Genomic DNA, 144,179 nt, shown 5'->3' on the forward strand with positions numbered 1-144,179 from the left:
AAGTCGGGATGGAAGGGGAAGACCTTCCCCTTCCACCCCCGACCCCCCCCACCCCCCCCGTGACGTCAGCGCGCGAGCGTGCGCTGATTTGTCACAGGGGCCTCCCTAGTCGCGCTGGAAGCTCTGCTTCCAGCGCGATTGAAAAAGAAATGCAAAAGCATTTCTTTTTCAATCACTTGGGAGGCCCGGAGGGGCTTCAAAGGGAAGGAAAAGTATTTCCTTCCCTTTGAAGTCCCTCCGAGGGTTTCAAAAGCCGGATTGCTTGCAATCCGGCTTTTGAAACCCCACTAGACACCAGGGATTTTTTTTATTTTTATTGAAACACACAAAAGGGAGCGACCCCTTGGGCAAGGGTCGCTCCCAGGGGGGGCATTTTTTTGAGAAGGCCTTTTCTGCCCCCCCTGGGGGCAGATCGGCCTTATTAGGCCGATCTGCCCCCAGGAGGGGCAGAAACCTCTAGGCACCAGGGACCATTTTTATTTTTTTTTTATTTTTTATGTTTCATTTCTTTTTTTTGTTGGTGGGGAGCGACCCCTTAGGCAAGGGTCGCTCCCCTTGGGGGAAAATTATATTTTGGCCATTTCTGCCCCCCTTGGGGGCAGATTGGCCTATTTTGATGAGGCCAATCTGCCCCCAAGGGGGGTAGAAACCACTAGACACCAGGGAATTTTTTCTTTGCGTGAATTTCACGCAAAGGGAGCGACCCCTTAGGCAAGGGTCGCTCCCTGGGGGGGAGGGCAATTTATTTTAGGCCATTTCTGCACCCCCTGGGGGCAGATCGGCCTATTATTAGGCCAATCTGCCCCCGGGGGGGCAGAAACCTCTAGGCGCCAGGGCAAATTTTTTTTTTGTGTTTTTTTTTGTTGTTGTTTCTTTTTTTAGAGATGGGGAGCGACCCATCAGGCAAGGGTCGCTCCCCTGGGGGGCAAATTGTATTTAGGCCATTTCTGCCCCCCTGGGGGCAGATTGGCCGATTTTAGGTCAATCTGCCCCCAAGGGGGCAGAAACCACTAGGCACCGGGGATTTGTTTTTTGGCGCCAATGTCACGCAGGGGGAGCGACCCCGTAGGCAAGGGTCGCTCCCGGGGGGGGGGTCCGGGGGGGGACAAATTTATTTTAGGCCATTTCTGCCCCCCCTGGGGGCAGATCGGCCTATTACTAGGCCGAACTGCCCCCAGGCGGGGGCAGAACCCTCAGGGCACCAGGGCAAATTTTTTTGTTGTGTTTTTTTTTTTTTTCGAGATGGGGAGCGACCCATCAAGCAAGGGTCGCTCCCCTGGGGGGCAAATTGTATTGAGGCCATTTCTGCCCCCCTTGGGTGCAGATTGGCAGATTTTAGGTCAATCTGCCCCCAAGGGGGCAGAAACCACTAGGCACCGGGGATTTGTTTTTTGGCGCCAATGTCACGCAGGGGGAGCGACCCCGTAGGCAAGGGTCGCTCCCGGGGGGGGGGACAAATTTATTTTAGGCCATTTCTGCCCCCCCTGGGGGCAGATCGGCCTATTCCTAGGCCGAACTGCCCCCAGGGGGGGGGCAGAACCCTCAGGGCACCAGGGCAAATTTTTTTGTTGTGTTCTTTTTTTTTTTTTTTTTTTTTTCGAGATGGGGAGCGACCCATCATGCAAGGGTCGCTCCCCTGGGGGGCAAATTGTATTTAGGCCATTTCTGCCCCCCTTCGGGGCAGATTGGCCGATTTTAGGTCAATCAGCCCCCAAGGGGGCAGAAACCACTAGGCACCGGGGATTTGTTTTTTGGCGCCAATGTCACGCAGGGGGAGCGACCCCGTAGGCAAGGGTCGCTCCCGGGGGGGGTGGGGGCTGGGGGGGGCAAATTTATTTTAGGCCATTTCTGCCCCCCCTGGGGGCAGATCGGCCTATTATTAGGCCGAACTGCCCCCAGGGGGGGCAGAACCCTCTAGGCACCAGGGAATTTTTTTTTGTAGTGTTGTTTTTTTTTTGTTTGTTTGTTTTTTTCGAGATGGGGAGCGAACCATCAGGCAAGGGTCGCTCCCCTGGGGGGCAAATTGTATTTAGGCCATTTCTGCCCCCCTTGGGGGCAGATTGGCCGATTTTAGGTCAATCTGCCCCCAAGGGGGCAGAAACCACTAGGCACCGGGGATTTGTTTTTTGGCGCCAATGTCACGCAGGGGGAGCGACCCCGTAGGCAAGGGTCGCTCCCGGGGGGGGTGGGGGCTGGGGGGGGGAATTTATTTTAGGCCATTTCTGCCCCCCCTGGGGGCAGATCGGCCTATTATTAGGCCGAACTGCCCCCAGGGGGGGGGGCAGAACCCTCAGGGCACCAGGGCAAATTTTTTTGTTGTGTTTTTTTTTTGTTTGTTTGTTTTTTTCGAGATGGGGAGCGACCTATCAGGCAAGGGTCGCTCCCCTGGGGGGCAAATTGTATTTAGGCCATTTCTGCCCCCCTTGGGGGCAGATTGGCCGATTTTAGGTCAATCAGCCCCCAAGGGGGCAGAAACCACTAGGCACCGGGGATTTGTTTTTTGGCGCCAATGTCACGCAGGGGGAGCGACCCCGTAGGCAAGGGTCGCTCCCAGGGGGGGTGGGGGCTGGGGGGGGGCAAATTTATTTTAGGCCATTTCTGCCCCCCCTGGGGGCAGATCAGCCTATTATTAGGCCGAACTGCCCCCAGGGGGGGCAGAACCCTCTAGGCACCAGGGAATTTTTTTTTGTAGTGTTGTTTTTTTTTGTTTGTTTGTTTTTTTCGAGATGGGGAGCGACCCATCAGGCAAGGGTCGCTCCCCTGGGGGGCAAATTGTATTTAGGCCATTTCTGCCCCCCTTGGGGGCAGATTGGCCGATTTTAGGTCAATCTGCCCCCAAGGGGGCAGAAACCACTAGGCACCTGGGATTTGTTTTTTGGCGCCAATGTCACGCAGGGGGAGCGACCCCTTAGGCAAGGGTCGCTCCCGGGGGGGGTGGGGGCTGGGGGGGGGAAATTTATTTTAGGGCATTTCTGCCCCCCCCTCCCTGGGCCGGCTGAGCTAGAGGCCAAACTCCACAGGTAGGCACTTTGCAAAAAACACCTCTGTTTTCTGTGAAAAAATATGTTCTGTCCACGTTGTGTTTTGGGCCATTTCCTTTCGTGGGCGCTAGGCCTACCCACAGAAGTGAGGTACCATTTTTATTGAGAGACTTAGGGGAACGCTGGGTGGAAGGAAATTTGTGGCTCCTCTCAGATTCCAGAACTTTCTGCCACAGAAATGTGAGGAACATTTGTTTTTTTAGCCACATTTTGAGGTTTGCAAAGGATTCTGGGTAACAGAACCTGGTCCGAGCCCCACAAGTCACCCCATCTTGGATTCCCCTAGGTCTCTAGTTTTCAGAAATGCACAGGTTTGTAGGTTTCCCTAGGTGCCGGGTGAGCTACAGGCCAAAATCCACAGGTAGGCACTGTTTTCTTTCAAAAAATGGGATGTGTCCACGTTGCGTTTTGGGGCGTTTCCTGTTGCGGGCGCTAGGCCTACCCACGCAAGTGAGGTATCATTTTTATCGCGAGACTTGGGGGAACGCTGGGTGGAAGGAAATTTGTAGCTCCTCTCAGATTCCAGAACTTTCTGCCACAAAAATGTGAGGAGCTTGTGTTTTTTTATCTAAATTTTGAGGTTTGCAAAGGATTCTGGGTAACAGAACCTGGTCCGAGCCCCGCAAGTCACCCCTCCTTGGATTCCCCTAGGTCTCTAGTTTTCAGAAATGCACAGGTTTGGTAGGTTTCCCTAGGTGCCGGCTGAGCTAGAGGCCAAAATCTACAGGTAGGCACTTCGCAAAAAACACCTCTGTTTTCTCCCAAAATGTAGGATGTGTCCACGTTGCGCTTTGGGGTGTTTCCTGTCGCCGGCGCTAGGCCTACCCACGCAAGTGAGGTATCATTTTTATCGGGAGACTTGGGGGAACGCTGGGTGGAAGGAAATTTGTAGCTCGTCTCAGATTCCAGAACTTTCTGCCACAAAAATGTGAGGAGTATGTGTTTTTTTAGCCAAATTTTGAGGTTTGCAAAGGATTCTGGGTAACAGAACCTGGTCCGAGCCCCGCAAGTCACCCCTCCTTGGATTCCCCTAGGTCTCTAGTTTTCAGAAATGCACAGGTTTGGTAGGTTTCCCTAGGTGCCGGCTGAGCTAGAGGCCAAAATCTACAGGTAGGCACTTCGCAAAAAACACCTCTGTTTTCTCCCAAAATTTAGGATGTGTCCACGTTGCGCTTTGGGGTGTTTCCTGTCGCCGGTGCTAGGCCTACCCACGCAAGTGAGGTGTCATTTTTATCGGGAGACTTGGGGGAACGCTGGGTGGAAGGAAATTTGTAGCTCGTCTCAGATTCCAGAACTTTCTGCCACAAAAATGTGAGGAGTATGTGTTTTTTTAGCCAAATTTTGAGGTTTGCAAAGGATTCTGGGTAACAGAACCTGGTCCGAGCCCCGCAAGTCACCCCTCCTTGAATTCCCCTATGTGTCTACTTTTCAGAAATGCACAGGTTTGGTAGGTTTCCCTAGGTGCCGGCTGAGCTAGAGGCCAAAGTCTACAGGTAGGCACTTCGCAAAAAACACCTCTGTTTTTTTCCAAAATTTAGGATGTGTCCACGTTGCGCTTTGGGGTGTTTCCTGTCGCCGGCGCTAGGCCTACCCACGCAAGTGAGGTATCATTTTTATCGGGAGACTTGGGGGAACGCTGGGTGGAAGGAAATTTGTAGCTCCTCTCAGATTCCAGAACTTTCTGCCACAGAAATGTGAGGGACATGTGTTTTTTTAGCCAAATTTTGAGGTTTGCAAAGGATTCTGGGTAACAGAACCTGGTCCGAGCCCCGCAAGTCACCCCTCCTTGGATTCCCCTAGGTCTCTAGTTTTCAGAAATGCACAGGTTTGGTAGGCTTCCCTAGGTGCCGGCTGAGCTAGAGGCCAAAATCTACAGGTAGGCACTTCGCAAAAAACACCTCTGTTTTTTTCCAAAATTTAGGATGTGTCCACGTTACGCTTTGGGGTGTTTCCTGTCGCCGGCGCTAGGCCTACCCACGCAAGTGAGGTATCATTTTTATCGGGAGACTTGGGGGAACGCTGGGTGGAAGGAAATTTGTAGCTCCTCTCAGATTCCAGAACTTTCTGCCACAGAAATGTGAGGAACATGTGTTTTTTTAGCCAAATTTTGAGGTTTGCAAAGGATTCTGGGTAACAGAACCTGGTCCGAGCCCCACAAGTCACCCCTCCTTGGATTCCCCTAGGTCTCTAGTTTTCAGAAATGCACAGGTTTGGTAGGTTTCCCTAGGTGCCGGCTGAGCTAGAGGCCAAAATCTACGGGTAGGCACTTTGCAAAAAACACCTCTGTTTTTTCCCAAAATTTAGGATGTGTCCACGTTGCGCTTTGGGGTATTTCCTGTCGCCGGCGCTAGGCCTACCCACGCAAGTGAGGTATCATTTTTATTGGGAGACTTGGGGGAACGCTGGGTGGAAGGAAATTTGTAGCTCCTCTCAGATTCCAGAACTTTCTGCCACAGAAATGTGAGGAACATGTGTTTTTTTAGCCAAATTTTGAGATTTGCAAAGGATTCTGGGTAACAGAATCTGGTCCGATCCCCGCAAGTCACCCCTCCTTGGATTCCCCTAGGTCTCTAGTTTTCAGAAATGCACAGGTGTGGTAGGTTTCCCTAGGTGCCGGCTGAGCTAGAGGCCAAAATCTACAGGTAGGCACTTCGCAAAAAACATCTCTGTTTTTTTCCAAAATTTAGGATGTGTCCACGTTGCGCTTTGGGGTGTTTCCTGTCGCCGGCGCTAGGCCTACCCACGCAAGTAAGGTATCATTTTTATCGGGACACTTGGGGGAACGCTGGGTGGAAGGAAATTTGTAGGTCCTCTCAGATTCCAGAACTTTCTGCCACAGAAATGTGAGGGACATGTGTTTTTTTAGCCAAATTTTGAGATTTGCAAAGGATTCTGGGTAACAGAACCTGGTCCGAGCCCCGCAAGTCACCCCTCCTTGGATTCCCCTAGGTCTCTAGTTTTCAGAAATGCACAGGTGTGGTAGGTTTCCCTAGGTGCCGGCTGAGCTAGAGGCCAAAATCTACAGGTAGGCACTTCGCAAAAAACACCTCTGTTTTTTTCCAAAATTTAGGATGTGTCCACGTTGCGCTTTGGGGTGTTTCCTGTCGCCGGCGCTAGGCCTACCCACGCAAGTGAGGTATCATTTCTATCGGGAGACTTGGGGGAACGCTGGGTGGAAGGAAATTTGTAGCTCCTCTCAGATTCCAGAACTTTCTGCCACAGAAATGTGAGGGACATGTGTTTTTTTAGCCAAATTTTGAGGTTTGCAAAGGATTCTGGGTGACAGAACCTGGTCCGAGCCCCGCAAGTCACCCCTCCTTGGATTCCCCTAGGTCTCTAGTTTTCAGAAATGCACAGGTTTGGTAGGTTTCCCTAGGTGCCGGCTGAGCTAGAGGCCAAAATCTACAGGTAGGCACTTCGCAAAAAACACCTCTGTTTTCTCCCAAAATTTTGGATGTGTCCACGTTGCGCTTTGGGGTGTTTCCTGTCGCGGGCGCTAGGCCTACCCACACAAGTGAGGTATCATTTTTATCGGTAGACTTGGGGGAACATAGATTAGCAAAACAAGTGCTATTGCCCCTTGTCTTTCTCTACATTTTTTCCTTCCAAATATAGGAGAGTGTGTAAAAAAGACATCTATTTGAGAAATTCCCTATAATTCACATGCTTGTATGGTCACCCCGGAATTCAGAGATGTGCAAATAACCACTGCTCCTCAGCACCTTATCTTGTGCCCTTTTTGGAAATGCAAAGGTTTTCTTGATAGCAATTTTTTACTCTTTATATTTCAGCAAATGAATTGCTGTATACCCGGTATAGAATGAAAACGCACTGCAGGGTGCAGCTCATTTATTGGCTCTGGGTTCCTTGGGTTCTTGATGAACCTACAAGCCCTATATATCCCCGCAACCAGAGGAGTCCAGCAGACGTAACAGTATATTGCTTTCCATAATCTGACATTGCAGGGAAAAGTTACAGAGTAAAACGTAGAGAAAAATTGATGTTTTTTTCACCTCAATTTCAATATTTTTCTTTTTCAGCTGTTATTTACTGTAGGAAACCCTTGTAGGATCTACACAAATGACCCCTTGCTGAATTCAGAATTTTGTCTACTTTTCAGAAATGGTTAGGTTTCTGGGATCCAGCATTGGTTTCATGCCCATTCCTGTCACTGACTGGAAGGAGGCTGAAAGCACAAAAAATTGCAAAAATGGGGTATGCCCCAGTAAAATGCCAAAATTGTGTTGAAAAATTGGGTTTTCTGATTCAAGTCTGCCTGTTCCTGAAAGCTAGGAATCTGCTGAGTTTAGCACTGCAAACCCTTTGTTGATGCCATTTTCAGGGGGAAATCCACAAGCCTTCTTCTGCAGCCACTTTTTCCAATTTTTTTGAAAAAAACGAAATTTTCAATGTATTTTGGCCAATTTCTTGGCCTCCTTCAAGGGAACCCACAAAGTCTGGGTACCTCTAGAATCCCTAGGATGTTGGAAAAAAAGGACGCAAATTTGGCTTGGTTAGCTTATGTGGACAAAAAGTTATGAGGGCCTAAGCGCGAACTGCCCCAAATAAGCAAAAAAAGGCCTGGCACAGGAGGGGGAAAAGGCCTGGCAGCGAAGGGGTTAAAAAAATAAAACTAAACTCACAAAATCCTCAAGTCCAGACTCAAGACTCAGGAGTAGAAGGTTATGTTACTCCATTTTGCATAGATCTTGTAAGCAACACCCGGAAAGCCAGATTCATAAAGGTTATGTTACACTTTTAATGTTAGTTTACTGACTCTTGTAGTGTAAGTCTATGACTACTAACTTTTTCATCAGTAACTTTACAAGTAGTAAGTTTGAAAATAATAAGTAATCCCTATCACTTTAAAAGGAGTTACTACTACCAGTAAGTTACTACTCATTAAGTTACTACTCCTAATCGTAAAGTTCTGGTAGTTCAGTTAGCCTGCAAGAATGAACTTACAACAAAAGTGTAACTTTACCTTTGTGAATCAGGCCAGGTAGTGCACACTAGCACTACCTATCATGGGGCAGATAGCTTTCTGACTCTGCGCTATTATGATGTTATCCCTTTTATGCCTTTAATGATAAGGGGGAATGGGTGGGGCAATTGTTCAGGTAAGAAGATACCACAGTGAGTTGGTGTCCCTTTACACCACATCCGACCCACCAACTGTATGATCCATTTATAGTGTAACTTTGTAAGTTACCCCTCAATATATCACACAACCTGGGGGAAGAGTATTAGGGGTTTAATGCATGGACAGGAACGGTATACATGCCCACATTTTATAGCACACAAGTGGGAGATTTTTTAAAAAATAGTCAAAAGAATATATTTTCGTCACTAAGTTATATTGGAACAGAGTTAATCTGCCTGAATCAGATCTATTGGTATACATGGAGACAGCTAATCAGAATTTTATTTTTGGCACTTTAATAACATAGCAATGACAAAAATAGAGTTCTAAACACTATTTTTGTTTGTGCTAAGTAAAACCACTGAAAATAAAATGTTCAGGGTGTCCCATCGTCTAACTGCTCCTCTAAAAATTAAGGACCTGGGGCCAGATGTATCATCACGGCCCTTTGCGATTCGGTAATTGCGATTTTTAAGAAATCGCTATTACCGACTCGCAAAGTGCCATGTATCACATTTGCAATTCGGTAATAGCGATTTCTTAAAAATCGCAATTGCTATTACCGAATCGCAAATTGCGATACCGGCCCCATTCGCGAATTTTTTGCATTTCCAAAATTGCGATTTCTGAACCAGAAATCGCAATTTTGGAAATGCAAATCCCCAGGGTGCTGGGGGCCTAAGGCCCCCTCTGCTGCACCCCAAAATCATTTTTTGCAACATGTAAGGTACACACATGCCAAAAGGGCATGTGTGCTTTACATGTTCAATTTAAAAATGCAGTTTAACTGCATTTTTACATTTTGCACCAGGTTACCACCTGGTTGAATATCATGGTATTTTGCATGTGCAAAATGCCATTCTGCGAAAAATCGCAATTTGAGATTTTTTGCAGCATGGCCTTGCGACCTGGATTTTGCGAATCGCAATTTGTGACTCGCAAAATCCAGGTCGCAACGCGAGAAAGCGCTATTTTAGCGATTTCTACTTTGTGGTCTGCGAATGCCTTTCATGCATTGCATACCACTATTTTGCACTCGCAAAAGGCCGAATTTACCGATTCGCACCGTTTGCAAGTGCAAAATATTTTCATACATCTGGCCCCTAGTGTTAACCTTTGATGTCAGAGGTAATTCTTGGAGGGAAAAATTGGAGCATGTGTGTCAGGTATAAACATTTTATTTTTGCCATTTTTAAAAAACTCCAAATTGGGTTTTTGCATACAGGAATCAGGAGTTGAGAAACCAGCCTTGAAATCGGTAGCCTCTGCCCTGAATTGGGAGAGTTGGCATGTATGGAACAGGGATTTGGGGAAAGGTGTGATGGAAACAACCACAACCTTCATCAAGTTGATGAGCAGCACATCATCATCAAATCTGTTCTGGGAGGAAATTAAGGAATGATTAATTTTAGTTCATAAGAGCACTGCAAACAATTCTTTATCCCCAGAGTCCCAAGTTGTCTAATTATTCTGTCACAGAGGTTTGAAAAATACTAATAAGGGAGGATCCACACAGTTCTACAAATTGTGATTGTTAAGAAAATATGATACTGTATTTAGATGCCAAAATAAAGGGTGCATCTGCATTTTTCTTCTCAGAAAGTTTGTCTGTGGTGCAGGACTGCGCCGGTCCGGTAATTAAGCAGGGGTCTTATGGTGCTTTCATGCAGAAGAATAGAAGGCCTGTGGACTGCAAAAAAGTAAATGTTGTTTAAATATTGTAGAGTCAAGGAGAAGGTAAGCTTCATGGTGGATGAGGGCCAAGAGGCCAGAGCAACAACATAGGCTGGTGCAGTCATGTTCAATTAACTGAGAAGTGAGAACAGTTTTATGCCAATCCCAGAAAAGTAGCTTCATGTAGCTGGCTGATCAATTGCACAATTGTCAACTGTCATAACATCCGAGTGTGTCCATCATGTTACATGTCTACAGTTACAGCCCCACCAAACCACAGCCACCTAATTAAATGAATTTGCCATTTGAACCAACACACTACTAAGCATTTCCCATATCTACCCACCTCTCTCTAGTCCAAAGGACCTCTTATAACTTGTTTCCTATTGAAATAGAGAGGCATTGTTCAAATCTTCCTTCTACTGGCTGTTGGGGTAGTCCTTTTACTGTCTCCGAGTTCGAAAAGAGATTGAGATAGACCTGTAGTCCTGATGATGAACAAGAAGAGCACATTTGTTGTGTAGTTTTGTTAACTGAAGTGACAGGTCTGGTTTATGTAGAGCCTGGAAAAAAGAATTACAGGAAGGAGTGGATCATGTAAGTAATTCTAGCGAAGTGTGAAAAGGGCAATCATTCAGGCAGAATGACCCGATGGGCCGTATAAATTGCAAATCAAGTTTATAAATTAGTTAAATCACACCACATGAATCATCATAACTCACTCAGCATAGCACCCATTTATGTGCAAGTTAGTTACCTATACTAACAAGCATAGTGATGCACATTTGACAAGAGGCTGCTCCTTCTGACTGTGACAACTGTACTGAACACACTTTAGAAGACACACTAGCTATGGGACAAGCCAGAAACTTTATTGCCAGCCTGCTGAGCTACGCCCATTGTTGTATCTTCGCATACCAATAGACCAATAGGTTTTGTTCCAGGTAGAACTCTTTGGGTCATCCAGATAGTTGTGGACCATGTTCACTGCCACTTGCTCAACCTTTGTTGCATTTACCTCTGCACTTGACTTGAGCCCTGCCACTTTAAAATAAGCCATTGCAGATGTTTGGTCTGATTCTTCTGTTGCTGGTATTGCTACTGGTGTTGTCGGTATTCGCTGCTTTGAGAAAATAGCACTGCCCTCTCTATAGGATGAAGGCTATATGCCAGAAATTTTGCCCGGTCCTCTCACTTCCAGCAGTTCACCTTCTGGGTTGCTGGCTTGGTCAACAATCCAAGTCTTGTATTGTGAAACGTCTGCTTCTGAAAAAAAAAGCAAATTGCCAGTATTTTTTTGTATGGGGGATCACGTATTGTGGGACAAATGTACTCTTTGGAGGAGACAATCACTTTTTGCAACCTTGTATTACAGCCAAGGGAAGGATTAAGCTCTGAACCAACTCCTATGCTTCTTCATTCACACTGGTAAGCCTTTGCAACACATTTTAACTGGTCTTGTAGCAGATGCAACAACAAGATTGATTGGCTCATCTCACTGACCTTCTTGCTGACTTCCTATCTGAAAGCTTCAAAAGGAAGTAGCATTTGTGTCACACATTTGGCTGCATCTAATTTGTCCATCTCCTTGGTCATGCTTTTCCAGTTGTATCCCCTCTTCTTTGAAGGACATAGTCAATGATTGATCTGTATTGCTTAAACAGATGCTGCAACATGTAGTAGGTAGGGTTTCAATGTGTTGGCACCTCCTGTATGAGGACTTTAACTGGTTATCTATTAGCATGCTGAATGACTCTCAACTGCTTCCAGGCTTCAAAAGAATGCAATGGGTGAAGATTCTTCTATAGGTGGCCGTTATGCTGCTGACCATGTCTTCTTTTTTTTAGAAAGTCCTGCACAATCAGGTTGATGCAATGTGCCAAACACAGGGCCCTAAAGTATATCTACCTTCTGCCATGACCTTGAGTATATTACTGCCATTGTCAGTGACAACAAATCCAATTCTGAAACCTCTTGGTTGAAGTGATTCAAACACCCTTTTGTCAAAGTCTTTCAAGATGTTTGCAGCTGTGTAGGATTTCTCCATGGCTAACATCACTACTGCAGCATGCCACCAAATGCCCTTAAAAAACTTTTCAGTGCCAAGACCTGCATATATCTGTTGCCTAACCCCCACAAGAAAGATCCAGTGTACAGTGATACACATGTAATCAGTTGCTTGACAGCTGGTCCACATATCTGTTGTCAGGTAGATAGTCTGAATAGCACTCTGTTGCATATCTTGACCAACCAAACACTACACATAATGGAGTACTGAAACAGCAACTCTAGCAAAATGGGTCAGGCTGGGAACCCTCCATTTCAAGCAGATGGTTGCCACAAATTCTAAAAATCCCACTCCTTCCACAAAAGAAAAAGGGCGGAGGTTTAGTGCTAACATTTTAGCCAGCTTCCCGTGTACAAACGTGCCACTGGGTGGTTGCGCTCAAAGGGCCCCTCCTGCCTAAACATGTCCATAATAGGGGCTTTGATTTTATTTCTTTTGTGATGCCACTGATGCAGGTGACGTCCAGAGAGAACCAGGAGGTAGTAGACTTAGGGGGTTATTCCAACTTTGACGGGCGGCGGAGGCCGCCCGCCAAAGTTCCCCCAACAGAATACCGCTACGCGGTCAGAAGACCGCCGCGGTTATTCTGTGTTTCCCGCTGGGCTGGCGGGCGACCGCCAGAAGGCCGCCCGCCAGCCCAGCGGGAAACCCCTTCCCACGAGGAAGCCGGCTCCGAATGGAGCCGGCGGAGTGGGAAGGGTGCGACGGGTGCAGTAGCACCGTCGCGAATTTCAGTGTCTGCTAAGCAGACACTGAAATTCAAAGTGGGGCCCTCTTACGGGGGCCCCTGCAGTGCCCATGCCATTGGCAGTGCCCATGCCATTGGCATGCCCATGCCATTGGCATGCCATTGGCATGGGCACTGCAGGGGCCCCCAGGGGCCCCACGACACCCCTCACCGCCATCCTGTTCCTGGCGGTCGAAACCGCCAGGAACAGGATGGCGGTGAGGGGGTCGGAATCCACATGGCGGCGCAGCAAGCTGCGCCGCCATGGAGGATTCAGCAGGGCAGCGGAAAACCGGCGGGACACCGCCGGTTTTCCTGTTCTGACCGCGGCCATACCGCCGCGGTCAGAATGCCCTGCGGAGCACCGCCAGCCTGTTGGCAGTGCTCCCGCCGGTCAGAATCACCCCCTTAATGTGCGTCTTGAAGAAATGACTGTATGCAACTGAGTCTTGTGTCATTTAGCTGTTGCTAATGGGGGTAATGCTGGCACACTGCAGGGGACAGGGCTGCTTTCTGCACAGCTGTCATCCTCTTCTTCCTCACCTCCTGATTCTATCACTGTGATTGAAGCTACTTCCCCTCTCTCCTCACCATCACTATCAGCAGCTACCTTTTGAAGGTACTCCTTCCACAGGATCACTTGATGTTTTCTCATATGGAAAATTTGGCCACCTGTACCATAGTGTGAATCTGGTTTTCCTTGATGAATACTCTTGTGGCAAATGGAGGATTTGCAATGTTGTCCTCCTGCTTGCTAATCATAAGGATTTTTTTTAGTGTGCCAATGCCTGAATTACTGGAGGTAGGTGGGTGTGTCATTTGCCTCTCTCCAGAGCATGCTTTGACTGAGGAAGTGGGGGATAGAGATCTTAGCAAATATGTAAGCTGGTGGAGTTCGTGGAAACAGTGCCACATCCCTCTGAGCAGGTTGAATAGGGGGGATCATCTTGGTTTCCTCTGGACCATCCTCTGTACTGACAATCATTGACTTGTCCTCATCACTGTCAATTTACATAGTTCTAAGGCTTTCAGGAATTTTCCTTTTCCCTTGTCTCTTGTGGCAGGTTTCAGGCTCGGCTGGGGTTCAATCCATGTCCAGATCATCAGAAGGGGGGCTGGAGAAGATGGTGGAGTAAACTTTCTTTTTTTTGTTGAAGATCATGAAACCAATGGTTCAAGAGCTGCAGCTTGCTCAGTAGGAAGCTGAATCTCCTGTCCTGCTCCTACATCAGGAAGAACTATTGCTGGCTGCGATGGACGGTGTGGCAGGCACAACACATTTCCTGAAAAGTGGAGAAGAGTACTCCAGTGGTGACATTCTCTTTCTTCTCCTCCTCATTGCCCATTTTCTTGGCAGAAACATTTTTCTTTAGGGCCATCTTCGAGCTGCAGTTGGCAATCAGCTGCACAAGTGGAAGCAGAGCAGGACTCAGGTGGCGGCCTTCTGTTGGGCAGTACTGTGGGTGATGTCTTTTGTGCTCCTAAGAGCAAACAAGCAAGAAAAACATTTCTCAAAATGTGGCATCTGTGCTGTTTGAATTATTCATACAGACAATATAAATTATTGTGGTTATCCAAAATAAGTAACAGTATTGCTCCATCCCAAAGCAAACCATAACATAATATTTCAATAACAACATATAGATTTAAGAGTGTACTTTATATGCTTGTAAAGCCTATGAGACACTTGTACCAGGCAAGAGGTACAAGGGAAAATTGAATAATCCTTAAATATTGAATGCTGGTGTGAACCTGTGGCCTGAGAGCCCTATGACAGGCAGGGAGTGATGGAAAAAATGAAATAATTTTTAAAATAAATGCTGGTGTTTGCCTATGGTAGGCCGGGATGCAGGAGAAAATGGAATAATCCATAAAAGGTTATTGCTGGTGGGTGCCTATTGCCTAAAAGACCTATGGCAGGCAGGGGGTACAGGGAAAAATGAAACAATCATTAAAAAATAATGTTGTTGTGCACCTCTGACCTAAGAGACCTAAGGCAGGTAGCCGTTGCAGGGAAAAATCAAATACTGTAAAAAAATGTAATTGCTGGTGTCTCACTAAGGACTATGAGAAATCCTTTGGAAGGCAAGGAGGTACCAGGGAAAATGGAAAAAATGCATATATGATATATAAACATTGTACATACGTACTACAATCATCCTCAAGTACATTAACTAATATAAAGGAAAAAGAAATTGAAAATGAACAAAAACATCAAACAAAAGGAATAGCCCTCTTCTATTAATGTCCATAGAAAATGCTTTAAAAAGTAGAAAAAAAACTGATTTAACAAACTGACTGGCAACACAAAATGGTAGCCAACTACATGTTCAAACAAAAAACAAACAAGAAGGTATTGGCAAGAAAGAACACATGGTGGCTTATGGCAAAAACACACTGGCTAGCTGCACAAAATGGCTGCTGGCCCCTTGTTCAAAGAACAACAAGCAAGAAGGCATGTGCAAAAAAGAACACATGCAGGCCTGTAGTAAAATCACACTGGCTGGCTACAGAAAATGGCTGCTGGCCGCATGTTCCAAGGTTAAGCAAGAAAGTAAGTACAACAAAGAACACATGCAGGCCTATGGCATACACACTCTGGATGACCACACAAAATGGTCATTGGCCACATGTTCAAACAACAGCAAGCAAGAAGGCCCGGACAACAAAGAACACTGCAACCTTTTCCCCTTATAAAAACTAAATAATTGAATGCAAAAAAGGCACCCACCACAACCACATTCAAATTTAGAAATTGAATAAAAGGTACAAATATATTCTGGCACATGACCTCTATCAAACAATACCATTACCCAAAGTTTTTTTTAACATACTTGTGATGTTACAAAACCAAAGTCCTTAAAATCCTATGGCATACGCAGCAGGAATTGCAGACAAAGAGAGTGATCCTTTCACATCAAACTCCAAGTGAAATGTGACCGAGAGAGGAACAAAGCACCGGAAGGAGTCTTCTGGACAGGAAAAGGAAGTTGGAGTCTCTGTGGCACGGCCTTCCTGTTAAAAAAAATAAAATACAAAAAATGTTTTTCTCACTAAACAATCTGTTTGAGCAAAATATTTACTCATAAAGGTATTTTTTAAATGAATTTAACTGCTTCTTAAGTAGCATTTCTACTAGAGAAGCAGCCACAACTGCTTGCGACCGCCAGTGTTATAAAATGACAGTGGAAGGCTCGGTGGTGACTGGAAATCATGCCAGAGGCTAGCAAATCACACTTGCACTCGTAAGCACAAGTTGACCCATTAATGGACTGCTCCCGACAACCAAGATTACAAAACAGCACCAGAAGACACCATAGCAACTGGAAATTGCACCAGGGGCTGGCAAATGTTGCTTGCGCTCAAGTGCATCTTGTAGACCTTCACATTGTTCCTATGAACATCGCAAGGCTCCAATGGCAGAATAACTCCCCACACGCCGGAATTCATCAGGAACTCTGCATTATTGCGTAATGTGACAATATTAAATGCTACCAATTCAGTGAGCTGAATTATAATTCCACAGGCGGAATTATAATACTACCCGGGCCTAATCTACATAGCTAACAGTGGTCCACCAAATTTAGACCCTCATTACAACTTTGGTGGTCTTTTTTGAAGACCGCTGAAGCCGCTGCACCCAGCAAACCTACTGAATGCCAGATTACGAGGCCTGAAAGGACCCCCGCCTGTTTACGGGCAGAAATCCGATTCTGTCGGCCTGGCTGACGGAGTTGAAAAGTTGGTTCCTCCACCAGCGCCGCCAAGCCGACATGACTCCACCTGAGTCCTGTAGAGTGGTACGGTGTTGGCAGTGGAAAACACCAGGACCCATCCCCTCCCGGATGACCACCTTGCCCTGACAGGTAGGTGGACTGACTGAAAGGAGGAGTGTGTGTGTGTGTGTATGTCGTGGAGGGTGTGCGGGTGTGTATGAATGTAGAGGGGTTGCGTGAATGTCAGGGTGAGAGTGTGTGGGGGTGTTTGTATGTATGCATGTGGCCTGGTGGGGGGTGTATGCAAGTGTGTGAATAGGAGGGGGTTGTGTGTATGTGTGTGGTGTGTGCATGTATGTGTATGTGTAGCGGTATGGGTGTGCATGAGTGCGTGTGTGTATGTATGTGTGCGTAGAGGGTGCGTATCTCTGCATGTATGCAAGAGGGGAGGGGGTTGTGTCGGGGTGCAAGTGACTAGGTGTGTGTATTGTGATGCATGCGAGTTGAGGGTTCATGTGTGCAAGTCTGCAAGTGAGTGGGGCTGTCTGTATGGATGTGTGCGGTTGCGTGGGGGTGTTCGTTTGGAAGTGTGCAGTTGGGAGGAGTGTTTGGAAGTGTGTGAACCAGTGGGGGGTGTCTGCATGAGTGTGGACCTGTAGGGGTGCGTGTGCCAGCAACAGGAATGGGGATTCCTGTTGCCAAGTGCATTACCACCAGGCTTTTCATGCGGGCGACAGCCGCGAAAAGCCTAGCAGTATACTACCTCGTAATGTGGCCGGCGGCCTGAGGCCTGCTGTCGGGTGCATTGGTGCAACAGCACTGGCGGTCAAGGCAGCGGTCAACTCGTAATGCGGCGATCCTTACAGCCGGGTCCACAGCGGTTAGACCACCATCGCAAGGCTGGCGGTCTCCTGACTGCCAGCCTTGTAGTGAGGCCCTTAGTCTGGATATACCAATATAACAAACATTATCATTTGCCCCTTGGGTGCCCGAAATGTAACGGTTACGTCCTCGGCACCGGTGCAGAGGACGCAACCGTTATCTCCTGCACCCGGCCCTTGGGGGAAGCACTAGTGCTTCCCTGAGGGCCACATGGGCAGGGGTGGAAGGGAAATTGCTTTCCCTTCCACCCCTGCCCTCCCACCCCTATCTAATGACGTCAGCGCGCAATCGTGCACTGACCTCATTAGAGGCCGCTGTTGCGATGGAAGCCATTTGCTTCTAGCGCAACATGGAAAACACAGGTAATTTTCTCCTGCGCCCGGAGGTAATTGTTAGTGAAAGGGTCATCGGGAAAAAGGAAAGGCCTTTCCTTTCCCTCAATGTCTCTTTCAGCATTCCTGCTGCCGAATCGCACCGCGATCAGGCAGCAGGAATGCCCACTACTCACCAGGGATTTAATTTTTGTCACTTTCATGTTGCGGGGAGCAGGGGAGGGGGTCATATTGTTTATCGTGGTTTCTGCCCATCTTGGGGGCAGATCGGCCTATTGTTTTTAGGCCGATCTGCCCCCAAGGGGGACAGAAGCCACATGAATGCCAGGGATTGCTTTAGTGTGTTTTTTTGTGTGGGGGTGGCCCCTTGGACAAGGGTGGCCCCCCCAAAGGGGGAATGGCACTGTTGGGCAGTTGTGCCCCACTCGGGGGAAGATCAGCCTATTGGTTTTAGGCCCATCTGCCCCCAAGGGGGGCAGAAACCACTTAGCACCAGGGATCTTGTGTGTATGTTTTGTGTGTGGGAGGCGGCCCCTTGGGCAAGGGTTGACCCCCCCAAAGGAAAAAATATATTTTACACCATTTCTGCCCCCCTTGGGGGCAGATCACCCTATTTTTTTTAAGGCAGATCTGCCCCTAAAGGGGGCAGAAGCCAAAAGAACACTACATGAATGCCAGGGGTTGTTTATGTTTCTTTTTTTATGTGTGGGGGGCAGCCCCTTGGGCAAAGGTCGCTCCCAAAGAGGGGCCAATATTATTTACACCATTTCTGCCCCCTTGGGGGCTGATCGGCCTATTATTTGTAAGCCGATCTGCCCCAAAGGGGGGCGGAAGCCAATAAGGAACCTGGGGCCAGATGTAGGAAACTGTTTGCGACTCGCAAACGGCAAAATTTGCCGTTTGCGGGTCGCAAAACGCAGTTTCCTATGCAGAAATGCATTTTGCAAGTCAGAACCGACTCGCAAAATGCATTTCCGACTCACAAATAGGAAGGGGTGTTCCCTTCCTATTTGCGACTCGCAGTGGGATGCAATACCATTTGCGACCGCGTACGCGGTCGCAAATGGCATCGCAGTTACCATCCACTTCAAGTGGATGGTAACCCACTCGCAAATTGGAAGGGGTCCCCATGGGACCCCTTCCAGTTTGTGACTGGACCCACAAATATTTTTTCAGGGCAGGGAGTGGTCCAAGGGACCACTCCCTGCCCCGAAAAAATACCGAAACTAAAGGTTTCGTTTTTTTTTTTAAGTGCAGCTCGTTTTCCTTTAAGGAAAACGGGCTACACTTAAAAAAAAAAAAAATGCTTTATTGAAAGCAGTCACGAACATGGAGGTCTGCTGACGACAGCAGGCCTCCATGTTTGCGAGTGCCTATACTCGCTATGGGGCCGCAATTTGCGACCCACCTCATGAATATTGATGAGGTGGGTCATTGCGACCCCATAGCGAGTTGCAGTCGGTGTCTGAGACACCGTACTGCATACCAATTTGCGACTTGCAAATTGCGAGTCGCAGGGACTCGCAATTTGCAAGTCGCAAATTTGCATTTTGCTACAGATTTCTATTTTTTTTGTGTGGGGGCGGCACCTTGGGCAAGGGTCTCCCCCCCAAAGAGGGCACACTACTGTTGGCCATTTCTGCCCCCTTTTTGTAGGTCCATCTGTTCCTAAGGGGGGCAGAAACCACTTAGCACGAGGGATCTTGTGTGTGTGTGATTTGTGTGGGGGGGCGGCCCTTGAGCAAAGGGGCACAGTACTGATGGCCATCAGCCTAACTTTATTAGGCCCATCTGCACAAGGGGGGCAGAGACCACTAGACACCAAGGGAAATTTCTAAATGTTTGGTGGAGGGGTGTTTGTTAACTAGTAAAGTATCCGCATTTGTGATTATAACAGTTTATTTCTCCTTTTTGCTCTAATTCAAAGCTTTTTCTTCTTCTGCTGTGACTCCTTGCGGTTTTGGCAGTTGTTCACCTGCAGTTTGCGTAGTTGCATGTTTTTGGTAAGAAAAAACAATTTACCTTAAAGGAATATTGTTGCCATGCATGAATGACATTTTTGTAAGTGGTGTACTAAAGCAGGATTGTGTGTGAAATTGTCCTTTCAATTGTGCACAATGATATTTCTTTTGTCTTATGTCTAATTTTCTATTCTTTTTTTCTTTTTAGTGGGATATCATTGGTGTTTGTGGTGTCTGTGTAGAGTAGTTGCTGATGAGTCTAGCTTTTTCAGGCAAGTGAGTAGTTTAGTTTTTGTGTACATAACTCTTTGTGATGAAGCCACACTTTGTTTATTACTTATTTTAGACAGTGCTGGTTGTTGTTGCCAATCCATTTGTTGTTAGAAAGGATCATGGCTAGCCACGAGGTGACCATTCAGCAGGTTGTAGGTGTGCTTTCTGATCATGATTATGAGACTGACTCTGCATCTGAGGTAGAGGAGGAAGTGAGAAATTCTGGCTGTGAATTTTCTGTCCAAGAGGAATCTTCTGATGAGTAAGCCACTCTCAGTGCAGATGAAGGGCCTGTTTTAGAGACGGACACAGATGTGCCAATATTGCAGCAGCCTGGGACTGAAAGGTTTCCCACCTGAACTCTGGGTTGTCCCAAACATGGAGTAGCCAGAGTTGCATGCCTTTACTGGTCTCCCAGGGTATAGAGTGAATACGGAGAACCTTTTGCCTGTCAATTTCTTTGAGTTGTTTATGGACGATGTATCTTTGGAAGAGATTGTTGAGCAAACTAATTTGTATGGGGAGCAGTATTTGAGGGACAACGCTGCCAGACTTAGGCCACAGTCTAGAGCTACCCAGTGGATTCCCACAAATCTGTAAGAGATGAAAAAGTTCTTGGGTTTGACCTTTTTGATGGGGTTGATAAGGAAGCCATCACTTGCTTTTTATTGGTCTACTAGTCCCTTGATACCAACTGCTATATTTCCTGCAACCATGACTCGTAATTAGTATTTGCTTCTTCTGATGCTGCATTTTGTTGACAATGCTTTAGCCTTGCACAAGATCACCCTGATTATGACCGTCTTTTTAAGATTAGGCCTATCCTTGATCACTTTGTAGATCGGTTTTCAGAGGTCTATGTTCCAGGGAAAAAATATATGCGGACGAGTCTTTGGTCCCATTCAAGGGTCGGTTGGTTTTTAGGCAGTACATTGCTAGCAAGAGGGCACAGTATGGAATTAAAATGTACATGCTGTCTGAAAGTAGTACAGGATATGTTTATAATTTCCTGGTCCACACTGGTTGGATTCCAGTATTGACCTCCCTGGTTGTCTGCCCACTTTTGGAGTTAGTGAGAAAATTGTGTGGGAACTTGGGAGACGACTGTTTAACAAAGGTCACCATTTGTATGTAGATAACTTCTACACTGGAGTGCAGTTGTTCAAGGAATTGTTCACAGTGGACACTGTTACTTCTGGCACAATCCGTTCTAACCGGAAAGGCTATCCAAGGGAGCTTGTCTGTAAAAAACTTGAGAAGGGACAGGGCAGTGCCTTGCAGAATGATGAGCTGCTAGCTCTGAAATTTGGAGACAGGAGGGAAGTCTACATGCTAACTACCATCCATGATGAGAGTACTTCACCTGTGGCTGTTTGGGGTCAGGTGGCTGAAGTGCGCAAACCTGTGTGCATTTTAAACCACAATAAGCACATGGGTGGTGTTGATAGTGTAGATCAGAAGTTGGAACCTTATACTGCTGTTCGTAGTTCTTACATTTGGTATAAAAAGTTGGCAATCCATTTGTTTAATTTAGCAACTTTTAATGAGTCAAGGATGAAATTTGTTAAATGTCAGGAGTCAGCGATAGAGAGCCTTGTTGTGGTGGAACATGCAAGAGTTCCTAGAGTAGCAGTGGTAGAGGATGTGGCTAGATTGAAAGATCGCCACTTTCCTGATCAGATTCCTCCTACTCCCAAAAAAAGACTTTCCCACCAAGAAATGTAGTGTCTGTACCCGAAGAGGTAGCTGGAGGGAGACACGTATGAACTGCCCGGATTATCCTTTAAAGCATGGGCTGTGTGTGGCTGGCTGTTTCAGGAGTTATCACACCCAAAAGAATTTTTGGGGACTAATGTGAGCAAAAACTGCCTGTTTCATATTTTCATATGCACAGTTTCATGATTGACAGTACTGTCATGTATTTAGTTAGAGCTTTTGTGTTTATAGTTTTGTACTTATTTATAATTAGTTAGTGGTTTCTTTGTTGTTCAAAAAAAAAGTGATGGCGGTGTGCATGGAGACTGGGTAAGAAAATGTGGGGGGATCCACGCAAGCCACACCTCCCTGGACTCCTCGGGGTGTCTAGTTTTAAAAAATGTCTGGGTTTGGTAGGTTTCCCTAGATGACCACCCCATCTGACGTGTGACCAAAAACGCACGTGCCCCACCCCCTGCAAAAACAGGTAGTTTTGTAATAGATCATTTTGATGTGTTGTGTTTTGGGGCATTTCCTGATGAGGGAACTGGGTCTACCCACACAAGTGAGGTACCATTTTTATCGGGAGACCTGAGGCAACACAGGGTACTAGGAAGTGTGTGGCTCCCCTCAGATTCCAGAACTTTCCATCACTGAAATGTGAGAAAAAGTGTGTTTTTTTCTCTAAATTTTGAGGTTTGCAAAGGATTCTGGGTAATAGAACCTGGTGGGAGCCCCACAAGTCACCCCATTCTGGATTCCCCTAGGTGCCTACTTTCCATAAATGTACAGGTGAGCTAGATTTCCCTAGGTGCCAACTGAGCTAGAAGCCAAAATCCACAACTAGGCACTTTGCATGTGTCCGCGTTGTGTTTTGGCGCATTTCCTGTTGTGGGCACTAGGTCTACCCACATAAGTGAGATACCATTTGTATCGGGAGATGTCGGGGAATGCTGGGTAGAAGGAAGTTTGTGGCTCCCCTCAGATTCCAGGACTTTGCAGCACAGAAATGTTAGGAAAATGTGTTTTTTGCCATATTTTGAGGTTTGCAAAGGATTCTGGGTAATAGGACCTGGTGAGAGCCCCACAAGTCCCCCCATCCTGGATTCCCCTAGGTGTCTAGTTTTAAAAAATGTGCAGATGTGGTAGGTTTTCCTAGGTGCCGGCTGAGCTAGAAGCCAAAATCTACAGCTAGACACTTTCCAAAAAACACATCAGATTTCACTGTAAAAATGTGATGTGTCCATGTTGTGTTTCCTGTCATGGGCATTAGGCCTACCCACGTAAGTGAGGTATCATTTTTATTGGAAGACTTGGGGGAACACAGAATAGTAGACAAAGTATTATTGCCCCTTGTTTTTCTCTCAATTTTGTCCTTCCAAGAGTAAGACAGTGTGTAAAAAAGACGACTATTTGAGGAATGCTCTGTAATTCACATGGTAGTATGGGAACCCTGGAATTCAGAGATGTGCAAATAACCACTGCCTCTCAACACCTTATCCTGTGCCCATTTTGGAAATACAAAGGTTTCCTTGATATCTATGTTTCACTCTTTATATTTCACTAAATGAATTGCTGTATATCTGGTATACAATGAAAACCCATTGCAGGGTGCAGCTCCTTTATTGTCTCTGGGTACCTAGGGTTCTTGATGAACCTACATGCCCTATATATCCTCACAACCAGAAGACTCCAGTAGAAGTAATGGGATATTGCTTTTCATAATTGTTTAACTCTCTGGGATGCAGTATTGGTTTTACACTCATTTCTGTCACCAACTGGAAGGAGGCTAAAAGCAAAAAAATAGTAAAAATCGGATATGTGCTAGTAAAATGACAAAATTGCGTTGAAAAATGTGGTTTTATGATTCAAGTCTGCCTGTTCCTGAAAGCTGGGTAGATGGTGATTGTAGCACAGCAAACCCTTTGTTGATGCCATTTTCAGGGAGAGGACACCATGCTTTCTTCTGCAGCACTTTTTCTTTCAGTTTTTTGCACAAAAAAAAGGTTTTAGCTGTATTTTGGCAATTTCTTGGTCTCCTACAGGGGAACCTACAAACTCTGGGTACCTCTAGAATCCCTAGGATGTTGGGAAAAAAAGGACACAAATTTGGCACGGGTAGCTAATGTGAACAAACAGTAATCGGGGCCTTTGCGCAACCTGCCCCAAATAGCCAAAAAAACGCCTGGCACCTGAGGGGGGAAAGGCCTGACAGCAAATGGGTTAATCCAAGTGCACCAGACCAGGTATTGGCTGTGGAGAGTATTAACATGAAGTACATTTTGGGCAGTGCAAAACATGTTTCATATGCAAATTGAGGACTATTAAGGGCTATGTACACGGAACTATTTTGAAGGATGAGGTGGGCTAGACCAAACGCAAGTTTAGGAGGGTACCTGTGATTATCAGAGAGCAAGTCCAGGACAATAGTTTCATCAAATGATGCAGGAATGGGTGATCAAACCCAATAATGGTTCTTAAGGGCATTCTGCAGTCGTCATTACTAAGAAATCAAACAGGATCCTCAGATTTGTGTGAACCTCCAGTGCTTAAACCAAAGGATCATCATGATCTGCTTTCCCCTCCCAAACATTAATGAAATGGTCTTACTGCTCAAGGATGGTAAGTACTTCTCAAAGTTACATTTGAGGAGTGTTTACCCTAGATTAAATTGTACCATGAGTCAAAAGTATTGATGGCATTCATTGATTCTTAGGTGTTTCAGTTCACAAGTTTCTTTTTAGCTGGGCCTCAGTGGCCAGTATACTCCTGTACACAGTGATATTTGTAGCAACAGGGTTCATTTGAATATCTGTTTAAACACTGGTAGTGTTAGGTACGGTACATCTAGATTAGTCTATGTGTGATCCCCGTATGGGGGGATCACAGACAGTAATGGGACGCTGTGAGCATCATACCGCAGAGGCTGGAGTCAAAAGCTCCTGCTCACTTCCATCCTCTGGGCCTCAACCGGGCATTCCTCCATCTGCGTGAGAAGATGCTGGTTTGGGTACAGAGCGAGGTTTAATAGAGATGGTGAGAGTGCTGTGTACTAACATGTGCACGTTGGTGACATCATCGGTTTGAGAGGTATTGTTACAAGCTCAAAGTGTACTGAGATGTGTAGTTCCTCATTAACCTGAGTGTTTGGGAAACGGATACAAAATAAAGCAATTCGGTACCCAGCATGAGAAATGCCCAAAAAGCTTACCTTAAACAGAAATGTTGAGGTACTGAAGACTGTCCATGTTAAAATGAATATGGTTTGCACTCTTCTATTGCCAATAGACAAAAAAGTCATGAGTACTGAAAAATAATCCCAGATACACTATCTCAGGCTTTTTAAAGAAATGTACTAAAATGTTTAAAAGCGACGGTATATCTAGGTCGGTTTAAAAGTTATGGATTTGAATATGCCACATTTCAAAGGAAGAAATTTTAAGGGCTGAGAGGAGTAATGAAGTCACCATCAAAGGACTGTGAGGGTTGAGATCCTCACTACCCTGTCCAGTGCATGGGTGGGAGGAAGCTGGCTTTGTCCAAGATACAGTGGAGCATTCAGTAGTTTAATCAATGAATCTGGGACAGCAAGATCCATGGCATTTCATTCTTCAAACCAAATTAATTCATGTGTAGTCTGTGTATCCAGTACTGTTCTCTCAGGGAAAGGAAGTTTGATTTGACCTTGGCAAGGTTGTGAACTGGAGCTTATCAATTATAGTCCACCGCAACTTGTCATCTGGGTGTCCCTTAGCACTAAATTATTTCATCAGTTTAGTAGTGGGGAACTTGTATCTTACAGTCATTGTATGTTAAATATACCAGTACAGGTCTATCTAGTTGTTATACCTCCATAGCGTAATTTGCATGATCTAGTAATCAGATAAATAAGCCCTTCACTGTTACAATTGTGAATGTCTGAATTTCCCAGGGTTTGTTGATGTTCAAGTCAATATGGGTCCGGCGTTCTGTCAGGTTGCAAATGACACATGACCCATATAGTTAGTGTCCTAAGACTCTAGGTAAGCCTAACAGAGGTGTTTGGACCCCAGATCTCATTCATCTCAGTCTAATGTGTGACAAAATGTCCCTGAGGGTCTTGCTACTTTTAAAAGCAAACCGCAGTTTTGGTAGGGTTAATCTATCAGAATTTAAAGTATTCCTATGCCTAGATATCCATTTTTTTCAAGTAGTCTGAGAAACTGGAATAGGTTCTAAACATACCACCCTATCTGTTGGTTCTTTACGATGTGATTCGTGAAGAGAATGGTGATTATTTTCCTTGAGTAGTTTCATTGCCTGTTTGATCAGTGGTGTGGAGTAAGCACTTTGTCATAGATTATCAGTCATGATAGCTGCATGATTTGAGAAGGTCGTGATAGCTGAGCAGTTCCTGCAGAGGCTTTGGAACTGCCTCACAGGCAGATTGTCCTTAAAAGTCACTGAATGGTAGTTATAATATTGCAATAAGGAGTTCTTATCAATAGGTTTTCTGTAGACTTCAGTTGCAAGCCTCCCTTTAGATGGGTAAATAAGAACATCCAGGAAGGGAAAGATGGTTTTACTGTTCTTGCTCGTAAACATATCATACAGGTTTAGATCACTGAGCCAGATCAGGAATATGTGAATTATGTCTTTATCTGTTTTTATTAATATATGTCTGATATCAATACAATGTTTCAAAAGTATAATGTGTCGGTGAATTGGTATAGTTTCAGGAAAAATGTTTCTGGCCTGAAAATTAGCCAGGCTTGGGCCAAAAGTACACACCATCGAAGTTTCCTTGATCTGGAGATATAGGTGGTCATTACAACCTCGGCGGTCTTTTTCCAAGACCGCCGAGGGACGGCCGTGCGGAAGACTGTCAGTGGTGGCGGTTTGCCGCTCGGCCTATTATGACCGTTGGCAGCTCTCCGTCCTTTTATGGATGGAGAGCCGCCAACAGCCATACTGGCGGGAGGCGGGGAAGTGGAGGTTGCTCCACCTCCACTGCCACGCCAACAGAACACCGCCCAGCGAATCACGTCCTGTGATTCACTGTGGCGGTGTTCTGTTGGCTGTGTGGTGTCGGCGGAGCTGCCCCCATGGCTCCCGTCCCCTTCCGGAGGATCGATGGAACAGGTAAGTCGATAGTCCGTTAGGGGAGGGGGTGGGGGGGTTGTGTGTTGTGTGGGTGCATGAGGATGTGTGTCTGTGTATGTAGAGGGGTGTGTGAGTGCGTGTATGCTTGCAGGGGTGTTGCGTGTTTTGGGAATGAGTGTGTGTATATCTGTGGGTATGTCTGTATGGATGTGTGCATGTATGTTTGTATGTGGGTGTGCGTGTCTGACTGTGTGTGTGGATGTAGGGATGTATGTCAGCGTTTGTGCGTGTAAGTGTGTAGGTGGTGCCTGCGTGCATGTCGTGTGGGTATGGGTGATGTGATGTTGGGGGTCGGGGTGGGGAGGGGGGCCCTGCCACCTTTGGGGGGTGGCAGGGGTGGTGGGGGGTGTGGGGAGGGAGTCAGGGTGGGGGAGACCCCTATCAGTGCCAGGGAAGGAATTCCCTGGCACTGATAGTGCTTACCGCCATGGATTTCATGGTGGTTTAAACCGCAGGAAATCCACGGCGGTAAGCTGGGTCAAAATACCGCCAGCGGTATAGTGACGGCCGCCGGGCTGGAGACCCAGGTCTCCCGCCCGGCTGTCGTCTCCGCCCTGGCGTGCAGAACGGAGAACCGGCGGATGACCATGGCGGTAACCGCCATGGTCATAAAACAAAACAAAAGACCGCCAGCCTATTGGCGGTCTTACTACCGCTTCTCCGCCTTCCGCCAGGGTCATAATGACCCCCATAGTTTGTCCTCTAAGTTAAAAAAGAGTAGCACATTGTATGATAAAGCCAATTTTAGTCATTTTTTTTGGGAAGCAGAAGGTAAAATAAAGGAATTGTATGGTCTGTAAAGCACCTGGTTGTGGGACACAGGTCTATGGAGATTCAATTGTTTTCATCCTGCTGGGAAATATATGACACACAAGCCCAGTGAGTGTGGAATTTGCAAAGGAGACTGAGTAAAAGTGAAACCTGGTAGATTGAGGGTTGGATTCTCAAAGGTTGAAGGCCCATATCAAATGAATTCAGAAACTGAGCCTTGGGTTAAAATGGAAAATGGTCAAAGAGGTAAAACAGAAAAGTTACATCGTACCAGAGAGAGGAAGCATGCACAGAAATAAAGGAAGGAGAAGAGTGCAGTGGTATGATGTTGGTGGATGTGTGTGAGTTGGTAATTTCTCATAGGCAGACTGGTGTAGGTGTAAGTGAAACAGTGCAGGGACGTGGCAAAGGAGGTGATCTACCTCTTTTTCAAGTAGAAGACCTTGAGGGATGCAACTTCATGTGAGACCTCTGAGGAATCGTGAACTAGGCATGTAACGTTGAGGTTAAATGATTATATATGAGGATGACTCTTTTTTAGCAATAATTATTCTGTTCTGGCCTCACATGCGGGCAGGTGTATGCTGCTGAGATGTTTTATATTTTTATGGTATCTTCATTCACCCTCTGTGGCTGGTTAATTGGATGCAGCAAAATGTCCTTTTTTTCTTTTTCGTTCTTCTATTCTCCCAATTTGGTCATCCGTGCATGCTTTATTTTTTCAATTAATGGTTATTTTGGTTATTTTTTGGAGTAAAAGGGAGTATTTTTATGTTAAAGCAGTGTGGAATGTATTTACATTCCAAGCTTTGTGTGCCTGCTCTGTGGGAATGTTCCAGTTGTCAGTTAGGTTTGCTGGCTGGCTACTGGAGGACACAAAGAGAAAGCTAAGGCAGCTTGGGATGTTTGTACATTCAAATATGGGTACGCTTTCTCTGTGGGAATGGTAAAATTGTCAGTTAGATCTCCTATGTTGCTACCAGAGAACACCATTTGTTTTTTTCCTGAATAAACACCCTGCTTCCTCACTTCCATTCTCAGCATTTCTATTCACAATAATATGATTCATGTTCTTTTGAGACATGTTTTAAATTTTTTCCTAAATGGGGAATTTGTGTGTATAAATGTAGTCTTTCCCTTGTGCTATTTCTTCAAATTCAGTCGGGTGATGTCCTGGGCCCTGGTATGCTGTTGTCTATCAGCTGTAAATGGTTTCTCAGCCATGTTTGCTTGGGTGTGATGATCTTACAGGATTATGCAGCTACACTTGATGACAAAGCAGGTCAGCAGGTCAGCAAGGTGTACTAATATAGTTCAGTCGGTGATGGGGTATGTGTTTGGGCATGTGATCAAACTTCTTCAAACTTCGATGAAACAAGGCAAAGCATGTTTCATGCATTGCAGGGGTGCCAAAAGTGGTGTGTGTGTGTGAGTTTTTAGTTGGTTCAGTACTGACCAGCTCTTCAGCAGCTATTTCACTCGAACAGTGATACACCAATTCATGCTACTGTTCTGTGTCCTCTTCCACCATCCATTCAGAAACACATGCCACCTACATTCCTAAAAGACAGCTGGGTTCATCCCAGAACTGTGTTTTCTTTTTAGGTTGAAGCTGCTGTCCTTAACAGGAATGGCTGCTAAAAGTCTAGTGCCGGCTTATATGCAAAATGGTGCAAAATCAGATGTGTTAATTTGAACAGCATGTTGAGATATAAGGCCAAAATAACATGAAGGAGCACACATGAGTTGGATGGATAACTAGTGCTACTAACTCAGGGCCAAATTAATGACTAACAATTACATGAAAAGGGGTCTTTTTGAGGTGTTGTTAGGTTGGTGACAGCTATTGTAGTAAAAGTTAGCAAAGGGTACAATCTGTCTCTAATAACCATATGACTGAATAAGTCTCTACCCTTCTGCCAGAAATTCACAGCATGATAGCATCACTTTTATCTGCGTGTTCATAAACACCCCTCCTTCGCTATAACAGCTTATGTCTACCAGAAGAACAAAATTAACTTTTTGGTTACCTCGGGGTTGACATTCTCTTGGTTGTCTACTTATATTGCAGGTGGACCCTATACCATCTTTTTGCAATTAGCCAGTATCATCAATTACACCACTGCCAAAAAGGACTGCTCAATACTTCATCATCTACCCCCATGTTAATGCCTTTGAAAGGCTTCTCTTAGCAAATCTCCCTTTCTCAATATTGACATTCCGAATTTCTAACCTATGTCTGCTACTGGTTGACCACATAGCGTTTGTTGCTGCACCAGGCAAAAACTAAGATCTGTTATGAACTTCCAAGGGTCCGAGAACCATTCCATATCCTTGCTTCTGACTCCATTCTTCTTACCCCACTGACTGCAATTCCAACATTCATCACCTCCAACAGAAAGAGCACTCTTGATGAATGTCCCTTCACTTCTGCAAGATGCATATCATGCAGATACCAGCCCTACTTACACTACAGCCCTTTGGGTACTCTGATAATCACTACATTCTTTGGTCAATTGGCCAATGTAATTTTCTTCCTAATCCTCAGACACACCCAGTCTCCCTTGTGGCACCTGTCTGATAAAGAAATGTACTTATCAGTCGATGCCGTATGACAAGTTAGCTTCTGCACTAACACCTTATTACCTTCCTGGCACCCAGTAAGCATTGCTTTCTTGATATACGATTCGTCCATCAGCTTTTGGCTTGCCTCAAAGCTTTTCTTTAGCCGCCTCATGGAGTGACTCTGAAGTTCCTTTCCACCCTTCTGTGACTGAAGAAACTGTGCCACACTCTAGGCATCCATGCTCAATAAAACTAAACCAAACTCTTTTCTGTTGACACCCTCTGTAGGCAAATGAGAGATATCGCAGGAGAAGAACCCATTTCCTCCTTTGGTTGTCTTGCAGTATTTACATCATTATCTTAAGGGTCTTGGTAAATCCTTCCTCCAACCCACTGGAATGCAGGTGGTATGCCTTGAAGAAGTGGTAGATCATACTGACTTACTTCCTCATTTTCTGTACACTAGGGGAACAAATAGCCTCTTGTCCACTCCTAACTCGGGATTCACAAGCTCACTAAAGTGTTTCCTCCAAGCCAGTACAATGCCTTTCAACCATTATCTTGCTGACCTATCCCTGGGCTTCCTTCCATAGACGCACAAGTGTAGGGCACTCACCTTTTGCCTGAGTGTTTCCTCCTGCGTAAGTCATCCAGCACCCAACAAACATTGAAGCTCTGGCAATGAAACAGACTTCAGCACTTGATCTGCTGCCTGGGAAGGTGATTGCATGATAAAAGCTTGCATTGGTCAAGTAGTTTTATATTTGATTATATTGATTACATTTGGTAATACTTGAAAGCATTAATTGATGCAATAGATTTGAAACTGTACACATTTATCATTCCCCATCTGGCGTTGGTCTGTTTGAGTAGCCTTTACACTCCGCTTTCATCCTTGATGGGCCAGTCCACTTCAGCCATTCTCTTCACAATGTTTCCAATCTCATGGGCACATCCAGCTAAAAATAAGTGTTCTTCAGTGCCAGGACAGCTGGGCCAGCTGTTGTTTTTTCCATTTATTCCTTTTTATATGTCCCATTCAATTTCTTTCCTTCTTATTTTTATGTTCTTAGTTTTTTAGAGAAAACTGGAGCTTCGCAGACAGTGCTACCAGGCCACTTGCTTGCTGATTCTTTAATTTGCTGTGAACTGCATCCCACATAACCACTCAAGCTAAAAGAGGCGGCCAACTTGGAATACTATTGTACTTAGCGTATCATTGTTTAACTATTGCAAGATGGCCAGCACATTGCTTTTAAATGTGACAGCCATTTTGGAACTTTAAAACAACAGTACACTATGTACAATACCAGTGCAAAGCAGCCACTAGCTGCTTTGCTTAGTTTTAGTTTTTATCGCAGGCATGTGCCTACTGTATTTAGAACATGTGTTTTTCTTTTTATTTACCTGGCATATGCTTGTTGAATATTGTAGTTTATTCATGGAAGAGTAAGTGGATGGAAGCATTAGTGGCTGGATAAATTGATACATGTGTGCAATCATGAATGAATTAGTAAGTGCCTAAAGTCACCAATAACTGAAGAAGTACTATCATGTATAACCAGACCTGTTGGCGTTGCCAATGCTTGCTTTATTTTGTTAATTGGGATTTAAATGGAAACTACAACAATAGTAGTCTAACAATGAAGCTGATGCAACAATCTCCTAACAAGAGATAACTGCTTTACAAGACCACAATACAAAGCTTTGAGTGTGGTAATCACAACGCACAGAAAATACTTTTTACGCTAAACTATTGTTCAATTCGACATACATCTATGGTCCATTTATCTTACACAACAGAGACTGTTCATTATAATTACTTTAATCAGGGCACATCATTCATAATGATGTGTCCAAAGCAAGGGTTTTCATTCTTTGGAAATTGAATTTATCCATAATGGAGCCTTAATTTATCTAAGTTAAACAAGACCAAAACAACAAAAATCCAATGTACACAAGAAAATATATCAATTTTTAAAGATAAAAGACTCTTAACCCATAGGAATCAATGGATGCGTTGTTTGAACATGAAGTACCTGGTATGCATCACAGATATAGCAGCAGGTGAGGTGATGCATCAGAAAAGCAAGCGATGTGTTGATTCCTTACTTGTGAGTGAGGTTGTGTGTCAACTCTTTCCCTACTGGGTGAGTGATGCGTTGATTCTTTCCCCTTCAGGAGAACGATGTGTTGATTCCTGAACACACAGCCTCAGGTCCTTGCTGCAATGCTGAAGAGTTGATGCCCAGGGTCAACGCATTGAAAATTCCGACACGCTGTGCAAAGGGTGTGCATTGAGAGCAGGCGCTGCGTCAATTCTCAATCAGCAAAGCAGGTACTGTGTTGAATTTGCAGCTGTGGGACCGGTGACGCATCAATTTTTACTTATGCGCACACAGCATTGGGTGGATTGTTCCTCGCAGGTTACCAACTTTCACCTCTAAGGGCCCAGGGACTGGATTTGGCACCACTTACAAAGTCAGGACTCTCAATAGAAGAGCTCAGGCACTGGCAGATGAAGTTGTTGATGTCCCTGACACTTCACAACAGGAGGCACGCTCAGTTCAAGCCCTTGGAGAAACTTCACAAGCAGGATACACAGCAAAGTCCAGTATTTGTCCTCTCCAAAGTAAAAGCAGCAACTACAGGTCAGCCCAGCAAAGCACACACAGCAAAGAGGTAGTACTCCTCTTCAGAACTCTTCAGCTTTTCTCCTTGGAAGAGCTTCCTCTTGATCCAGAAGTGTTCTAAAGTTGTGGGGTCAACAGTCTAATACTTATACTCATTTCTGCCCTTGAAATGGGCAAACCTCAAAGGAAAGTCTTTGCAGTGCACAAGACCCTGCCTCTCCATGTCCAGGCCCCTGACACACTCCAGGGGGTTGGAGACTGCTTTGTGTAAGGAGAGGCACAGCCCTATTCAGGTGCAAGTGTCAGCTCCTCCCTACACTCTAGCCCAGGAAGATCCATCAGGATGTGCAGGACACACTTCAGCTCCCTTTGTGTGACGTCTAGAGTGAATTCACAGCCCAACTGTCAGTCTGACCCAGATGTGTATTCAGCAGCAAGGCAAAGGCACAGAATGGTTAAGCAAGAAAATGCCCATTTTCTAAACGTGGTATTTTCAAACACACAATTTAAAAACCACCTTCACTAAAATATGTATTTTTTAATTCTGAATTCAAAGACCCCAAACTCCACATCTCTTTCTGTTCCCAAAAGGAAACTGTACTTAAAAGATATTTTACGGCAATCCCTATGTTATCCTATGGGAGAGATAGGCCTTGCAATAGTGAAAAACAAATTTAGCAATATTTCACTATCAGGACGTGTAAAACACACCAGTACATGTACTACCTTTTAAATAGACTGTATCCTGCCCATGGGGCTGCCGTGGGCTTGGCCTTGGTGGTGACTTACATGTAGTAAAAATTAAGGTTTGGGTCTGGAAAGTGGTTACATTTGCCAGGTCGACATGGCAGTTTAAAACTGCTCACACAGAGACTGCAATGGCAGGTCTTAGACATGTTTACAAGGCTACTCATGTGGGTGGCACAATCAGTGCTGCAGGCCCACTAGTAGCATTTGATTGACATCGTGCACTATACTAGGGGCTTACTAGTCAATCAAATATGCCAGTCATGGATAACCAATCATAATCACAATTTACAGCAGGAGCAAAGGCACTTTAGCACTGACCAGCAGTGATAAAGTGAACAGAGTACCAAAACCAGCAAAAACTAAATCCAGCACGCAGTCAAAAATACAGGAGGCAGAGGCAAAAAGACAGGGGAAACCACGCAAAGGATGCCAGGTCTATCACATGCTAAAAACCTCCAAGTGCAAGCTAATATCTCTCATTAATACAAATATGAAAATATTCACAAAACATGTTTTCATTTTTTTCAATGCCTCATTCAACTCCTGTCCTGTAACAGGAGCAATGGACACCCCAACCTGTGCCTTCTTAGAGTCTGCACTCATCTGCTCACTACACTTCTCTGGTCCTTGCAAATTTGGGATGTGGTCTCCTCAAACAGACTTTCAGCCAGTACAATCATTGTCCACGAGATATCCAGCTCATTGCTTCTCTTTCCTCCCTATATCAAACATAGCTAACTTGCCATAAATATCCACCTCAAATCAGGAAATTGGTTATTCTATGTCATTCCCACTGGCTACTATGCCTGTGCCATTGAGAATGTCCTCAGGTTTGCAATACTTCTTCATAACAATAGTCTGGTAAGCAACTGTATTTCTCAGGGCACAAACCTTTCCCCCATCAATACTTGTTTCCAACACAAATCCCAAGGTATTTTGATAGATGTGCATTTAAAGCAAATGGGACCCTTCCCCAAATATCCATTTCCAGTAGGTTCTTTGGTCTCCTCTCCAATAATCAATACACTCACTCTAATTGGGGCACAGAATATTTAACCTTGCAATGCTCCTTCCTGTAGCACCTACAGCATGTAATCCCTTTATCCTTTGAAGAACCTTTCTGTCCTCCCTTATCCTTCTGTTACTGACTTGAAACCCAATTCCATGTTTGGCTGTGTCCTCCTTTCAACACTCCAGGATTTCCCTGGCCCTTACCCCCTAATCTGGCACCAGTCTAATGAGTGGCCCACTCCCTGAACAAGGTTAGAGCTATGCTGTTCCATCCCTCTATCAAACCTGTTAGCTAACCACTTATTAGCCAACTCAGAACGTTCTGCTGGGAACTTTTCTGTCAGGACACAGAGGTATTGTTTAAATGGGATAGAGGACTCCTCCTTGAGTTGCTCTGCCACCATCAACGAGTTGGGCATGAAGATTCTTGGTCTCTGTTCGTCTCACCCACTCACTCCAGTCAGGCAACTTGCTGTGACTTGAAGTTTCAAACAGAACACCATCCACTATCTTGCTTTCCTTGAATCTCTGAAGGTATTAAACTGGCTTCAGACCACGCCATCTGAGTAAAGCTTCCTGCATCTGTCGTACTTTATTTGATCAGCTGCATGCATTTCTTCAAGACCGCTGTTCCTTCTGTTGGCAAATGACTCATTACAGTGACTGGTCTGAATATGTTATTCAAAGCCTGTGCTCTACAAGCAATCCCAGAATTCACAAACCATCATAAAATATGTTTTACTGTGTTTCACATACATGTGATCAAGTTATTTTGGGACCTTGGCAGGTACTCCTGCAGAGTTGGTGGGGGAGTTAGTTTTCTGAGATTTATCTGCCTCTGCTGCCTCCCTGGGCTTCTCCTGCTCTAAGGTTATCTTCTGTCTCTCTAATCCTCTCTCTTATTTCATGCCTTTCACTTTATTTATGTTGCCTTTCCTTTTCCTTTTTTTGCCCTGTCCTTTTGCTTTCCATCTCCTCTCATTCCCTTTGTTTCACTTATCTGGCCCCTTCCTTGTGTTATTCTGGAGGCATAAGCTTAAATCCCACTGCTGCCCCCTATTGTCAGATTCTGTTTAGGGGGCACCAGTACAGACTAGCAGGGATAACAGTGCAGACAAGGGCTACTGGGCTTCAACCATGATGGCTGAGATCATTTGCAACTGCTGGTGTTTGGGGTCCATCATACTATTGTTCTATAAACTGGGCAAAGTATACCTTTCTGCCCTGATCCTCCAGATAGTAAGGATGAGCAGTCAAAGGCTTCTCAGGGAGTTAGTGTGGGAATCAAGCGCTATGAACTCAGCAGTCTACCAACAGACCTAATAATGTACTGTCCAGCCCAGTATATATCTTTTAGCTAAAATAAAATGCTTTAATCATGCAGTAAATTAAATGGTACAGATCTCCATTAGTCTTCCTGGTTACAGAGTAGTATTCCTGTTTGCACTCTTCAATGAGCACTACACTCTTTTGGTATCCCCTGCCGCCACCATCAGAGGTTCCTAGCATTTACAATGCCCCCGTATAGCATGAATCTAGGTAAGTATTAGGTACATTTTCATTTCACTCAAAACTACCCCATGTTAAGATGTGCACAACAGTTTCTTTTGTTTTCACCTGTTCAGGTTCAACCTCTAGAGTTCTTCAGCCTACTAATCTTGTGTTCCTCTAACAGTGAGGACTCCATGATTATCTGCTTTATTGTCAATGTAGCTCTAGTGGTGCAGGACTGGCGCATTCAGTGGTCCCAATCCTGCAGTGAATGAGGTGATGACCTCTCTTGGAACTTGACGATGGGAAGGCTCAGCATTGCGGGCTCACATGGAGTCACTCATCTTTGGCAGTAGTGGCCGCCTAGGCCAGGCGCAGACTGCCATTTGGATGGGCATGTGCGGCTTCTGTGCTTGTCATTCGCATATGGGTGTATTCAGCAGTTGTTTTCTCTGAGCCAATCAGAAATTCCACATCAATGGCGACAAGGAAATTTAGAGTCCCACATCACCACTGGAGGAAGCCCCAGGCTCTTGGGAACAAGGAAGGGCACCGATAACACAACAATACTTGGTAATTCAAACATCTGGTGCAGTTCACAGCAAGCACCAAATGAAAAAAAAAGGACACCAGTTTCATGTGCAGTCAGGTACTTGGGGAAATGGTACATGCTCGTTTACAACGCGAGAGCTATTCCTGTCCCAACACAGTGCAAATTGGATTATCAACTGTTTTTACACTAGAGCATGCTTTTTATCATCCCATGTGTCATCACAATAGTAGCTCCAAACTGTTCATCACCCCACCAGTTGATTGATGTCATCACCTCCATTTGAATGCGTGTTACAACTTTGTTATCTAATTGTAGGAACAGCATTTCTATTCTTTATGACCAATAAGTTCAATAAACAACTGTGTAGCACATACCATGGCAGCATGCACCAAAGGCGCAGTTACTGAAAAACCATTGAAAACATGCAAACACCATGCTTTTAACATTCCAGATTGGTACAGTGAAAGTAATGAGGAAGAAAATATTAGTACATTTGTAAGAGGCAGCACCCTACATGACAGCAATCACGGGGAAATCAATGAATGAACAGTAAAAACAGAATATATAGACACCCGCAATTAAGTAAAAGGCAAGATGGGTAGATTGTGTATCCCTTTTCAGTACTTTCTCACATGGAATAATGTATCGTAAAATTAGCATGATAAACTTCTTTCTCCTCCAGTATAGTCCATACCTTTATTTTGTTTTTGATACAGTAAGTGGTGGTGCCATCAGAAGATATATATTTTTTTTTTTTAGCAAAACGCACCTTTGGTGGTAAATTGGTTGTTAAAAATCATCTTGTGGCGCAAATACATACTGCTGTGGAAGTTGTTTAAATTTAAATCTCTCAGTTTCTATAAAGGTAAATTGTGTACAAATGTACCTTCTTCGAAAGCACCAATACATTCTGATATTCCATAGATGTCATAAGTGTGTCAATAAAACCAAAACAATTCCACATGATTGGTTGACTTTTGAAAATCTGATTTGTTTTTTTAATATCTCTATTTTATTGAGTTTATAATATAAAACAACAAAAAGACCAAAACAAAGCAGTGCAGATCATTGTGAGAGGGAGGGAGATGACATATACAGACAGAAATATGGAGCAAATCCAATCATTGCAATAATAGATGCTATCACCTCCCCTACCCAAGGACCTCCCATATAACCAATTCGTTCATATACAACGGTTACCAGCATTACAATATCACCACAATTGGTTGTCATCTTTTATGAACAGCTTAACATTCCATTGGTCAACAATCATCATCAGTGCTCCAATCAGAGCTGGACTTCTCTACCCCTGTGAAGCATTCTAATAGTGTACCCCAAGAAGTTATGTCCATCAGTGCCCCCTCCTCCCTACATGTCATCCTCACGTATTGCTCTTCAGTAACACCCCATTCCAGTACATCACAAACCCAGTTAGGAATGGATGGGTTGCGTGTACTCATCCAGCCTATAACCACCCTATGCTGAGCCAGCTCCGGAGCGAGCTGTGCAAATCTATATGGGAAGTGCCTTCCCCGTGGTCTCCGTAGTACACCTTATACACAAGTCAAAGTTGTTGCCTCGAGACCCAAACTGGTGACCCCATCTATCTTTCGAACCACCACCCACCAAAATCGCTGCACCTCCCTACAGGACCAAGCCAAGTGGAGAAAGGAGGCACCTATCTCCCCACATGAAAATGTGATATTGGTTTATTTTGATCACATTTGGCCTACTCTGCATGCTCTTGAGCTTCCCCAATCTGGAAAAATGTATCTTTCCCATCACCAGCTCAAATTTCAGGCACTTACTGCACCACTGTGCTCGATCAACTTTCTATAATACTGTGCATGCTCATGAACTTGGTCATGCACTCAGAAGGTTTATTTCTCTTTCTGGTGGGCCCAAGAATTAGTTTGATTTCAGCCACATAACCTAAAGCGGAACCTCTAATTGCCTTCAACACTGAACATTTTGACAATGTGGGGTTGCATAAAGGGAGTTATTACCTCAGACACAGAAAATAAATGACGTTGTTAAATATCCTGTTAAAACTTACAAAACCACCCCTCACTTATCATAGTGTTTCTTAACTTGTTTATTTTTTTACATTTATTTTCAAAGTGTAAATGACATTTTAAAACTACATTTTTATTAAAAAGTCCCAAAAACTAAATGAAACTTTTTTTAAATTTTATTATAATTCACTAATAAGGGGCATCTGTATGAGCGAAATACTAATATGCTTGTTACAAGAGTGATGTTTGCCAGTCTCTCTAACAGAGCCTATGTAGCATAAGCTCATTTAGTGGTCCAAACTTTTAGCGACCAGAAACTGCCAGGGTTGTGTCAATTCAGGTATTTTGAGGAAGCTAAGAAAACCTGTTTTTATATGTTGTACCTCAGCAGCCTTCTGGTTCCCACTGCTTTATCACTCCTGAAAGCGATCACAATCCCCAAATAGTTACAGTACAGAGCAAAGCATGCATCCTGGATGAAACCAGACTCTTCAATTGGGAGCTCTGTACTGAAAACTTAAAGCAACTGAAATAGAGCTCTCACATGGTTGAAGCTCAAGCAGAGGAAGTAATTGTGAGCCTGGAAAACATGGCCAAAGAATATACAAATTCAGTTTCAATATGGGAGTCATTCTAAAAAAAAACATATCAATCAATGTTCCGCAAATGGAAGGTCCAGGGGTACGTGTTTGGGGCACAGCAACAGTATACTTATGCCACGAGAAGTACATTTAAGGAAATCAGTGGTGAACAGGCTCTTGAGGCAACTGTGGAAACATCCGGAAGATAGAATACTTCTAAAAACCCTTTGGAAGGAAAGGAAACTTCTAAAAAAGGACATCTGGCTCTCTAAAAAATCAAAGCAGGAAATGCTATGGGCAAAATTGCATCATATATTCGCATCTGCAAACTCATGTCGTTTTTGGAGATTGGTCAACAACACTGAAAAAAGCCCCAGGGCTGCCAACAATGCAAATATAAATGAAGAATCATGGGTCGGATATTTGAAATCCCACTTTAAGGAATCATCTTCAGCAGATGCTGGTCTGGCTCAATGGGGGATGGGCGCATGTGGATCCAAGGTCCAGCAGTCAATTATGTTTACCTAATTGGAAATAATGAACATAATTGAAAAATCGCGTCCAGACTGCGCACCTGGCCTGAATGGGTTACCCCAGGCCGTGTTCAAACAGATACAAACAGGATGGGCTGCCTTTTTTACTGTAATGTTCAATTATGTCTTGGCAACAGCCACTATTCAGACAGCTGAAAGGGCTCAATAATCCATCCTATCTGTCAGAAAGGGTAGGCCTCCCTTCCAGCTAACTATCGTCTAATCGCCTTTTCGGATGTGGACCTCAAACACTTTTCTATAGGAATCCTGCAGCACTTAGAATGGTGAGCCACGGACAGCGGCAGGCTCCCCATTAACCTAACCAGCGTTACTAAGAAGCAGGGCACCTTAACCAATCTCATGGCATTGAGTTTGATAATCATCAGAGCAATGGCCACAGGACACCTCTTTACATTTGCTTTGTAGACTTCAAAGCCGCCATTGACTGTGTTCTTCAAGATAAATTGTGAGCAAAATTGCAGCAATGTGGGCTGCCATCGAGCCTATTGAATGCCATCATTATGCTTTAGTCTAATGCCTGAGTAAAAATCAAGCTTAGGGAAAGTTCCTACTTATCCAGTCCCATTAAGACTACAACCGGCCTGAAGCAGGGTTGTGTGCTAGCTCCACTACTTTTCAAACAGTATATAGCAGATTTATCTCCAGTTTTAGATAATCATCCAGCCCATCCTCCAACTCTTGGTGGTCGCCAAATATCTAACTTACTTTATGCAAACGATCTGTTAGTGTTTAGCAATTCTAGAGTAGGCTTACAGAAACCTCTGAACAGCTTAGGAGGGTATGTGCAGGCCAATGACTTGGAAATAAATCAAATAAAACTAAAATAATTACCCTTAATCGTAAACTCACCTTACATCGTAAATGGCATCTGAATGGATAGTGTATTGAGGAAGTGGCAACATACACATAACTCAGGGTTAGGATTGACTCAAAAGGTACATTTGCAGGCCATAGAGAGGTGATAAGGGAGAAGGCACAAGCTCTAAATTGTGCTTTTCCTTGGGCACCCTTTTAAGCCAATGACCATGGTAATGAGAGCTAAATTACTTCCAATACTTTCTTATGGTCCAGAAATAATGAGGGGGGCAGAGAAGGTTTTGTGAGATAAGCTAATAGTTAAATCGTATAAACTAGTTTTCCGGTTACCCAGATCGGCCTCTCCTGCCCAAGTCAGACTGGAACTCTCCTTAGAAAAACAATCACTGTCCAGGCCAGCAGCATTTATCAGGGATTGTTATAAACTACGTCTTGCCACTAAAGGGACTCTAGCCAACCTAGTATGGTAGGAAATCAACCTTGAGAGGGGTAACAGCAGCTTTAAGGAGTACTTGGAAAAAAAGCATAGAACACCTGGAGCTGGGTGACCTGTGGGGTAATACCTTGCCTTTCCCAGCCTTTAAGAAAGCAGTAAATAAAGCAATTAAAATCCTAAGCTGGTTAGATGATATGGAAGAGTTATCCAAACGGTCTCATGGGTGGTTGGTTTTAAACTCATATAAACTAGGTAAGGAATCACCCATCTTGTCTGCTCCTCGGTGGACATTCCAACCCTTGATTTTCTACCTAAATGGTAAAAGGATACTGTGATAGAGTCCCCTGAATACAGGCTATGCCATCCGACTAGGGAGACGCAGATCCATGTGGTCTATATATGTTCAGTTCTGGCCAACCAGAGAAGGAAATTGCTGAGAAGGGGATTCAAAGCCCTAGGGGTCTGATCCTGTAGGTCAGCCGTCATGACAGCACTTGACCCAAGCAATGGAATGTTAAACATTGGGCTAGTCCAGTTTCTGAGCATTTTTGACTCCTTGGTTGCTCTATCCCACTCCCATTAATGAAGAGGAAGGGGTTCTTCAGATAGATAACTTCATCTCAGTTTTTAATGTCAATGGAATAGATGTTTTCCTGCCCGACAAACCAACTATATATTTAAGGAAGCGAGGGCCATAGATGCTTTCTTAAGACAAAAGGGGACAACGTTGGGAAACTTTACCATTCAACATTTGTCCCCAGCCCTTCAGGTATCATGAAGTAACAAAGTGATGGCCAAAAGTATTTTATATTAGTGCTGCCCCTGGGGACTGGGCAGTTTTATGATGATTGTGTTTTACTATAATGGTGATTTATTGTTTTAGCATTAAGTGTTTGCTTGACACCTCCGTACTGCATTTGATTAGTGTCTGTATAACAGTCTTTTATGTCTATTGTTAGGATCTAAAGATGGGTATGGGCAGGCTAATGGGCAACAATACTTATGGTTTAGACAAACAGGTCTGCCTCTTCTTGGATAAAAATGGTTAAAGTTTGGGATGTATCCTATCTGTCAGAGTCACCAGATCCTCGGGGTCTGTGCACGTTCCCAACACGTCCACCACTGAACAGCTCCAAGACTCTGATAGATAAATCACAGAGACTGAGAGAGTTCAAGAGGGGATGAGGGGATTAGGAAGGGAACAGCTGGGAAGAAGACCAGTAGTAAGAAAAAGGTTAGAACACACAATATGAAAATTATATCTCCTGAAATCAATACTAGACTATGATTCTAAACCTACTGTAGTCACTCTGAAAACATGAACAATCAAAGAGTTAAGTTTAAAATGACTAAGTTTCAAGATGGCCGGATACCTGTAGGGGAATCAAGATGAATTAAATGAAAACTTTCTTATTCAAGTACTTTCCTTTACATGAGAATCTGAAAAATATTCTGACTAAATTTTAAACCAGTCATATAAATCCTGTTTTGAGAATGTATACTAGGACCATACAATATTGCATCTAGAAACTCTGGCCTTCTGTGTACTCTTAACATGTTTCAACACAAATTGCTCATATTGCAGATATATATAAATATACATAGTAAATACCATTAAAGGATTGTGCTCCATGAATAACACAATATGGATTCAGGAAACAAATCACATAACTTGTCAACTCGAATATTACATAATAAATATCTTAGTATAGTGGCATACAATAAACAACATGGATTAAACTCGAGGAGAGAATCGTGCATCTTGCCGATTCGAATGGCACCATGTAAAATACCAAGAAATGGTAGCATGCCATGAATATCAAAGTCAAATCATCATTAATCGAATCGCGCGTCTTGCCGATTCGTAAAACATGATGTAAATGTCAAGAAATAACAGCTCACAATAAATAACAAGATCAAAGTACAATGAAACGAATCGCGCTTCTTTTGCCGATTCTTAAGCCACCATGTAAATGTCAAGAAATGGTAGCGCGCAATGAACAACAAAGTTAAATCCTCATGAAACAAGTTGTGCGTCTTGCCAATTCGTAAAACAGCATGTAAATGTCAAGAAATAGTAGCGCGCAATGGACAACAATGTTTAAATACCATAAAACGAATTTGCGTCTTGCTGATTCTTAAGCCACCATGCCAATGTCAAGAAATGGTAGCACGCAATGATAACAAAGTCAAACCTTTATGAAATAAATTGCGCGTCTTGCCTATTTGTAAACTACCATATAAATGTCAAGAAATGGCAGCAGGCAAGTAATCTGTTACTCATTTAAGAATTAAAACAAGAATATGAAAATTCTCAATAACGGGGTCGGGACAGTCCAACCACCGTCTTACCGCCTGGAACAATGATCACCAATGAAGGATGAAGGGCGGAAGTCTGGAAGATCCAAATAGGCCGCTGGGACAGGAGCTCAGGAAAAAGCTGCTGCTCTGCACCGGGACCTCTGAATAGTGAGCATTGGGAGTTGGGCTGGCTCTCTTTTATAGAGTCTTGGCCCAGCCCAAAACCACGCCCAGGCATGTTGCAGGGAAAGTCTCTGGAAGGCCCTGGAAAGGGGCCACACCCTAACACACTGTGAAAACCTGCAGCAATACATTGCAAAGGAAAAGTATTTGTAAGCATATTAAAAATAAGTTTTCAGGATTGAAGTCTGCAATGGAAAAGGTTAAACCACAACATATCAGCACAATGCATAAATTACGCTGTTTTGAGAGTGCTGGGTTTTTGCATTTTTGTTGCTCTGATGTTGACACTATCTAATATTTTGCACCTAGCCCATCAGGGATGGAGAAGTAATAATGTTGTGGACAGGACGTCCTTTACAAGTATTGCCTCTGGGTATCGGGCTTTTTTACCATTATGTGTTGTTATACTGACTGTGTTTTATTTGTTTTAGCATATGGGTGTTTGCTCAATACTTTCACATTGCACTTTAGCTAGTCAATAGTTTGTATGTTAATTGGGAGGTTTTAAGGATGGATATGGGCGGGCAAATGGGCAAGAATACTCATGGTATTGTGAAACAGGTCTGCCTATTATAGGAATGATATACTATGATCAGAGTTTTATGGTTTTGATTAACTAATAAAATATTTCTTAACTAACTAACTCCTGTGGAATCTTTACACAATGTATTATGACCTGAGAGATTTATGGGTGTCAATAAACCCAGTGGGCCCATAAATTAGCTTTAGGCCTGATTACAAGTGTAGGTGTTACATATCAGATTTCACCTGCTGAAATTTAACAAAGGCTGTGTTATTTAACACAGCATATTATTACTCAATGTGTTAAATACCTTCAATCCTGTGATACTGACCCATAAGTAAACAGAGTTTTATTCATGGGTTGGAATACAATGAGTAACTCATAATCAGGGCCCAAAAGATAATGAAATCTATTCACCACTCTGTCAGCTGAGCACAGGAAGCCAACACAGAGACAGCAGTGTAGCAATATTTGCATAAGTTAAACTATTCTCTTTAAAAACTCCTCAGAAACTCATTTTTGGTTTAGGCTGCTGGAAAAGTTCACCGGAAGGGCCATTTTAATCCTGGGAAATGACTCAATAGTTGACTATTAATGAATGACAAATACCACTGAAAATGTAATTTGGTGTGTTGGAGCATTTTCATCTGTCACAGAAATCAATGCCCGTTGAGGTTGATGGAGCTTTGGATTCAATACTTAGTATTGGTGAACACCTAACACAATTTCAGTACAAACCCAATTTACGTAAACATCATGACCAATGCGGCCATGGAAGGAAAACTCGAGTTGGAAGTACAATTGAGGGATTTATGTCAAACTCAAGCTCTAAATCAGGTAGACAAGTTATAAAGATACAAAATCACCAAGGGTTGCCCAAGGCGACAAAATAAATTCAGGCGGGCCAACAGTAACAAAATGAAACATTCAAGAACTACAATACAAATCATCAGGAAAAATATCTGTGATTAAAAAATTAGGCGTTGTTCAGGATTAGTAGTCATCAGTTAATTCAAATTAGAAGAGTCATAATTTCAGCTGGCCACAGGGGAAACTCTAAAACTAACTACATCAGGCAAATACATGTGTGGGGCAAAACACATGTGGGCACAAGACAAAAGACAAACAGCATGAAAAGGACAAAATTAATTTGAAAAAAGATAATCTTGTACAGCGGATTACTAACTAAAGTGGGGAAAAGATAAATAAAAAGAGACAGTATCAGCATGTGAAAAGCTCGATCAAGAGTCTTGTGAAAGGAGTTAGGAATACTCTATAATTCTCAGAGGTACCTTTCAAAAGGGCAAAGACAGAGAAGAAAATACCTCTCCAAGGGGTACAGCATGAGGGGATTCTTCTTCAGCAGAGCATCTGGAAAATCTGCAAGGAACTGTGACCTCTGACTAAAGTCCAACTCGCCTCTTGTGCGGCAGTGGCATATGTGTGTTTTTTTTGTGAGGGCAAGGTGTGCGGAGTGGAGGTTTGTGTAGTTAGTGGAGGTGGAGCTAGTGGTTAAGGTAGGTGGTTCCTAGGTTGGGAGGGCTTTGTAGGCAAGTGTCAGTAGTTTGAAAACACAGCTCTTCTGGATTGGGAACCAGTGGAGGTTCTTCAGGTGCTGGATCATGTGGGTTGTCTTGGGGAGGTTGAGATCAGTCTGGCTGCTGCATTCTGGATTGTTTGGATTCATTTCAGGAGTTAAGTGGTAGTGCCTGTGTAGAGTGCGTTGCTGTAGTTCAGACGGCTGGTGATGAGGGCCTGTGTCACTATCATCCTTGTGTCCAGTGGAAGACATTTGAAAATCCTGTGGAGCATACGGAGCGTGTGGAAACAGGCAGAGGAGATGGCATTGACATGTCTCATGGAGTGGTCATTGTCGAGGAGACGCCGTTGACCTGTTGTCTCATCGAGTGTTCACTGTCGAGGGTTATGCTGAGATTCCGGGCCTGATCCTCCAGTGTAGAGGCCGGTCCCAGTTCCCCTGGCCACCAGGAGTTGTTCCTGAGCATTCAGTCTCTAGCAAAGATTGGCACCTCTGTTTTTTTCGTTTCAGTCAGTTGTCCTTCATCCAGGTGGAGACGCTCTTCCTGCAGTTGTGGAAATTATCTGAGTTCGGGTGGGGTTTGTTGAGAGAGAGAGGATGAGTTGGTGTTGTTGGCATAGGAGATGATGTAGATGACTTGTGCTCTCATGATGTCTGCTAGCAGTGCCATGTAAATGCTAAAGAGGGTTGGGCTGAGTGACCTTGGGAAATGCCGTAGATGGTGTGCTTGGCTTGTGTGTTGAGTTGGGGGTGGACTGTCTGGGGATGTCCCATGAGGAAGGATGCCATCCACTTGAGTGCATCATGAATAATCCAAATTTGGCGGAGTTGGTCAACGAGTGTGGTGGGAAACGGTGTCAAAGGGGGCGGAGACATTTAGTAGGACCACAGCAGCTGTTTCCCCTTTATTGAGTATAGCACGGATGTCGTCCGCCGCAGCTATTAGAGGTGTCTGAGTGCTGTGATTGGCTCTGAAAGCTGACTGGGATGGGTCGTCTAGTAGGTTGTTTTTCTTCAAGTGTTTGGTGAGTTGGAGGTTGATGGCCTTCTCCAGGACTTTGGGGGAAAAGGCAGCAGTGAGATGGGGTGGTAGTTTTGTAGCTCATTGGGGTCTGTCAAGGGTTTCTTGAGGAGGGGTATGATTTCAACATCTTTCCAGGCTCTGAGTAGGTGGCTGTGGTGAGTGAGTTATTGATGAAGGTGGTGAGCTGGTGGCTGATCTAATTTCTTTTGAGGTTGACAATTCTGTGGAGGAAGGGGTGGATGGGTGTCCTCGAGGGGATGGAGCTCATTATCTTGGCTGTGATTGGTGCGCTGAGCTGTTCCCATGTGGTGTGCAGGAGGTTGGCAGAGGTTGTGGATGGGAAAATGGGGAGTTCCATGTGTTGGGGATCCAAGTTTTTGTAGATGACTTCTATCTAGTTGTGGAAGTGACCAGCGAGGGCCTCTCAGAGTTCCTGGGAAGAGGAGGCTGGAGTCTTTGGCAGGCAGGCAAATTCTCTGACGATGGTTAAGAGTTCTTTGTCCAGTTGGTGCTGACTTTGATTCAATGGGCTAGGGCGACTTTGTTGGTGGACATGATCTGGCAGTGGCAAGCATTGAGGGCTGTTTTAAAGGTGGATGGGTCAGTGGGGTTCTTACTAATGCGCCATCTTCTCTCTAGTTTCTTGACATTGCATTTTGCATCTCTAAGATCCGATGTGTACAAGCTGGTTTGCTTGGTGGTTTTGTGGGTCTTGGTTTTCTTGATTGTGGCTATCTGTTTGACTGCTCTGTTAATCCATTCATTGAAATTCTGTACAGCCTGATCCATAATGGTATTGGCATCGAGCACTGAGGAGTCAGCCCAGAGCTGCTGGGTGACCTTGGACCAGCCGCGGGAGGGGGGTTATGGTGGTTTGGGGAAGCGTGACAGGGTAGGGCGATGGTGACGTGCACGATGGCGTGCTGTCAACAGGTGAGTTCCGAGGTGTGGCTGTCCCTCACTTTGTTGCTGGAGGTGAAGATCAGGTCCAGCCTGTGTCCTGCTTTGAGCGTGAGGTTGGTAACCAGCTGCTTGATGTTAGGAGGTCAGTGAAGTTGGTGTCAGTGGTGTCGTCAAGGTGGAAACTGAGGTCTCCCAGGAAAATGTAGTGTTCGGATTCAATGGTGAGCGGGTGGATGAATTCTGTGGTGTCTTTGCTGGGGCCGGTCCTCAGTCCTGGTGGTCTGAATGCGAGAGTGCCTTTGATTGTGGTGTTGTCGTTAGTGTGGAATTGGAAATTTGTGTGCTCAGTAATCTGCAAGGTTACCTTGTTGGTGACAGTACAGATGACTGATTCCTAGCTGTATGATGGCAAATCCCCCTCTGTGTCAGTTGGTGCAGTCGCGATATTTCATTTTGTAGTCAGGGGATGTGGCTGTGGTGATGTCTGGGGCCGAGGTGTGAGTGAACTAGGTTTATGGGATGAAGGCAATGTCAGGGCTGAGGGTGGAGATGAGGTCCCAGACTTCAGTTGCATGTTTGCAGAGAGATCTGGCTTTATCAGGAGGCATCTGAGATGTTCCTGGGATATTTTGTTGGGGGCTGGTGGTGGGGTGTTGATAGCGGATGTAGCTGGGTTGGAGGAAAACCGACAATGGGCACAGGAGAAAGGGCCTTTCGTGTGAGGTGGCAATGCGAGGTGGCAGTTAATGTTGCGTTGCAGCAAAATATGGCACTAACAGAGTTAACTGTCACGGTTGAGTAGCAGTCAAATCAGATACAGATACCGCTGGACTCCAAAGACAGGTCTGGCAGACCTAAGGCCCAAACCGGCAGCCTCATGGGCTGTAGATTGGGCGCTTGACACAGGGAGCTGGTGCGAGGCACCGGGGGAGAGAACGCGCAGACCTGGGTCATCCAATAGAAATCGATCACACAACTCCAATCTGCAACATCCACATCTTTTCCCAAGTCTGTCATGGGAAAATCCTCCTTCTGTGTGACTCCACACAAGTTTGAAACAGTTGTATACAATGGTAGCCCATGTTTGACTATGTTCCGCTCTCAAGGACAATAAGACGTATTCTCTCTATTTCTAAACAATGAGGCCTATTACCAAAATCTAGTCTTCTCATGAAAACGTAGTCTGAAAGGAAACTCACATTAAAAAATGAATCAGCATTTCCTGCACAGCCTCACCACACAAGCTTAAAAGGCCTCATTTATGCCAATGCAAGAGAACTACAACAATACATTCAATTAATATGTTTTAATACATACACTTTAATATGCAAACTAATGAATTAAATATTAATAATACTTCAATAATATGTTTAATACATTTAATTTTAAACAGAAAAACTTTGCTAATGCATTTCATTAGATATAACAGAGAAGGACATCTCTTTCATTTTTTGCACGCATATTCAATTTATTAATCATGAGAAATTCAATATCGTTTAAACATATTTCATTAGTTTATAGTCTAAATTACAATATAATATAAATTTAATCCTTCTAACACAATTACATTCAAATACCAACTAAGTCGAACTCTGCAATAGAAGTAAATTGCACATTTAACAATTTTGTGCAGCTTCTAACTTCTATCCATTAGTACTCTAATTAACATAAGGCATAAACTGTTACATTCTGATGGCTTTTGTAACACAAGGGACTATGCTAAGATTTAGACTACATCAGGTGCTTCATCAGTTATTCATATTGAATTCTGCACGGTACTTGTTTCCAAGGTGATTCTTTTTTGCCTTACCAGCGGAGCTTTAAGAGCTCATGCAAGCTGATCTAGCAGGGCGTCCATTGGGAATCAGGCTCACTAATTTAGCATGGTCGGAGGCCCAGATTAGCCATTGTAGCAATCCAAGAACTTAAGAGGAGGGCAATATCTTTCTTCATTTCACCCTTCTCTGATTCCTAATGATTTGTTATGTCCCGATGCTCCCAGATACTCACAATGTCACATTAAATAGCCAAAAGAGTGATGCCTAATAATGTGAATAACACTTTATAGAAAGTCTGATTGCATTACAATAACGGTATCTTAAATTTCAGGTAACCACTGACAGACATAGCTGTAGTGGTCTACACACCTCCTATTACTTTTTGTCAAATCATTGCTTGTTCTGATGGAATTTGAGATGTATTTATCATAAGTGGTGTATCCATCAATTACTTACCTGAAGGAAGAGATTGTGTCTGTACTCTTGCACTCATCTTTCAAATGTACATTTGCACAACATATTTCTAGTTCACAATAGTGTTGGGAGTTTTCTTCTCTTTAAATACCTCTCACCCACACATAGGGCTTGAATATAGTGCACAGAAAAGGTCATATGGTGCTTGCAGGACTTGGTTGATATTTTCATTACAATCGGAATCCAGGATTGTTGGACCTGACAGCCTTAGGGCAGTCATCCCCCAACATTTTGCCTGCCTCCCTCAATTTTTCTGACCCTGTTTTTGCTGGTCCTAGGACTCTCAGCACTTTGCCACTGTTGACCAGTGCTAAAGTGCATGTGCTCTCTCCCATGAACATGGAAACATTGGTTCCTACCCAAGTGGCATATTTAATCTGCTGATAAGTCCCTAGTAAAGTGCCATAGGGGTGCCCAGGGCCTGTAAATTAAATGCTACTAGTGGGCCTGCAGCTCTGGTTGTGCCACCCACATATGTAGCCCCTTAACCATGTCTCAGGCCTGCCATTGCAAGGCCTGTGTGTGCAGTTTCACTGCCACTTCGACTTTGTATTTAAAACTACATGCCAAGCCTTGAACCCCCTTTCTCTACATATAAGTCACCTCTAAGGTAGGCCCTAGGTAACCCATAGGGCAGGGTGCTATGTAAGTAAAAGGCAGGACATGTATTTATGTGTTTTACAATGTCCTGGTAGTGAAAATCTCACAAATTCGACCTCTCATAGGCCAGCATTAGAACTGCCCTTATATACTTTTAGGTGGTAAATTCTGATCTGAAAGGAGTAGCCTTGCCATGTTTAGTATGGCCAGAACGGTAATATAAAATCTTGCTTACTTGTGAAGTTGGATTTAATATTACTATTTTAGAAATGTCACTTTTAGAAAGTTGTCATTTCTCTGCACTTACTGCCATCTATGCCTTACAGCCTGTCTCTAATTCATGTCTGGTGTGTGCTGGCTGACATCTCCCCTTGCGCAATCCACCCAGGCAGCCATAAACGCAGGACACTCAGTCATATCTGCATTCATCTGCATACTGAATGGGTCTCCCTGGGCACGAAGGGTAGACAGGCTCTCTCGTACACTTCAAAAGCCAGTGACCTGCCCTCACAGAAAGGACTGATACTCCCACACAGGATCCTGGCAGACAGGACTGTGCTGAAAATGGAACTTGAGCACTCTTTGAAGTTTCCCCCACTTCAAAGGCATTTGTAGGTATATATACTGGATCTCTGAACCCACCAACTCAGACATTTCTGGATCTACACCTGGACTATGTCAGAGGGACTGCCTGGCTGCCCAAAGGACTAATCTGGGCTGCTTTGTTGAGACAAACTGTTGGCCTCTGACTCTGCTGAAAGGGGTCTGCCTTCCCCGCAAGTGCTCTCCAAGGGTTTGGATTGAGCTTTCTCCTGTTCTGAAGTTTCAGGGCCAACAAAGTCTTCATCTACTAGCTTCTAGCTAGTTCACCAACTTCAGCGTCTCCAGCACCTACGCTGCTACCCGACACCACACCGCTGCCTGCTCCGGCTCTGTGGTCCTTACAGAACCCAATGACTGTGGACCTCAATACAAGTCCAATGTCATCGCTAACGTCCTGCAGTGTGATCACTGCACTGCAAAGTCCACACATCACGTCTTAACCAACTGGATTCATCAATCCAACCGAGTCACAAGGAACCGCCACCTCCCTACCGATGCCGCATCAGCTCCTCTACAACTGGATGGAGTCAACACCTTCGCCTCCCCTGCCTCACATTACAGAACCAGCACCTCTCCTCCCCAGATGCCGTAAGGGACCGTCGCCTCATGGGCTCCAGTGATGCATCACCTCCCCATCTCCGTGCAACGTCTGTGTTTCTTCATTTTCAAAGGTACTGTGTCTGGTGGTCCGTGCGACTCCGTGACCGGCACAAGTGGCCTCAGACTATTGGTAACATTTCCGTCAACAACATTGTGATAGCGCCAGTTGGTGCTATAGCATTTCTGAGCGCTTTATTGGGATTTAATCTTTAAGAATTCATCTCTTGGCTTGGCATATTGGATTCTTGACATTTTTACCTTATTTTATTCGGATAAAGATTATCTATTTTTTTCTAAACTGGTGTGGTGTACTTTTGTGGTGTTTTCACTGTGTTACTGACTGAGTTATTGCACAAATACTTTACACATTGCCTTCTAAATTAAGCCTGCCTGCTCTGTGCCAAGCCACCAGAGGATGAGCCCAGATAATAAGGACTGTGTTGTGACTTACCCTGAGTAGGATTGTGTTCCATACTTGGATAGGGTGCATACCTCTGCCAACTAGAGACCTCCATTTCTAACAAGGATAGAAGCTGTGTTATTGGAGTTGTTCTTTCTGGTGCCCCCCTGAATTGAAGCAGGTTTTGCTTGGATTAGGGAGGCCAATCATTTGTTTTCAAAATGGGCTACATTCTTAGGGAAAACAAAAGAAGGTGCTGGCAGGGGGACGTTTGGTGGATGAGTGGTCCAAAGGTAATGCATAAAAAGGTTTCCGACTGTTTCTGGAATGGGCACTATAATTCTTAAGAGATGATTTCTGGCTAGTACCAACTCAAGCACTGACTATGTATTTCTGTTGTCTTTATTTTTATTTTTTATCCACCCACCTGCGACAGTGATCCATGCAGTGCGCCTACTGAGTACTTCACAAGATGCAAACTCCTCTTCAAAATCTCCATAGTTTTTTTTGCATTATCTAAAAAAAACATGTGTCACTAAAAAGCTCTACCTGTGGCCGGCCAAAAAAGATTTGTCTATATAGAGTTTAGCACACAATAAGGTCATGCTAGAAAGACTAGATACGAGTTGGAAACTGTCGTATGAAAATTCAGATGCTATTAGTTAAGCAGAATTATTTCAAGTGGATTGTGGCATCCAGCAAAGATCACCACTTTTGCCAATTCTATTTTATAATTCTCTTTGACCCCCGCTGATGTAATTGAAAACGTGGATAATACCAGGACGATAACATCCACTGGCGCTTAGAGGAGATTTCGAGATCACTTTTGTATTACTCTATCGTCCAGGTGGAAAATATGCTGTAACGACGTAATCGGCTTAAACAGTTCAAAATTAGAGAGCCTGTAAAATTACCAATTTCATTAGTGTTGCTCATATTTGTCTTCCTGAGCTGGGCCATCACAATCTGTCGGAGATCAGAGCTGATAAACAATGCTTTTTGATTACACATCAAGAATGAGTCTGCCAATGCAATGTTTTCGCTGTTTGCTGTTTGAAAATATATTTTTAAATGCCTATTTACAGCTCATGCTGAATCATTGTTATATAATGCTGATGCTCTTCAATCTTCATGCATAGGAAATTGAAGTAATTCAGCCAAACGCCTACCGCCCTGGAGCCACAGTAGCCTGTAGTGGTTTAAGCTGCCTCCAGCGGCTTCCAGATGAGCTTCAAATTCAATTTAAGGTGTTCTGGCCTCTGCACAGGGCCTGCTGGGCACAACCATAGACATAGCTCTTGCAATTGACAACACATCATGTGATCTCCACGGTTCCAAGATTCATGTTGTGTTGGTCTCATTAACTGGGAGCAACACATATCAGAGGAGAGACTTCTGGCAATAAACAACTGTCAACTCTGGCAATTATCTACTGAACTCTCTGTTTACCAATTACAGCCAGTTCAAATGTAACACAAAACTCATCTGTTCATCATGCCTGTGATGTTTATGAACTCTGTCCTTTGTCAATATCTGCATTTATCATGCTGCATTCTCTTTGCTGTCAGCATCAAATCACCGTGAAGAATCCTCACTGGAAACCTACAGCACTCTATGCATCTCAGAAAGGCAAAGAAAGAAATGTGAAAAGTCGCAAACTGAAAGCATAGAAGACAATAACAAGGATGGCTCAAAATACATAAGCATAACTGCAGCAGCACCAGTTGTGTCCATGTGGCAAATACATCACCATGATGTACGTCCATATTCATCCATGATTAAAAGGTAGGCTCGGTGCAGCAACAAGCAAGGAAGACATAGCAGTTATTCACACAGATTATCCATGATTAATTAAGGCACAAGATGAATGTGCCTTCACCCAAGAGTGACCACATCATAATCGTAATTTATAACAGCAACTGAGTCAGAAAGTTTCTTCTCTCGCCGCGCAGCTCCACTTGGTAGCTACTGCCCCTTGACCCTCTCTGGTCCAAGTTCGAGGCCATCCTCCACACGCAAGCACCCGCCTGCGCCTCATCCCTGGGGGTCCAGTGGGGAGCATCTCTGCTCCATTCTGATGCTGCTCTCTGCCCTCTCTCACTCTGATTTCTGCCTTTATGCTTTTTCATTTCACTTTCCTTTTCGTATCACTGCTTTTTTCACTTTATCACTTTCTCTATTTCCTCATCCTTTATGCCTTTTTCCTTTCCATGTCCTTGCTGCTGCTCGTCCCGAGGCCCTTCCCCCTTCTAGCTCTGTTTTTCTTCACCAAGCTTCCTACCTCCCAGCTGTCCAGCCCTCCCCAAACACTAATTAATGGTGCCTACTGTGCAGTCGCGCAGTGGCGGTGCTGCTGACGTGCCAAAGGCAAGCCCGCCCGCACCCGTTCGCACCTGGACCACATCCACCACCACAGACCCTGCTTCCTGGACCATCCACCACTAGGACGCCAGCACCCTCTACAGCCTCAACACCAGACATTTCAATGTTTGCCACTTTGCATCCCCAGAGGACACCCAGGGCCCTTTCACCTGCCGCAACTGCACCCTGCACCTTCGCCTGCCGCTGTACTCCAGACACCCAGCCGCACGACCAACAAGAACTGGACCTGACTGCCTCAACTTCATCCTGCTCCACACGCGCTTCCTCCACAAGCACACTGTGGAGATCTGGACTTGCTCGATTCCATCCCCCCCAACATGGCATTTCTGACAGAAACCTGGAGGAACCCCACCTCAGCCCCAGACATCACCACCGCCATCCCTGAAGACTTCAAAATGATCCACAAGGACCGCACCACCCGACCAGGAGGAGGCATCACCATTGTGTACAAAATCACCCTTCATCTCACGACCAGTGCAGACACCCACTCTGCCAACAAGGAACACCTCCACTTCCAGGTCCAAACCAACCTGAACTCCACCCTCCACGGCATCCTCGTCTAAAGACCTCCCAGACCCCGTCCTCCTTTCAGCGAATCCATAGTTGACTTCATCGCAGCCCACCCCCATCCATGGACTAAATCCTCCTCGGCGACCTCAATTTCCACCTGGACAACCCCAATGACCACAGCTGTGCATACCTACTAGAGAACCTCGGACTCAAACAACTGGTAATCTCTCCAACCCACTCAGCAGAACACACACTTGATCCCATCTTCACAGCAAGCAACAACATCTCCGTCAGCCACACCTCTGAACTACACTGGATCAACCACCACTGCCTCCACTTCTCCTTCACCAAACCCCCCGTTCACCACCACACCCACTGCTATCTATGCAGAAGTTACAACAAGTTCACCGAAGACCAGCTCACCAACGCCTTCAGCAAATCCCCCCCACCGGCAGCCATGTACGCCAATGCCTTAGCACAAAACCTCCACCTATGGATCTCCAACTGCCTCAACACACTGGCCCCCCTCAAGAAACCATTAGGCAAGCAACCCTCTAAGAAAGTCAGCTGGTTCTCCCCCACCCTCCAAGAGTGCAGGCGCACCTGTAGATGGCTCGAAAAAAGAAGGAGGAGCAGCAAGACCTTGGCAGAACACTCAGACATCGAGAACGCTGTCACCACACACCACCACCTCATCAGAACAACGAAAAGAACAGCCATTCAGGAACGCATCAACGCCAACATTCACAACAACAAAGAACTCTTCACTCACTATGGTCAAGGAATTCACCAAACCACACACTGAGACATCAAACTTTCCCCCTCTCAAGATTTCTGTGACAACCTTGCCACCTTTTTCCACCGCAAGATCAAGGAAATTTACAACAGCTTTGGAACCCAAGTACCACCCACCCCACCCACAACCACCAAACCCAACAGCACCAAACCCCAGCAGACCCTGCTTAATTGGACCACCCTCACCACTGAAGACACCCTCACAATCATGAGGAGTATTCACTCTGCAGCCCCCTCTGACCACAGCCCTCACCACATCTTCAACAGAGCCAGCGCCTCCATCGCACCATCAACTGCTCCATCAAGACTGCCACTTTCCCTGAAGATTGGAAACAAACAGTAATCAACCACCTACTTAAGAAACAATCTGCCAACCCAAGGGACCTCAAGAACTACAGACACATCTCCCTGCTTCCCTTCTCCGCCAAAGTCACTGAGAAGTCCATCAACGTCCAGCTCTCCAAGCACATTGAAACTAACGACATCCTGGACCGCTCCCAATCTGGCTTCAGGAGCAACCACAGCACCGAGCCCACCTTCCTTGCCACCACAGATGACATCCAAACCCTCCTCGGCTGAGGCGAAATACCAGCTCTCATCCTCCTGGACCTCTTGGCTGCCTTTGACACCGTCTTCCACAACACCCTCTGTGCAAGACTCCACGACGCCAGCATCCACGAAGGAGCCCTAGAATGGATCCTCTCCTTCCTCACCTGCAGAAAACACAAAGTTAGACTACCACCATTCCACTCAGAACCCACAGAGATCAGCTGTGGAGTGCCTCTTGGCTACTCCCTGAGCCCCCCTCTCTTCAACATCTACATGACCCCGCTTGCAGCCATCATCAAAAGCCATGGACTCAACATTGTCTCCTACACAGATGAACCCTAGCTAATTCTCTGCCTCACCAACGATCCAGCAGCTACCTAGAGCAACTTCCACAACCGGATGAAGGCAGTCGCCACCTGGTTGAAAGAAAGCTGCCTCAAGCTCAGCTCAGACAAGACCAAAGTCCTCATCCTGGGCTCTTCCCCTTCCACCTGGGATGACTCCTGGTGGCCTGCAGCCCTTGAAAGTCCCCCCACACCAACAAACCATGTTCAGAACCTTGGCGTCATCCTGGAGTCCTCGTTCTCCTTGAACCACCAAATCAACACTGGATCATCCTACTTCTTCCCCCATACTCCGCCTGCTCATAAGAGCTTCACGTGGGTCCCCACCAAATCAAGAAAGACAGGTCACCCCTGCTCTGGTCACCAGCAGACTTGACTACAGCAATGCAATCTACACCACCACCACCCAAAAAGTCCAAAAGAAACTGCAGTGTGCCTCCACCAGATCATCCTGAACAACCCCTGACACAACCACTCCACCGGACACCTGAAAGACCTCCACTGCCTCCCAATCGACAAGAGAATCACCTTCAAACTCTTCAAATATGCCTTCAAAGCTCTCCACAATGCTGGACCCGCATACCTCAACCACTGCCTCTCCTTCAACACACCCACCAGACATCTCCGCTTTACACAACTGACCCTGGCCCTGGCCACCATCCCACAGATCCGCAAGACCTCAGCTGGAAGAAAATCCTTACCTCACTGCGAAGACCTAGTATTCCGTGCCAATGCAACTGATGCAATCACCATCTCTGCTTCAATTCAGGAAGGACCTCAAGACCTGGCTCTTCAACTGAACTATACTCCGGCCCCCCCCCCCCACAGCACCTTGAACCCCTTATGGGTGAGTATACACGCTACCTAGGAATTCTGATTGATTGATATAACCCCACCTTAAAATCCACAAAAAATCCCATATTCTATCTAACCAGAAGACTGACATGGCTACCCAAAGCTGACATGGCTGCCTGAAGCTGACATGGCTGACTGGAGAAAAATGTGAAGCGCTAAAACAATAGCAGACACAGTACAAACGCCTCTAGACAGACACAGCAGATTGAGAAGGACAATGGGCCATTGTTAGAAATGGGGTCACTTGTTGTCAGAGGTATACACCCTTGTCCAAGTAGGGACCACAATTCTAGTCAGCGTAAGTCACACACAATCCAAATTATCCTGTGCCCACTCTCTGGTAGCTTGGCACTGAGCAGTCAGGCTTAACTTAGAAGGCATGTGTAAAGTATTTGTGAAATAAATCCTACAGTAACACAGTGAAAACACCACAAAAATACACCACACAGGTTTAGAAAAAAAGAGAATATTTATCTGAATAAAATAACAACAAAGATCCAATCAGCACAAGCTGAAATATCATCTTTAAAAGGTTTAAAAGAGTCTTAATCCTTAGAAATAAACAATTGTCTCTTTGTTACACAAAGTACCTAGTATGCGTCAAAAATAACGACGCACGGAGACCGCAGAGGAGGAAATGCATGGAAAAATAGAGTGTTGTGTTGAATTTTCCAACACGGTACAGACGATGCGTCATTTCTTTCCACGCTGCAAGGGGTTTGCATTGTTTTTTGGCGTGCAGTCTTGATTCCTCACTGAAGTGTGGGGATATTTTGATGCCCAGGGATGATGCAGGGAAAATCCTTGACGTGCTGGAAGAAGGCACCGATCCGGTATGCAATACGTAGAATGTTCTGTCACAAGTCAGGCGCTGCGTTCAACTTCCAATTGAGTAGTCAGGGCTGCATCATTCCAGTCGGCTATGCAGGGATTTCTCAGCCGCAATGCAGACTTCGTGTCGATTTAGGCAGGGGGTGCGTTGGTTTTCGACGCACAAGGAGTTTCCTGAAGAGATGGAGTCTTTTTGGCCTTGAGACTTCAGAAGCAGTCCATTGTGTGAGGGCAGGCCAGTGGCCTTTGAAATATAGGCCCTTCACCCTTCCAGCCCAGGACAATCCATTCAATATGCAGATGAATGCAGGTGTGACTGAGTGTCCTGTGTTTGTGGTTGTCTGGTTGAAATGCACAGGGGAGATGTCAACCAGCACAGAGCAGACGTTGACTGGAGACATGCTGTAAGGCACAGATTTTTTTAAGTGCAGATAAATGCTCACTTTCTAAAAGTGGAATTTCTAAAATAGTAATATAAACTCCAACCTCACAAATAAGCAGGATTTTCTATTACCATTCAGGCCATGCTAACCACGACCTCGTTACCGCTTTCAGATCAAAATCTATCACGCAAAAAGTATATGAGGGCAGTCTTAATGCTAGTCTATGAAAGGAGCAGGCCTCACAATAGTGGAAAATGAATGTAGGAATTTTTCACTACCAAGACATATAAAACACATATGTACATGTCCTGCCTTTTACCTACATAGCACCCTGCCATCTGGGTTTCCTAGGGCCTACCTTAGGGATGACTTATATGTAGAAAAGGGGGAATTTAAGGCTTGGCAAGTACTTTTAAATGCCAAGTCGAAGTGGCAGTGAAACTGCACACACAGGCCTTGCAATGGCAGGCTTGAGACATGGATAAGGGGCTACTTATGTGGGTGGCACAATCAGTGCCACAGGCCCACTAGTAGAATTTAATGTTCAGACCCTGAGCACATGTAGTGCACTTTACTAGGGACTTATAAGTAAATGTAATATGCCAGTTGGGGATGAACCAATGTTACCATGTTTAAGGGAGAGAGCATATGTACTTTAGCACTGGTTAGCAGTAGTAAAGTGCGCAGAGTCCTAAAACCAGGAAACACAGTGCCAGAAAAGTGGAGGGAAGCAGACAAAATTTGGGGGATGACCACCCTAAGGTTGTTAGGTCTAACAGCCATTATTTACAAAAATATTACACCTCTGCTAATATTTCCCACAAATGAGATCTGTCTGTATAGGGCAGTTGTGGACAGTTGTACGCCTTGAATTTCATGACATGTTCGACAACTTGCTTTGCTCTTGCAAGCCCACCAGCACACACTCTGGGGCTGTCCCATTGCCATGAACAGCATGACAATGGTTGAGTCTGGGAAGGCACAGCGTGCAGTGTGCTTCACACCTACAACAAGCATCTTTTTTCATATCTCAGAGGTGCCCGCTTTTGGTCTCTAGTGGATACTGGGGATTAAAGTGTGGGGATGCCAGGATTTATGTGTCGCCTCACAGCACTGGTGGTTTCAGGGGTTCTGCACATGCAAGCTTTTTTGCACCTTTTGATGGGAAGGTGTTTTCCAATCTGGTATCCTTGGAATGGTTACCCCTGAATTTCTGCCTACAGACCTTCTTTTCTGCTGACTTCCTTTTCAGCTAGCTTTAGGACTCTGGGCACTTTACCACTGCTAACGAGTGCTAAAGTGTATATGTTCCCACCTTAGAACACAGTAACATTGACTTGTCCACAATTAATTGTAGAACCCTAGTAAAGTGCACTACCCGTACCCAGGGCATGTAGATTAAATGCTATTAGTGGGCCTGCAGCACTGATTGTGCCACCCACTTAAGTAGCACTTCATCAAGTACCAGGCCTGCCATTGCAGAGTCTTTGTGTGCAGTTTTATACTGTCATGTCGACCGGGCAAATTAACCCTTTTGCCAGGCCCACACCTTTCCTTTTAATACATATGACACCCCTAAGATAGGCCCTAGACAGCCAAATGGCAGGGTGTAGTGTATTTAAAAACTATAACATGTTTCTTTAAGTTTTATATGTCCTAGTAGCAAAAAACTCTTAAATTAATTTTTCACTACTGAAAAGACCTATCTCTCCGATGAGATAACATTGGGATTGCCTTAATACATTTTATAGTATAATTTCCAGTTGGAAAGAGATGGGACCCCCTGGTTTGATGTCTCTGGAATCACAATTTAAAATCACAACTATTGGTGGAGTTGGATTTTAAATTTGTAATACTGAAAATGTCACTTTTAGAATGTTGACTTTGTCACTTTTAGAAAGTTAGCCATTTGGGGCCTACTGCCTGCTTCCAATACACATCTGGAGTGACAGCTGGGCTTGTGTAGTCCTTCTAGTCAGCCACACACAAAGGAAGCTTAGGTGTGACCGATGGACCATCCACAGCCTGATGTCCCATCCTGGGCAGAGTGAGAGGGAGGAGCTGACACTTGCACCTGAATAGACAGTGTCCTTTACCCACACAAAGGGCTGCATACCACACTGTAGTGATTCTGGAGAAAGGGCAGGAAGGGCAGGGACTGTGTGCACTTCAAACTCCTCTCTTTGAAGTTAACCCCACCTCAAAGGCACAACTGTGTATAAGTACTGGACCTTAGTCAGACACCACCATCGCAGTACACGTCTGGACCTGTGAATACTCTGTCATGAAGAAGTACTGCTGTGCTGCTGAATGGACTGTCACTCTCTGCTGGTCTCTGCTGGACTCCTGCTCTGCTGACCTGCTGCCCTCCTTGGCTGGTAGTGAGAAGTACTGGGCCTAAATCTCTCCAACCTAGAACCAAGAGAGTCCGACGGCTTGCTGGATTGTCTCCTGTTCTTCTGAAGTCTAAGGGACAAACAAAATGTCCGACTCATCATCTACAGCACCTGGAGTCAAACACCTGAGCGTCTTGCCCTGCCAAGTAGTGCCAATCCAGTTCTGGGCCCTTGAAAGTGGGTATAAAGTGCTGCTCCAGGCCATAGCCCACGCATTGATGGCATCGTACAGCTTGGAACTGGCACATCTCCATTGATGCCAAAGCATCACCACTGCTGCAAAGATCGAAGACACCGCAACGCTGTCAATGCTAGTGCATTGTTGCTGCTACAAGGATCAGAAACACTGCATTGTCAGTTACGAGATACATTACCTCTATTCCTGAAGCATCCCTGACTTTACGCGGCTTGGAGCCGATTTATCGCCTACATCTTCGGCATCGCCTCCTTTGCTCCTCGCATGTTGTTCTCAACATCGACGCAACCCCAAATTTCAGCAGGCCATGGCTGGTGCCTGTATCTGACTCATGCTCCATCGCAGTCTGCCTGACTTTTCAGATTTGACCCGGTCTAGAGCAACCAGAGAGCCCCAGTTGGCTCTTTATGCTTCTAAGCACTACAACTAAGCTTATTATTTAAAAACTCATACCTCAACTTCTACTTATGGGATTTTTGTTAAGTTGGTTTTGACTTTGTTCATTAAATTATGCTCTGGTATCTTTTTGTGTGGTATTTTCACTGTTTTACAGTTTGAAGTGTTGCACAAATACTTCACACAATGCCTCCTGAGTTAAGCCTGCCTGCACTGTGCCAAGCCATCAGAGCACAGGTTAATTTATGGTGTGAACCTGACTTACTCTGACTAGGGCTGTTGTTCTTGCTTGGACAGGGTGCATACCTCTGACAAGCAGGAACCCAATTTCTCACACGGTGGAATGCTGCCTGTGTAAATACCAGTGGCTGACATTAATTCAAGCATTCCAACCATCACCAACAACATTTTCTTCAATACAAAACATATTACCAGCATTGGCAGCCATATTGTGAGCTTTCCTCACATAGGGAATGGGAATAGAGCATGTGGCAGCATCAGATGAATAAACACAAGATTCCACACCACAGCGAATAAAAGAACATATTAAGCAATAACAGTTTCCATCCTTCAGAGAATAATTAGAAAAACATGAATGAGCTAAAGGAAGGGCACAGAGGGAGGAGAGGCAAGAAAGGAAAATGAGATGGACACATGGGAGTCGATTCACCAAAATGCCAGGGGTAGCAGATGTGACATTATGTACCATTTGACCTTAATGACATCACAGAAAGTGATGCCATATGACCTTTGACCCAGATTTGTTTCCGGTAAGGCATGTCATATGACTCTAACATCACACTCACATTCTCTTACCCCCCCCTTACTCTCATTCTTATTCATTCTCACTCACTCGCAATCACTCTTAATCTCACTCATACTCATGCATACTTATTGACACTCAGGCCAAGGCTTACTAATGATTTGCACCATGTTTGCATTACTTTTGTGATGCAAACCTGATGCAGTATTAGAGTGGGATTTACTATCCAACACAAATACTGTATTAGATAGTACCCCAAATAACGCAAAATGCTCTATGCACTGCCTTACATTTATTTTTGTCAAGTGGGTGTTTCATGGGTGATACATGGGCTTTCCTACGCAAGCAACCATAGATTTTGATTCAAAACCCTATCTACAATCATTGGCAGAGAGCAATATGCACCAAAATCTTATGACTCCTTCAAACAGGCATAACACGATGAAATGTTTTCATTTCTGTTTGCTTTTCTAACATTAGATGTGTGCTGCATTGTGTAGCACACATACAAAGTGAGAAAAGCTTTAGGACTATTGTTTACTGAAAATTACCCCTTTGAGTGCAAAGTCCATGCTTCAGAGAACGCACACAAATTTGCACCATGGTGCATGGGTATGTACGTTGGCTGCCAAAAATGTACAAGCATAGGGGGAGAAACAATGTACCATATCTTAAGAGATATAGGCCCTCATTATGGAATTGGCGGTAAATCCCACCTACCGGCACAATGACGGCCGCCAACATACTGCAGCGGTGGTGGATATTCGTTTTCCATATTATGAAACACACACCAATCCGACAGAATACAGCCACAATCACAAATCCGCCAGATAAAAGGTCAGTGAAAAAGTGGTGGACCCAACACCCATACTATTAAGCCAACAAAACAATGCCCATCATATTATGACCCACGAATCACCACGGCGGACATTCAATGGCGGTAAACAGTTGGCGGAACACACTGCTGCGCTCAGAATGGACACCCACATACAAAACAACACTACATTGGCCAATACCAAATACACACACCTGACACCCATACACACACCACACCCACACACCTATACCACTATAAAACACACACCTACATTACCCACAACCCTTTACCAACAACAATTACTGCCAGGAGATTGACACGAACAGCACAGAGACAACTAGACACACACACCACTCACACTCATATATCCCTCGCACACTCCACATCCCACACCCACCACACTACTCAACACACTCTCACCAACACACACTACACAACACCCATGGCACCACAAAGGCACCCCCGTTTCACTGAGGAAGAGTTAAGGGTCATGGTGGAGGAAATTGTCAAGGTAGAGCCACAGCTGTTTGGAGCACAGGTACAGCAAATATCCATTACCAGGAAGATGGAGCTACCACGGAGAATCGTGGACAAGGTCAACGCCGTGGGATAGCACCCAAGAACAAGAGATGACATCAGGAAGAGGTGGAACGACCTACGGGGGAAGGTACGTTCCATTGCAGCAAGGCACCAGCTCGCCATACAGAGGACTGGCAGTGGACCCCCATCTCCTCCCCTACAGCTCACAGCATGGGTGGAGAAAGTACTGGCATTACTGCATCCTGAGGGACTCACTGGAGTAGCATGAGGACTGGACACTGGTAAGTAAACATTTACTACTTATCACCCCCCCATATCTGCATGCCATCACACCCCATCACCCTTACTCCCATCACTCCACTCCATCCCACACACTGCACCTACACATATGACTAACCCCAATGCCAAGCCCTGCATGCTATACCAATGGATGGACACCCCTCCCAGTCCTGCATGGACACCCATCACTAAAGCATGCACAGCATAGGGAAACTAACATTTCCACAATACATCACCATACACAAGCAAAAGGTGGCAGAGCAACACCAATGATAGAGGGGAAGTCAGGGATGTACAATATGTCATACACATGAAGCTTAATACATCATTTCCATCCCCACAGGTACCCCAGCCAATGTCAGTGGAGAGGAGGTGCCACGACTCTCCAGTCCCCTAACAGAAGATGGCCCCAGTGATGGACAGCAACTCTGGACTTCAGGATCTGGAGGACCTACCTGGCCCATCAGGGACCACTGGACACCCGGTTACCCAAGCACAATCACAGTCCACCACAGAGCCTCCCCCATCAGAATCCAACACCACAGCACCCACCTAGCGTACCCACACCTCTGTCCACAGGACACGTCAATCAGCAGTGTGCTCACCTGTACAGGGAACCCAGGCCACACCTCGCCCCCAAGACAATCAGGGACCGGGGGTCAGTGGCAGTGGGCACACCCTTCAGGGGACAGAGGCACAGGCCAACAGGGACACTGGGAGGACTGCTGTGCGCCGGGGGGGGACAGGACCAGGGAACCGACTCTCCAGGAGGCACTGTCTGAGATCCTGGGAGCCTACCAACATTCCCAAGATACGATGGGCCAGATCCTTGACAACGTGCAGGAGAACAGCCGGCTGCAGGAGGGACAGTATCAGGGGATCATGGAGGACTTGCAGGCCATCAACACCACCCTGATCTCCATAGCACGGATGCTGGCAGACATGGCCAACATCATGAAGGAGGCAACAGTACATCAGCGGGCCCCTACCATTAGCTAGTCAACTGAGCAGCCCTCCACTTCCACTGCCACTAGTGGCCAGGAGGCCCTGCCACAGGACCCACAGGCCACCAGCATCCCTCCCCCTCCAGAAGGAGAACCACCCCCCAAACGTTCCCTGTGACCCAGACAGAAGCCAGAGACAATTGCCAAGACCACCACCAGGAAATGAGACTCTCTGGATTGTCCCCCTTGTGTCCCACACTGTCACCTTGTCCACCTTGAACTGCCTTTGCTCACCTTCCTATGGCCACTTGGACACTGCACCTGTGCTACAAACAGACCAGAACAATACCCTGGACTTTCCTTCATCATCACCCCCATTCCATTGCACTTTCTCCTCAGTTTCATAGCACTACAATAAACACCCTTGAACACAACTCAAATACTTGTATGTCATGTGCTGAAACAGTGTATTATTGGAAACAGTTACATCCGTTGCAAATGAACTGGACAGTGTGAGAGCATAATAGTGACCTGTAGCTGGCTGTAGCCAACACATCAGTACACAGTTGTCATTGTACCAACATCTGTAAAATTATAATCCATAGGTGACAGTAAGTAGAGTTAAAAAATGGGTATTGCCATCATGCCACAACCACACAGAATACACCAATAGTCATTGAAATGTGAAGTTGCACTGACTCATCTGTGTTTCATTGGAAGTACTGACAGATAACTGTGGTTCTGTTATCCTCATCTTCAGCCTCTTCATCCTCACTGTCATCATGGTCTACTGCAGCCACAGGGGCATTTCCAGTCTCCTCCTCCTGCAGAAAAGATACATGGCATCTGAGGGCCACATAGTGCAACATGCAGTATGCCACAACTATCTGGCAGACCTTGTCCAGTGAGTAGCACAGGGATCCACCTGTCAGATGGAGGCACCTGAACCTGGCCTTCAGGAGGCCAAAGGTCCTCTCAATGATCTGTCTGGTTCTCCAATGTGCCTCATTACAACGTTCTTCAGCCCCTGTACTGGCATTCCTCACAGGGGTCAGCAGCCACAATAGGTTTGGGTAGCCAGAGTAACCTGCAATTATTGAGGGACAACATTTAGCCACACTCAGTCCTATGGGGTCAACACCAGAGGCATACACTAACATACAGTAGGTGTGAAGCAAGGCTCACCTATTACCCACACCCTGTGCCCCTGTACTGCATGGTACCTATACAAATACACATGCACCACTGGGTCTGACTGGGCAACACTTGTAGCACACCTGGGAAGTGATAAAAGAGAAGACGCATTGGTGGACCACAATCTACATCTCATGTGGCCCTGGGGAGCATGTGGTACATGCCAGGAAGGAGAATGATGCAACAATGTCTCATTGTGCCACATGTACCATTTGGAGGAGGTCAAACATGGATTTAATAAAGGGATACCAAGAAACACCTAACCACCACAAATCATGGCACCTATAGAGGAACCTAGGATGCAGTGGGTGGGCCAACTGATGTGGAATTCAGATGTAGGGACTTGCCACCATTCTCTACACCACTACAATGTGAGGTGAGGCCCCAACAATTGCTGTCTGTAACAAAAACACATGTAGTCCCTCTGGATGTGGACATGCATTAACGACCTGTCATAGCCATGTGAGATTGAATGTATGAGTTGGGTAGTATCACTATGGGCTACTTAGCAGTGTACCTAGACTAAACGTGGGTAGTCTGAGGAGGTCTGAACACATACAATGGTGTGCGCCTGAGTCATATGATGTGTGACACTCAGCAGACCAAAAATTAAGAACGGGATGTTAAAGGGGCAATGTAAGTGATACGTATTACACAGTAGTACCGAACCCCATCCCTTCAGAGCTGGCACACAGTCCCTGTGAGAACAATCCCTTAGCAATGTAAATCTAGGAAAACCATACATGAATACCCATGGCCATCATGTGTGCGACACATCACTGTCCAACTCAGGGACCCGATGAATGAGGAAACGATGCAATGTGGTGCTGCCAACCAGCTCGCTGTGCTGCACTGCATCATTTAGAAAGTGCATGAGTACATGGTAGCTACCAAAAAAAGCAACACATAACTGTAATTTTCTCCATGATGGTGTACTGCCTGCTTCCTGGTGTCAACACAGGCCCCCTTTCACCATTGTGTGGGGGTGCCTGCGTTGCAGGGATGAGTGCTCATGTGCTGAAAGGGACATGTTCTCGAACTTGAACAATCATGAATGTCGACTTCCATTTACTATGTGTGCTGCTGAATGCTGCAAACATTGAACATTAGAAAAATGTGGACCAAATGTCTAATCTCTTTGTTGCACCATTGCAACAAAGAGGTTGGAAAGGAATCTAACACATTTCCAGTTATCTAAATCTGGGAATGTGTCATATTCCTATGGATTAAATGGATGTTGCAGGGGATCACCCACAGCAACGCCAAAGGAATTCACCTTGTATGCAGTGTAATGAGTGAAAGGGGTACACAATTACAGGGCCATAACAAGCAACACAAGTTGGTGTGGTGTGGTATTGTAAATTATGTTCCTGCACACTGTGCCACTGGAGCATCAACTTCAATGACACTCCTCCAGTTTCGCAGTGTGTTGCTAGGGCCTTTGAAAATAGGACTTTAAAGTGCTCGCTTGGAAACCTTGTTTGTAAACCTGTTCTCTCAGCTCTATCAACATTAACTTACCTCCATTTCACTGCAGAGGATGACACCATGGGGGTTATTCTAACTTTGGAGGAGGTGTTAATCCGTCCCAAAAGTGACGGAAAAGTGACGGATTTACCACCAGCCGTATTACGAGTCCATTATATCCTATGGAACTCGTAATACGGCTGGTGGTATATCCGTCACTTTACCGTCACTTTTGGGACGGATTAACACTCCTCCAAAGTTAGAATAACCCCCTATATCTCTTAGCCAGCTATCTGTCCTGGACTTCTCCAATTATGTGGATGACCAGCTGCAAACCATACATCTGGATACCCTCCAGGAAATCCTGGGTGCCACCCAGACACCATCTCTGGTTGCACGGAGGCTAGACAGTATTGCGGGGTCTCCAGGTGATCCACCAAACAGCCAACATGTACCACTTGCCAGCTCAACCACAGCCGTGAGAGTCTTTCATAAGAGGAACTGACTCTCTGCTCCCTGGCCTCCAGCAGTACCTGGCTGACAGCTCTGGTGTCATGAGGCTGATGCAGGAGCAAATGCCCAGCCCAAGTGCCACCAGTGATGTTGCCAACAGACTTAGAATTCATGGAGAGGAAGCAGGACTTTCTCATTGTCACTGTGGGTGCTATTCACTGTGACATTGCTGCAGTGTTGCAGACAATGCAGGTCCTACTTGCCGCTGTGCTGCCTAATGTGTTCCCACAGATGAGAGCTGCCGTGGACACAGCATCCACATCTTCAGCTTCTGATGTGTATGTACCTCCCACTCCTTCAGCACCTACAACACCCCAATGATGGGAGGCACCACATACATCAGAGGATGAAGATGTGAAAAGAGAACCTTTCACCAGGAAAACTGCCCAGTAGATTTTCTCTGTGGGACATGGCCCCTTTCTCCTTTGCTCTATGCCAAAGATCATGCCAGTGTCAAAACACCTGGCACTGTCCTCAATTGGAATCTCCCATTGTTGACCTCTCACATATTTGGACTTTCACTGTGGCCAAACTTCCCTAATGGCAATGTGGTCCTCCTCCTCACTAAAGCACTCCTCTTCAACACATGTCCTATGACATGTTCAACCCCATGGACTTTGTCTGGACATCCACTGGCCCTATACACCTATTCAGGTTGTTGTCCCATGAACTGGTCCTGTCTACCTACAAAATATGTGCACATGTAAATAAAATCACTTAGCTAAACCTGTTTGTCATATGTGTGAGTCAGGACTAAGTTGAACATGTTGCATTGTGTGAGGCAAGTACACTGACTACTTACCAAAGGGATATGTGTGGATTGCAGTCCAAGACAAAGCCACACAGACTGAGTGAACATACTTGGAAAAAATGATAAGTACATTGATAAACAAACAGTTCCTGAGACTCAAAACCATGTATTTCAACAGGTATCATGCAGTCATTGTGACTGCTGATGTGTCTCACACCACATGGCTGGTCTTTGCAAGGATGTTATCAACAAGTCAACATTGATGTGACAACCAAAGGATGCACGTTTAAGTCTGTGAGGGTCTGGCATAAGTGTGTGAGTAACAAAGCTCTGAGTTAGGGTGATGGTAAAAACAACAACATTCCACCAATGAATTCACCATGTATTCCCACCACTGAGCAAATGCACAGGCATACCTGTTTTGGGATGTGTAGTACTTAACATCCATATTGGCACTTGCAATCATCAATACTGTTTGTAGATGACTGCTAGGATCCCATTGCCAACATGACACTGACTTGCCTATAGGCAATACACCTTATCACGCTTCTCAAAATACTGTTTGCAAACCAAAGACATGTCCCCAACATAACCTGTGCAGACATGCTAAATCCTAGTCAGACACCTGAGACCATAAGGTAGGAAACAACAATTTTAATAAAGCTAATAACATTAAAATAAAACTCCCTAATCTATCCAACCTAACTATCCTAGCCTAACATACACTACCTTATCTTATTCCATCTACAACTAACTTAACTTATCTTAACTTATCCTGTACATTTAACACCACATGCCAAACATCAACCCCCCCCCCCAGCCCCTTTAAAATACATCTGTAGACAAGGACAACAGCAACTACACCTATACAGAAACTTACTAAACATCTAGACCTAAACAAAGATATACATGTTTTGTTTTTTGTATTTTATTTTTTATTACAGGCACCTGAAACATTATTCCCCCTAAAACCACCAAAAATATGAAAAAACCCTTAAAAACACCCCCCAATAAAAAACATGATTTCCTACAACTAAACTGCATTACACAACCTTACCTAACACTAACTATCTAAAAACCCCAACAATAAAAACAACTATATACAAGGGGAAGGGAGGTAAGTCTAAATTGGCCCATCCAGCTTCTCAGGGCTTGCAGGCGGCTGCCTTGATTGCACAGAGCATCCTCATCATTTGTACCTGTTTATGTTCCATGTTGGTCAAACATGGTTTTAGGTCTGCCACCTCCTAGTGCATGTCCCAGTCAAAATCTGCCCACTGGCCTGTGGTGGTGGCTGTGCTGGGCTGGGGCAGTCAGTGGTATGGTGAAGGGTGCTGGACCTGTCCTTGCAGGCCCACCCCTGTCGGTAGGCCGAGCCTTGCCATAGCAGTGTTGTGTGGAGGTGTCTGGTTCCCTTGTGGGTGCCTCTTGGGGAAGGCACTTAATGACCTTGATGCACATCAAGGTGGTACATCTTGCCCATCTTTCTAAATGATGTTTTCCCTTGGCAGATATGGGTGTATTTGTCCTTGCGTTTTTCAAAGGCATGCCTCTGGGATGGGCTCACATTAGCTGAGTAAACAGGAAGGATATATGTCAGACAACGTTTTATTTGGCAAGTGAACATCAAGCATGTCATGTAAACACAATCAGCAATCACCACATGATGCACATCACATATCACAAGAATATCTGAAAGGGCAAAATGGACATTCATCTGCTTAATATATTCCTTCTAGATATTGATTATGGTCAAGGTACCAAGCCTAGACTACTGTCACACTAGCAGTGCCCCATCTTGAGACATCTGTAAATTACCATGTCTTCATTACCTTTGATTATGTAAAATGTTGTTTTGTGAACAGGGCATGGCACATCCATTGTGTTGCACTGCTCATCAATGTCCCTTCTGCATACTCCATTGCCGTTTGTTCCATTGTCATTTATCAGAGTCATATGAGCAAAGACGGTGATTCAGATGGCATGCCTAAAAACATCATGGGACTGATATGGCATGGACACATATCTGGACACATTTCTACATGGAATCTACATGTGCTAGGTATCATGGGAGAGTATGGAGGTTGGATGGTACACTCACTTCACCCAGAGATGCATGAAACTACTTCCATACCCACTCATGTCAGTGCATGGTGGGCCATGCCATGACTCCTAGCATACTCCCCGAGTAACTTGAAGGGTCTCACTATGCAGCCCACTGCCGGTGCCTGTGTCCAAAATTCATGTCACCTTTCTGCACACCAGCAATTTCAGCCATTTGATCGGGGGCTGTATGCATGCCCTACATCAAATCTGCACAGGGATCTTGGAACAACAATGGCAAATGCATATCATTGTATTTAGGAAAGTCCTCCTTTTTGCCCTGGTCACCCCCAAAATGTTTGGACAGATACTGGTGGTTACTTACTCTTGGCTGTGCCCTGGGTACTGCTTACCAGTCCCCGGGCCAGTGCTCTCTGTAAAGCGGATATGCAAATTAGGCTAATTAGAATTGACAGTATCATCCCACCTATAAGTCCCTAGTATATTATAGGGCATGTAGATTTAGGGACCCCAGCATAGATAGTGCACTCATTGGTGCATCACTGAGGTGTCCAGTGTCACTTTAAAGGCAGGCCTGCCTTGCTGGCTGCTTTTCTTTATTATTTTTCAATGTAAAAAAGAAGGGAAAGAAAATGAAACTCAAGGGCTGTTGCCGTACCCACCAAACATCAAACCTATAAAGATAAACATGCAACCAGCCATCCCTCCCCTGCCCATTTTCTCCCCACCGGGTGCGCCAGCATACTGTCACATCAGTGGGGTTAGGAGTATGATCTCCGACACCGCTTCACTCCAGTCCGCACTCTAGGGGCTCTACCTATCTTGTAAGTGGAGATGTCACAGGTATTTAGGGCAGGCCAGTTCTCTAAATTCCCCAGAAAGTAAGGATAGGAAGGGGTGCCAGAGCTCTCTATAGGATTGTCCCTGTGTCTTAAGGGTGAGAGTGATCTTTCCCATCCCCAAGATTAGCCATACCCTGTGTAACCATCCCAGCTGAGCAGGAATCTGAGAGGTTGCCCAGTGAGTCAGTATGTTTTGTATGGTCGCCCCTAGGGCTAGACTGATCTGTTGGCCCCGTAGAGACTTTAGCAGGAATGTCAGGGGGTTTGGTAGGCCCAATATGATGTAGGCCGGGAAGTGCAACAGTTGGGTGTTCAAGTGGTGATCAATGTTGTTTAAGATTCCCTCTCAATATGAAGACAGAAGACAGCTTCAGGCATTCCCATAGATTATGACTCAGAGTAACCAGGTCACTACAACCCCTCCAACAGAGGGGTGATCGTGAGCGGACCGCTTGATGGAGCCGGGCCGGGGTGAAACTTGGGATTTTTGGGTATCTGGACCGCCTGTTGGAGCAGCTTGTAGAGCTCTGAAATGGCATGTTGTCTTTGTCACCAGCCATCTTTCATATTGTATGAGAGGTCTACATGCCTCATCCCTAATTGAGGGATGCGTTACCCAGTAGTGGATCTGAAGATAATGCATTCTCTCAACCTCGGGAAGAGAGTGGGTCCTTCTTAAGTTTTCGAAGGGCAGTATTCCCTCTGCGTCAAACAGATGTCTAATGGAGCGGTACAAGTGAGATGTCCAAGAGCGGTAGGCACCGTGGTCCAGGCCTGGTGTGAAATCCGGGTTCCCCACGATAGGTGCCAGGTGGGAGGGAAAGGAGGTTAAGTTGCTTGTTTTGCACTGTTTGGTCCAAATCCCTCATAGTAGCTCTAGTGACGGGGACTAGTACAGGCCCCACGGTCTATGGCGGCGCGGTAGGAATGGGATCCTCCAAGGGGGGGGGTGCCCGCAATTGCACAGTCCATAAACAGCCAGTGCTTGTCAGAGTCTGGTCTGAACCACTCCACCAGATACCTAAGATTAGTTTCCTTGTAGTATTTCTGAATGTCTTGGATTCCCAGACCCCTCCTGTGCGGGGGTTGGTAAGCCAGGAAGCGAGCCATTCTGGGTTTTTTACCCGCCAACACGAAGCAATTGATTTCACCCTGCAACGCTTGGAGGGTGCTGGGAAAAGGCTCAGCCGGCAGTGCCTGGAATAGAAACAATGCCCTAGGGAGAACCAACATTTTAGTGGCAGCTATTCTGCCAGTCCATGAAATGGGGTGGTATCTCCATTTGGCCAAGTCTGCCTTGACATTCCAAAGTAGAAGCTGGTAATTCATCGTTGGTGTTTCTGATACTGTCCTCTCTATCCAAATGCCCAGATATGGGATGGAGTCCTTCTGCCACTGGAAGGGATATTACTGTGCCAGTAAGTTCGCAGTCTCCCTCTGGAGCATGAGACTGAGTGCCTGGGACTTTGAAAGGTTTATCTGGAAACCCGACACCATCCCAAAAGCCTCCACCTCCCGCAAAAACGCCGGGAGGGCCTTTAACAGGTCGTCAAGTGCAACCACCACATCATTTGCATACAGTGCAATGGTCTATTCTTTTCTGGCAAAGGTAGCTCCAGTGATCTTTGGGCTGTCCCTCAACTTCTGCGCAAAGGGCTCCATTTAAAGAGCAAAAAGTAGGGGGAACAGCAGGCACCACTGACGGGTCCCGCGACTCACCGTGGAGGAAGTGGATGTCACCCCGTTGATTCTTACTGAGGTGCTTGGTTGGCTATATGCACTGGCTATCCAAGCTCGGAACTGGGGCCCCAGGCCGAAGTGCTCCAACATTGATTGGAGGTGCAACCAGTGAACTTGGTCAAACGCCTTATCAACATCTATGCTGAGCCACATTAGCTCCCTCCCCATTAGCTGAGCCTTGTCCAGTGTGTGTAATATCCTTTTGGTGTTGTCTCTGCACTGTCAGTGTGGGATGAAACCCTCCTGGTTGGGGCCTACCGATCCAGGCATCAGCGGGTTCAAGTGAGTGGCAAGGATGCCCATAAGCAGCTTAAAGTCTATTTTGAGTAAGGAGATAGGTCTATAGGAATTACACTCTCTGGCGTCCTTTCCAGGCTTAGGGATTACCACAATAGATGCGTCCAGCTTAGATGGCGGCATCTTCTCCGGGCCCATAATGGCATTAAAAAGTCAGGTTAAAATCAGGACCAAGCTGGTGCAGAATGTTTTGTAAAAGGGGCTGGGGTAGCCATCTGTTCCTGGGGATTTTGAGGCCTCCACTTGGGCTATTGCTGAGATTACCTCTTCAATCCTAATTGGGGCTTTGAGCGGGACTGCCTCTGCGGGCATCAATTTAGTCGTGTGGGACTGGTTAAGATATTGTTGTGAGGTGCTTGAGTCAGTCTGTTGAGGGGAGTAAAGACCCTGATAAAAGTCACAGAAGGCTGAGGCAATCTGAGTGCCGCTCGTTACCTCTGATCCCTCTGGGGTCCTTATTACCTTATTACCGCATTTATTGCTGCCACGTAATAGGAGTGGCATAGTCGGAGGGCTGCATATTCCACCCTGTCTATGTCAAGCCCTGCAAGTTGGATCCTGGCTGCACTGAGCTATCTCTAAACTCTCTGGGCCCCCGTCCTCCTGCGTATCCTCTGAAGTTCCATCACCTGCTGCCTGTAGTTCTGCCCTTTTCTCGCATCAAATTTTGTTATCTGACGCCGATATCAAGATAAATTCCCCTCTTATTACTGCCTTCAGCGTGTTCCACAGTAGGAAGACTGGTGTGTCTGCTGTGTTGTTAAATTCTAGAAAAGTGTCAATAGCTTTAGTTATCTGGGCCACCACCTCTGGTCTCATCAGAAGAGTGGTTCTCAATCGCCAAGGGCAGGGACCCTCGGGCCCTGGGGGGGGGATGTTCAGCATGAGAGATACTGCCACGTGGTCCTACAATGCGCAGGGCCTCTATATTTATGTCTCTCAGCATCTGTTGGATTTCTTTAGAACCCAGAAGAAAATCAATGCAGGCATAGGTCTTATGGGACTCTATTGGAGTAGAAAGTCTAGTCTCTAGTTGTAGGGTGCCTTCCTCTCCAAAGATCTCTGAGACCCAGCTCCTCCAACCTCCCCATCCCCCTCATGGATAGGGCCCCCATCTCACCATTTCCTGAAGCTGCCTTGTCCCAGTACTATGCTCCCTATGAGCACCTGTCTGTCATGTGTAGTCATGACCTCTGCTAGCGCCTTGTGGATGAACCCTTCCTGTCCCTCGTTGGGGGGTGTATATAGATGCTACAACCACTTGAGTGCTCCCAATGTGTATTTTATAGGCCAGCAAGAAACAGTGTATTTCGGCAATCTTGTCTCCCACCCTCTCTTGGAAGGAATGCAATACTAGAAGTGCCACCCCTCCACTTTGGTCTCACATGAGGAAAAGTGTTTTTTTGGTAAAGATATGAAGCGCATTCTATGATGGTCTGCGGGAAGGCATGAGTCGGCTCGCATCTGTTCTAGATAGGAGAGGACCGCTCTGCTCTTGATTGGGTTGTTCCGCCCCTTGACATTAAGAGTGACTATTTTAAAAATTGTGTAGACGGAACGGGTGAAGTATCGCCAACCAGTGTGCGCCTATGCATAACCCGTTATCCCCTCCCTCGATTGGGTGAGCCTTAGTGAAGCCTCCGGTCCCATCCGTGAGACGTGTATATCTGCATGTGACTACTGCGCGCCTGGTCCCACCCATAAACAACACACATTCAAACAACATAGTCAAACTACCCCACTGAGAGGAGCCAGGACTACCCAGCGTATTTCTGAGGGTGAACCTAAGTTCCAGGAGCTGGAGCCCCAAGTGTCCGGTGTTCATCGGGCGCCCCTCCATCCCCTACCCCATACCTCTCCCCCAACTGCTGCAGCTGCATGACTTCTGGGCCTTTGGCCCTCAGCCCTTGTCTGTCTTATTTATGTCCCCGGTTAGGGAGTCTATGACAGCTCTTCTTTCGCATGCCATAGTCTCTTGGTCTGGCTTGGTGCTTGGGACAGAGTGTGTGCCTCCGGTTTTGTCAATCTGGCTCTGGCGAGTAATGACTCCCCTCCAAGGGCTCCCCCAAGTGAAGTACATTGTATGCCTCTTTCAATGAGCGTAGTTGGTGCAGTTTGCCCTCCCATCAGAAAATTAGATGGAAGGGGTGACCACAGGAGTACGAGTCTTCCTTTTCTCTGAGGTGGGAGGTGATTGGGCAAAAGTCTCTCCTTTTCTGTAGGGTGATGGCTGCCAAGTCCAGATAATGGAGTAGTGAATGGCCACGGAATTTCAGCGGGTGTTGTTCTCTTGCCATCCGGAGTATGCGTTCTTTCAGGGGGAAGTCGTGGATGCAGGCCAGGATGTCTACCAGTGGTGTGTGAGACGGCCTCAGTGGTCCCACCCTGTGGACCCTGTCTATGCATACCTCCCTGTCCGAGGTCTCCCCTAGTATCTAGCGGAAGAGAGCCCTGACATGCGCTGTAATGTCCTCCTTTTCGGCTCCAGTTGGTGCTCCCAGGATGCAAATGTTATTCTGCCTTGATCGGTTCTCCAAGTCCTCCGAGTGGGCCTGAAGTTCAATTTGTTGCTCTTGTAGCCGGATTATTCCCTGCTGGAGTTGCACAATCTCTTACTCTAGGGTATTCTCGTGCTCTTCTCGGGTGACCACTCTCTCGACAACCTCTTCCTTCTCCCATTGCACCACCTACAGGTCCTGTGACAAGTCTCTCTTCACTGCCTGTGTATCTTCTCTAAGCAATGTGAAGAGACCTTCAGGGAAGGCCTGTGTAAGAGGTGCCTCACCATCCTCCTCCAACTCCTCGCCCCTACGTCTCTCTGTTACAGAAGCGTCCGCTTTGACTTTGCCCACTGCAGGCCTGGTCAGCATGTCTTTAAAGAATCTGGCCTTTTTAGGTCGTGTCGCAGCCATTTGTTACTGCCCCCTCTGTTGGCCTATCGGGCTTCGTTCTACTCTTCTCTTCTCGGCAGGCACACAGGTCCTGCAGGGGCTGGATTAAGGAACCACATCCTCGCTTCATCTCGTAGGGCACTCGGGCTGGTGGCTGGGCCCACACCCCCACTTTGTTTCTCTGGCCCACTGCATCTGGGGACCCGATCAGCCTCTCCCTGCAGGCCCGACAGTCTCTGACCAGCTTTCCTCTTCTCAATGAGCACGTATGCCTCAGCACCCAGTCTGCCATCGCCGTCAACTGTGGGTATCTCCCTCCTCCTCCTCCACTTCGAACAAGAGACCTTTGTCATTGTGGGCTTCCTCCACGCCTCCGCCAATGGGGACAGAGGACTCCCCCAGCAGCTGCTGCCAGACCCCCTGTTCAGGTCTCAATGTTGGGGCAGGCTGGGGACCCACCCCTTCTCTCAGGTAGAAGCCCTGGTTGGGTCTTCCCAGGCCGCTCATCTACTCCTTCCACGTCCTCAAGAGTTGGCCATCTAGTGCCCTCTCCCGCTTGTGCCGGCCAGGGAGCCTCCCTCCTCTACTGTCTCTGTGGTCGCTGCGCACCACCCCACTCACCAAGCGGGCAGGCGAGCCCAGCAGCAATCCGACCCGGCTCTGCCGATCCCGTTGGAGGCCCTCGGTCGCCCCACCGGCCTCAGAGCTTGGCCCGGCCCAGTGTCCCCCAGGAGGTCAGGCACAACTGCTCCTCCGTCCGCTCCTCCATCTGCGGGCTATCCCCTTTCTCCGGTCTTCTTTGGTGCTTTCCAACATGAATCGTACCGTCCCAACTGCTGCTGCCGGCTTTATACTGGAGCCCTGGAGGCGCCACCATCTTGCGGAGACCAGGGGCCTTCAGACTGTGAGTTCTGTCCTCCTGTGCCGACCGTCTCCTGCATTTCTCACTTCTGGGTCATGGGGGGTGTTTCCTGAGTGCTAGGGGAGTGGGGGCTGTGCAATTATTCCCCCTTTGGGGCCAGTAGGCGGGGGATCTCCCCACAAAGGGGACGGAGAGGCGCGATCGTCTGCCTTATCTGTCCGCCATCTTTGCTCTGCCCCCGCTGGCTGCTTTTCAATAAAAGTTACATGCAAATTCAACTTTGGAATTAAAAGTAATTCCAAAGTCTTAAACTACCTTATATCTACATATCGGCATCCCTAGGGTATGCCCTAGTTGCCCTTATGGTTGGCTGCCATGTAACTATAAGAAGGGACCTTATAACAATTGTTTTTATAAGCCCTGGTGAGGTAAAATAGCCAAATTTGGTTTTCCCTTACTGTAGTGAAGGGCCTCCATAGGCTAACATGGGGATACTTTATTTTAATTAAAAAAGTCCCCATGAGAGACAGATACCTTCAGTGTGGTATTAAATTAATTGTTATAATAAATCCCACAACTTGCCACTGTTGAATTTAATATAACTAGTTCAGGTGAAGAATTTTAAAACTGTACCTGAAGGTTGCCAACTTCAGCTCTGTAGTGCCCTTCTCTGATTGGCCAGCCTCTGGCAGCCTGCCCAGGCTGCCTTGATGAGGTGTGAAGTGGCCTGGTCTGAATACAAAGGATGTGCCTGGAGGAGGAAATTTGCCTCAGTAGATGCTGAAACAGGATGGGGGAGAGAGCAGCCAAACTGGTCTTCAAAGGTAGGGAAGGCCATTTGGAGCAGCTCAGGACCAAGAGTCGAGCCGGCTCACAGTAACTGTGACCTGGCCTGACTTGCAGGTTTGTCCAGGGGCTCCTGGAAAGGCAATCCATTGACTCTGATTCGAAATCGGCTTGCAGTGAAGAGTCGTACGACGTCGGAGAGAAAAAGTGGAAACATACCACCACGGCGGCTACCGTCTGTCTGCCATATTATGAGGACTGACTGACTTCCGCCACAATAAGGGCAGAAATCCAGCATTGCTCATGCTGGTGGACGGTGGTAAGCTGGCGCTGCTAACACCTCCACCTCCCTGCCAGTAGAACACTGCCAGCCGTATTTTTTCCAGAAATACAGCCTGGGGGTGTTCTGCTGGTAGGGTGCTTCTGGCGGTAGCAGGGACCCTTCTCTGACGGACAACCTCCTGGTCGGACAAGGTAAGTCGGGCGTCTGACAGGGGAGGGGCTGGAAGGGTGGGGGTGTTGTGTGTGTGTGTCTAAATGTGTGAGTGCGTGTGTGAATGCGTCTGTGTGTGTTGTGTAGTTTGTGTGGTTGGATACATGTGAGTGAATGCGTGTAAGAATGGTGAAGTGAGTGCATGTCTGCATTTCAGTGTGATTGTTTAAGAATGTGTGTGAGTATGTCTGTAAGTATGCTTGTATGATTGCGTGTATGCAGTGTGTGTATGAATGCGTGTATGCAGTGTGTGTATGAATGCTTGTATGGCAGTGTGTGTACAAATATTTGTATGGCAGTGTGTGTATGAATGCGTGTATGCAGTGTGTGTATGAATGCGTGTATGCGGTGTGTATGTGAATGCGTCTATGGCAGTGTGTTTAAGAATTTGTGTATGGCAGTGTTAGTGAATGGGTGCATGCGTGGTGCATGTAGGTGTCTGTGTGCGTGTGTGGTGTGGGGTGGGGGTGCTGTGACCGGTGGTAGCGCGAGGGTGATGTGTGCATGTGTGGCTGTGGGGGGTGGGGTCAGTTTTGTGTTGTGTGCATGTCTGCAGGTGTGTACGTATATGGGGTGTGTGTTTGTGCATTGAAGGGGTGGGGAGGTGAGTGGATCGGAGGGGGTGGAGGGTGAGTGAGTGGATCGAAGGGGTTGGGGTGTGTTTGTGGATCGAGGGGGTGAGTGAGTTGATCAGAGGGGGTGGCGGGGTGTGTTTGTGGATCGGAGGGGGTGTGCTTGTGGTTTTTGTGGCATTGCTAACACCACTGCATGGAGGTAGGTCGGCTCATAATGCCATGGGCGGTACTATGTCGGCCGCCGGGCTGGAGATGGACATCTCCGGCCCAGCAGCTCATACTGTCATTGCAGAATGGTAAATTTGCAGGTTGACTGCAGCCAACCCACCAATTTTATAATATTGCAGAATGTACCACCAGCCTGTTGGCGGTACTACAGCCATATTAACCCTGACCGCCAGGGTCATAATGATGACCTTTATCTCCTAAGTTAAGCCTTAATGTGGTTAAATTATTGAGACCTAACTGAACCTAGTGGGGGTTAGTGGCCTATTGCTAAGTGTAGGTACTTACCTGCCCTTACCAACAATCCACTTTCCAACATTGTAAGAACCTGTTTGTATTACAAACAGGGCTTCAATATCTGAAGATAAATTGGGAATTGGCATGGGGTCTTAAACTGTTGTATGGACATCCCTCTAGTCTAACGCACACTTCCCAATCTCTGAGGCTGACAAAGGAATAGCAATGTTAATACATACAACATAAGTATTTGGCATCACAACTAATGAGTGGTAAAATCAACAGCAATTCCAAGTATGTTATGTTGACCACTGCCCTCATCAAAGGGCCCGAATCACATGGTTCTCAGTCCTGGGCATACATGATTCACTGAGGAGCTCTGCCTTCGGAATCATATACCATGGGCCTCATTTCCTAGGCCCTACTCGCACACTGCATCACCAGAGCGTCATTTTTATAGAGATTCCAGTGGCACAGTGTGGCAGCCCATATTTACAAGGCCATGCCAAATCAACCAGCATGGGTTTTCAGGGCCATGTCAATACTGACCCCTTTCACGCATGAAACAGCGTGAAAGGGGCGTTCCATGGGTGTTGCTGTATGAGTTCCCATGGAATACTCATGAAATATAAAGGAATGTAATGCATTCCCAAAGTTCCCAAAGCCTGTGAATGTGTTATATTCCAATGCAACCTGTGAGGTGGCATAGAAGTGAGACAACGTGGACAAATATCTTTATTTTTCCCTATGTGTCCCGCCTTGTATGTGTTCCTCAGAATGCAGCACCCATAGTAAGAGAAAAACTCCTCTTGTGATAGTTTCTGTGCAGGAGGGTGTCCATTCTTGCACAAAAACAACCATCCCCATAATGCAGGCATCCTTGCACCAGGGTAGAAGAGTGCCTGTGTTGGCACTAGGTCCCAATTTGTGCGCAAGCACAGAGGGAGAGGACAGAAATGCCCGTACTTGCTGTGCAAGACTGTGCCACAGGGCTTGTAAATAAGCACCCATGTGTAGGCTAGCCAGACACATCAGACGTGGATTGCACTGTTACTACAGCCTATCTGTGCATCTGAAAATCTTTACTCAGGTATACAGTGCCCTGCCATGTTCACTCATGAGTCCACTATCACATATGTTCACAGATCCTGGCACTTTGGTAATTTCTCTTTGCCCATACCAGCAAATTTGTGGGCTCTCAGTGATTACAATTGGAACCTCCTTGACATTAGTCAGATGCAAATGCACGTACAGGGGTGAACCTCACCCATACCGTCCATCAGCATTCACAGCCTATGGTGTTTAACTTTGTATAAATGCACTTTTTACATGGAATTGCACACACAATCCTTGTGCTGGCCATTACACATACAGAATGACACTGACTGGTAGCATCAGGGTCATGGAAGCTGTCCACCTCTCCTTTGGTGTATGGCTCGGGTCCACCTGCAAGAAATAACATGAGTCATAACACTGATAATGTTGCACAATGAACACTGTCGTCAGATATTGCACAGGACTTGCAAATGCCCATAAAAACATTTTGGTTCCGACAACTCTTTTAGGCCATTGGACTTGTCTCAATGTCATACATTGGTAGGCCAGGATGACCTGTACGCATGTGTGAAGTTACCATACATATATGTCTCAGGTACATTTTTTATGGCTTTAAAGTGGCATATTAGCCCAAGATTTTTTAAGACACACATAATGTAAAGGCACTCAGCACCTACATGACTCATAGCACACACTCAGCCAAGACTCCCAATACTCCAGCCTCATTCTTATCATCACATGTCCATGACTATACAACATACAACAGTAGTAGACATCCTTGCCCACTCTTTTGGCAGCTATCCTTACATGTCATTGCTGCATGGCCAAAGACAATGCACATACATGTTTTCTCCATCAGCAAAACACTACATTATTTTTTCAGGTACAGACATGTGTGTGACATATACATGTGTTTGGCATTCTACATGTTGTAACAATGTACAGAACCACATGCATCCTGCATCATCTAAATGAGACATGATCCACTGAAGTGTCCCAAAATTCCATCCCTAATGCTAAGGGACATCGACTAGGGCAACACATGTTAACATGTGCACAGGCAGCAGTCCATGTTTCATAAGTGTGTCCACATCCTCATGCTGCATATAGCACATCAGCTGACGTGCACAGTGATGCTAACAGGAAAGTGTCTGACAAGTATGCTAGGGATACTGCATAGTGTGGGTGCAGGACCACCCAGTGTTCTGATACCTTTGTGTCATGCCTTGTCTCTGACATGTCTTATTTGGAGTGTAATGGCATGTGAGACCTGACATTTGTCAACCACTAACAAAATGGGCCACAATTAGCACGCCACATATCATCCTGTACCACCAGAGCAAAATGTCTTGTGAGTTTCTGTGGCACAGTGTGCATGGCCATGAGCCCAAAGCTGGTAATGCACCAGAGTCATATGTCACCTCAGGGGAGCCGTCACTGTCCAATGGAATTGAAATAGCTTATTTATTCACATGTTTGCACTTCCTATGTGTGCTGCTGTCTACAGCACAGTTAGACAAAGTACAACACCACTGAAGATTGTATATGGGCAGGAAGGTGTCCCATCCTCCACATGTACACTAGTCCCTAGCAACCATGTACCCTAACACCATGACATGAGTGCCTGCATTGTTGACTGTCAGCATTTTGTGGGGTATCATAGGGGACAAGGACAGGAATGTGCCCTATGCCATGATAACGGCACTTGCTGCACTTGTCATTGATGTTGTTTGGCACAGCAACACGACTTGCTGTCCTACCCTATGTCCTAACACAGTAAAGGAGGGCCTATGGGCACCAGCGGTCTAATTGAAAAGGCAATACAGGAATCATTCACAAAGACTGTACTTACTGTGAGAAGGTAGCCTCTTTCTAGCCTTGTTACCCCCACTTTTGGCCTGTTTGTGAGTGTATGTCAGGGTGTTTGTCACTGTTTTCACTGTCTCACTGGGATCCTGATAGCCAGGCCTCAGTGCTCATAGTGAAAACACTATGTTTTCAGTATGTTTGTTATGTGTCACTGGGATCCTGCTGGTCAGGACCCCAGTGCTCATAAGTTTGTGGCCTATATGTATGTGTCACTGGGACCCTGTCACACAGGGCCCCAGTGCTCATAGGTGTGCATGTATATGTTCCCTGTGTGGTGCCTAACTGTCTCACTGAGGCTCTGCTAACCAGAACCTCAGTGGTTATGCTCTCTCATTACTTTCAAATTGTCACTAACAGGCTAGTGACCAATTTTACCAATTTACATTGGCTTACTGGAACACCCTTATAATTCCCTAGTATATGGTACTGAGGTACCCAGGGTATTGGGGTTCCAGGAGATCCCTATGGGCTGCAGCATTTCTTTTGCCACCCATAGGGAGCTCTGACAATTCTTACACAGGCCTGCCACTGCAGCCTGAGTGAAATAACGTCCACGTTATTTCACAGCCATTTTACACTGCACTTAAGTAACTTATAAGTCACCTATATGTCTAACCTTTACCTGGTAAAGGTTAGGTGCAAAGTTACTTAGTGTGAGGGCACCCTGGCACTAGCCAAGGTGCCCCCACATTGTTCAGAGCCAATTCACTGAACTTTGTGAGTGCGGGGACACCATTACACGCGTGCACTACATATAGGTCACTACCTATATGTAGCTTCACCATGGTAACTCCGAATATGGCCATGTAACATGTCTATGATCATGGAATTGCCCCCTCTATGCCATCCTGGCATTGTTGGTACAATTCCATGATCCCAGTGGTCTGTAGCACAGACCCTGGTACTGTCAGACTGCCCTTCCTGGGGTTTCACTGCAGCTGCTGCTGCTGCCAACCCCTCAGACAGGCAGCTGCCCTCCTGGGGTCCAGCCAGGCCTGGCCCAGGATGGCAGAACAAAGGACTTCCTCTGAGAGAGGGTGTGACACCCTCTCCCTTTGGAAAATGGTGTGAAGGCAGGGGAGGAGTAGCCTCCCCCAGCCTCTGGAAATGCTTTGTTGGGCACAGAGGTGCCCAATTCTGCATAAGCCAGTCTACACCGGTTCAGGGACCCCTTAGCCCCTGCTCTGGCGCGAAACTGGACAAAGGAAAGGGGAGTGACCACTCCCCTGACCTGCACCTCCCCTGGGAGGTGTCCAGAGCTCCTCCAGTGTGCTCCAGACCTCTGCCATCTTGGAAACAGAGGTGCTGCTGGCACACTGGACTGCTCTGAGTGGCCAGTGCCACCAGGTGACGTCAGAGACTCCTGCTGATAGGCTCCTTCAGGTGTTAGTAGCCTTTCCTCTCTCCTAGGTAGCCAAACCCTCTTTTCTGGCTATTTAGGGTCTCTGTCTCTGGGGAAACTTTAGATAACGAATGCATGAGCTCAGCCGAGTTCCTCTGCATCTCTCTCTTCACCTTCTGATAAGGAAACGACCGCTGACCGCGCTGGAAGCCTGCAAACCTGCAACATAGTAGCAAAGACGACTACTGCAACTCTGTAACGCTGATCCTGCCGCCTTCTCGACTGTTTTCCTGCTTGTGCATGCTGTGGGGGTAGCCTGCCTCCTCTCTGCACCAGAAGCTCCGAAGAAATCTCCCGTGGGTCGACGGAATCTTCCCCCTGCAACCGCAGGCACCAAAAAGCTGCATTACCGGTCCCTTGGGTCTCCTCTCAGCACGACGAGCGAGGTCCCTCGAATCCAGCGACGCTGTCCAAGTGACCCCCACAGTCCAGTGACTCTTCAGCCCAAGTTTGGTGGAGGTAAGTCCTTGCCTCACCTCGCTGGGCTGCATTGCTGGGAACCGCGACTTTGCAAGCTTCTCCGGCCCCTGTGCACTTCCGGCGGAAATCCTTCGTGCACAGCCAAGCCTGGGTCCACGGCACTCTAACCTGCATTGCACGACTTTTTAAGTTGGTCTCCGGCGACGTGGGACTCCTTTGTGCAACTTCGGCGAGCACCGTTTCATGCATCCTCGTAGTGCCTGTTTCTGGCACTTCTCCGGGTGCTACCTGCTTCAGTGAGGGCTCTTTGTCTTGCTCGACGTCCCCTCTCTCTGCAGGTCCAATTTGCGACCTTCTGGTCCCTCCTGGGCCCCAGCAGCGTCCAAAAACGCCAAACGCACGATTTGCGTGTAGCAAGGCTTGTTGGCGTCCATCCGGCGGGAAAACACTTCTGTACGACTCTCCAAGGTGTGAGGGATCCATCCTCCAAAGGGGAAGTCTCTAGCCCTTGTCGTTCCTGCAGTATTCACAGTTCTTCAGCCTAGTAAGAGCTTCTTTGCACCAACCGCTGGCATTTCTTGGGCATCTGCCCATCTCCGAGCTGCTTGTGACTTTTGGACTTGGTCCCCTTGTTCCACAGGTACCCTCAGTCAGGAATCCATCGTTGTTGCATTGCTGATTTGTGTTTTCCTTGCATTTTCCCTCTAACACGACTATTTTGTCCTTAGGGGAACTTTGGTGCACTTTGCACTCACTTTTCAGGGTCTTGGGGAGGGTTATTTTGCTAACTCTCACTATTTTCTAATAGTCCCAGCGACCCTCTACAAGGTCACATAGGTTTGGGGTCCATTCGTGGTTCGCATTCCACTTCTGGAGTATATGGTTTGTGTTGCCCCTATCCCTATGTTTCCCCATTGCATCCTATTGTAACTATACATTGTTTGCACTGTTTTCTAAGACTATACTGCATATTTTTGCTATTGTGTATATATATATCTTGTGTATATTTCCTATCCTCTCACTGAGGGTACACTCTAAGATACTTTGGCATATTGTCATAAAAATAAAGTACCTTTATTTTTAGTATAACTGTGTATTGTGTTTTCTTATGATATTGTGCATATGACACTAAGTGGTACTGTAGTAGCTTCACACGTCTCCTAGTTCAGCCTGAGCTGCTCTGCTAAGCTACCATTATCTATCAGCCTAAGCTGCTAGACACCCTATACACTAATAAGGGATAACTGGGCCTGGTGCAAGGTGCAAGTACCCCTTGGTACTCACTACAAGCCAGTCCAGCCTCCTACACTTACCAACAGTTTCACCAACCTAGAACCCTAAGTAGTTCAGTAAGTCACACTCCCGTGCCACAATGTCTGCCCACCCATGCTTCAGCTAGTTGGCTGTCCGGTCAAGTTCAAAGATCTGCAGCATGTGAAATTGGACCATCCCCCAGTGCTGCTTCCCTGCGTCTGTCCGTTAGCCCTGGATCATGCGGCCACTCATGGCCAGCATGTTTGGGAGGTAGTGGGTGACCAACCAGATAAACCCACCTAACTCTTCTGCACTCATCCCACAGACTCTTCCCCAACATGTCCGCACCCAAACCCAAAATGACACTAATACCACAAACAAAAACTACACATGACCTCTCTCAACTACAGACAAAAAGACTGTGATTGTAAGAGGAAGTGAAAGTAACTTTACAGTTCCTGGTTTGCAACCTGGCTGGGCCATTGCATCACTTCCTGGGCTACTGTGGCACGTTTTCAGCCAATGCATTTTTTTTTTGCCACTCCTGCCACCTATGTGTGGATCTTGAAGTACGCATGATGAAGCACCATGAGGAAGTTCTGACACATGCATGACAAGCGTCAATTTTTGGCATACGCAATGGCTGAAAAATACACACATTGGGACAAAGCGTCGATTTTTTCGATGCAATGACTCAGATATGTCTATGTGTATGGTGCCATGTGGAAATCATTTTTCTAGTAATATGGGTTGCTGTGTTGCCTGTGAATAGTTGTGTTTCACACACACCTTTCTTTTCATGTGTTCAATGTATGTATAGAAAGTGTACATGGGTGAAAGTACATGCATTACAAGGATCAGACCATGCACATGCCACATTTCCTATGCTTCGTGGACACTGCACCTTCAGAGGATTGTCCCATATACCAACTATGTGTTGGCACTTGCCTTCATTGCTTAGTTTACCCCTAGGCATTCTATGGACTAGCCATGGAATATGGCCCACACATCCACATTTAGGATAGCGCAGACATCAGAGAATATGTGTTGCATCCTAAAGTGCTACAGTGTCTGGTGCAGGCAAGTGTTGTGATACCTAATACACACATGTGTATTGATATGTGAATGGTGCAATGTGCTCATGTTAGCCCAATCCCCATCAGGGAACACACTGCCAGTTTGACACAAGATATTGTATCTGCACTTAGCACCACATTTCACATACAGCAGGCAGTCAAAACTTCCCTGTCCTATTATTTACTTGGGACTTATCCATAGTTAGTTTCAACCTTGTCCTATTATCTACTAAGGACTTATAGGTAGTTGGATTCAACCTTGCGCTATTCTCTATTAAGGGCTTATAGGTAGTTGGATTCAACCTTGCCCTATTATCTACTAGGGACTTACAGGAATCTGTCATTGGCAATTGTGCTTGTGTCAATATCACATATGCCTTTTATTCTGAGTTGTGGCCATAGGCCTGGTTAACAGACCGAGGGTACATCAAGGGTCCATCAACACCATTTTCAGTGACTAAAAATGTATAGTATATGCAAACTGGATGAATTTCTCGCAATGTGACTGAGTAGGTAATTTGGCCACACACTGGTTGTGATGCTATGTGTTATCTTACATAGGTACACTCTTTCTTGTTATCAGCTCTTCTGACATTGTGTGAGTCACTCACATATGTACCACACACATGACTAGTTTTTGTTAAATCAGCAATGTTGCAGCTATTAATGTTTCATTTTGTGCTTGCTCCCCATCTTCCACATACTCATTGCCCAGCTGTTCCTACTCCTCATTGTCATTGGACTATGGGAGATTATGCCTGCACATGTGTTCAGCAATATGCAGCACATTGGTTTATTGGCTATTGGTTGGGAATAGGATGAATGGTCCCAAAACCTATCCTGACTCACAGTGTAGCAGGTTCTGTTTGGGCCATGATCTGGACTCTGCTGGATTTCCATGTGGGTGTGTTTGTGAGGAGTAGTCGCCCACAGCTACAGACTCTATCCTTTGTTAGCTGTAAAGTGAGTAGGGGTGGTTTGTGGTAATGGTCTTTACAGTTAATGGTCCAACATACATATACAAATCATTCTAACTCCTGATGTACTCAGATCTATTGTCAAATGTATGAGACATGCTATGGCATTGATTGCCATACATGCAAGATGATCACTGATTTGTCAGACACTGTGCTACACATGCAGATGTACTGTCCTCTGTGATACATATACTATTTGTCATACATGTGAGTGCAGAAGATGTGGACATTGTGAGTTGTCAGCAGTGTTATGAATCTTTTACCCATTGATTTGACACATATCTCACACTGATCAACTGTTGAAGTTCCTTGACTATTATTTACAGACCTTGGCATACAGTGTTGCCCTGATGCTTCAGGTAGTGATTCCTATCTATCTGTTCTCCTTTTGGAACAACAGTTCAATGGCACATATGACTGTTTCCAGTAATACATGTTTGGCAGACAATGCAAACATTACACACAATAGGTTTCAGAGCTCAGTGCATTGTGCCTGGTACTTAGAGGATGACAACAGTGTTCACACTGGATTGACAACTCATGGGCCCTACTCATGGTTTCCTGAATGTAGATTTTTATGGAAATGGGACAAATACTCCAAGGGGTGTTGTATAATATGATTTATTCACATGTTTGACAGTCATGCCATACTCCACGTTTTCAGGTAAAGAAATGCTGCACTATGTAGGCATGTCGCCATGCACTGGCAGCAGTGTTCTGCATGTCTGGATAATTTGGCATATCATCCTCTTCCTCTTACCTGGTAGCCTCCTGCTCCTCATCCCAGGGGACATTGGTGTTTACACAGACATTGTGCAAAACTGGCACATGTGAGGATCAGCTTGCAGACCACGGGTGGGGAATCAGCAGTTGCCAACCTGATACATCAAGGCACCAAAAGCGGGTATTTAGCAAGCCTAAGGTCCTCTCCACAATGTTCCTGGTCTGAACATGTGCCTGATTATAGGTACTCTCCACACCTTTTTATGTATTTGGAAAAGGTGTCATTACCCATGGCTTGATGCCGTAACCTTGGTCAGCTGAAATGTTGAAGGAAAAAAGTGTCATTGCTTTGGTTTACTGCATTAGCATTCATCCTGCCCATGTGTGTCATGTGTATTTGTATGTCACAAACTACTCCCAATTATGAACACATGATAAGTAAATCATGCCAGTGTAGTGAGGTTTTCAGGGGCCTGGTTCACTTACTGTATGTGAGGTGCAGTGCATGGGCAGATACATCATACAAATTAATTTCCTGACTGGCATATTTGTGCAGCAGGGTAGGTATGTGTCTGATTCCCATCACTCTAGTTCACTCAATGTTTTATGTTGCCACTACAAGTGAACGTGGTGGGACAGAATGTGGCTGTGAATCTTTTTTGTACGTTCAGCCTAGGTTGCTGGTGACATGCCAGACATGGCTGACACAGACACATGTGTGGGTCCATGCTCCCCAGATGTTGGTATTGCCCCACATTACATTTGCCCATGCCTTTGAATGTCCTGCATTGTCCATGATAGTTGACATGATACTATCCACACAGCATGCCATCACACATCCAAACCGAGTGACATGATGTAAAACTACCATTTCCCAATCCACGTTTGCATGTCACGTTGTTGTAACATTGTCTACATGTGTGACAGAATTGTGCCCAATTTGTGCACAAGAGACATGCATCCTGCAGATTTGTGTGTGGTCATCTGCAGCCTAGCTACACATCTTCCTGCACTGTACTACATCTCTAAGAAGGGAAACTGGTACATTACTTGGGTTCTCCTGCCAATTTTGGGTCCATACAACTGGACTTACACACAGGTTGCCTCGGGAGTACACATTCACACTTGCATCAGGGGTTGTAGGCATTCTTCTTGGCTTTCAGTATGGAATTTGTATACGTAGGAGCACCTTTCAGCCAAGGCTGCTGCCTCAGGAGCATGGGGAGTGATGTCTGTGTAAAGCATTGCACTTCACACATGTGAGATGTGAGTTTTTTGACATTGCATTAGAAATTTGTACAGTTACATGTCACCTGGCCATGGTCAGTGGTTTTTCATCAAGCATCTTGCCTTGCTGTGCTGACATGCATCAACAGGGAAAGCCAGGAATGCACCATATCTACAAGATATGGCACCTGTCTGTTCTCTTCCCCTGCACTGATGCACAAATGGCTGCCTAGCGACACGGCAGGCAGCCTTGCACCATGGTGGATGGGTGCCTCCAGTGTGTGGATGATAGTTTTTGTTCAGGAAGGAACACATTCCTGCACATAAACCATCCTAAGAGGTGTATCCCTCTTTGTATGTGTGCTGCATAATGCAGCACACATAGGAAGAGGAAGATACGGGGAGTTATGAAGATATTTCTCCTCACTGCATCACTCTTATGCCACCCTTGAGATGGCGTAAAATTATGATACTTTCCCAGACTTGTAAATCTGTGAATATGTCAGTTAGCTTTGTCTTCCATGGGTGTTGCATGGGTATACCCCAAGCAACACCCATGGAATTGCCCTTTTACACAGTGTTTTGCATGTAAGATGTCCATATTTACAAGGCCATGGTAAGCCACGCATGCTGGCTTTTCATGGCTTTGTAAATATGGACTGGCATACAGTGCCAGTGGAGCATCAAACAAATGTTGCTCTGGTGGTAAAATGTGGTGCAAGGGCCTGGTAACTGAGGCCCCTAGTCCCTTATGTATGAGGCGTGACACTGCTGATATCCCATGTGTGTTGCATGTGACCACCCCCAGTGTAGATGGTACACCTCCCTTGCACACAGAGATGTAGAGCAGATTTCTTGCCTGCTATGCATGACTGTGTGACCTCACATCATGCAATATTTGCAAAAGTGGCTTGAGATGTCTTCACCTGTATGTCAGTGATTTGCATTAGATATATGTACAGAAGCAGAGTGCATGTATGTGTGACAGGCCTCATCGAGCAGTTATTATCTGTGCAGGCAGACAGTGATCTGTGTATTGTGTTCCCTATATCTATTTGTCCATATTTTCCATCCTGAAACCTCTGACTGATGATAGAGTTGTGGAAGATGTACGTGTCATGGATGCTGCCTGGGTGTTTGGCTAGCACATTGAGGAATAAGCTGTGATGATCCACAATGGCCTGAAGATTCATCGAGTGTGTGTGCTTCTGGTTGCAGTACACATGTTCTGTTGCTGCATGTGGTGCAAGTAGCACATGGGTACAGTCCATGGCTCCGAGGACATAGGCAAACCCAACAATTACATAGAAGCCCTGTTTAATTCCCACCTGCAATTACTGGATGTTGAGGACGAGGATGTGTCAGGTGTGAAGCGGATTATTGCATCCAGATTAGAGGGCAGGAATGCAGACAGGGAGAGCTGTGATACTCTGTTCACTCGTGCTGCAGTGATCTGAAAGGATCCAGATGCAATGAGATGAAGCACAGCCAGGAGCTTGGTCAGCAGCTGGATTGTAGAGGACCGCTCAACCTTTGGCTGCAGTTGTGGTGCAATGAGGTGGAGCAGCTGCATGATTGACTCCTGATGCAAGCAGTAGAAGGTGATCACTTTATCTTCCCTTAGGCCAATAAGGGATGCCTGCTGGGGTAGACACAATCCCTCCTCCTGTTCTCCCTTTGTAAACCGAGGGGTGGTGACTGTGGTGGTGCTGGATGATGTGGTAGTGATGTTGGGGGTTGTGCTGGTCTCCTTGGTGCCCCAAATTGTAACAGGAGTAGGTCAATGTTGTCCTCCAGGTTGCCAGAATGTTTTGTATGTGCTTTCCTTGTATACCTGTGCCTGAGTAATTTTAACACCTGGTCTAACCAGCTTTTAGGTTGTTGTTTTTACATTTTAATCAGCTGCTTCTTTCAGAGAAGCCATAGTTGTTTGCGCCGCACATTTTATCAGCGATTTCCATACATTTCACTGTGTTCCCTGTTCAAGGATGTCATGTTTGGTACATGATATTCTAACTCATATTACTGCTCCAGGAGCTCAGGAGCCAGTCCCCAATTCTTAGACATATTATAATGTCAGGCCTGTTCTTAGAACACTGCAGGATTTATTATATTAACAGGATATAGGCCTAAGTGGGGCAGAGGGCATTCCAGTCATGGCCATCCTATGATGTACACCATTCCATTGACAACTTTGCAGATCCTGGTGCTGACTCTTCAGCCAACCAAGAGGATTTCCATCCAGAAAACAGGTAGACTCTTGTCAGCCTTCTCAGGCATGGGGTTGATCGTAATAGGCAGAGGGGTTACCACTGCCTTGCTCTCAGATTTTAGACATAAGGTGTAGGTAGGAATTCTTTAGACTTTTAGAATCATACAAAGACTGTAGGGTTGTTTATCCTCTTTACCCAAATCTTAATGATTTCCCAGTTTTGTGTTTCATCTGCCTAATTATTGCAGCCCATGCTTTTTATAATAGGACACAATTGTTTCAATAAATGTGTTGAAATCCATCTTGCATCTTTTATTCTGCCTTAGTACATGTGAGTAATTTGTAACTGAGTGAAAAGGATATGATCTGTTCACCATGACTTCCCTGAGGATTCAGAGTGTTATGTTTAGGTTGCCACAAATCACCTTTACTTTCTAGGTTCGGGTGAGGCACTGGGAGCTAGCCAGGAATCAGGCTGACAGCTTCCAGATAATGTGGGACTGGCTCAGTCATCCACACGTGGTGGCGTTGCCATCCTAAACACACAGGTGGTCATTATGACACTGGCGGTGACTTTTAAAGTGGCAGTAATACCGCCAACAGGCTGGCGGTAATTACTGCCAAAATATGTACCACACCAACAGCCAGGATGTTAACACCACTGACCACGGCGACAGCTATCAACAGCCAGGCAGAAGACAAAGTACTGCGCACCATATTAAGACATTTCAAACTGCCATGATTTTCAGGGTGGTACCAACACCATCAAAAACCTGCTGGAAACAGAACACAGAAGACGAAAGACTCACCATCAGAGACACAGAAAAGATCAACGCCGCCATGGAACCAGAACTTCAAGTCTTCCCGATGCTCTTCTATGCCATGCTCCACCTGGAACACCAATGCAGACGAAGACGCCGACGGTGAGTACAGCCGCTTAGCACACAAGGGAGGGAGGGAAGAAAATGGAGAGTGCACACACACACGCACAACACACACCATTCACACACACACCATACACACAACCAGCTGCAGAATAAAACCAGTGTCACAGGATCCACGTCATAATAATGCAACAACTACATCATTCCAGAACTGATAGTTTTATTGGATGCAAACAGCCACCATATTGTCCATATGACAAAAAATACATGATTCACTGTTCTGAAAGGGTCAATAGCCAGTACGAAGTACAAAAGGCCCAAATGGCACAGTCCAAGGCCCAACTTGTTCCCTGACGTAATCTGCACTACACTGTGCAGGGGCATCATGTTGAGAATGGCCAGACACCTCAGGGGGAAAGGGGTGGGGGGCACCTCAGCTAAAGTGGGGGACTTGCCCACTGGTTCTGGAGGGAACTCCATCCCCATTACAGTTTGCTGGGGAGTGCAAGGTCACAGTTTCTGAGTTGGGGGACTTGCCCACTGGTTCTGGAGGGGGCTCCATGCCCATTACATTTATCTGGGGAGTGCACGGTCACAGTCTCTGAGTTGGGGGACTTGCCCACTGGTTCCGGAGGGGGCTCCATGGTCATTACAATTAGCTGGGGAGTGCAAGAACACAGTCTCTGAGTTGGGGGACTTGCCCACTGATTCAGGAGGGGGGTCCATGTACAACAGTCCCTGGAGGGTGGCCTGCATGCCCTCTGCTGGAGGTGAGGGCTGCTGTGTCCCAGATGGAGGTGAGAGCTGCTGTGTCCCAACTGGAGGTGAGGGCTGCTGTATCCCGGCTGGAGGTGAGGGCTGCTGTATCCCAGCTGGAGGTGAGGGCTGCTGTGTCCCAGCTGGAGGTGTGTCCCAGCTGGAGATGAGGGCTGCTGAGTCCCAACTGAAGGTGAGGGCTGCTGTGTCCCAGCTGGAGGTGAGGGCTCCTTGCCCACTGCTGTTGCCTCTTGCCTCTCTTAGTTGGTGGAGTGGGAACCTCCCTTTCCTGGGTGGTGTAGTGGGATCCCTCCGTCTCTTGGGTGTTGGAGTGGGATCCTTCCCCCTCTTGGGTGGTGGAGTAGGATCCTTTCCTTTCCTGCCTCCACGACTGGGAGGTGCCTCCACTGTCCCCATGGACTGTTTGGTTGAGGTGCGGGGCTGGGTCATTGTGACCCTGCTCTTACGGGCAGGATGGTGGGAGGGAGAGCGAAGAGGTCAAGTTGGGCAAGGAAAAGCTTCTTAGGGATGGTGGGGCGGGATGAGCGAGGAGGGATGGGAGTGGAGATTGAGGGAGTGGCTGTTGGAGGTGTATTTCTGCTGACGTTCGGTGCATGGGCAGTGTGCTGATGTGAGGTGGATAGCTGTTGGGTGTCTGAGTGTGTGCATTTATGTCTCTTAGGGGGGCATACAGGGTGGGAAAGGACACAGGGGATGCGTGGATGGATGCTGTGGAGTTGTCTGCAAGTGAGGTGTGTGTGCTGCTTGGTGTGGTGATGGCGGTGGTGGCTGTTGATGCAGTGCATGCAGGTGTGAGTGCGGAAGTGACAGTGAGGGAGGAGGAGGAGGAGGAGGGGGAGACAGTGGTGGCAGTGAATGTTGTTGTACGTGCCACTGTCTGTTGTTTGTGTGAGTGCTTGGGCCTGAAGTGTGCTGCCTGTGTTTGTCTGTGCCACTCTTATGTGATGTTTTGTATGCATGCTTGTCTATCTGTCCGGATGGGATGGGTTGGGGTTGAAGAGATTGGTACTGGTAAGTGGTAGTTGGAGGGGGGACTGTAGGAACAGGGACAATGTCTGCCATAAGAGCGGAGGCCAGAGCTTGGAACTATCTCTGTTGGGCCGCCAATACACCGCAAATGCCCTGCAGGGATGCATTGCATTGCTGCATCTGGGATGCCAGCCCCTGGATGGCATTCACAATGGCTGACTGCCCAACAGAAATGGATCTCAAGAGGTCAATAGCCTCCACACTCAGGGCAGCAGGGCTCACTGGGTCAGGGCCTAGGGTGCCTGGGGCGAAGGAGATGCCCACCCTTCTGGGTGAGCGGGCACGGGCAACTCGGTGAGGGGCTACTGGGAGGGCGGTGCTGGTACGGGGTGGCGGCTGTACCTGTAGCTGGGGTGGTCCCAGAGGTGTCCACCACCACCAAGGAGCTTCCATCAGAGGAGGTATCAGAGTCAGTGTTGTCACATCCTGTCTCTGCCGTGGTGCTCCCCTCGCCCTCCGTCCCACTGGTCCCCTCAGCGTCGGTGGACTCTGCCTCCTGGGTCCTGTGGGATGCAGCTCCCTCTGTTGCCGGTGCCCCTGGTCCTCTGCCAGATGATGCTAATGCACACATGGACAGGATGAGAGAAGAAAAAAGTGGGGAGAGAAAGGGAGCACTGGGTCAATTACAGCACCAACACCACAGATGGCATACAAATTACCATCACACACAGGGATCAGGATTGAGCACCATGCATCGCACTGGCATTACATTTACCACAGCAAGATGAGAGCAAAACACAGCCAACTGCACCCTTCCTGGGAGTCACTAAGCCCTGTCTGACATGGAATGCAACCTAGCTAGGTTACCTTATTTAGCAATACAACCATTACACTTGAGCTGGTTCACGCTGCGTTCTCTGAGCTTGCATTAAGGGGCACCCACTAACTAACACCCACCACCAGGTTCCCATGTCACCTACCAATCATAGTTGTAACGCACACTGTACTCAGCCCCTTGTGGCTGCTGTGATGCCCTCAAGCGCCCATCCGGCTCTGGGTAGGCCACCGCCAGAATGCAGACCATCAGGGGGATCAGGTTCCGATGGGCACCCCACCCTCGTTGGGAGGCCATCCTCAGCTGGACCTCCGCGGTCTTACGGGCCTAGCGTCTCAGGTTCTCCCACCTCTTCCTACAGTGGGTGCTCCGCCTGATGTAGACACCAAGGGTCCGCATGGCCTTGGTGATAGCACACCACAATCCCTTCTTCTGATGGGTGCTGACCTGCAGAGGAAACACAGACAGGAGGACACCATTAACCAGACAATCCAGCCTGTTACACATGTGGCCCACAAATCCCCTTCCATCCCCATTGGCACACACATCACCCAGTGCTCACCATGTACACCACCACCAGACATACGACCCCCAAAATGACACAATGCTTGCGCACACATCTCCATGCAACCTTGTCACATGCCTTGTCACATGCCTTGTGCCCAAGGTTTACTCAGCTGTTGGTCTGAAAGCCCATACAGCTGCCCATTCTGGGGTAGGACTCCACCCACCAAGCGCTCCAACTCCTCCAAAGTGAAGGCAGGGGCCCTTTCCCCGGTCACACAGGCCATGGCAGGATCCAGACACAGGTCACAGCAGCACACGCAGTGTAGGGGTTGTCCTGTGGAAAGTCAGGAAACAAGTGAGGTTATAGGCAGAAAATGGCGGTCACATACGAGGTGGTGTACACTGTCACCGCCGCCGGTGATCTCCATTGGCCACTGTACTCCATAGAGCCCCATGTTATCCAATGAGGAATAGCACAGTGGTGCAAGATCACCTTCTGCCATGACGCGCAACAGCAGCAGAGTTTCCTCACTTCCACCTGTCCGTACATACAGGACAGGCAGTCGCCATTTTATGGTGGTGGACAATATTCAGATAATGGAGAATAGGGTAATTTCTATAATTTTAAAATACATTTCCATTACCAATGTCCCATCACGCTACTGCTCTATGTACACTGAGGTGTTGGTCCCATTGTTCAAATTGTGACAGCCTACTCACTCATGTCCCTTAGATACCACTGCGGAGGAATCGGAGGAGGAGGCAGGAGCCTGTGTACAGACCTCTTGTGGACATGGCTACACTGGAAGACAGGCTCATAATACTCACCTCTAGACTGGACACGACCACAATCACAGAGCCATGTGCTCAAATAGAGCCTGATATGATATCTGCTATCTCCCCTCTTGTGCAGGTTCTATCTGTGCTCCATTTCCTGGCAACTGGCTCTTTCCAAGTGGCAGGAATGCCACATCCAATGTTCTCAATCGTGCTGGCAAGGGTTTTGTCTGCCCTGGTGAAACATAAGGGCAACTACATTGCTTTACCCCAGGTGGAAGATTTAGCCACTGTGAAGGCTGGATTCTATGCAATGGGACATATAACCAACATTATTGGGGCATTTGACGATACACATGTTGTGTTTGTCCCCCTCCCCGCCATAATGAACAAGTGTTCAGGAATCAGAAGAGTTTCCACTCACTCAATGTGCAAATGGTGTGCCTGGCTGACCAGTACATCTACCACGTCACTCCCAAGTATTCTGGGTTGGTGCATGACACCTTCGTCCTGAGGAATAGCAGCATCCCAAATGTGATGGCACAACTACAGACGCACAGGGTGCAGCTAATTGGTGAGCCTAACTCGCCACCCAATGTATGTCAGTGTATGCCTTCTGGTGCTGATCCTATGCCATTGTGTAAGGCTAATGTTTGTCCCTCAATACTTGCAGGTGACTCTGGCTACCCAAACCTATCGTGGCTCCTAACCCCTGTGAGGAATGCCAGGACAGGGGCTGAGAATCATTATAATGATGCACATGGGCGAACCAGGAGAATTATTGAAAAGAACTTTGGCCTCATGGAGGCCAGGTTCATATGCCTCCATCTGACATGTGGATCCCTGTGCTGCTCACCCGAGAAGGTCTGCCAGATAGTAGTGGCATGCTGCATGTTGCACAACCTGGCCCTCAGACGACATGTGCCTTACCTGCAGGAGGAAGAGACTAGAATTGCCCCTGTGGCAGCAGTGGACCCTGAGGACAGTCAGGATGAAGAGGCAGGGGATGATTATGTGGACAACAGAACATCAGTTATACATTAATACTTCCAATGACACAGGTGAGACAGTGGAACTGACCGTTCTCATTTTGCAGATGTTGGTGATACGACAACTGTGTACTGATGTGATGACTACAGACAGGTACAGGTCATAAAATGTATGCCATCAAAGTGTTCAGATCATTTGCACATGATGTGACTCTTTCCATATATGCACATTTTCATCAAATAAAACACTTTCACTTAGGTTGTGTTCAAGGGTGTTTATTGTAGTGCAAATTATTGATGGAAAAGTGCAATGGAATGGGGTGATGGTTGAGGAAAGTCCAGGGTATTGTTTCAGTCTGTTTGTAGCACAGGTCCAGTGTCCAAGGGGCCATTGGAAGGGGAGCAAAGGCAGTTCAAAGTGGACAAGGTGACAAGGTGGGACACTAGGGGGATATTCAGGAGGGTCTAATTTCCTGGCGGTGGTCTTGGTCTCTGGCTTCTGTCTGGGTTGCAGGGAACGTTTGCGGGGTGGTTCACCTTCTGCAGGAGGATGGGTGCCTCCTGCCCACTGCTGCTGCAGAAGTGGTGGGCTGGTCAGTAGACCTGCTAGTGGTAGGGACCCTCTGGTATGCTATCCATTCCCTCATGATGTTGGCCATATCTGCCAGCACCCCTGCTATGTCGACCATGGTGGTGTTGAGGGCCTTCAAATCCTCCCTGATCTCCTGATGGTGTACCTCCTGCAGCCTCTTGTTCTCCTGCATGTTGGTTAGGATCTGGCCCATCTTGTCCTGGGATTGTTGGTAAGCCTCCAGGACATTAGTGAGTGCCTCCTGGAGAGTCGGTTCCCTGGGCCTGTCCTCCCCTTGGCGCACAGCAGTCCTTGTTCCCCTGTGCCCCGTCCCCTGAACGATGTGCCCACTGCCACTGACCCTGACCCCAGGTCTCTGATTGTCTTGGGTGTGAGGTATGGACTGGGTTTCCTGTACAGGTGGGCACACTGCTGATTGATGTGTCCTGGGGACAGAGGTGTGGGGGCGTTGGGTTGGTGCTGTGGTGTTGGATACTGATGGGCCAGATAGTACATCCAGATCCAGAGGCCCAGAGTTACTGTCATCACTGGCGGCGTCTTCTGTTGGGGGACTGCTTTGTCGTGGCACCTCCTCGCCAGCACAAAATGCGTCATCATGTCAAAAATTTACAGAGGCGCATATCACACTAAAATAAAGCACAAAGTGATTGATTTGCATTTTGGCATAATTACGCTTAATCTCATGCAATTTTGTCAAAACTCACTAGACCATGCAATTAACCATACATACAAACCAATGGACATATAAACATCAATGCAAACAGAACAGTAGTCCTTTACATAAGGATGGCCCTGCCCTGTAACTGATCGTTTAATTACATTTTGATAATTTACTGATGTCACCAACATCTGCTTTGAAATTGTAATGTGCATATTATAATTCCATCAATTTGTGTTTTTCTCTTGAAGTGATTAACAGCATTAGTGCTTAGTAGGCTTCATCTCTTCAGAGGTGTTAGTCAACCTATGAATTTCATGTATGTTTGGAACTTATTCAGAGTTATGGTTTCACCTCATGAGAAGGGGAGTTGGATTTTGTTCACATTGTGAGTTGTTCTTGATGAAAGTGTAGGGGTGGATGAAATTCCAGCATTTTGTTACAAGTCTACAGTATGTGTTTTTGAGTAGGGTTTGCGTTTGGAATGCTTTTGGCTATGTTACGGCAATGTGTAACGTGTGAAGTGAGTAGGGAGATTGCATACTCCAAGTACATGAATAGGGAGTTTCCGTATTCCAAGTAAAAGAGTTGGGAGTTTGCATACTCCAAGTGAATGTTGCGCTTTGTGCTGAAAATTGCACATGTGCTTGTTGCTGTTTACGGGTCCTGCGTGGCCTAACACTCGGGAGTCTGCATTGAGGTGTTGGTCCATTGAGCGTTGTCAACAATAGCAGTAGATTCCTTAAGTGTGTGTGTTGTTGGTTGGTATTAGGTGAATCCTGAGTGCACAGGGAGAATCAGTATCGATCGGAGTGAGTTTTGCATGTTAAGCCTTACTTCCGTATGTGCGAAAGCCACAGTCGAAAGCGTAACTGTACATCTTTCAAGGTTTTGAGTCCTACAAAAATAATTTGGAGTCCTACCAGTAGTGAGCAGACAGGTGTGGATTTGGTGCTTGCAATATTTACATTTAGAGTGTAGACGTGAGAGATGGATGAGGTGGCTCTAAGGTGAGTCACAGCTTCAGAGTGAAGTGGGTGTGACATTATTGATACACGATGGGATTGGTCGGTTAGTGAGACAAGCCAGGCACGGATTGGTGGGCAAGACTGTGCTGCTATAGGTCGAGGACAGCTCGTGAAGAGGATTGTGGGATTCAAAATGAATTCCTGGATTCGTAGAATTTGTGTTTGTGAACTAGATTTGTGTAAACATGAAGTTTTTCAAAGCTTTAAAGAGTGCACTGAGAGGAGATGTTTTTATTCCAGTTAGAGACGGTGAGCCTACTCCACCTGAGAGTATACCAGCATTAGAAATAATGAGGAAAGAGGAGTTTCTACATGTCTTTGGGCAAACCAGTGGTGCAAGATAACTGAGAAGGAACATAATCTAGCATTCCCTTGTTGCATAACTTTAAATTTAAATCTCTTAGAGAATCTGAGGAGGGTGTTGTATGAATTGAAACCCCTTCCTAGTCCTGCACAAGTTGAAGCACTTGACATTTGCAAATTAGTTGTGAGAATGAAAATTCACCTTAAGGAATTGATTCAGAGCATCCAAACATGGATAACTGAGAAGGCAGGTGGGCAAAAAAAAGAGATCATAAGAAAAAGCTGACTGCACCTTTAAATGATGTACAGCAGGCTGAGGGAATTGTAAAGTTGATGCCATTGAGAGATATTCCAAGAGGGGATTTTGTTCATGTCCCATGGAGCAGAAGTGACATATTGTGATTTACTAATGATTACCCAAAGTTGAGGGGAAGCCCTGGAATGGTACCAACAAACTGAGAGGTTTGTTAAGCTTAAGATTTGTGGGAAGATTTGAACACTTTATTTTAAATTGTGGTTCAGCAGATTTGTGGAATGAATGTGAGCGGAGTGTTGATTGGCCAACGCGTGAGCCGTCTAGGGATTCAGTATCAGGTGCACCGTCTGAAGAGGTGATGAAAAGTTATTATAAGGTGACTGAATTTTTTAAAACTAGAGTTTCAGCCAAAGATGTTGATTGGCAGAAAATTGGTAGGACAGCTCAGTAGTCAAATGAGTCTGTTCATGCTTATTATGAGAGATTGTTGCAAACATTTAAACAATACAGTGACACAGAGATTATTGAACTGAGAGATATGATTCATTTTGTGTTCGGATTTGTTCAAGGATTAAAGCTTGAAATTAACAATATGATTCGGAATCATTTGATTTGCTGGCAGGGTAAACCGATTGATGAAGTACTGCAGTGCGCTAAATACTGTAGTGATGAAAGTTAATTAAAGCAGAAGAGACTAAAGGAGAAGGCGATGATGATGCAAATTAAATCTGCCCAAGCAGCAGATATGCAGGGATCAAAAGGAATGGTGAACATAGGAGGAATGCAGGGAGTACAACAGCAGAGCAATATGGTGCCTCAGTTTAGAAGTAGGGGTTGTGGATTTCAAGTAGATCCAAATGTTAATGTGGCTGATGTTTAGGATATGAAGAGAATGCTTCCTTGTCATGCGTGCTGTAACGTTGGACACTGGAACCAGGAGTGCCCATATAATAGTGTAAATAAATTAGTGCAAGGCGGTGGTGTTGCACAGATGGTTGACAACAGTCAATTTCAAAATCAAAGAGTTCAAGGGCCCCAAAATCAAAACATGAATGTTCCTAGTGGAGCAGTACAAATGAAATTTAGGGCCCCAGAGCAAATGCAGATTCCACAAGCTCAGATGGCACAGCAACTGGCAATGATTCCAAAGCAGAACGCAATCCAAAGAGCAAATGCAAATGTAAATCAGTTAATCTCACAATATCCAAGAATGGATGTCAGCGATGATGAAGTGAGTGAAGAATATTTAAGTGAGAGTTCAGAAGAGGAAGAATGTGTGTTGGCAGCCTCATTGGACGTAAATCAGTGTGGTTCTTGTGTAAATGCAAGTGGTATGGTCATGATGTTTCATTTCTGGTTGATACTGGAGCAACTCGTTCCACTGTGAGGTCTGCAGTAGTACCTAATATGTCCCTTTCTGGGAGGACAGTTCAGGTAGTAGGAGTGGCAAACCAGCATTTGATAAACCCCATTACGGAGTACATCCTGGTTAAAATAGTAACCTTTGAGGATTTTCACCAATTTGAAGTCTATGATTTAAGTCCTATGAGCCTATTAGGAAGAAATTCGCTATGCAAATTATAATGCTCCATCACTTGTACTCATGAAGGGATAGCGATTCAAACAAATAGTGATGATGAAACTTCCAGTAAAAAATTGATGAGATGTATCCTATAAATGTGTTGTTGCCTGCCATACCAGTTAGGGGCTTGCCTGATCAGTTACAAAACACAATAATGTTAAGAGTTTGGGACCTCTCTGGAAAAGACATTGGGCTAATACGAGGTATTGAGCCACTCAAACTAATCATAAAGCCAAATGCAGTATTTCCCAGAACACCACAGTTTAACATGACTTCAGACCCAATTGAGGGAATTACTCTAATAATTACAGCTTTTGTTGAGCAGAGGGTTCTAAAGGAAATGATGGGTACCCCTTGTAATGCCCCACTTATGAGACTGTAAAAGCGAACTGGGAAATACAGCATAGTCCAGGATTTGAGAAAGGTGAACAAAATTGTGGTATTCTGTTTTCCCATGGTGCCAAATCCGGCAGTAATTTTATTTCAGATTCCATGTGAAGTAGAGTGGTTTTCTGTTATCGATTTGTCCTAAGCATTTTTCTTATGCCCTTGCATGAAGTTATTCAGTTTCTTTTCTCATTTAAATTTGGCAACCATGTGCATTCCTGGTGTTGTACTCCACCGGGCCTCTCAGAATCATTGTACATCTTTAATCAGATCCTGAAAAAGAGTCTAGAATCCTTACACATGCCATTTCAGTCTTCTTTAGTACAATACATTGAGGAGTTGATGGTTGCATCCAATACACGTGAAGTTTGTGGACAAGATATCATAACAGTATTGAATCATTTGGGTGAGGACAGACATAAGGTTTCCCCTTACAGTATTGCAGGAGGGAGTAAAATATTTGAGTTACCAGATTGAGAAAGGTGCGAGGAAAGTGTCCTGAGAGAGAGATGCGACTATCACGCAGATGAATCCCCAGGTACACAGAAAGATGTCAGAATGTTTTTGGGCACGGTGAGCTACTGTTGCCAAGAGATATCAAATTTTTCAGCATTTCCAATCCACTGCAGAAGTTAATGCACAAAGAAGTTACAGACCCAGTCCCATTTGATGAAGAATCCATGAAAGCTTTCACTGAGGTGAGTGAGAGTTTGTGCAGAACTCTGACTTTGGGATTGCCTGATTACACAAAAACATTTTTACTGTGTTGTCATGAATGTGATCGTTGTGCTCTTTCTGTTTGAAACTGTTGCATGGTGGAACGAACAGATCTGTGGCATATTTTTCCTCCACATTGGATCCTGTTGCTGCAACTTTGCATGGCTGTTTAAAAATGTGGCTGCCACTGGTGGAAGTCTTGGTCAATGCAAAGGCATTGTAATGGGACACCCTTTAACTGTCTGTGGCCCTCATTACAATTTCAGGGGCCTTTGGTAAAGACAACCGAAGCTGCGGGAGGTGGTATACTGCCAGTGCTGGCAGTATTTCTGGCTCCCTATTTCAACTTTTCTGCTGGGCCAACGGACGGTAACAGTGTTACTGTCTGCTGGCCCAGCAAAAAAGTCACATCAACAATGAGGCCGGCTCGTAATAGAGCCGGCGTCAATGCTGATGTGCAGCGGGTGCAGTAGCACCCGTCACGCATTTCACTGCCTGCAATTCGGGCAGTGAAATGTGCGATGGGGCTGTGCCTGGGGGCCCCTGCACTGCTCATGCCAATTGCATGGGCAGTGCAGGGGCTCCCAGGGGAACCCTGAGCCCCCTTATCGCCAGCCTTTCCATGGCGGTGTTTACCACTGTGGCCAGGCTGGCAGTCGGGGACTCATAATCCCCAGGGCAGCGGTGATTCAGCCTGGCAGTATAGTGGAGGGGCCGGCAGTATGGCCGTGGCTATTGCGCCATGGTCATACTATCTGCTGGAACACCGCCAGCCTATTGGCGGTGTTACCGCCAGCTTAGCACCAGCCGCCAGGGTCATAATAAGGCCCTATGTCCCACATTCGGTTGAGGTCCTTTTGACCCGAACCAAAACACAATAGTGGCTGTCTTACCCGTTATGAGTTATTAATTATTGGCTATTCCAATGTGTCTTTCAAAAGGTACTCAGCTGTAAATCCTTGTACATCAATTCCTGTTAATGTTGATGATTCAAATTACGTAAATGAAATGGAACATGACTGCTTCGATGTCACTAAACTATGCACCAAACCAAGACCTGATATTCACGATGCTCCTTTAGAGGAGAATGATCATGTTGTATTTGTGGTTGGCTCCTGTTTAAGAAATAATGAGGGTACTCTGACAGCTGGTTATGTAGTTTGCACTATTTCAGTTGTAGTCAAAGCTTCATGGCTTCAAGCAGTCATTCCTGCCCAAGAAGCTCAATTGGTTGTACTTACAAGAGCATGCTGTGTATCTGAACAGCTCAAAGTGACAGTATTCACAGATAGCCAATATGGATTTGGTGTGGTACATGACTTCGGGCAGATATGGCACCAGCAAGGTTCTATGACCTCTTCAGTTTCACGCATTCAAAATGGTGAGAGAATAAATTGTATAATAAACATATTTCAATTACTTGAGAAAATTGCTGTTGTAAAGTGTACTGAACATTTGAGATCAAATGATTATATCTCATCGGGTAATGCCTATGCTGACCAAATTGCCAGATATTGTTCACTCCAATTCGACACCTTCAATGAAGAGTGGGGTAGTGGAAGTGACACTGGTGAGACAAGTCAAAGCTTCCTAATGTCAGTGGTTGATACCTGGGATGAAATTAAGAGATTACAGGAATAACGCAGAAGCTGGAGCAGAGTAGGTTGTAGGTTGTGTACAAAGAGAGGAAGATAATGTCTGGATTTCAAGTGAAGGGAAAGTCGTTTTCCCAGATTGTTTGATATTACTATGGTCAAGTTCATCTCAGCAGAGATGTTAATGATTCTCACGTTTAATCAGACATGGTACAATCCCAGATTTAGGATCATTGCAGAAGCAGTAAGTAATAGATGTGTTACATGTCGAAAAATGAATGTGGGAAAACACACTGTGGTTAATGTGAGCCAAATAGGCAGATCGGGAGGTGCATTTAAATTAAATACCTGCCTGTAATGGATTGAGGTATGTGCCGTTTGTGTGCATGTTTTCACATTGGATAGAAGCCTATCCAACACGTAGGAATTACAGTCTTACTGTAGCTAAGCTGCTGCTCAGGGAACTGATAGCAAGGTTTGGCTTCCTGAATTATTTGGAATTAGATAGAAGAACTCATTTCAATAATGAGATCATAAAATTGTTGTGTGCATCACTGAACATTGAGCAAACATTGCACTGCAGTTACAGACCAGAGGGATCTAGATTGGTGGAACAAATGAATGGAACACAAAAAGCTCAATCGGCAAAGATATGTGCCTCTACAACATTGAAATGGCCTCATGCATTACCGCTTGCCCTGGTGAGCATGTATGGCACCCCTGACAGGAAGACAGGATTGTTGCTGCATGAAATCCTTATGGGGTATGCAATGAGGTTACTAGCAGTACCTGCCAATGCACTGGTGAGTATAACAGATGACTTTGTTCTGGATTATTGCAAAGGTCTGGCTGATGTGGTTCGCTCTTTATCTCATCAGGTTGAGGCAGCAACAGTTCAAACGGCTCAAGAACAGTGTCACAGCTTGAAGGCTGGTGAATGAGTGCTTACCAAAAAGCATGTGAGGAAGACTTGCCTATAACCAAGGTGGAAAGGACAGTATCAAATCATCTTGAAGACAACAACGGCTGTGAAGTGTACTGGTCTTCCGAATTGGATTCATGCAAGCCACACACGTATAGTTCTGTGTCCTCTTGAATACACAGGTTCTGATTCCCTAATGGTGAACGCAGAAGAAGTGCTTCAGATTAACCAGCCTGTGAGGACTGAACAAGTGGCTGAAGCAGAACTTGTTAGAGATGGTGAAACTGCAAGCATTCCATAAGCAGACAAAGATGCAGGAGAACAAAGCCAAAGCCAACTGACCCCTGACAACACAAAAAATGTAGTAAGTACAGTCACACCCAAAAAGAGAACTGTAAAAGGAGATCAATGGCCTGCATCCACAACTGACTTGGTTGCTAATAAACTACCAACTATCACAGAAGCAGTTGAAGATTTTAATCAAAGTGAAGAAGAAATTTGTGCTATGAGGAGAACAAAAAGAAAATGAGTGCCAAGCCGCAAATAATATTCACCTGAATGGATCTATTTTGTTGAAAATAAATGAGAGAATGAGTTTATGCCCTTTTGTTTTGACTGTGAAATCACATTTGAACTGAGTTTTGAAATTACTGTGCCAATTGACCAACAAAAACATTACACACTGGAAGTGACAATAAGTGATTGTCAGACTATAATATATTAAAAACTAACATTTTGAACAATTGTTTTAGAACCTTTTAGTAGAAACTTGATGAACGTTCTAGAAGATCGAGAACTCCTATAAATAGTGCAGAAAGACATTTTGAATAGCCTCTTTGGGATTTGACTTTTGCTCCCTTTTACTTTGTAATTTTTTTTTCCCTCTCTGATTCTACAGATGCCATGAAACCAGAGCAGGGTAAACGTAGTAAATATAAGTATGTGTGCATTGGTTTAGTTGTAGTATGTATGATTGTGGCATTTTATTGATTGCAGGAATGAGTGTTTCAGTGAAAGAAGATATGCAAAGCACAACAACCAGTGCAGGGAAAAACACCATCTAAGCAGTATAAGTTCCATAAGGATGAGGAATGGCTTCATTCAGATGATGCAAAGAGAGATTTGTCTTCCAATGTTTATTATAATTTGCTGAATGATTATGTGGATAAAATGAATGTGCGTGACTGTTACATGTGCACACAGATTCCTTCTTCAGTACAAGAAGGGATCACATATCACAGCTTGCCACTGACCTAAGGCATTATTTGTAGCTTACCATTAACACATTTGTACAATCAAGAGTATATTCAGCATTTTTATTCTCTTTTGTTCCCGCTAATTGGCATTTGAGCTGCATTGTAAATCCTAAGAATATGGATTTAGTAGGTGGGTTCTTTGAACCTATACTAACATTTGGCTTTGAATACGCACACAGAAACAACTTAATTTGTATTCTCACACAAGTAGAAAAAGAATGTATTAATCAGGTTGATGACAGAAGGAAAGCAATGAAATATACATAAGGGCATAGTTTCACATGATTACAAAAAGAAATCAGCATATAACATGCCTAATACACAAGGATGCTTAGCTTCAGATTGGCAAGTTTTAGGACAGCTTTGTATATATAAGCTAAAATTAAAAACTGACAATAAGTTTGTCGTAACTCATGAATGCAGACGTGTTTTTATTTAAGAATGTATGAGATTTTATACTAAATGGACAAGACCCCACTGTGCCTGGTGTATATTACAATTGTGGAAAGAATGCTTTTTATAGGTTAACAAAAAACTGGTATGACACATGCTATTTAGGGGTGGATTTTCTGAAAATCTACCAAGTAGACAACTGTGACAATCCAGCAGAGAATGAGTGATTTGAGATGAGGTTCTAAAGAGGAGCAAGTAGTTCAGAGATTACAGGAGATATTTTTGGAGCTTTTATCCATTAGTAGGCATGATCCTAAATGGTACTAAGATAAGGAAGTTATCAGCCATTGTCGATAAAATGTCAACTGATTTTGCAGGTGCAGTACTCCTTATGGACATGGAAATGGTTGAATTAAGATCAATGGCTTTGCAGAATCACCTTCTGTTAGACATCCTTTTAGCAAAAGAAGACAGAGTATGTCAAATTCTGAAGCTGCCACATTGTTGCACATACATACCTGACAACAGTAAAGAGATAAGGAGATACATTTATAATCTGAAAAATTACATGAATGACTTGAAACAGACAAACATTTGGGAAACAGTGGGTGAAGGATTCTCTAAAATAGGATCCTAGGTTGGAGATTTTGGAAATGGATTTGTAAGAATAATCCTGAAATCTTTCTTAATTGTGACAGTGTGCATAATTTGTACACTTGGATTTTACAAGATTTATAATTTCTGGAACAGGCAAAGAGCAAAGAATAGACAGAGATTTAAATGGAAAATATGAGAAACATATATTTTAATACCATGAAGAGAACTGAAAATTACCACAAATCTAGACCTAAGTGTTATCCTACTACATGACTTTGAATTGTCTCATTGTAAATGAGAATGTCCTTTTGTGACAGCACAAATTGTTGTCAGAGGAGGGACTGACAGAGATCAAATTTGACTAATACATTAGTGGCATAGAAGTTAGCATATGGTGGCCTATAAACCTTCAATTAAAAGTCTGACAGAGAAATGAACATGAAATGTAGAAATGTGCACGTTTGAATTATGGTGGACAATGTGGCCTCCATTCGTATTTGACATTGTGTTTTGCCATGAAAGATGTTGTGCATTTATATTGGATTGATTTACTGACATGAATTAATAATGAAAGTATTCTTCTTAGAAGAATAGTAGAAATGAAAGTATGTTATGAGTATTAAACGAACATGAATTATTCATACTTTTTTTATTTAAATAAATTTACTAACGTGAGTTACCTGTATGCAGAGAAAAAAATGCATGTTTAAATCATTTCTAATGTCGTAAATAATGTTTGCAATGAAATAATTTGCTTTGTATATTTGATTCAACTTGTAAGGTGCAGAATAGGATTTATCTGTATTAATTGCATTAAAAATGTATTTAGGCTTTCTTAGCTAGACTAGGCCTAGAGATTCATTTTTGCCGCAGTAGAGGAAAAGTACTGATTCGTTCTGTTCCCTTTAACCTGACTTAATTCCTAAGTTGCTGACATGTTGGTGAATGTCTTATTGTATCAAAGACAGAAAACATGTCTTGAAAAATAACAAATGCAACAATATTTGATCTAGCTTTCAACCAAGATGAGAACTCTTTATTAATTTGGTATGAGAACTGTTAGAATCATCCTGTGAGCTGTGGGAAAGAATTGTAAAGTTGCAATCAAAGAATAAATGTTATAATTTGGCAGAACTGTATGAATTCATCAACATGACTTTGCATACTCCCTGAGAAAATCTGGAATAGTTTCAAACTTGATGTCGTCAATGATTTTCCATTGATATTAATTAAAAGGGCCCACACTGTCAACCAATCAGAACTTAGTGGACATGTCTAGTTAAGGAGAGACTTTTGAAACTTTTAGTCAGTCAAGTCACTCAAGGTTTGCTAATGACCTTTGATGTGGTGCTGCTCTTTCTTCTCCTGAATTTCTATGACCCTTAGATGTACTCTGAAGAATTAAAAGTAATCCTTCCTATTACTTCATTTGCTTATGCTGTTCAGTGCTAATATGCCCAATAAATTCAGAACTACTGACTTACCTAATGTGCAGCTTGTCTTCTGTGCTGTCCTTGATGATGCTGTCTACTGATCTGAGATGCAATGAACGCTCTGTCTCAACAAAACTTTCCTGTCTGCTGTCCCATGAAAAGAGGTATAATCTAAATGTGGTTTCTTGTTTCTTTTTCAGCTTAGATGAGGCCACCAATGTATTTTTTTAGTAAGTTACCCTTGTTAGATGATTTTTCCAAATTATTTTTGTCTTTCTTTTGTTTTGCCTGCATGTGTTAGTCCGCCCCTACACAAGCAAGTCAAAATTCATACTAGGGCTAAGGATGGCCCAGCCCTGTAACTGATCCTTTTAATTAAATGTTGATGATTTACTGATGTCACCAACATCTGCTTTGAAAGCTGATTTTAATGTGCATATTGTAATTCTGTCAATTTGTGTTATTCTCTTGGAGTGTTTCATAGCATTGATGCTTAGTAGGCTTAATCTCTTTAGGCGGTTTGGTCAACTTATGATTTCTTAATGTTACCCACCATTTACGTTACATTAACTTTGTGGTTGTAATAAAACTTTGAAACTTTATTCAGTTTGGAGTTTGATTTTGTGGTCAATTTGGTCATGGTGTTCAAAATGTTTATGTTTCTCATGTTATTGGTTTATGTTAAATGAATCCAATTAACACACTCCTCACTGAGTCTAAAGATCCAGTCAACTTCTAGTGTAGGTGGGATAAGCTATGGTGTCTCACCAGAGCGCGTGCGGTTTCTGAACCCGAGGCAGGAAGAAGACCTCCATGACCGCTCCAGCATAGATATCTAATGATCTCAGGTCACCTAGCAAAAAACTAACATTAAGCACAACCTAGTAAGTCATCCACTTAATGTACTCCTATTGGGCTGTGGTGCTCCAAACATTAATTGCCACCTACATCTCAAAACCTTATGCAAGTATTATCAGCTGTGATGTAAGAAGTAGAATTGTTGTCCTTGTGATAGATTGAACTCCTTGGAGGACACGCTGGAGAAATTAAGTTGTGCTTGATCACTATTTTTTTTAATGGCAATTGCTATTTCTGTCCATTTGGTTCTGTGAATCATTTCAGTCAGGCTATGCATTGTCTGATGCAACAGGTTTCATATTTACACCTATCTTTACAGCAATATATAGCATTGAATCCTTTGTGTTCAGTAAAAACAGGCTGGAAAATGTTTCACTTGAGCAATATCAATAGTCATAGGTATAAAAATATGTTTTAGGCCTGAATCAGGGACAAGGACTGACGCTGTGAGAACATTTAAATAATACATTGTGATACAAAAATACTAATGTGTAGAAGGTTTTGAGTCAGTCCCTCCTCCTTTGCATGTTGTAAGTGGCACTCACATTCTTAATCAGGCCACATGACAGCCATTAGGCAGTTGAAATGTCAGCCCCCAGTGTGCCACCCACCCACACCCCCCAGTCAGGGATGGCAGGGGAAGCTCTTCCCCTGCCACCCCTGACCCCCTCGGCAATCTGATGACATCGGCACATTCACAGCAAGCTGATGTCATCACATGCTGCCGGGGACGTTCTGGAAGCAAATGCTTCCAGCGCGCCCAAGAAGAAGGACTCATTTTTGGTGAGTCCTTCTCCTAGGGGCAGGGGGGAGGAAAATAGACACAGGGGGAAAGGAAAGAGTTTTTCCTTAACCCCTGTGCCTGTTTTGAATGGATTCCTGTTTCACGATGGCGGGTGAGGCCCGCGATCATGGAGCAGGAATCCATCTACTAGACACCAGGGATGTATTTTTGTGTATTTAGGGGAGTGACCCCTTAGGCAAGGGCCGCTCCCCTGGGGCAATAATAGATCCATGTTTCGGCCCCACCCTGGGGGCTAGATCGGCCATTTTTTGGCCCATCTGCCCCCCCCCCCGGGGGGTCAAAACCCACTAGACACCAGGTATTCATTTATAATTAAGTTTTAGGGCAGCGACCCCTTGGGCAAGATTTTTTTGTATGTTTCTGCTTCCCCCCCAGGGCTAGATCGGCCATGTTTTCAGCCAATCTAGCCCCCGGGGGTTTGAAACCCACTAGGCACCAGGGATCTGTGTATGTATGTTTATTGTGGGGGGGCGGCCCATTGGGCAAGGGTCACCTCCTACAGGGGGCACATAATGCTTGGCCACTTCTGCCGGCAGATCTGCCCATTATTTTTAGGCCCATATGCCCCCAAAAGGGGGGGCAGAAGCCACAGAGACAGCAGGGATTTTTTTCTTTTGTTTTTTTTGTGTGGGGGGTGACCCCTTGGACAAGTGTCACCCCCCCACAGGGGGCATACAACTGTTGGCCATTTCTGCCCCCCTTACGGGGCAGATCGGTTTATTTGTTTTAGACCCATCTGCCCCCAAGGGGAGCAAAATCCACAAAGGCATCAGGGATTGTTTTGTTATCTGTTTTTTTGTGGGGGGCGGCCCCTTGGGCAAGGTTGCCCCCCCCACAAATGGGGGCATATAACTGTTGTTCATTTCAGCCCCTCTGGGGGCAGATCGGCCTATTATTTGTAGGCCCAAATACAGCCAAGGGGGACAGAAACAACAAAGACTCCAGAGATTTTTTCTGTTTGATTTTTTGTGTGGGGGTGCAACCCCTTGGTCAATGGTCGCTCCCCAAAGAGGCACACATCTGTTGGCCATTTCTGCCCCCCATGGGGGCAGATCAGCCTATTGTTTTAGGCCCATCTGCCTGGGGCAGAAACCACTTAGGCACCAGGTGTTGGTGTGTGTGTTTCTTTGGGGGGGGCAGCCCCTTGGGCAGGGGTCGCTCCCTATGGGGACACATTGCTGTTGGTCATTTCTTCCTCCCTTGGGGGCAAATTGGCCTATTTTTGTAAGGCCCATTTGGCCCCAAGGGGGGCAGAAAGTGCACTAGTTACCAGGGAAGATTTGTTTTTTTTAAAGATGGTGGGGGTTTGGCCATATCTCTACCCCAAATAAATAGGGACAAAATTGTTCTGTCCACCAGTGGGCAGATAGGGCACTTACCCCGGATCCACTCCCCGGGGTGGCAGAAAGCCTACTAGATGCCGGGGAATACAAAAAAAATTGTGGGGTGGTGGCTACCAACCAGTATGGGCATGGTTATGCCCCCACCCCAAATGAAGGGAGTAACCGTCTTTCAGCTCTCCACCCTCACACTAAAAGATCTTATCCCAATGGCATGCAAGAGGACATTTGATTATTTTGTGTTTTGATTTCATATTTGGGCCATGAGAGCTTGGATAACTCTCAAAATTGTCCCAATTGGAATGGTGAGGGCTTCACTTTTTGGACTTTGGAACGCTGCAATCTAGAAAAATCTACAAGACCTAAACACATCTGAAACCTAAACATCTGGTTGAGTCCAGGGTGGTGTGCTACACATGCATCCCACACCATTTTCTTACCCACAATGCCCTGCAAACCTCCAACTTTGCTTGAAATCACACATGTTCTCCACATTTTTGTAATGGAAATTCCGCAGTCTGCAGGAATTCACAAAATTACTACCACCCAGCATAGTCGCATCTATTCCAATAAAAATTCTGCCCCATTTGTCAGCCTAAATACGTTTTTTTTTCAAACTGCCCTTTTGGACCCGCTTTGGTTTCCTCCTCAGTTTCCTTGTTTTTGGCTCTGCCCTGTCACAGGCACTTGGCTGACCTACACAAGTGAGGTATCATTTTTATCAGGAGACTGAGAGGAACATTGGTTGGTAGGAAATTTGTACCAGTGCGGTGATCCCTCACAGAAATGTGGGGAAACTGTGATTTTGTTTAGCTAAATTTGAGGTTTGTTGAGGATTCTGGGTAAGAAAACACTGGAGGATCCACATGAGTCACATCTCCCTGGACTCCCTCAGGGGTCTAATTTTCAGAAAAGTCTAGGTTTAATTGGCTTCCCTAGATGGCTGCTGAGCCCACAGATGCCCCCACCCCTGCAAAACAGGTAGTTTTGTAATTGATCATTTTGATGTGACCACGTAGTGTTTTGGGCATTTCCTGTTGTGGGCACTAGGCCTACCCACACAAGTGAGGTACCAATTTTATGGGGAGACTTGAAGGAATGCTAGGCAGAAGGAAATGTGTGGCTTCCCTCAGATTCCAGAACTTTCTATCACTATAATGTGGGGAAAAAGTGTTTTTTTTGCCATATGTTGAGTTTTGCGAAGGGTTCTGGGTAAGAGAACCTGGTGAGAGCCCCGTAAGTCACCCCTTTCTAAATTGCCCTAGGTGTCTAGTTTTTAAAAATGCACAGGTTTGGTAGGTTTCCCTAGGTGCCGGCTGAGCTACTAGGCCTAAATCCACAGCTAAGCACTTTCGAAAAAAAAATGTCAGATTTCAATGTAAAAATGTGATGTGTCCATGTTGCGTTTCCTGACGCAGGCACTAGGCCTACCCACACAAGTGAGGTACCATTTTTATTTGGAAACTTGGGGGAACACAGAATAGAAGAACAAGAGTTATTGCCCCTTGTCTTTCTCTACATTTTTTCCTTCCAAATGTAAGAAAGTGTGTAAAAAAGAAGTCTATTTGAGAAATGCCCTGTAATTCACATGCGAATATGGGGACCCCGGAATTCAGAGATGTGCAAATAACCACTGCTTCTCAACACCTTATTTTGTGTCAATTTTGGAAATGCAAAGGTTTTCTTGATACCTATATTTCACTCTTTATATTTCACCAAATGAATTGATGTATACCCAGTATACAATGAAAACCCATTGCAAGGTGCAGATCCTTTATTGGCTCTGGGTACCTAGGGTTCTTGATGAACCTACAAGCCCTATATATCCCCACAACCAGAAGAGTCCAGCAGAAGTAATGGTATATTGCTTTAAAAAATCTGCCATAGCTAGGAAAGTTATAGAAGAAAACGTGGACAGAAATGGCTCTTTTTCACCTCAATTTCAATATTTGTTTTATTTTAGCTCTGACTTTCTGTAGGGAAACCTTGAAGGATCTTCACAAATGATTCCTTGCTGAATTTAGAATTGTGTCTACTTTTCAGAAGTGTTTAGCTGTCTGGGATCCAGTGTTGGTTTAACACTCATTTCTGTCACTAACTGGAAGGAGGATGAAAGCACACAAAACAGTAAAAATGGTGTATGTCCCAGTAAAATGCCAAAATTGTGTTGAAAAATGTGGTTTTGTGATCCAAGTCTGCCTGTTCCTGAAAGCTGGGAAGATGATTTTAGCACTGTAAACTCACAAACTCTGGGTACCTTTAGAATCCCTAGGATGTTGGAAAAAATGTACACAAATTTGGCGTGGATAGCTTATGTGGACAAAAAGTTATGAGGGCCTAAGCGCGAACTGCCCCAAATAGCCAAAAAACCGAAGGAGAAAAGGCCTGGCAGCAAAGGGGTTAATCAACCGACTTTAGCCCAATGTAAGATGGTTGCCGTAATTATGCACCTCCTGGTGTTGACGCATGTCTTGATGTCCGCTCCGACACCATTACAATCATAACAGTCCTGTAGCAATTCACAAGTATCAATTGCGCTTCAATAAATGTACAAGTCTTCCGCATGCTAAAATGTGTTTATTCCTTCAATCTGTCCGTTTTTGACTGCCAATCACACTCAGATGCATACCTAAAACTTGGGAGTTGAAAAAAGGAGGTCCCTAAGTGCAGCGATACAAAATCTACCAGACATATGGTCCACAACTGAATTTGAACCGCACACGGGAAAGGTGAATTACGCATGAAGGCAAAAAGTGCAGCAATAATTCCATGTGAGAGCGGATAAAATGCCCTCTGTGTGCTTGCTAGGCAAAGATAGTGAGTGTACGCCTTAGCCAAGTTGAAGAGGTCTTGAAGAGTGTGCCCTGCCACTGCATCTGTGTAGGTTATATGAACCTTGGATGAACTGCTTCACCATTGAACGTACCAGTTCCATGCAATTACAATCGGTGCCTGGCTTGGGAGTAGTGGTTTATATTTTAATGCTGCACCTCGGATTATGGTGTTTTTGGTGCGTTTGCTACAGCTAATAAGGATGGGGCATTCCTTGTGGCATGACCTCTCATCTTGCCGTCGAAGGTGTGTCTGTGCACATCCCTGGCATTGGGATACCACCCAGCATGCACGCTTTGTATTTAGAAAAAGAAAGTAAACAGCTAACAATAGTTCCAGTTACCATTTCTGATCTCGTTTGTCCTACAAACCAGCGAATAAGATTCATCAATAAATATGTCTTGTGGTACCTTCTTTGACGAGGGTTTAAGATTATTCTTTTCCTGAACAAATAATGCAGAACAGAACGTTAATTTATACAATTGTCATTGTTGTGAGTTTGTTAGTATCATTAGGTGTTGTTTTTCTACAAAGGACCGTGCAACACTGTCTTTTTGGTTTTTACCTTTGATGTGTAACAGCCATTTCAATCAGTATTTATCTTTAGGGTTTTTCAAAGGCATGTTTCTGGGCTTCCACAGTGGAGCAGCAGGTGATGTCAATCTTTGCCACGTTTGCTACAAACAGTTCCTACAAACAGTTCCTGCAGGAAGCCTGGTTCAGCTCAATTGTAAGGTATGACACGTTTTTTATCTGCTGCTCCCACAAAAATCAATGTAAAGGTCAGGTATGGTCAGGTAAATCAGTTTTGTCTTGCTCAAAACGTATGTGAGGTAAATATGCATTTAATGTAAAAATTATTCTTGATTTATTGGCATTGAATTTACACTCAATGTCATTATTTTAATGCGTGATGTTTTTGTTCAATGCTTGGACTATCAGTATGTGCTGGAAAATTGTTTTTCCATTTTATTTGTCCCATTTGCATCTAAAGGGTCAGGCATCCGTTTCATCAGGCATGATTTAACCAGTTGTTTTCGTCCTGCCCCAAGTCATTCAATCTGCTCCTTTCTCGCTACTTCTTCCTCTCTTTCATCCCTCCCTGCTCCCTTTTTCATTCTCTTCCTCTTGCCCAAACTACATACAATCTTCCTATGCGTGGACATCATTAAGGAGTCACCAGGGGTCGAAGCTGCAACCCCTGGCTTGCCCCTTGCGACCCCTAGCATTGTCTTTGCGACCCCTGGCTTCAGAGGTGGCAAAATCAGTGCCAGGAGAACAATGACAGTGCGCCCTTACGACGTCGGGTGAGGCTCCTTTCTCGTTGTTGTCTTTCATAATGTTTAATTATTCCCTATTAGTGTAATAAAAACACAATTAGCTGGACTGTGGCCCTCCCTGGCAGCTGAGGTAAGCAAAAAATGTTTTTTTTAACGCATGTGGGTGTGCTTGATTGTGTGTGTGTGTTTGAGTGAGAGAGAGTGTGTGTAAGTGTGAATGTGGGTAAGTGTAAGCATGTGTGTGAAGGAAATTAAAGGTCAAAGAGCGTGTGATGTCACTTCTGCTACCTTTTGGTGAATTGATGTTCATGCTCCTATGTAGTGCCGGATTTTAGCACCTCCTTCCAACCCTTTTTCCGTCTACTGCTCCACTTTCTCTGTCCCTTAACCTCAGCTACCAGGGTGCCCTTGTGAAAGGCAAAGGGGCTAAGAGTGTCTTCTTGTGGCATCTTCCCTATTTGAGCCTGTTAAAGGCTAAAGCCAAAACTCCTATCATTTCACCCCTCATAGCTTCTCTGTAATTACTCCTTAACAACCCTCTTTGTTATTCTGTAACACAATGTGTTATGTCTAGAGAATCAAGGGTTGATTTCCTTTCTTTTTGGCTCATTAACAATACTCAATCACACCAAAATGTCCCCTCATCTTTGCTCCCAAGAGGACGCTTAGGTCCATGTACCTGTGGTATCTGATTGCTTCTTGGTTTGCTCCTCAGCCTTTCCTAGATTTACGCTTTAGGGCTTATGTCATGGCTGAATATGTAATGCCAACTACTATTGGTTGTTCGCTGTCACACATTGGTGGAATCCTTGGACAAATACTATCTTAGGTTGCACAATGATTGTGCAGTGGCTCGTTGTTAAATTAAATTGATGATGAAATCTCAGACTTTAATCTCTGCTACCACTCAGTTATTTGTTCTCCTGGGTCCTCTTATGGATCTTTGTTCTGCGGCCATTAGGTATATTAATAGACTCCAACATAAGCCAATCTCAATTGTTGTTCATTTCTAATGGATTCAATAATGAAAGTTGGAATAGTTTTAAGGTATTTATCTAAAGTTTAAAAACTAAATGTATTAATCAAATGACATGTACAGAACAGTTGCATGAAGCGTGTCCCGAATATTTCCATACTCTACTCGTCTAAGTCTATGTAGCAGAAATTCTCTCACACAACTAATACAGTAGCAATCTGGTCTCATCATATTATAGCAGTCTGAAAACATTCAGTTAAAATATTCAAAAAATATTACATTTTCTATCACTTGTGCAGTTGTCCCACGGCTATAAGCACAGTGTGCTTCAGCTATCCTACTACACTGCAACAGTCTATCCAGTTCTCCTTCTCTCTGGCAAAAGTCAGTAAAACTATTCTGCAACAGAGTAAATGGCAATTATGCCCAAATCGCCAGCAACTCAAACAGCTCTCTCTCTCATGTATCTACCCTGTGCTGCATTGAGAGCAAGCCCCTTCTCTTTCCTTAGGACACCTTTTATAACAAAGATTAATATATGATCACTAACACAATAACATAAATGTAATAATTCTTCGCATATTGAAACTTTCAAAACAATGAGTTTGTACATTTTCAGAGGTTGATGGATAAATGACTTCATTTCTCCATGTATACTTTACTTTCTGAAATAATAAGGATCATGCATGAATGCAATTGTCATCCACTCTTCTCATGGATTTCGTACTGTGGAGCCATTCAAGAGGCAAGTTTGTTGTATATTTTATGCATGTCAACTCATTCCAAAGCAGGTTAGCAAGCAAAAAGTATATCATTAAGACTGGTTCCATTGTTTAAGACGAAGAGTTTTGTAACATGTATAAGTCATACAGAGGTTTTAAGTGAAACAATTATTAAAGGAATGTGCAAATGCCAGCTAGTTTGCAAGTCAGGCAACATAGGTTATGCAGAGTTCATACCCATTTTGTGACTACAAAAAAGCAACTGCAGTTAGGCCTACCTTCATTCTCTCGTATTATTAATTGCATTTTAGTTTATATTTTTATTAGACGGTTTTGCAATTGCCTCTTTGTCACTTTTCAATGGTCTCAAGTGCACATACCATGGCAGATGGTATTGATGTAAAGACATAAGGCCCAACTCCATTTCAAGTAGGCTATGACTCCATTTTAAGTATTTCTGCAGAATCATCCACATTTCTGCCTTTGACGCAGATGTTGTCTGTCCTTATCTTTCCAAACACTGTTAAAGCATCAAGGGCCAGATGTAGCAAAGGGTTTTCCCCATTCTGTGTCTATGGGAAAAAGTGTTTGTACATATGGCCCCAAGTCATTTAGGCATGTACACCAACAAAACACCTGATGTGACATCAGTCTGGAACAAGGTCCTTGTTATCTAATGTAGTCTGAGTTGTCATACTTTTACCTTATATGCTTAATGGAATGCATCTTAAGACTAACATCTTGATGCTTATTGGTTAAATCAAACATTCCTATGATGACATTGCAAATTCCATCTCAGATAAGATACAGTATAAAAGGACTGTCACTTCACCACCTGTCAGGTGAGGTCCTTCATCCCAGATTATCGCAAGCAAGATACAGCCAGACCAGAAGACGATCTTGCCTCTGCCACTATATTGCACTTGATACTGAAAGCTGACACTGAGCCCATGCCAATGAGGAGTTGATGCTGATTCTGAATGCATGTTTGCCTTTTGCAGGGTAAATGGCCTCCTTGACTCCTGATAATTACAGTGTTCTGCCATAGACAAGCATGTGCTTATCCTCCCTAAGAAAATCTAGCTTCAATGTATTCTATTTTCCATGCTCTCCTAGTGTAGTGCATAGAAATAGGTTTAGGTTATAAAAGACAGGAGTCATGCCCACCACCCCAATGGCCAGCACAGAGGAAAAGGGTCCCCTGGGCATTGCCATTACACCCAGTGCCATGTAGGGGAGTCCATTTCAGGAACAAGCAGGCTTAGTGCCATTATTCAGGCCTGCCTCCCTCACATGCAACATTTTTGCAAGGGAGGTTAAATAAGCCGCTAGGGCCTTTGAGTCATTTTTGGAATGGGAACACCAACCTTGCATCTCATTGACGCAAGGTAGGTTCATGCATCGAAAAAATGACTTTAACTCAACTTTTTTGGCGCTAGGCTTGTTTAGCACCAAAATTTAAATATGGAGTTAAGTTTACGCTGAATTAGCATTAAAAAAATGACGCTAATTCAGCACAAAGCAAGTATAAATCTGGGCCTCAGTAAGGAACTAACATTCCATTTGTAAACCCACTCTACTGACAAAAATAGTAGGAAAATAGGTGAATGGTACCAAATACTCCTGGAAAGTGTAATAAAGGTATGTGGTAGGAACTAAGGTACTTGTTTGGCCTTGATAGGGTTTATGATTGACCAATGCTAGGACTACTAAAAATATTAACGTATGAGCTGCGAGATGGTGTTAGCTAAGGAGCAAGCCTCTGTAAGAAAGTAAATTATTTATTGGAGTGGGTGATAGTCCACCACAAGTCATAAAGTCACTAACCTGTTAGATCCAGGCAAAGGTTTCAGTAATTTAAACCTGAGATGAACCCTTGGTAGAAATGCGGCAAAGCAGACAGACTTAACTTAGCAGAAATGTGTAAAGCATTTAGAAGAATCAAAACAGTTAAAACAACATTATAAAAATCCCACTCTAATTTTTAAAACAGAGAAAAATGTAATAAACAAAATAACACCAAACAAAAAAAATCCAATAAAGAGAATGGGGTGCATGAATTTTGAAAGAGTTAAGAGAAAAAGCACCAAGGAAAAGTAAAGTACGAGTGGAAGGTACTGTTAGCATGTAACCAGGACCTAGGTGTGATTTCAGGCCAGCCACGATGGCCAATGCTTTCCGTACTGTTGCCCAGACTGGTGTGGAAATAGTAGATTTAACCTGTCTGAATTCCAACTTTTTTGCTACTGTTGCTTAGACTAGAGTGGAAAAGTAAGTTTAACCCCTCTGAAGTCCAACACTTTGCCGACTGCTGCACAGCCTGGAGTGGGAATAGTAAATTTAACCTCTCCAAAGTCCAGCAATTACCCCACTGTTTCACAGTCAGGGGTGGGAATAGTAAATATAACCCTCCGTAGTCCAATGCTTTCCCTACTGTTGTGCTGTTTGGAGTGGTAATAATATACTTAACCCCTTTGAAGTCCTACAGTTTCTCAACTGTTGCATAAACTGGAGTGGGAGTAGTATATCTATTGTTTCCAGACTCCCATACATTTCCCAATATTGGTTAAATATTTTTTTTTTATCAAAATGTGTTTTATAATTTTAAATTTATAGTATTTCTTTATATTTTTGTTTTTCAATGTTATTGATAGTTTTATAAATGTATGTTTAATGTTTTATTTTATTTGTTTTGTAATTAATGTTTTGAAATTGAATAGTTCATATTTTTTCTTTTTCATGTACAATATATATACATTTCTACATATATATAAATATATACATATGTATAGTAATACATTTAAAGAATTAAACAACAAGTAATATAATTTAAAATACATATTTTTTATAATTGTTACATTTTATATTTGTGTATATATATATATATATATATATATGTGTGTGTGTGTTTTCAAGCAAGTATATATGCATGGATAGTATTACATTAAATATTAATGTGATTTATTAATTTAACATTAAATTAATGGCATATTTAAAAATATTTAAGATTTACTACTTTAAATTATATATATATATATTAGGAAACTATATTTTTGTACGTTTTTTAATGAAATTAGTGCAAAACGATTTTTCTCCAATGTTTTTGTACTTAATAAGCATTGGAAATCAATATTTATGTAAACGATATTTTTAACACAATATTGTTGACTCCGAAATTATAGCAGTGATCTGAGAAAGCTCGAATTTCAGTATTTTTGTTCTGGCCTTTTGTAAAAGGCAGTGTTTTTTAGATGAACAGTGACGACTGTCACTCTGGGCTGTCAATAAGATGAATGCCATACTATGTTCCAATCATGTGCGGATGAATGCACCTTGATAGCAAGTCCTCCCGGAGCTACTACTGTTTCAGTACGCGCGTCTTAAAGGCCAACAAGAGGGACCGATGGCAGCTAGTCACAGTCATCACCAAATATCGAAGCTCACTTTCTTGTACTGCCTAAGGTGCAGACAAGAACATCATCTTCATATCGAGAACAAAGGAATTGGTGAACTAGGTTGCACTAAGATCATAGTGTGCTACGGTACAGAACAATTCAAAGTAATTCATCAGTGTTCTTTTCAAATATATGCCTAACTATTTGGAGGAGGTACGTTATGCAACCCTACTCGGAAAAAATGATGCCAATTTAGGGTGAAAGTCAAAGAAAAGATCTAGGTAAAAAGGTATTTTTCGGACATTTAGGGCCAGATGTGCAAGGCCCTAGCGCCTGTTAGCCCCACATTAGCGTAATTTTTTTAACGTTAATGTGATGTTAAGGAGGCTATTCTCCTTTGCCATATTTACAAAGTGGAGCAATGCTTGCATTGCGCCACTGTGCCCCCTCCTTGAGCCACATTATGCCTGAGCCATGCATAATGTATGCAAGGGGTCGTGTTCCCCTGTAGGGAAACCTGTAAAAATGGTGCAATGAAATTTACAACATTTCACAGTACCATTTTTTGCGTCATTTTTAATGCCTACTCAGACCAGGCGTTTAAATGACATTCCCATTACTTTTAATGGGCGTCTCCTTACTATGGAGAATTAACACCACAATTTATGGCGCAAATCCTGCAAAGTACCACAGTAGAGTAATACATTTTGACTCTATTGTCCTAACGTGTGCTATGGTGCGCCTCATTGTAAATACGGTGCACACATGGTGTTGTTAGGGGGCGCAAGAAAAGTGGCGCATCACAGCTGATGTGACACTTCCTTGTGAAACTGGCCCTTAATTTAAATATGTTTGTTTTGTAGTCCATCACCTATGGCTTGGAGGATCCTTGAGCTCAGGCAAGCTAACTGGAATAAGAAAGGAATCTTAGTTTACCTCTGTGGAATAATTTAGATTTGGTAATTCAACATAAGCAATTAAAATACTGCCACAGAAGCACTTCTGATGTGATTTTAAAAGCGCCACAAAGGTCAGCTTCGGGAAATTATATGGTATTGCGCTCATCTGCTCAAAACATGAAACGAAATGAAGAACTAAATTTGAAGAAATTAATAATGTAAGAGACTGGTATAGAGGTCAATAAATAATGCAGAACCTTCACTTGATTAGAAGCTTTCCGGCGGTCCGCTCACATTATGTGCAGTAATAGATGGTAAAAAATGTCTTATGGTTGGACAAGCAGGAAATCCCTTGAACTGTAATGGAAGATAAATGAATTGCCTTTTAATGTGACAGAGGATACAAGCATACTTAGCACTCTTTTTAGTGTGTCTAATTTGGAAACTAAATTATACACTGACATTGATTGTAAGGATTTGTCACTCCTACCAGCAAGTACCTGTGGATATGAAAATAGAGTCCTGTACACTCTGAGAGGCAGAAAGGAGCAGTACAAAGTTACTGGAGTTCAGGTGCAAATAATATATGAAATTTCACTTCATGCTGTGAAAAGAAGCGAAAGGTGATCTGACCGTGGAATCTTCATTGAGCAAAATTGTACTAAAGGAATTTACACCTGAGTGTGCAGAACATTAAGTCCCTTATTTATACTTGTTAGTGCCGCATTTGCAAAAAATTTTGACGCAAAAGCGGCGCAAACTTACAAAATACAATTGTATTTTGTACGTTTGTGCCGCTTTTGCGTCAAAAAGCGGCGAAAATGTGGTGCTAAAAAAGTATAAATATGGGCCTAAATTCACAATGCAGCAAGGGCACATCCCCACTAAGTGAACTAGAAAAAAGTAAACACAACTTCTGAAGGGATTTAAGAGGCATCAAGAAATACAAAAACAAGATAAGAGTAGAATATACCAACAAGTGATGTAAGAATACAAGACACCCAAGAGCAGACAAAGGTAAAAACGCTGGGCAGCATTTACTAACCTTTCACACAACGCAGGGCAGCAAGCAAAGTTGCTGCACTTTGTTGCATGAAAGAGAGAGGGCAGAAATGTTCCATGTTTACAAAGATATGAAGCACTTTTTTCTCTCCTTCTGCTGACGCACTGTGTGCAACCTAACACCAATGCATGCATCCATGCACCATAGTGCAAGGGTGTCTGCGTTACAGGCAGGATTGTTTTGTGCAGTAAAAAAACCCTTCCTCCATTCTTAGAGGCAGTTTCTTCTTTCTGCGTTTGACGCTAAATGCAGCCCATGTGGAAAGACAAAACAATGAGCAGAAATGAAGATGTTTCTCATTATGCCTCACTTGGGAAGGCGTAGTATTTTGCCACATTCCTAGGTTTATTAAATCTGGGATTGTGCCAAAATCCATGAGAGGAGGCATGGGAATGTCTCCCACGCTGAAATGTCACATAACCCAGCACAAGCAGATGCATTGCATTACATTTCTAACCAAAGCCATGCAAGGCCATGCAAATCGGGCCTTGCTTGGAATTTTATATATTATTGAAGCATTTATGTTGTTCATGGATCACCTTAGATGATGCAAGGGCAAAACAGAGGCTTCATAAATATGGGCTGTAATAACTAACAAGGAACAAAGGGCCAGATTTGCAAGGCCCTAGCGCCTCTTAGCAGCACAATAGCGTAATTTTTTTATTCTAATGTGGCGTTAGGGAGGCCATTCTTCTTTGCCATATTTACAAAGTGGTGCAAGGCTTGCATCGCTAGCTACTTTTCTCCCCGTGTGCCACATTATGACGGTACCAGGTATAATGTATACCTCCCATCGGGAGGCCTGTAAAAATCGGGCAGTGAAATTTACATTTCACTGCACCATTTTCAACGCCTGTTCAGAGCAGGTGTTAAAATGACATGCCCATTACTTTCAATGGGCCTCCCTTTACTTTGCAGGATGAGCGCCACAATTTATAGTGCTAATCTTGCAAAGTACCACAATAGCATCATAAATTTCTACGGTATTTTCCTAACATGCACCTTGGTGCACCATATTGTAAATTAGGCGCACACATGGTGTTGTTAGGGGCACTCAAGAAAAGTGGCACATCACAGCTGATGCGCGACTTTCTTGTAAATCTGGCCCAAAATGCGCAATACTGCAGTGAATACCTTAATTAGTCACTAGAAAAAAACGATAATTTTTTTAACTAATTTAATTATAACTCATCCAGATAGTGCAGTAGTCTAGAATTACATAGATTAGTCATCCAATAGATAGAAACAATAGTCTACTTAAAACATTGAACACATATAAATACACAACACAGACAAACGTAATCCTCTAGCAATTTCAGTTCATTGTGATTGTACTCCAATCTTCTTTATAATCCACAAACTGTGGTTGTAATCTTCAGTCGATAAGGCAATCCACACAGGAAATAGTTGCATCACGAAACACATCAGGTAGATACTTTTGTCCATTTCTTGTAGCGAATGTGTTCCAAAAATTCTTATTAGTATTACTAAAAATTCAAGCAACTCCTCCAATACAAAAGACTGACGTGTTTTGGCCCCTGTTAATTGTGGGCCTCCTCAGGACCGTAGGAGAGAGAAGTACCCACTACCGGAGAACTGATACTTTGCTAACACCGAAGGTAATGCGGAATGCGCTTGCAGAAAATACAAGCCATGTGCAGTGACAACAGCCTGTGTCTGCTTCAGACCAGGACTACTCAAATTCATCTAGCCCTATTCGGGGCACCAGACGCAGTGCACAAAACAGATAGACATTCCCTCGGTGAGCCAGTCAAAAGGGGAAATAGTGCTCCGTCTGGGCGGCCTGTGTGAGGGAAACAAGTCCTTCGTCAGGGCATGCAGTGCTTGTGAAATCGGGCATCTCCTACCGTCCAAGTAAGGAGAAGGGTCTGGAGACACCATGCTTTTTTCCAATGACTAATTAAGGTATTCACTGCAATATGAAGGGTGACATTATCTTTCCCTACTATAAACCACACTTTTTACATAAAACTTTACCCAGGTCTAGTGGGATCATTGGGGTTAGCCCCCCTTTTTCCCTTTATGTACAAAATGCACACTACAGCATGCAAACGTACGGTATAACACACCTACTAAAAACAGGAGTGGGCCGTTATATATGTGAACTTTGTGGCTGCCTCAAATGTAAGGAAAAACTTGAAATATAAAAATAAAATGCAACAAAATGGTGGGGACTACAGCTTCATGTTCGCTAAAAGTACTAATTGCTGCAGCTAATCTGGTGCTACACTTTGTATAAAAAAGAACACAACCTGAGTAGAGGTAAGAGGTTGTGTGATAGAACTGCAGGTTTATCCAGAGCCAGAACTTTATGGGGCAGGGAAAGTAAATAATAATGAGAAAAAAAGGATATTTCTTCTTGTCACACCTGGTCTGCGAGGTGTACCATTTGGACGCATTCCCAGGTTTACAAACCTGTGAATGTGCCACAATTCATTGGTGGATGTGTGAGAACACCCACCCTACACCCATGAAATGCCTCTTAAACACAAGGTAATGAAAGACATCTGCTGCTTTGCATTACCTTGGACTTATTAAGCCATGCAGAGCCACGCAAGGTGGCTTCACGTAGCTTAGTAAATCCCACTTAAGGGCTAGTGCTGGCTTGGGTCGCCTTGTGCGTCTCAAGGACAACAGAAGATCTTTGCAAATCTGTCTCTTTTTACAAAGCCTGCACCATGGGCAAGTGAAGGCTGAGTGCATGATCCACAGCAATCACACAACACTTTGGGCTCTGCCCTGTGAACCACACAGAAAGCAAGGTGAAACTGTGACTTGGGCCCTGTAACTGAATCACTTGTCTGGATGTGGCCAGCAGATTGCAGGGACACGGTGGAGGTGTGGCTGTTTGGACAAAATATCAAACAAATATTGTTATACCTAAATATCGTGACAAGAATATTGTGTTGTAAAAAATGTAGTTCACAGGAATATCACATATCAAAGGTAATAATATTGTTGTAAGTGTTCTTTTTTAAAATTTGTGTAAAAAATGTAGCTTGTGAAAATATTGTATACTATATAGTTTTATGTGGTCATTTATACATTTTTGTGATGCGTTTTTAGTTGTATAATAAATGTGTTAGTATGTTGGAAAAAAATTAACATATTTAAAAAAATATACAAAAATATTTCATTATATATTTGATTTTTTTTTATAATTCATGCATATGTAATTATGTTATAGGAGCAGGATGTAGGGTGTGTAGGGTTAAGGGGTTGGGAGATTATTAGTATAAGTAAATATTAATGTGCTTGTATATTACATTGTATATGATATATTATTTTATTCAATTAAATTGTTAAAGTGTTGATTTGTTTTTTTAATTGTAAGTAATTTTTCAATTCAAATATTTGAAATCTAATATAATATATTAATGCATGCAAATTAAGTGCAATATTTGTGTAAAAAATTGACATTTGTGTGTATGTAAATTGATATATTTTTTAAGATTCTTAAGATAATTTTTTTGGATCTATTTTATAAAAATGAAAATTCTTATTTGAACATTGAACAATTTGTGTATGTTTCTAAATATTTACTTATGTATAAATGTACGTTTCCGGGGGTGGCTTGGTGCTGCAAGATGGCAGGCAGCATTTGAGTTGGGTCCCACTGCCAGGCCTGCGATCCAGCATCCTGCAACGCCATCTGGCCATGTAACCCCAACTACTGGGTGGGATGGTGCGGCCCAAAGGGAGGGACATCCAGAGACCGGTTTGGGGGTCGTGTTGCTTCCTCCATTGACAAGAAAGCTGTGACGGACCAACAGGCCTCCCCCTTGAGGCCCTGATGAGCGGGGACAGCATACTTGTGCGGATAGCTATGGGCCTGATCACAGCAATGAGCGGCATCTGCGAAGGGACATATGCGATGACACAGTACTCACCCTTCCCCCTGCGCATGGAGTACGGCAAAGTGAGTACCCCCGCCGCCTACATGCCCAGATGAGAATGGACTGCACCTGGGGCATGTGTGGTGGGTGCTAGGTAAAGGGCAGGCATTGCTGTTTGGCGGGCCTCTGCTGCCAGGCACCTTTGCACAGAGGCACAAGGCGAATCACAGAGGGGAGAGGTGGTGGAGCCGACTTTGATGAGTGAAACTTCTCTAAAGGGAGACAGCGGACCTGACGATTAGCTGCCCACGGCGCTGGGATGACTGTCGCGCTGACACACAGGCAAGCGAGGGCGCCCTCTGAGGCGGCTGGTAGATAAGCGCTACAGGAGCGTGGGGGATGCGATAAGTGGATCGCTGGCATGCCGGCAAGAGGTGCAGCTTTGTCTGGGATCGGCTGGATTATCAAGAACATGCTGGGTGCCTACCCCCAGAGATGGTGACCTGGGCCACAGAGATGATCTCGAGTGATGGGCCTTAGCCACTTATGACTCCCTGGGGGCCTGCATAGCCACAGACATTGACTCTTCAATATCGCCGCCCCCTCCCCTCCACAAACAAACATCCATAGTGGTCATTCCTGCTGCTACAGCTTGCTGTGGGGCACAGAGAGGAGGCTGCGTGATACACCTATTGGACATACAGTATAGTTTTTTCCTCCCAAGGCACACTCCATCTCATCAACCCTGATCCAGGCAGACGTTGGGATGCTGGTGCCCTGCCGGGACTTTGTGGGACACTGGCTGCAGGGAGGTGTGAGAGCCACCGTCCTCTACAACTGGTCCATGGATTGTCCAGACCAGCCTGCATGGCTCCACACCACTACCCCTGTGGGCCAAGCCACTCCCTGATCAGCTACTTGGGCCACCTGCATAGTTTGTTTACCTGAGCAACAGGGGAGGACAGTTAGACTAGTGACTGCTACTTGTGGCCTCAGTGATCACTTCCCACTGCCTTGGTGTCATGGGTGGGCTAGGGGATCAGACCCTCCTATCTGGAGCAGTCTTAACGGCCCCCGGAAGCGCAACACATAATGGGGACTCTGACACCCAGCCTTCATGATGACAAGCGCAACAAGATCCTGGATACCATCACAGCAATCAGGCAGGACTTGCGCAGTCGAGTGAATGCTGTAGCGGTGAGAGTTGGACTACTGCAAGAAGATCAGAAAAATGTATCTGTCAGAGTGGCAAACACAGAAAACGACCTTAGGGACTTGTGACCATTGCTAACGGAACTGGAGGGACAGGCTCAGTCCCTTACCGCCAACGTTTGGGATCTGGGTCACCAAACAGAGGATGCAGAGGGCCGATCCCAGCGGAACACCCTCCTAATAGTGGGGCTCCCGGAGGGGGCAGAGGGCTCTGACCCCACCTGCTTTTTCAAGATGTGGTTGGCCCAAACGGTGGGAGCTGGCAATCTATCCTCACACTTCATAGTGGAATGAGCGCATAGAGTGCCAGCCCACAAACTATTCACTGGAGTGTCCCCTAGACCTGCGCTGGTCTGACTTCTAAACTACAGGAACAAAGAAACAATCCTGCAGAGGACACAAGTAGTGACACCACTCCAGTATGAGAATCCCCACATCTACTTGTTCCTGGATTACACGGCTGAGGGCCAACATCAGAGAGCCTCCTTTTCGGGAATCAAGAAACATCTAAGCCAGGCGGGTTTAATGTACTCCTTGCTATTACCATCTAGCCTCAAGGCTACAGCTAATGGTACTAGTTTCTTTTTTACAGAGCCAAAGACACCTGGGACTGGATGGAGCAGCGCAGGTATGAAGCCTCCACACTGTCATCACCACATGTCCACACTCAACAACTGAGGAGGAAGGAAAACCCTCAAAGAATCTGACTCAGACAAAATGAAAGGAGCTCCCACACCCAGCCAAGGCATGTATGGAACAAAGGTAGGCCTTATCAGCTGCATCAGCGCTGAGGATGGATAGGGGGTCAGCCCTGTCTCAGGACAGCGGTGGATGGCTCACTGCCTCTGCCAGTGAGACTCCCTCTGAAATACTTCCAAAAGTCACCCCATAGACAGCAAATTAATTGATTTATCAGGGTCCTGCTTGCCTGTGTGAATGTTGTCCCTCTATAGATTCTAATACTGGCCAACCAGTCCTGCCAAACAAGGATGATAAAAAGGAACTCAATGCCTGTGATGGGACATCGCATCCTGTTACTCACTATATACAGCAGGCCAGGCGGCGCATGGACTGGATGCCGCGTCTGTGAAGCCGAATCAGTTGAACCTAGGAGTGTACAGGCCACACACCCTGCTCCTGGGTGCATAAAGGCTGTCGCCACTTGGCAAAGCAGAGACCCCATAGTTTGGGACTATACATTCATGGTTTGGGCGTACCCTGAAGTTTGGGATCACCCTGGGATTGGAGTTGTGGGTAACAGTTGTTGTTATAGCCAAGTTTGAGGAAGTCACATAGCATGCACAAGCACAAGTCTAGGCTCAGACCCACAACAGGGAGAGGTCTCCCTTCTGGTACCCTTCCTCCACATTGTAGTTAAATGGCAGAAATCAAAGTAGTGACTTGGAATGTTTGTGGTATGGGCATGATTCATAAGAGACATGCAATACAACAGTATGTCAGTCCCCTTGGCAATTATTGACCACCGCTACAGAATATGTGGGGAAAAAATTCTCTGACCACAACCCACTATTGGTACAATTCCACTGGGGGCATCCATGACCACGAACTCCTACATAGAGGCTGCAGCCTGAGGCACTAGAAGACCAAGGGTTCATGGGAAACCACACAGGAGATCTTGGTGCACCATTTGACTGATAATTGGGGCACAGCATTTGATTCGCTGGACTGGAACTATATGCTCTCAACTCTTGTATGTGGATCTCATTGCTCGAGTGAGGGTGTGGCAGTGTATTTCCCCCTCTTTCCCAGTGAAGAGGGGTACTCATGAGGGGTGCCCTCCTCCCCCTGCTTTTTGCCCTGGCTATGGAGCCACGGGCTCAGAAGCTTCATCAACAGGGCACAAATTGGGGGATTCCACTACAAGGAACCCTACTTGCCACCTCCCCGTAGGAGTACGATGTGCTGGTTTACATCTGCAATATAAGAAGCGGTATAACTGCTATAACTGAGATCCTATCTGAATTCCGTGCAGCATCTGGATTTGGGGTAAACTGGTCTAAATCCTGCCTGTATCTGATTCACTCAGAGTGTTGTCCACACTGGCTGCATGTGCAGTCGTGATAAATTTGATGGGGACCGAGTAACTTCCGTTATTTAGGTATACACATTCACCATTTTGCTCAAGACCTACTGGATGGTAATCTCACAAGGGCTTTTATCTCTATATGCTCTCAGGTGCCTTTCTGGAGCACGCCCCCCTTACAGTTCAAGGTAGGATTGCACTATTAAAAATGGTTATACTCCCACGCTTATTGTACTACTTCCACAACTATTACTTATCTCTAGGAAAGTCTTCCGTATGCTTCATGCTGCTCTAGGTACCTTTCTTTGGAACAAACATAGACATCTGGTGGTGCTGCACAAACTGCAAACTACAATTGAGAAAGGGGGGCTGGCAGCCCCTAATTTTGAGCATTACTACTTGGCAGCACAGCTATAATGGCCTGCCCGATGGCTAGCTGGTCGTCTGGTGGATAAACTTGGGCAGCGCACTGCAAGAGATGCACAGCGTATGGACAAAGAAACCTTTCTCCCGTCAGCCAGGCCATCTCCACACTGTAGTACGCTCTTAACAGTAGCCCATGCCAGCTATAAGCAAGGCATCCAGCTTCTGTCCCCCCTCCCACCATATTCCTCCGGAAATTAATCTGTTGGTCTTTCAGCCACTCTGGATGTTGCTAGATCAAGGAGGTCTACAACGCTGTGAAGAGGCGGACACAGTGGGAGCTCTATTCCGAGACAAGGTATGAGGACCCCTCAACTGCTTGCACACTGATGGGGGCATAGCTAGGGTCACTTCCTAGCACACACCAGACTTCTCACCATATTGACAGACTTCTGGCGGATAACGGACTCGGAGCCGAGCCCTCACCCCTTAGTGCACACACTACATATTACAGGTAGCAGTAGGCACCTGATCACATGGTTCACCAGGGCACTGACATACACGACCTGGGACCCCCTGCAATCCGTTCACAGAAGCTGGGAACAGGATGTGGCCAGGGAGTTCCTAGACAAGAAATGGGACAGGGTACTAATATATATCATAAAAAGGTATCTCAGGATGCCAGGTTTCAATATACACAATACAACATGTTACACAGGGCCTACCTTACGCCAGCTGCACTGCACAAAATGTTTGGTTCTTCTTCAGAATGCCCCCGCTGTCACAATCTGACCGAAGACATGATCCTCATGTTTTGTTCCTGTACTGAGTCGAGCCACTTCTGGCTCCAAATAATGGAGACCCTCGCAGAATTAAGTGAACACACTGGCATACACACTGCAGAGAGCGCCCTATTGGGCCTCTTTCGCCACCCCACATGAGCAATAGTAATGAACCACTATATAGACTGCGCTAGTCATAGGTAGACGAGCCATCACCATGAACTGAAGACCACAGAATACCTTTTTAAAATACAAAACAAAAGGGGGAAACATTTGTGAAGACCCTAATACGACGCACATTGTCTATTTATGGATATGCACCTGATGCTTGTGCAAACAATCATAATGCAGAATAACGTTCCAGGTGCCATGACATCAGAAACATTTGAATGATTTGGGGCCTGATTACAAATGTGGCCGTCCTCAGACTGTCACACTCGCAGTGGCTGTCAGACCACCGCAGTTGTGGCAGTCCAACCCCCACATTACAGGTTTGGCAGGCAGCCCCTCTAACCAACTGCCGCCCAAACAGGATCTTCGGATCCCAACAGGATGAAAGCAGTGCAGGTTGCAATCTACCAGGGTGATGCTGACCTCAGTGCCGCCCTGCTGACTACAACCTGTTTCCCCGCCAGCCTTTTCATGGGTCCATGGAATGGGAAATGTAGGGGTCCCCCCTGCCCGGCACCCTCACAATGCCCACTGTCTGCCACTTCAGTGGCAGCCACCCTGTCAGGAGATTGCCGGACAGGTGTTTCCATCCGCCAAACTTCCAACCAGGGCCATAATCTGTTCCAGATTATCACTTAATCTTAAACTTTATTTAGCCTCTTATTAAGAGCTAAATATCAAACTTTGGTTGCAGCAGAAGTACGTGGACTATACTCAGGTACAGTGACACAAACCATTCAATAATTATGGGCTTCAGTAGCGTAGGGACTGTAACAGGGTTGCTGGGCCTCTTCCGTATAGCGAGAATACAGGGACGACACCCCTGTGCCCCGGGGGCATTTTTGATAGAAAAAGGGGCCGGACCCTCCACACAAACACAGATATCCGGAAGGAGAACGCAACGGGAGAAGGAGATGCGGAGAGAGAAGAGGAGCAGACATCAGAAGGAGGCGAAACAGGCAGTGAAACGGTGGAGAGACCCAGCGCCGGAGAAGGAGATGCACGTGACGGAGAAAGGACGAGTGAGCTGAACATTTCAACGGAAGAAAGACCGGGTGGAAGAGGAAACGAGGGAACCTGTGACGTCCCTGGAGGGACGTGGCTTATGCAGGTACGTGCCTGCATACAGAATGCTACCAAATACTTGCAGAGGTGGGGAGGAAGGGAGGATAGACTGAGGGAGGTGGAGGGAGTAGCTTAATACAGAGGGGAAAAGGGTAAGACTTGGCTGTTCTTTTTTTTTATTTATTTTTTATTTATTGGGCACCATCCTTTACGGTTTCCACCATTCACCGGCACAAGATTAAAAATAGTACTCACTTAAATAAAAAGACAGTACCGCCAGCACTATTCTCACTATACTAAGAGGAGAATTTACTTTTCTTTCTGCACGGGCTTTTCTCTCTTTTCCCTGTTTTTTTCCTTTTCCCTTTTTTCTCCACCCCTTTAAAAACAACGATATATACACAAGAAAATACGGTCCACTTACCTTTTCTTTTGAATCTGCATGTGGTGGTGGAAACTACTTCTGACATGATCCCCGAGACGAGATCTAGAAGATGAAAAGAGAAAGAAGAGTATGAGAAAAACCCATAGACAAGAATAGAAAGAGCCAAAGACAACAGAAAGTAACAAAGAAGAATAACTAAGCAAGAAACTGGTTGAATAAGATTGATCTCCACATAGAGAAATCAAATAAATATTAACGTCCACATCCGTAAAGAGTATTCGGGTCCCTTCTTTGATCTATCTTGATATAACAACTAAGAACAACCCACTACAGGGAAGTACTGCTGCTCCATCATTTAACATAGTCAAAAAGGACACAAATACAAATGATACATATATTCAACATCAAATATTATAGCCACAATTTTGACATGTGCTCATTCTGAAAAGTGTATTCGCGGTCGTATTTCCACAGTGTCTGTGAATTAGGACCATCTAAAGAAAGAGAAAAAAGGAATACAAACCAGAACAAACTAAATAAGGTAAGCAAAGGAAAAACACAGTTCATGTGAATTGTGTTAATCATAAACGTGTTTAAAACACAACTACAGTTACACAAATCCCTGCTAAAATCAACTGGGTAGGGTAGTCTAATCCAACAGCCTACAAGATGAAATCACTACTCCTATAAGTGTTTCACAAACTCCTCGTTCATATTCATGCCTACAGGATTCATACTGCCTGCTTCTAGGATCAACTGAGACTCCAACCGCTACAGGGTAGAAAGTCAATTGCTGCCTCTGGAGTGTTTCGGTACTGTATCCAAGCCAATAAATGTAGCCAGCTTCTACTTGCCAGCATGTAGTTCACTGAAGTGTTTGGCTGTACTGTACACTGAATCATTGTTGGTTATTGCTCCTTAGTGCTCAAGGGTCTGCTTTGTTAATGGGAAAAAGGTGGATCCAATATACCCCTTTGTGCATAGGCATACAATAACATAAACAACATCATCTGTGCTGCAGATGATATACTTAGAGATCTCCCATTGTTTGTGTATACCAGCTAATGTCACTTACTCCAAATTACTGCTGAATTTACTGGCTTTCCAATAGTGTTAAAACTGTTGTCTTTGGTTGGCAATCAGCTTACCCCCTGTCCAAGCAAGGACCCTCACTCTAGTGAGGGTAAGTCACACGCAATCCAAATTATCCTGTGCCCACCCTCTGGTAGCTTGGCACTGAGGAGTCAGGCTTAACTTAGAAGGCAATGTGTAAAGTATTTGTGCAATAAGTCATACAATAACACAATATAGCACCACAAAAATACACCACAGTGTTTAGAAAAATATACAATATTTATGTGGATATTTGCAGGTCAAACTGATCAAAGATGCAATAAGTAAATGTAGAGATATCACTGAAAAGTGATATAAAGGCCCTCATTACAACTTTGGTGGGCGACCATGCGACCGCACTTCCGCGGTGGCCATCACAACATCCCCACTGGACTGGCGGGCGGAAACCAAGTTTCCACCCGCCGGCCCAGCGGGGATGTCGGCCGCAACACTGGAGCGGGCTCCAAATGGAGCCAGCGGTGTTGCGACGGAGCGACGGGTGCAGTTGCACACGTCGCGCTTTTCACTGTCTGCTATGCAGAGAGTGAAAAGCTCCATGGGCCTGTGGCAGGAGGCTCCTGCACTGCCCATGGCAAAAGCATGGGCAGTGCAGGGGCACCAAGGGGCCCCACGACTCCCCTTTCTGCCAGCCTTTTCATGGCGGTTCCTACCGCCATGAAAAGGCTTGCGGGAGACGGACTCGTAATCCCCCTGGAGGATTAAATCCGCTGGGACCAAAGTGGCGGTAAACCGCCGGTCCCAGTGGTGCTACCGCGGTGCTTCCGCCACGGTCGTAATACGTGAGTTTGCACCGCCAGCCTGTTGGCGGTGCAAACTCCAAAACAACCCTGGCGGTCTTTGACCGCCAGGGTTGTAATGAGGGCCAAAGTGTCTTAAGTCTTTAAAAGCAAACAAAGTCTCTTTCAAGCACAAAGTACCTGGTTTGCGTGAAATATCTCCGCAAAGAGCCACAGAGGAGGAGAAGCGTGGAAACAAAGGGGTGTGCGTCGATTTTTTGGGCTGCACACGGCGATGCATCATTTAGTTTCCACGCAGGGATGGCAGTGCGTCAAATTCCGGCGCTCGGTTGTGGATCCTCTTCGGGTTGCGGGGTTTTCAGATGCCCCGGGGTCTGTGCGTGGACTCCTGGGCTTGCGGAGCAAAGTCACAAGCCCTACGTTGTTCATATGGGCATTGCGTGGAAGTTTCTTCCGCACAGCAGGTGCTGCGTCGATTTCCTCTCTGGAAGTCAGGCTGCGTCGTCCCAGTTAGGCTGTGCGGCAATCCAGTGGGTCGTGCGTCGAAGTTCCAGTCGCAACGCAGGTGCCGCGTCGATCTTCTCCTTGCAAAGTCGCCCTGCATTGTTCCGGTTCGGCGTGCAGTGAATTTCCCACTGCAGGGCAGGTTGTGCGTCTGTTTTAGCAAGCTGTGCGCCGAATTTTCCCCAGACAAGGAGTCTAGTTGCAATAGAGAATTCTTTTTGGTCCTGAGACTTCAGGGAACAGGAGGCAAACTCTATCCAAGCCCTTGGAGAGCACTTCTTCACCACAGCCAGGAAGCAGCAAGGCAACAGGGCAACAGCAAGGCAGCAGTCCTTCACAGAAAGAAGTCAGGTGAGTCCTTTGGGCAGCCAGCCAGTTCTTCTTGGCAGGATGCAGGTTCCGGTAACAAGTTTCTTCTCCAGTGTCTGAGTTGGAAGGGGCAGAGTCCCTGTTTATATACCCAAATGTGCCTTTGAAGTGGGAGAGACTTCAAAGAGTGGCTTAGAAGTGCACAAGGTCCCCTTTAAGTTCAATCTTGTCTGCCAGGGTCCCACTAGGGTGTGTGGCAGTCCTTTGTGTAAGAGCAGGCCCTCCACCCTCCAAGCCCAGGAAGATCCATTCAAAACGCAGATGTATGCAAGTGAGGCTGAGTATCCTGTGTTTGCGGTGTGTCTGAGTGAATGCACAAGGAGCTGTCAACTAAACCCAGCCAGACATTGATTGTAAGGCACAGAAAGATTTAAGTGCAGAGAAATGCTCACTTTCTAAAAGTGAAATTTCAAAAATAGTAATCCAACTTCACCAGTCAGCAGGATTTTATATCACCATTCTGGCCAAACTAAATATGATCTTCCTACTCCTTTCAGATCAGCAGTTACCACTCAAACAATATTTGACGACAACCCCAATGTTAGCCTATGAAGGGAGCAGGCCTCACAGCTGTGTAAAAACGAGTATGGGAGTTTTACACTACCAGGACATGTAAACTACACAGGTACATGTCCTGCCTTTTGCCTACACAGCACCCTGCCCTATGGGTTACCTAGGGCACACCTTTGGGGTGTCTTATTTTTAGAAAAAGAGGAGTTTTAGGCTTGGCAAGTACTTTTAAATGCCAAGTCGAATTGGCAGTGAAACTGCACACCCAGGCCTTGCAATGACAGGCCTGAGACAAGATTAAGGGGCTACGTAAGTGGGTGGCACAACCAGTGCTGCAGGCCCACTAGTAACATTTATTCCACAGGCCCTGGGCACATATAGTGCACACCACTAGGGACTTATAAGTAAATTAAATAGTCCAATTAGGTATGATCCAATGTTTCCATGTTTAAAGGGAGAGAGCATATGCACTTTAGCACTGATTAGCAGTAGTAAAGTGCGCAGAGTCTAAAAACCAGCAAATACAGTGTCCAAAAAGAGGAGGGAGGCAGGCAAAAAGATAGGGGTGGCCACCCTAAGGCTGCCAGGTCTAACAAATGGCCACAGACCTTTTAGCTCCTCAGTCATTGTAACCATATGCCTTCCTTAGGTTGTAAAAAGTTGTGCACTAGCATGTCATTTAATGAAATATTTCTCTGATAAGTTACCAAGGGCTGCCTCCCAATTGTATTTCTCAGAATGGGTGCCTGTCAGAGAATATAACAACTGTTCTTCAGAGTCTCACAGAGGTTATAAAAACCTTGAGAGTACTTGGTAATAAAACTAATAGAATTCTGACTTTACTTGGTTCTACTAGGTTGCTTAAATACAATCTTCTCTCTGCTTATCTGATCTCCCCTGTGGCTAGCAACTCTCAGATATCTGTCAGAGTGTCCCCTTGCTTTAATTCCTTCTTTAATTTGCTCTCTTTTCTTGTTGTAACATTCCTCCGAGCTACAATTACGCTTTGCCTAGAGGAATTCCCCATAAGGGATACTCCATCTGAAATTTGGTGCATGATTACTCCGGGCATGGACGATCTGATTCTCCAAAGTATCTTCCCTAAAAATCTTAGGGCTTATTTTTGCACCAAAAAGTTTTGCACCGGCTTGCACCATTTTTTAGCACCAGCTGGGCACCATATTTATGGAATGGTGAAAGCCGGTGCAAAGGGTAGGCTAGCGTTAAAAAAAATGACGTTAGACAGGTTAGAGACAAAATAAATGACTCTAACCAGATTAGCGTCATTTTTTGACGCTAAGGGGCATAATTATACTCTGTTTGCACTGAATTAGCGTCATTTTTTTTTACTCTAATTCAGTGCAAAACTAACTCCATATTTATACTTTGGTGCTAGACCCATCTAGCCCCAAATTTATGGAGTTAAAGTAATTTTTGGGGAGTGGAAACCTACCTTGCCTTAATGAGATCCAAGGTAGGCATTCCCGTGCAAAAAATTACTCTATGGCCTTAACACCATATTTATATTCCCTTGCAAAAATGGTGCAAGGGAGGGAGGAAGGGTAAAAAAAATGGTGCAAAGCTTGCTTTGCCCCATGTTTTAAAGCCTGGGTCAGGGCAGCCATTAGGGGACCTGTGGGCCTATTTCCATGGTGCACCTGATTGGAGAACCAGGACCCTCCTGTTTTTCACCCAGGAGCAGGGATAAAACTGGCAGACCTGCACCCATACCTCAGATCCCCATCAGATTTCAACAAAGAAGAACTACAGGAGAAGAAGGACTGCCATGCTGGACCCCTGCCTGCACCTGGACCCTGCACTCTGAAGGACTGCACCAGCTGCACACTTGGGTTTCACCACAAGAAGGACTTTGCCTGGCTTCAACTGGTTCAAGGAGGGACTCCCTGTTTGCTACAGGTGAAAAATTGCTTACCAGAGTCCCCTGCACCAACTCCTGAAGAAACCAACCAGCTGACCACTGTGCAGTGGCCAAAAAGGAGTTTGCGCCAGGTGCATTCTGAGAGTTGTAGTCCACACCCCCATGGATCATCTCAGAGCTTCTGGAACCTTGGGGTGAACTGTGGACCCCAAACGTACCTTAAAGGAACATCTGGAAGAAGATACAGAAGTTTGGAGAACTTTGGAGAACTTTTTGAAAAAAGCTCCATGGAGGGACCGACCCGCGGCAACTCTAGCCGGCTTGCCTCAACCGTGAACCGGCCTGACTTGCAGGTTCTTCCCGGTGAAGAAAATCTCCAAAAAAGAGACTAAGGTGGGCATTACAACCCTGGCGGACGGTGTTAAAGTGGCTGTAAAAAAATGGGAATTATTACCATGGCGGAAACCGCCAACAAAGACAGCCACTTTAACACACCGACCGTCACGGCGGTACAGACAAACAGCGTGGCGGTCACCGCCAACAGACAGACGGGAGACAAAGTACCGCCCACAATATCACAACCTACCAATCCGCCACCTTTTCCGGGGCGGATTCACCGTGGATAAAAACACGGCAGAAACAGCCATTTCAAAGGGAAAACGCTCACCTCTACACACTCCATGAGGAAGGAGGACACCATGGAGCCGGAACTCCAAATACTTCCTGCACTAGTCTTCTTGCTCCTGTACGACCATCATCAACGGCGGCGCCAAAGACAACGGTGAGTACTGCACCTATGACATAGGGGAGGGGGAGGCAAAAGTCAGGGACACACACACGCAACACCCCCACCCCCACCCTGACCCTCACCCACTAAAACACACACACCAATGCATATCCAAACATTACAGTAACAACCCCCAAGCCCCCCCGGAAGAATGCAAAGACAAAAGGAAATGAGTTCCACCATTTTAATATATCAATATACAGGAAGCAAATATATACAGATATATATATATATACACATTCAACAAAATATACATCACGATTAGTAGTGCAGGTAATGCACCATTCATTGTCCGTGGACCACTGGGCCCAAAATGCATGGGCGAGGCCCACATCAGATACCTGATCAAAACGGAGAGAACACTGCCGGGGCATCAGATAGAAATACAACAGGCACCTCAGGGGGAAGGGAAGGGGGTGCACCTCAGCCGGATGAGTGCACCACGCCAGATCCACGACGGGGCTCCATGCCCATTGATGTATTCTGGGGAGTGCAAAGCCACTGTCTCTCAAGTCTTAACAGTGGGTGGCTTGCCCACTGGACCATCCTGGGGAGTGCAAAGCCACAGTCTCTCAAGTGGATGCATGTCTCCACTGGTTCTGGAGGGGGACTGGTGCCCAGAGTGCTTCACTCTGTGAAGGACAGAGGTAGTGGATGCATGTCTCCACTGGTTCTGGAGGGGGACTGGTGCCCAGAGTGCTTCATCCTGTGAAGGACAGAGGTAGTTGATGCATGTCTTCACTGGTTCTGGAGGGGGACTGGTGCCCAGAGTGCTTCATCCTGTGAAGGACAGAGGTAGTGGATGCATGTCTCCACTGGTTCCGGAGGGGGACTGGTGCCCAGAGTGCATCACTCTCCCCGTGACGGTCCCAGTTCCGTCACTGGCCCTGCCGCTCATGGGCTAGCGGTGCTTGAGTTGGCGGTCCTTGCCCTGTTCAGCGGGCTTTGCCCTGTTCAGCGGTGCTTGAGTTTGGAGTGTCTGACCTGTTCAGCAGTGCTTGCCATGGCGGTCTTTGCCCTGTTCAGCGGTCTTTGCCCTGTTCAGTGGTGCTTGAGTTTGCAGTGTCTGACCTGTTCAGCGGTCTTTGCCCTGTTCAGCGGTGCTTGAGTTTGGAGTGTGTGACCTGTTCAGCGGTGCTTGCCATGGCGGTCTTTGCCCTGTTCAGCGGTGCTTGAGTTTGGAGTGTCTGACCTGTTCAGCGGTGCTTGCCATGGCGGTCTTTGCCCTGTTCAGCGGTCTTTGCCCTGTTCAGCGGTGCTTGAGTTTGCAGTGTCTGACCTGTTCAGCGGTGCTTGCCATGGCGGTCCTTGCCCTGTTCAGCGGTCTTTGCCCTGTTCAGCGGTGCTTGAGTTTGGAGTGTCTGACCTGTTCAGCGGTGCTTGCCATGGCAGTCTTTGCCCTGTTCAGCGGTCTTTGCCCTGTTCAGGGGTGCTTGAGTTTGCAGTGTCTGACCTGTTCAGCGGTGCTTGCCATGGCGGTCCTTCATTGTCCAGCTGGACTGGGGCTGGCGGTCCTTCATTGGGCAGCTGGGGTGTGGCTGGCGGTGGCCTCCTGGCCACTGACAATGGGGCTGCCCTCCTGGGCACTGACTCTGGCGGTGGCCTCCTGGCCACTGACGATGGGACTGCCCTCCTGGGCATTGACTCTGGCGGTGGCCTCCTGGCCAGTCACGATGGGGCTGCCCTCCAGGGTACTGACTCTGGCGGTGGCCTCCTGGCCACTGACGATGGGATTGCCCTCCTGGGCACTGACTCTGGCGGTGGCCTCCTGGCCAGTGACGATGGGGCTGCCCTCCTGGGCACTGACTCTGGCAGTGGCCTCCTGGCCAGTGACGATGGGGCTGGCTGTGGCCTCCTGGGCAGCGGGGATGATGGTGGTCTTCTCCTCCGTGCTGCTCTTCCCAGACTTTGGCGATTTCTTCTGCCCCTTCCCCACCTTGGGAGGAGTCACAGCTGAGTGGACACCCCCCCCGGGACCCTTGTTCGCGGCTTTGCTAGCGGGAGTCTTCCCCCACTCCCGCCGGGTACTGTCCAACTTCTGGTGCTTCACAGGGGGGGACTGGCTGTGCTGTGGCTCTGTGTCACACTGGCTGCCCTGGTGCCCGGTGCTCTCCACATACCTCTAACAGGCACCACTGGTACCGGAGATTTTTTGGCTGAGGTGCTAGTACGGGACCAATGAATTGGAGGGGGGGTGGGAAAGAGGTCAAGTTTGGTCAGGAAAAGTTTCTTCGGTACACTGGGACGGGTAGCTGGAGAGGGTCTGGGAGTGGAGGAAGAGGAGGTGGTTGTAGGAGGTGTAACATTTGTGGCTTTGGGTGCAGGTGCATGCGTTGGAGGCTGTCGTGAGGTGGATGTATGTTGGGTGGGTGGGTGCCTGCGTTTGTGTACTTTGGGAGGGGGCGTCACAGACACACTGGGAGAGGACACAGGGGACGTGTAAATGGTAGTGGGGGTGGTGAGTGCAGGTAAGCGGGGTGTGGTGGTGGGTGTGCTGGTGCGGGACCTAGTGGCTGTAGTGGTAGTGCATGCAGGTGAGAGTGTAGACGACACTGGGAGGGAGGAGGGAGACGACGAGGAGGGGGACACAGTGGAGGCAGTGGATGTTGCTGTGTCTGTATGTGTGTGATGCTTGCCTGTGGGATGTGTGGTGCTTATGTTTGCCTGAGCTTCCCTTGTGTGGTGAGGTGTGTGCAGGCTGGTCTGATGGTGTGCTTGGGATAGGCAGGGGTACAGGGGATTGGGTCTGGGTGGAGGAAGTTGGAGGGGGGAGGCTAGAGTCAGGGACAATGGCTGCCATCAGTGCTGAGGCCAGAGTTTGCACGGTTTGATGAAGGGCAGCCTGACCAGAATGAATGCCCTCCAGGAATGCATTTGTGTGTTGCAATTCCATTCTACACCCTGGATGGCATTCAAAATGGTAGAATGCCCAACAGTGAGGGACCTGAGGAGGTCAATGGCCTCCTCACTGAGGGCAGCAGAGGTGACAGGGGCAGGGGCTGAGGTGCCTGGGGCGAAGGTGATACCCACCCTCCTGGGTGGGCGGGCACGGGGCGAAGGCTGAGGGGCTGCTGGGAGGGCGGTGCTGGTAGGGGGGGTGGCGGCTGTACCTGTAGAAGTGGGGGGCACAGATTTTGCTGCCACCAAAAGGGAGCTCCCATCGGAGGACGAGTCCGTGTCGCTGGTTGCTGATCCGGTGACCGCCGTGAAGCTCCCCTCGCCCTCCGTCCCACTAGTGTATTCTGAGTCTGTGGTGTGGCCCTCCATGGCCATGTGGGATGCAGCTCCCTCGTGCTCCGGTGCCACTGTACCTCCGCCTGATGATGCTGATGCACACAAGAACAGGGAGACCAAATAAAGGGGGGACGACGACAGAAGAAAGACAGGTTGAGTGCATGGCTTACCGCTACAGTTGGCAGACAATATAGACACAGCACCCCTCTGCACTACGCCACGCTGTTGAGCTCTACAGATGCAATTCCTGGTATATGTCCTACATGGCTATGGTCGACATCTGCACACATAGATGACACAGGGGCATGTATACCTGTATTTGGCACTCTACAGAGGTGGGGTGGAGTGCCACATGGCCTGCATTACGGAGGGGCCTAGCCTACGGAACTCGCCCTGGCCTAGGGAAACCCACAGCCCTCCTCCCCCACCCAGACACCTTCACTGCGCGCAAAGTCAGCAGAATGATGTTTGACTCACCCCCTTGTGTCTGCTGTGATGCCCTCAAGTGCCCATCCAACTCAGGGTAGGCCACCACCAGGATCCGGAACATCAGGGGGGTCATGGTGCGACGGGCACCCCTCCCACGTTGGGAGGCCATCCCCAGCTGAGCTCCAGCGGCGAATGTCCTCCCATCTTTTACGGCAGTAGGTCCTCCGTCTCTGGTGGACCCCCAGGGTCCGGTCGTACTTGGCGATGGCACGCCAAATATCCTTCTTCTGGTGGGCGCTGACCTACATGACATGGACAGGGGAAGAAGAGAAGTCATTACCAACTGCACCGTCAAAGTGAGTGGCCCACATCCCTACCCATGCCATGTGGCACATGCATTCACAGTCCTTCATGCACGCAGAACTGTGGCCCCTTCCTTCTTACAACCAGCCCCCTCCACTCAGGCATAGCCCATACAACGTGCTCCCTGTGTACTTACCTGTTGGTCTGGAGGACCGTAGAGTAGCGTGTACTGGGGGAGGACCCCGCCTACGAGCTTCTCCAACTCCTGTGCAGTGAAGGCAGGGGCCCTTTCCCCAGACGCACGAGCCATTGTCTCTTCCAGACCGAGGTCACAGCAGCAGTTGCAGTGTAGGTCCTCTCTTGTCGAAGATCAGGTATCGAGGGATTGAACAGATAGAAAATGGCGGTCACGTCCGCGGCGGTGACGTCATTGGCTCCTGGGACCCATAGGGTCCAATGTTAACCAATGCAGCATTGCGCCGTGGTCTTCGACCGCCTACCGCGACGGTGTACAACGCCAGCGCAGTTACCTCACATCCCATTGTCCCAGTTTAGAGGTCAGGCAGACGCCATTTCAGGGGCCCACATGGCTTCATTTTCAACTGCGTTACACATACCTAGGCCTAGACTCAACACACATACAGACAACTTTTTGGATTATGTTTCGTGTTCTGTGTAGACTGTGGGTACATACCTCTGAGTTGGTTGACTCTGTGGTCGCTGTTGTCCTTCCTAGGCACCATCCGCTGGGACATGTGAGGAGATGGCGGAATCCTCTGGTGTACCGACCGCTGGTGGACCTGTTGACAATGGAGGAGTGACATTTAATCATCACCTACAGGTTTGACCGTGCCACAATCCAGGAATTGTGTACCCAGTTGGAGCCTGACCTGAT

This window comes from Pleurodeles waltl, chromosome 1_1 (assembly GCF_031143425.1).
Source record: "Pleurodeles waltl isolate 20211129_DDA chromosome 1_1, aPleWal1.hap1.20221129, whole genome shotgun sequence".
Classification (NCBI taxonomy): Eukaryota; Metazoa; Chordata; class Amphibia; order Caudata; family Salamandridae; genus Pleurodeles; species Pleurodeles waltl.